At 38.1% G+C, this 121896-nt stretch overlaps 1 long non-coding RNA gene across 3 annotated transcripts; it reads right to left on the minus strand.

The window, feature by feature from the left end:
* Positions 1-11702: 11702 nt before the first annotated feature.
* Positions 11703-115129, minus strand: LOC104006211 (uncharacterized). Of its 3 annotated transcripts, XR_010156345.1 has the most exons (10): positions 114802-115129; positions 113745-113882; positions 109363-109418; positions 83753-83866; positions 82633-82802; positions 80899-81035; positions 76554-76650; positions 34164-34390; positions 17972-18190; positions 11703-11864 (listed from the first exon to the last, which is right to left on the minus strand). It is a non-coding gene; the product is annotated as an uncharacterized LOC104006211 (long non-coding RNA). The 3 variants fall into 3 exon arrangements; XR_002943617.3 differs by lacking the exon at positions 82633-82802; XR_010156346.1 differs by lacking the exon at positions 82633-82802 and having other exon boundaries at positions 114818-115080.
* Positions 115130-121896: the final 6767 nt, after the last annotated feature.

Raw genomic sequence — 121896 nt, forward strand, 5'->3', positions numbered from 1 at the left:
GTCAATCATCCTCTAATGCAGAAAGAAAAAAAAATTAATCAACAGTTACGACAGGCTTCAAATATCAAGAAAAATTATGGCCAATGGTCTAAGGGCCTTCTTGGACTCCAGAGAGAAACAAAAAATGCAGTTAGGAGACTGAATGAAGACATTTGGAGAAGAGATAATACAACCATATTATTCTGTGTTCTAAGAATATATTTTATATTCAATTCTTCTACATTATGGAGTCTTATTCTTGGACTTCTTACAGCTAACATTCCAAATAGAAAACCCTGGATATCGTTAGCTTTCTTGAGTAGTTGAGTTTACATTTCATTGCCTTCTCAATTCATTACACAGAGCAATTTTACTTAGCCAAAAATTATTTTTACAGCGTTTTTGTAAAAAGTCTAACTACTAGGGAATATGCAATGACTGCTTATAGCTACAGTCCTGGCTCATGATTTATTTTACAAGTCTTTCCTCACAGTTCTTCGCTAAATGGACATTCTTTGTGTTTTATTACAAGTTTCTTCCATTGCATCATGCTCTCGGTGGGATGGTGTGCCTATATTTTATTTTACTCCCGCCATTAATTACCTGTGGGCCTATATCATGTCTCCCTAAGACCCATTTATTATAATGGTGCCTGCTGGTGTCCCTGCAGCTAGCTGTCTGTCAGCATTTCCATTAGAAACCCCATTTCACAGGGGCTTAAAATTCAGCTGTAAAATTGTGCTTTAGGCTGTACATGTTTAAAGTACATGGTATGAGCTGTGAAACTCCTTATTTTTAGCTCCAACAAGACAAATTTGGATAAAAAGCTGTTTCAAAATTGATGTGCATGTAGGCTCTAATTTTTGTGGAAACAAGTAAAGTGGTTTTTTTTCTACAAACAACCTTATAAAATATGTATGTTTATATTTTATTCTTCTCAAAATGGACACATATTTCTGCATGGTTTATAGGAAAATTAGTACAATCTAGGTGACAGGTATGCTTTCATGTTTGTTTCTTTAATTTTATTAAAAATACATATGACTGCTAACTTTTTAAAGATTTTGAAATGTGTATTTATTCATGGAGAAAACAGAAAATATTGTATTGACAATATAAAGCTGAATTTTAAAACTTTTTTGAGAGTTATATATGGAGTTGTTCATTGCCCAGTATTCAAAGATGAATGTTATTTACCATAGGAAATACTTTGGCATTAAGAAATCATAAGTGTCTAAAGAGTTATCATCCCAAGAAATCCTAAAATTACCCCTCTCTTGGGTATGACATGGGTATGGGATACAGATAAAATACAGGAAGCCCAGTTAAATATTAATTTCAAATAAAAAATATTTTTAGTATAACTATATCCCAAATATTGCAGGAGAAATATTGATACTAAAAATGTTTATATTTTGTGTTTATCTGAGATTCTTACTTAACAGAGTATCCTGTATTTTTATTAGCTAAATCTGGCAACCATAGAGATCAGCAACTATTTTCACATTCTTCACGCTAAAATTAGAATTCAGTGTTATAGAACATCTGAGTAATAAATGAATAGGAAATAATGTTTGCTCTCTTAAAATATTGCATAGGCTATAAAAACACTTCCTCAAGAGTAAGTTTTTCATTAAAAAATATTCTTATATATATAAATCAAAGGGAAATAATATGACCAAGGGAAAAATAGAGAGGCATCTTTAATGGAAAGAGGTTCCCTAAGAATGAAAATGGAGACATTTGGACCCAAAGACACTAAGGGAAGGAAAGATACTGACAAAAAAAATAAAATGTCATATCTAAATCAGTAGTGCCGCTTATGAACTCTATCCTAAATCTTTGACTTAATTCTGAAGTACACAATTACTAAATACATTTAAGTACTTCGATTCATAAAATTAACTCGGGAAGAAAAGACCACATTTAAAAATAAATTTCAAAATATTTGGCTCATTCATGCAACCAATAAAAGTTTTTAAACAACTTCAAGAGGCTGGATGAAAATGAATGGAACTAGTAGCTGGGTGAATTGCTAAGAAATTAATTGGGAATAGGGGATTGAAAGAGTTGTGTTGTCACAGCAGTTACTAGGAATGAAGGTAGTCATAAAACAATGTCTTCACTAAGAATTAATTATACAGCTAAAACAAGAATATTCACATAGGACAGCATAATACAAGAGGAGCATGAATGACTTATGAGAAGGAACTTGTTTTTTAGCTAGTTAGATGGGCTATAATTGAACAAAATATAAACGTTTCAAAACATGGGTGAATTCATGAGAAGGGGGTTTTCTGAATGTGTATGTGTAGGGAAAAAAAAATAAAATCATATATATAAAAGAAACTATAATAAATATTAAGTGAATATGAATGTAGGAGTCAAATGTATATGATAAGAAATAGCTCAGGCTTTTCAGAACTTAAAACATAGTTGAAGCTGCAAGACATGAAATAATTCAAAAGTATATCTCACCATGTACTTTATGTCACAAGGTGAAGTTGTTTTTCAAATTGCTTTTTAAATTGTTCTCTTTGCTTGTAAATACTATTGAACTTCTTCAGCTATCACTGAATATCTTCACTTGTAACAAATTCTCACATTTTAAGAGTGGATTTGATTTTTTTGATTGTGGTAAAATATGCATAATATAAAATTTACCATTTTATATGTTACAACTCAATGACATTAAATATATTCACAATGTTGTATAATCATTGCCACTATTTCCAGAACTTCATCATCCCAAACAGAAACTCTTTACCCCATTAAACATTGATTCCCCATTCTCCTCTCCTTCTGGCCCCTGTTAACCTCTATCTACTTTCTGTCTCTGAATTTACTTATTGTTGCTACCTCACATATGTGGAATCATACAAAATTTGTTTTTTTATGTCTAGCTTATTTCACTTAGCACAATGTTTTAAAGTTTCATCATGTTGTTGTAACATGTGTCAGAATTGCACTGCTTTTAATGAGTGAATGATATTCCAAATTGTTCATATTCTACATTTTGTTTATTCATTGATCTGCTGATGGACATTTGTGTTGTTTCCACCTATTGGCTATTGTGAATAATGCTAGTGTAAGCATTAGTGTGCAAGTATCTGTGTCCCTGCTTTTGATTCATTTGGGTGTATACTTAGGATGAAATTACTGGATTATATGGTAAAGCTATGTTTAATTCTTAAAGAACTATCAGTTTTTTTCCATACTGGTTGCATCATTGCACATCTTGACCAACACTAAATGAGTTTTAATTTCCCCTTACACTAACCAAAATTTATTCTCTGATTATTTATCACACTCATCCTAGCAAGTCTGAAATGATATCTCATTGCAATGAAAGTGCGCCCATGATACACAGAGCGAAGGGTGGAAGACTTATTTCTTCAAGGCATTTAAGAAAATATCTGCCCAATCATTAGGTGAAAACTAAACTGAGCAGAGAATTCAGTGATGGCATACAACCAAAAATTCAGTCTTTACAATATTCCTGTAAAGTCAGAAAAAAAAAAAAAACGCAAAATAACAAGAACAAAACAGCAACAAACACAAACCTGAGGGAAGGGCATCTGAGCTCCAGAGCTGTCACTATTATCTTATTTGTCTAGTTTGTACAAAACAAATATAAGCCATGAGAGAAAAACACATACAAAAAACCCAGGAAGGTATAGCACATAGAATGTTGTGCTTTTGTAAATATAACAACAGAACTTTATCTAAATTGACTGAGAAAAATCAAATTAGTAAAATCAGTAATGAAAGACATTTCTAATGACCTTATTAAATGTATACATATATCAAAACATCACATTGTGCCCCATAAATATGTAAAATTATTGTTTGTCACTTGGACCAGATGGCGTAGTTGTGAATTCTACTAAACCTTTAAAGAAGAATTAATATCAATACAATATTTACTTTGGCTATCAAAATACAGGAAGAGATGAATCATAAGAAAAAAAAACTAAACTACAGAAAAATATCCCTTATGAAGACAAATATAAACATCCTCACAAAATTTTAACAGAATCCAACACAGTCAAAAAAGATTGAACACAATCTGTTTTTTATGCCAGGAATACAAGTTTGCTTTAACATTTGAAAATTAATGTACCGCACCATATTAACAGAAAAGGCGACAAAAACCACACGATCATCTCAGTAAATGTGGAAGAATTTGAAAAGTCCAACACCTCTTCTTGAAAACATCTATGAAATTCCACAAATAATCATATTTAATGGTGAAAAACAAATGAATGTTTCTCTGCCAAGATCAGAAACAACTCAAGATGTATGGTCTCATCACTTACATTAAATTTTATACTGGAGGTTCTGGTGATAGAGGCAGGAGGCAGAGATCTCTCCTAGGCAGACATGGGAGGGTCCCCGGAGAGCCTTCAACCCACCCAGGTCATTGTACAATGGGTGCTTGCCTAAACACGCCCATGGTGAAAAATTCCATCCCTTAACACATGCACAATAAGGGAAATAAATCAATGTGGAGTGGCACAAACAACGGGCCCACATGTGCATTGGAAGGACAGGGTGGTGCCACCCGAAATTCGCACCTTATGCAAGGGAGGAGCCTGGCCTTTTCAGCTCATGTGTGGAAATCCTGTATTCCATCGTGAAGGGGAAACCTGCTTGGAGAACCCCTCTCTTTGCTGAGAGTTTTCCTTTTGCTTAATAAATTGTCCTTCTCACCCTTCAATGTGTCTGTGTGCCTAATTTTTCCTGGTTATGAGACAAAAATCCAGATTCAGCTGAACTAAAGAGCAAAAATGCCACATCACTAGGGAGGAAAATCAAGCAAGAAAGTAAAATAAGAGGCATCCGTATTGAAAAGAAAGAAATAAAATTAACTCTATCTGTACAGAATGTTATCTTGTATACAGGAAATCCAAAGGCATGAACAAAAGAACTATCAAAATACATTAACAAATTCATCCATATTGTGGGATAAAAGAACAGTATACCAACAAAATCTGTCATATTTGAATACAGAGCAATGGGCAATCCAAAATGAAATTTAAAACATGTTTGTTTATCAAAAAGAAACAAATGTTAGAAATAAATTTAACAAAACATGAGCAAGACTTGTACATTGAAAATGACAAAACATTATTGAAAGAAATTAAAGACATCAATAGAAACACTTCTCATGTTTACAGATACAAAGCATTCAGGCCGGGCACGGTGGCTCACGCCTGTAATCCCAGCACTTTGGGAGGCTGAGGTGGGTGGATCACGAGGTCAGGAGATCGAGACCATCCTGGCTAACACAGTGAAACCCCGTCTCTACTAAAAATACAAAAAATTAGCCGGGCGAGGTGGCGGGCACCTGTAGTCCCAGTTATCGGGAGGCTGAGGCAGGAGAATGGCGTGAACCCCGGGGGGGCGGAGCCTGCAGTGAGCCGAGATCGTGCTACTGCACTCCAGCCTGGGCGACAGCGAGACTCCGTCTCAAAAACAAACAAACAAAAAAAAGCATTCATATTATTAAGATCGTTGTTCTCCTCAAATGCAATTTCTGGTTCAATGCAATTCCTATCATAATCCTAACTGCCTTTTTCTTTAAGAAATTGACAAGCTGTTCCTAAAATTCATATGGAAATAAAAGGTAACCAAAATAATCATAAAAAATAAAGACAAAGTTGGAGAACTTACATTATATATTTTTTTCACTTCAAATTTACTACTAAGCTACACTAATCAAAGCAGTGTTATACGGGCATAAGGATAGGCACATAGATAAATGGAATAGAATTGAAATTCCAGAAATACACCCTTGCATTTAGTGTCAATTGATTTTCAACAAGGGTGCCAAGACAATTCAATGGGAGAAAGAATAGCCTTTTCAACAAATCTTTTTAGGAAAACTAGATATCCACATAAAGTAGAATAAAGCTGTGCCCTCCTTTCACACCATATACAAAAATTAGTTCAAAATGAAGTATAAACTAATGGTATGAGATAAAACAATACAACTCAGAATAAAATATAAGGGTGAAACTTCATACACTTGAGTTGTCGAAAGTCTTATAAATAACAGCAAAACCATGTGACAAAATTTAAAAAGATCAATTGAACTTTGTCAAAATTATTAAATTTCGTGTCTTGAAAAACACTATTGAGATACTAAAAAATAATTCTTTGGCCACATCTTATAAACAGAATGGACTCCCACCCAAAATTTGGTTACTGATGTCAAGACTGATGACAACACACATGCACCAACAGGTTATGAAATACATTCCCTCATAGGATGACGCTTTCTAGGTGAGCAAGCTGGCTCCCAAGGAGGTGTAAAAATGTCTTGAGAGCCAAGAAAGGACAATGGCTTGGGGGTTTTATGGGGGTTATAAGATGAGGCTGGGCTGAGGGTCCCCCTGCGTGGTTTGAACGTCCCTTCAGTGCCAAAGGTGGGAAAACCTAGACTTTCTTATCATCATGGTCCAGTGCGGGACAGAAGGGGAAGACATTAGGATGGGGTTTTAAAAGCTGCCAAGAGTCACACATCAATAATGGAGTCAGACTCTTTATTATAACAATCCAGTAAAAGGGAAAAAAATTGCAAAACATATAACTGATACAACTCTTGTATTTAGCATAAAGAAACTACTCTTACAATTCAGTAGTGAAAAAACAAATAACCCTTTCAAAAATAAGGAAAAATATCTTAATAGACTGTTTTCAAGGAAAAATACGCAAATGGCTAAGAAACACATGAAAAGATACTCAGCATCATTAGCCAGAAGGGAAATGCAAATCAAAACTATAATGAGATACCACTTTATACTCACTAGGACGGCTCAGATAAAAAAGACAGATGATAACAAATGTTGGTGAGGATATGGAGAAATTGTAATTATCATATATTGCTGTGGGATTTTAAAGTGGTGAAGTCACATTGGAAAGCAGTTTGGCAGTTCCTCAAAATGTATTATAAAACAGAGACAATATGACCAGCAATTTACACTCCTGGGTATATATCCAAGAGAAATGAAAACATATGTCCACAAAAAATTCCACATAAATGTTCATAGCAGTGTTACACATAATACCTCAGAAATGGAAATAATACAGATGTCCAGCAACTGATGAGTGGATAACAAAATGTAGTATGTCCATACAATTCAATATCATTCAGAAATAAAAAGGAATGATGTACTGATACGTGTTACAACATGAATGAACCTTGAAATTGTTATACTGTAAAAAGAATTCAGCCAGAAAAGGCACTGTATGATTTCATTTATATGAAATGTCCAGAACAGGCAAAACCACAGAGACAGAAAGTAGATTTGTGTTTGCCTGGGAGTGGGGAGAAGGAAGAATTAAGAGTGATTGTTAAATGGTATGGAGTTTGTGTTTGAGGTGTTGAAATTCTTCTATAATTAGATAGTGGTGATGGTTGCAGAACTCTGCTAATATATTAAACTGTTCAGTTGTATGGTTTTCGAATTATATCACAATAAAACACACTCCCCTATACACACACCAACTGACCCCAAATCTCTTAAAAGTAATGATTACGATCCTCTTTGCATTTATGTGCAAATCTTGGAAGACATTTATTTTCATCAGTATGTTGTGCTAATGTATTTAACATGGTTATATAGAGTGGTAGTGAAAATTATTTGAAGAATATAACTCTTTACAGCTCAAGTTGGAGGAGTGCTATATTCTGCAATTTTTCATCTTTGATGTGTTGAGTTGGGCCTACATTATTTTGCCCTTGGGGATGCCCTGTTTTTTAATTTTTCTGCTGTCATTTCATATGCAATTGTCCATTGGAAAAAGAGGTATAAGGCTGTGAGGATAATGTCCATTCATAGACAATATCTCTTTGAAGGAGGGTGGGTGATCTTGCAGGATTGTCTGGTTCAATCCTGTCTACTGCCTGTGGCTCCAGTTTGGATAATAAACTATATGGTCCATGATCAGGATTCTATTTAATTAGGTTAAATTATTTAATAAAGCAGTTTGGAGTTGGGAACATCTTTTATTTGCTCGAGAAATTAACTATTAAACCTGTAGCTTTTAAAAATTACCAAGTAGGCTGGGCACGGTGGCTCACGCCTGTAATCTCAGCATTTTCGGAGGCTGAGATGGGTGGATTATGAGGTCAGGAGTTCTAGACCAGCCTGGCCAACATGGTGAAACCCCATCTCTACTAAAAATACAAAAATTAGCCGGGGCTTGGTGGCGCACACCTGTAATCCCAGCTACTCGGGAGGCTGAGGCAGGAGAACTGCTTGAACCCAGGAGGTGGAGGTTGCAGTGAGCCAAGATTGGCCATTCACTCCGGCTCTGGGCAACAGAGCAAGACTCTATCTCAAAAAGAAAAAAAAATTACCAAATAATTTGTAACAAATTACCAAGTGATATGTAAAATCTACATTCTTAGTCCATCCCAGAGTCTTACCCCTTCCCTGCCTAAGTGAAATGGGAGAGTTCCCTGATCCCCCTCTCAGGACTTGCAACGGGAATGGCTCGGCTATTTGGTCACCACTGCTGCTCAAACCCCTTGAGGGAGAGGGATCATGCAGACAGGTGGGTGCAGAGGCTGGAGCAAGCACTGTGGTCTCTGGTTACATGGCAGTGTCTTGGGGGGGGGTGCCTGCAGCCACAGTGTTAACTAATGCTCTCCTAGCCTTGCTGTCTGCAGATGATTTTAAGTGTTAACCAGCTCAATGGACCCTCTGCCTTTTCACAAGCGCAGAGAGCCAGTGTGACAACTTTCAGTATCCTGAGCTCTTACCCACCGTCCTGGAAGAATCAGGTCACACACGGGCTTGAAGGATGAATGCAAGGTTTTTATTGAGTGGTGGAGGTGGCTCTCAGTGCACTGGATGAGGAGCCAGAAGGAGGGGATAGAATAGGAAGGTGATCTTCCCCTGGAAACTGGCCATTCAGTCTCCAAACCTCTCTCCAACTGCCCCCAGCTGAACTCCTCTTGGTATTCAGACATTCCTCTTCTTTCTCTGCTGTGTCGTTCTACTATCCATCTGTTTGACTCCTCATTTCCTCACCTGCTCATCTGCTTCTGGAGCGTGGGGTTTGGGATTTATATGGGTACAGGATATGGGGCATGGCAGGCCAAAAGGCAACTTTTTGGGTGTGACAACAGGAATGCCTGTCCTCATTTAGGGCCATGGTTTTTCAGGCTTGAGGGTGGGGCCTTTGCTGGGAAACTGCCCTTTTCTACCCAGTATTTCCCTGTCTCCTGTCTGTATCATTTGCATGTTAGGCATACAATTAAGAAAAATTTGGTAAGGGTAACAATGAATATGAGGACTAAGTTAAGGTTAAGTCTTGAATATAGGTTATGTTTTCTATGATAAAATTACATTTAAGGACTTAATCATGAAGCTAATGAAGACTTCTTCCTGATGCACGTGGACACTGCCATCAACTGCCATCTTACCCAGGGCAAATGTAAGATCCATTGTAAATGGTTCCTGGTTTAGAACTTTCATTGTTAAAATTGATTGGATCAATAGCTGGCACATGATATGGGATAAGTGAAAGAGAAAATGAACATTCTATAAGACATGGAGTCACTATGTCTCTAGCAATATGAAGAGTAGAAGAAAGTGATAACTGCTGACTACTGACACCTCTCAAAAATGCCTAATGGGTAAATTCATTCATGAGCAAAAAATTCACCTCTCCGTGTTTCCTAATTCCTACTTATAGAAAGGGGAGCATATCCTAAGATATGAATTATCATATACCAGATATAAAATTCAATGCTTCCCCAAAAGTAAGCATTCAAAAAAGTTTGCTTTTGGTATTCCCTTATGTTTCTTACTAATTACAAAAACTTCATTAAAACTTTTTTCTTTTGATTTTCAGTTATACAAACTATAGTTTAAAAGACCTCCTCACCTCAGAGGATTAAGAGTGGTGAAAGTGGCCTGGCACTGTGGCTCATGCCTGTAATCCCAGCACTTTGGGAGGCCGCGGCGGGTGGATAACGAGGTCAGGAGATGGAGACCATCCTGGCTAACAGGGTGAAACCCCATGTCTACTAAAAATACCAAAAAAAGGCCAGGCACAGTGGCTCATGCCTGTAATCCCAGCACTTTGGGAGACTGGGGTGGGCAGATCATGAAGTCAGGAGATCAAGACCATCCTGGCTAACACGGTGAAACCCTGTCTCTACTAAAAAAATACAAAAAATTAGCCGGGTGTGGTGGCGGGCGCCTGTAGTCCCAGCTACTTGGGAGGCTGAGGCAGGAGAATGGCCTGCACCCGGGAGGGAGAGCTGGCAGTGAGCCACGATCACTCTAGCCTAGGCGACAGAGCGAGACTCTGTCTCAAAAATAAATAAATAAATAAAGTGGTGAAAGCAGGTTTTTAAAGCTGCTTGTCCATTGGAAAAAGTATTCAATAATTTATAATGTTTGTATTAATTAACAAATGAACTTCATAATATTTATTTAAATGTATATTTACTTATTTACCTGTTAATGGTGAAACAAAATTGTACTATCTGTTGTAGAAAATTATATTCACTATAAGGAACTTTTAATATTAAGTGCTAAGTACAGAATTGGAATCACAATTCTTTTCTAAAGTATTATCTATGTATATGCTTGCCTTCAAAATATCTTATTTATAGTACAGGAAGTTGTTTAAATTTTACACAAGACATTTCAAGAAAATATAAAGATAAAAGAAACCTCTAAGAATGGCATAGCAAGCCAAAATTCTTACTTTTTTACATAGTTGCTCTCCTTTCTGAATTTTGCTCCAGATAACAAGACACTGGAGTAAAAAAAAAAAGTGTGTAAGACTTCAATTTCATTGTCACAGAAGTTATTAAAAGAAAATCTTGTGGGTTTTATTGTTTTCAGGTTTTGAAACTTCCATCCAGTGGGTATTGTCCTACTTTTAAATTAGTTCAAAATAGGATCATCAAGGTATCTAGATATCCATGGCAAAGAATCAGCTCTTTTCTAATCAATGTAAGTCAATCATTGAGTAATTGATTGAAATAGTTCACAGTTAATTTTATTCACTCACTATTAGGACAGCTGGAGAAAACAAATCAATCCCTTCTTTAAGTCTGTATCCTATCAGGACCATCTTCTACAAAGAAAGGGAAAAGGATGGCCAACTTCTTGTTCATGCCACATAATAGCCTTTTTCTTTCTCTCTCTGGAAAGTGTTGTGAGTTGATATAAATAAGCTACTCTTTTCATAGTCTGTAATTCCTCTTGTTAAATGACATTAGTCATATTTATCCCCTTTTGTTTAACAGACAAATAGAAATTCAGAGATATGCTTGTATTTTTCCTGCACATAATTTCAAATAAAATCAGTAATTTTCAAGAAATATTTTGGTTAGAAATTTTGTTAGTATAAACTATCTGTGAAAAGTAAGTCCAATATACCTAGCAGATAAAATACTACTTGGTATATTGTAATTAAGTGGTAATTGTTGTTAGGAAGGAATCTTGTCCATCTTCTGACTCTTGTATCCCCAAATGTTGAGAGCATGTTACTGCTCTGTAATGATATTCAGAATTAAATAATCAATATTTTTGGATAGAAGACCCTTGGTTGTTCATAATTTGAAAACAGTATGAATCAAGTTTGTCGAAATGTACTTGATAGGTATGGCTGATCTGATAGAGCTTGATCTTATCATGACAGAATATTAAATTTTCGTAACCAGTTTTTCCAGGGAGAAGTAAAGAGTATGAAGACTCAATGAGGATTTTAATTCACTGAATTTCAGACATTTCTTCCTGGAGAGAAACCTGTCCCTTCTGGAATGAGCACTGGTTCTCAGGAACTCACACAGGTCTTTTCTGTTTGGTACAGATGCTCAGATGGGAATATCCAAGGTTTAACCTACAAATCTTAGGACAATAACATAGGAACTGTTAATTCATATGCTTGGACACATGAGAAATCTGAAACTATGCCATTAACTTTAGATAAATGATACTTTTTAAGTGAAGAGAAAAATAGTGGTCATTGTGGTGGATGGTAGTGGTGGAAAAAATGAGAAAATTCTCTTTCCTGGAATAGAAAAATATATGGTTCAATGTAATATATGTATGGGACTTAATAGTATACCGGTTACATTATAGCATAGAATAAATTTATGTGAAAGCAAAGAAAGTAGAATACATAAGGCACTTTGGAATAGGGAATGAAAGTTTACTTAAGCATGTAAATTTCCTAATGTTTTGTTGATAAATAACAGACTTTTTTTTCTTTTTTTATTGGTTTGTTTTGTTTTAGTCAATTCTATTTTCTTATTTATTTCCACCACAACAGTAAATATTTCATCATAGCAGTAATACTTCTTCATACTGGAAAATTAAATAGACTGTCACAAATTTTAACACGGTATCAATACCCACAATATTAACCAGACATTTTGCTATACTAAAAATAAATCACAAAATAGAAATATTAAGTTAAAATGTAACATTGCAATAGAATCTACCAGAATAAACATCTGCTTCATTCTACTTAACTATGTTTATTGAAGGATAACTAAGGTTACAGTTTTAATCCTTTCCCATTTTTGCCAGCTTTTATGTATTTATCATACCTTTTTTTTACAACCATGACAACTCTGTTATTTGAGAATTTTATCTTTTGGAGCGATTTTATGGTCTGTTTCCAAACAGTTATCCAGCAGCACCTGTACATCAACTAATATGTGCTTAGAATGCAGAATGGAAATATCAAATAATCATTTGATAATGAAAATCATTCTTCCTTTTCTGAAGTACTAATCCTTTTCTGAAGTACTAATCTAGCTAATACCCATTATAGCAGACTACATTTATATTTCTTGGAGACCCTCCATCCCTTCTTGAGTCAAGCAAGGACAAAAGGTCCTTCATTATTTGTTAAACCTATTACATCATATATAGTATCTTAACAGGTAGTTAAGAAAACAGGTAGTCTAAAGGTAGGTTCATCAGATTCTGTAATGAGCAGTTGGTTGAATTCTGTAGACAAATCATTATTAAATTAGACAACATATATATTACTTCATCTGTGGTACAAACCTAGTAATTAATTGCAATCCATAAATTTAGTTACATCAATCATTTATTGTAAACTTACACGGGTAAATTACAACAAAAATCCTGGAAATTCATAAATTACCACTTTGCCTGGTGTTCACTCTTTTGCATGTAGTGATTTTTTTTACTTGTGTTTAATATGAGTTTTGCTGGTGGTTAAGTATATATTTCAGTGGTCTGTATAAAGGAAACAACAGTAGACAAAGAAAATTGTATTTCTCGGCTGACTGTATTGTCTTTCCTGAGGACCCTCATCATAACAACTTTTTCTCTGGTGGTAAGAATTAAAAATCAGTGAATGTCTGATCAGTGAATGGAAGCCAGTCTCTGTTGTAAAATCTTCTAAGTCTAGCTGACACCAGTTTCTTCTTCCTCTTAACTTTTTTCTAAAATTATAGATATTACTCCAAAGCTATACAATGAAACATGGTCTTGTAGGTCTCTTCCTCCCACTCTGCTTTGGATTGTAAATCTATTGAGGACCAAAACAGTTTTTTATTTTTGTTATATCCCCAATAACACTATACATGGCAAAAATGATCAGTAAGTTTGTAAAACCCCTTCATATCAAGGCAAATTTGATAGAAAGTATACAAATATGATAGCTGTTATAATGTCAGAAACTGAAGAGATAATGATTCACCAAAAATGTGAAAAAGTTGTTAATATACAGAATTATTTGCCTGCAACAAGCTTGTAATTATACATAAAGGAGCAGTAGCTTGCTTCCCTTCTAATTATTAAATCAAAGATGTATGATTTTGCTAGAATGCAAAATGGCAAGTTTAAGGACTCCAATTATTCTCAATTTGGGCCTTTCAATTCTTTGGCAAACATTAATCATCTTTTCCCTAAGATTTCAAGGAAGCAAGCTATTCGTTTTAGCCTCCATGGTTTCAGGCACAATGGATTGTATATTTTAATATGACAACAATCTCCTAATTATTTCCATTTCCCACTATAATGTCAGCTCCAAGAGAGCAGAGATTTTTTTTTAATTCCATTACTTGCTGCTTCTGTGGGGTCTGTAACAGTGTAAGAGCTCAATGAACATTTCTTAGAATCATGAATCAAAATAAAGATGCAAATTATCATATGGCTAAGATTGCAAGTTTTGAAGTCAGATGTCCTGGATTGACCTATCCACAGCAAATGTGGTCATGTTACTAGTCACCAACCTTGCCTCAGTATCTTCCTCAGTAAACTTTGGATGGTAATAGTATGATCTTCATGGGGTTGTTATGAGGATTAAATAATTGATTCCAAATAAAGTGCCCAGAAGAGTTATCTGCACATAATATGCATTCAATAAGTGTAAGAGCTTAATATATTAAATATAATTTAAAATTCAAATACTTTTTATAGCCAAAATTACAATTCTTTCTGATTTGAGAGCCTGTGCTCATTCTACTAAACCTTTCTGACCACCCAGAACATTACACTTTATGCAGAATACAGTTTTCTCAAAGACAAGTAATACATGAGCACAAAGAGAAAAGCAATTGCTTTCTTTAAGCAGCACATACATTCATACTATTAATTTAGTACAACTCAGGCTTAAACCTCAATTTTGAGAAAATCACTGAGTGTAAGAATTGCCTTTAAGTTATGAATTGGTTAGTTGTAATTGTTAGAATATTAACAATTCTATGATTGTTAGAACAATAGAAATGTAACATGACCCTTGAGGTGGGTGGCTCTGTCTGCAGAGCACAGCCCCCGCTGGATTTCTCAGCAATGCTGCTGGCCTTCTATCCAGTGCTTTCCTGATGCCCTTGGTGATTAGATTGTCCTCTGGGGCCTCCCTGGAACATAATTCTCTCATAAGTGTTATGGCCTCACCTAGTACATACATTTCAGGATGTCCACATCTAAGCTTTTTTTTTACTTTCTCTGCCAGGTCAACACAGATATTTTCACTGCCCTGATTTTGGGTTATCAATTTATTTAGGCTTCTAAGAAGCTGTCTTAGCAGCAAGGTTGCCTCATCCTCAGGCCCTTGCCAGAGTGTTAAATCCCTGTTCTGAAAAAGTGCCTCAAGCCAATGAATTTTTCTTTAGCTTAAAAATTTTATTAAAAGTTCTGGTTAATGTTTTAATTCTCAAGACAGATTTCCAATGAATCACCTTGAAGTGGTACCTGCAATGACGTTGCACACACTATTCTCTGCAATCAGCTGTGCGAAGACAGCTCGCTGTCACTCCTCTTCGTCACTAAAGGGTGAGTTTGACACTAATACATTTTTAAGAACTGTTGCATAAAGTTGTTAAAGTTTGACTATATTTTCCAAATCCCAACCAAAGTATTCATGTCTCTGCATTCTTACTCGCTCTGGGAATAATGAAAATAGTTTTTCTCTGCACCAAAAATATATTTGATGAAAACAGTTGTGACCAATTATCCTTCAGTTGCTATTCCCATTGCTCCTCTAGTTACCCCAGATGATTGTGTTTAAAGTTGAGCTTTTTGTTGTTTTATTGATTTTGCTTCCTTTTTAAATAATTTATGGTGGGTGAGACATAACCATAGATATGTTATGATATATCTGATTTCATATATTATACCCCATTAGACAGAAATTCATCAGTCTTGTGCATGAAATGGAAAAATCCAATACCAAACTTGAGGCAATATCTTTTTCCTTACTCTGAATTATATGACTCATCACCGTCAGATTAATCTTTCTAAACTGTTACGCAAACATGCTTTCTATTTTTATATGTTTTGGGGTGTATAGTATAAATATGCTCATATATACATTCACATATGTAAGTATATGAAGCCTCTGTTCATACTTGTATGTAAGTGCAAAGGGTAACTTTGTGATAAAATTTATTAAAATTAATTATGTTTCTTGCAAAGTGTAAAATTTTGGTGGGTTTTTTTTTTGTTTAGTATCACTTTTTAAAATTGCCTATGCATTATTTCAACCAATCCTCAGGTAACCATATAATTCATCATCCAAAGCAAGACTTCATTGAGAGTAAAAGAGGGCACTTTTAATATATTTGCTGGGAAAATGGCATGAAAGTAGACCACCCTGGATAAAAAAGCATGTACCTTTGGCCTATTTAATCCTCATGAGGGATTCTCGTTCAGAGAAACAAGTAAAGGCAGTTGACCAGCTGTGGGTCACACAACTTCTAATTGTTAGGTTTCAAATTCAATTCCTGTGTTTTCAATTATTTCTTCTTGCATAACATCTTGCCTGGTTCTAATCAATATGGCCAGGAATGCTCTTTGCTCACTCTTTCAACAAGTTGACATAGACTTGCTGTGAATTTCTCTTGTGACATTTATCTTACTTTACTTGTGTTATCGATATCTGCATACTTTTCTTATCTCCATTTCTAAATTGTGTGTAAAACACCTATTTCAAATATAACATTTAACCTTTCATTGTGTCTTAATTATCTACTGCTTAAATTAACCCCCAAACTTCACAACACTAAGCAACAAATATTTAGCCCCTTTTTTTCAAGAAAGCTAGCACATGTTTGCAGTTGAATTATTTTCTAAGCCTGTTTTCTGGGAGTTCAATGACCCCCTTTCATTTTGTACTGTCTTTCTCACTTACAGTGCAAGCTGGTGGCTGATAGTGTTTCTGATGATATAATTCTCCCAAAAAAACTCTCCGGCCTTTTGTGAATCTGAGTTTTATTCTGTCAGTCAAAAGCTACACCCACCAATCCTTGAAGGGTACTAGCTTTCTATTTAATTTAGCAATCCTATATCAATATTATGTCTTTCAGGGACTATAAATACTTCTGTCTTATCTATAAATTTATGAATCAGTTTTACAATCCTATTGTTTCCATCATTAATTAGTTAAATAAATTGTTGACTCATCCTCTCTCAACTTGTAAGAGAATCAAGTTTTTAAATGTTTTGAAAATTATATTTTGAGGATAGAATAAGTCTCAGAAAACAATAAGATTTCTATCATCAACATAATTTTGTTGGTGATGATGATGGCATATCTTTTTATTTTGAAATTATGTTTCAATAAAGTTTATAAATGATGAATAGAAATGAATGTCAGTAGAAGACAATAAGATACATAATCTGCCTTAGACAATGGGACCTCTAGGATAAATAATCTGCCTTAAGTAAGCAGGTAACTGGCTGGCTAAGCAGGTTTTTTCTTTCTCTTCACAAAATATCATAAAATTCCTCAGTTAAAAAAAAGTTGATAGACCTTGTTATTAGAACAGTACAGCTGGCTGGAACTTTTTGCTGGAACCTTTAAATATTTAAATATTCCATTTATTGGACTGTATAGTGAAGAATTCAAGTCTCCATGGGAGGTATTAAAGATTAATACAATTTTTTTTGCTCTGTGTAATTTAAATTTCATATTAAGGAGAAACCTTGTCATCTTCTTATTTAATCAAGAAGGCCATTAATTGAGGAACAAGTAGATGAATTAGCTAACTTACTTATCTGGAGAGAGACCATAGTAAGAAATGAGAAATCAAATATCACCACTTCCAGACTGACTGAAGCCCCTCTTGTATTTCAGATATGCAGAGCATACAATGACTAGAATAAACTTTGATTTTCTACAAGTGTAGGTAATATCCAAAAAAAAAAAAAAACAACCCACGGTAGGCTCAATTTTATGGCATTTTCTGTGCATTGGAACAATTTCAGCAAAAACTCAGGCTCTCCAGCTCAATGACAATCAATGATATTGAAAAAAAGTCACATATTATGAAATTCACTTTGGCAAATGGTAATCTGATAAAACAGAAATCTCTAAAAGAGAAAGCTTTCTGCAGAACTAATTCTTACCTTAATTCTATTATATAGGGATAAAGGTGCCATCATCTACAGTTTAAGTAACTTATATAACCATTTTATCTTCAGACTACTTTCTAAAAAGTTTACTTGAGAAATTCAGAAAAATTTAAACACACCAACTGTTTCTGATATCCTTTATGCTTGCTTGCCCTTCAGTCATATTCCAACTCCAGAGTGTGCATAGCCTTTAATCCAGTGTAATAAATCATGAAATGATTTTTTCTCAGCAAGACAAAAGGTACATTACTTGAAATGTTAGCATGGCATTGGAATAGTGGGGAAGACTGATGCAATTATCCAGAAGGTCTGTTTATTCCTTCTTCATTCCTCTGTACCTGAGGAAAAACATTATTATTCAGCACAGTTAGCTCTAGCATTGCATCAAGAGTGAGATTAGAAAATACTGATTTATAAGGAGAATTGTAGCTGGAATAGGAAATTCAGATAAACAAAATGACTTAAAGCAAAATGACTTTTAAATTTTTTGTCTTGCTACTCTAGTCTGTTTCTTGCTATCTATGTTTCAGTTATATAATAATTAATATTAAGAGTTCTGCTATTTATATCTATATCAACTCCCACCCCAAATATATAATTTTATATTCAGTTGCTGTTTCATCTTTGAAGCAAGAGAATTCTAATATGTAGGCAAATAAATCATGCTGTCGCATGACAAATGTGCCATAGAACATTAGGCCCCATGTTCTGGGAGGGAAATAAATAGCCTTTGAAGGGTATAGTGTTCTTATAGTCTAAAGCAAATACTGAGAGGTGGAGGTCCTTACCTAGATTTTTACCTTTTCTTTTCTTTCTTTCTTTTTTTTTTTTTTTTTTGTTGTTGTTGTTTGAGACAGATTCTCGCTCTGTCGCCCAGGCTGGGATGCAGTGGCACGATCTCGGCTCACTGCAACCTCCACCTCCCAGGTTCAAGCGATTCTCCTGCCTCAGCCTCCTGAGTAGCTGGGATTACAGGCATGTGCCACCACGCCCGGCTAATTTTTGTATTTTTAGTAGACAGGGTTTCACCGTGTTGATCAGGCTGGTCTCAAACTCCTGACCTCGTGATCCACCCACCTCACCCTCCCAAAGTGCTGGGATTACAGACGTGAGCCACCGCACCCGGCCTACCTTTTCAATATAAGTAAAGTTTACTGGGCTTCCTTGAAACACATACATTCAAATTTCTTGATTTCATTTATTTTGTAAAAGTATACCAGTCAAATAAAATACTACAGATTGGAATCCATGTGAGCAGAATGCAATACAAATCTTGCTGCTACAAGGGTGCACTCCTTTGCACACGTGCTCTTGGACCTTTCCTGTGTTTCAGATCACATGTTTTGAGATGCAGAATAATTTATTAGTTAGCAGAGCAATGCCATATTACCAATATGACTGATTTGAATTGAAAAATCAAAGTATTTTGTATTGCCCTTAAAGTAATCTGTTGAAAGAGACAGACGGTAAAACAGGTGTAGGGGCTCATACAATAGACATATGCAGACTTTCTCTGCACATTAACTACAACAAAAAATGCCAACGAGCGAAAAATAAAAAAAAATGAACAAGGATTTAAAATACCTGAGGAGCATTTTAGAAATTATAGTATTTAATCCTGGTAAGCAGGAAGCTGTAATCAGTCTATTTTACTATATACTTAAGCAGGATAATAACCATTGTGAGCCATTTGATTCTCCAGACAAATCATAATTCCTCTAGTACATCTTCTAATCCCTTTTGATAAGATTATCCTCAAGTTCTTTAAAGTAAATTTTCTTTTTATAAAGGAGACCTGGATTAGAGTCACGGATTCCTAAATTCAACTAGGCCAACTTTCCTCCCACAGAAGGAGGGACAAATTTAAAACATTCTTTTTAAGGTGTATTATAACTAGTCGACTTAACGTTATTCTGAAATGTTCAGAATTATATACAGAATGGCGATATTTTTAATAAAAATAGCGTATGCTACAATTTTAAAGTTCATCTGTGAAATCGATAGTTATGAAATGTTTTTCATCACATTTCAAATTTTGACCATTAAACTTTCCTATCAAGAACTATGTATAAAAGCTCTCTTACATTTAAGCTGTTTTTAAAAGTAAACATTGGGCCAGGCGTGGTAGCTCACGCCTGTGATCCCAGAACTTTGGGAGGCTGAGGTGGGAGGATCACGAGGTCAGGAGATCAAGACCATCCTGGCTAACATGGTGAAACCCCATCTCTACTAAAAATACAAAAAATTAGTTGGGCATGGTGGCACACGCCTATAGTCTCAGCTACTCGGGAGGCTGAGGCTGGAGAATCGCTTGAACCTAGGAGGCAGAGGTTGCGGTGACCTGAGATAGCGCCACTGCACTCCAGCCTGGGTGACAGAGCAAGACTCCATCTCAAAAAAAAAAAAGTAAACATTGATAAACCAGGAGTTAAAAAAACAAATTTCCTTGCAATAAAAGTATGATAAAATGTCACTAAAATACCATAAATTAAATTTGTATATTATTAATTATAGTTTTCAAGCTAGAATTAGTAAGAACACTGGTACCTATTTTTGAATCTTAATGAGATACCCAGCAAGGTGCCAAGGTTATTCTTTGGTAAATATGAACAAGATATGAAATATGAAAGCACCTGAATTTAAGATAAATAAACCTTAGAGGTCACTGGGTCGAACCTCTTTAATTTGCACAGGAAGTTTAAACTGGGAAAGACATAGAATATTTAAATATCCAGGCATTTTCCCAGCACTGGTAATAAAGGCCAAACCCCTCAATGATGAATATATGTTGCAAGTCGTTTTGATCTGATAGCAAACATGCTGATTCATATTTTCTATTGACTAATCGACATGACATTGCATTACATACTAATCTAAAGGAAAGGCATTCTGAATCACCTCCTTTGTACAGGAGCAAATCTGGACTTGCAAAGAGATTTGCAAATATGAGCTAGTGCTAACACTGCTAAATCTAGTACCTAGGAAGTTAGGAATGAAGAGCAGACAGATCTTGTCCCTGCCTTGTTAACACTGAAATATCAAAGCAAGTCCTCAAGGATCTTACTTGCATTAAGGGCCTTTTGGTCTTGTGATGGGGAGGAAACTGAGGCAGAGCCTTCTGAACTGGAAATGGGAACTCAAAGTATGATGATTAGGGTCCCATGATAAAAGAGGGTTAAAACATCTTTAGTTCTTCAGAAATATGCTCTAGGGCTATAGGAAATGTTCCCACAGTTAGATGGAAGTGAGAGGGCACTACAAGGATCTAGAGGAAGGTAAAGTAAATAGCATTTATTCAGAACTTACTACATGTCAGACACTAAGCTAGATTGCTTGCATTAAAATATTTTCTCGACTCCTCGAAATTCTATGAAGTAGATATTTTTCTCTGAATGTGTGAGTTTAAGTTCCTTTGAGAAGGCCACACATAGAATACATACGTTTATTAGTGGGTAGGAAAGATTTCTACTCCAGCCCTAATAGAGCCCAAATCAGCTATGGTTATAGAATAGTGATAAAATGCACACTTTCCAGAGCCAGACTAGCTGGGTCCAATGCTGGCAGGCCAGCTGAATGATAGAGAGAAGTCACTTCTTGTAAGCATTAGTTTTATCTGCTGTAAGACAGAACTGATAGAGTGTTTGTGGAAGTGAAACCAGGTAATGTGGGTGCAGATCTTAGCCCAGTGCCAGGCACCCAGTGAGATCTCAGCCCCCAAATCTTGCTTGTATTATACATCTTTCCAGCAGATGGAGCAATAAACCTATAAAAGCAGGGTTCTTGAGGGACCCAAAGGCCCAATCTCCTCAGAGGGACAATGGGAAATGTTACAACTTAGAGAAACACTGTTTCCTCTTGGAGAAAGCATTATGATGGCTCATAGCAAACAGTTTGGTTTGGAGCCAACTTCAGAAGACCCAGAAAACCAGTACAAGATCTGGGGACCTCAGAAATCTGTAAGAGGAACACTGATATATGGAAGGTCAGCAACCCTGACAGTGGGGACCAAAATAGCCAGTGTTGAGTCAGCCAAGTAGGGCTGCCTGCAACATTTTCTCAGCTCATCACAAACTTCCCAATGTGGAGGAAACTGAACTCCTGAGGCAAGATGGGGGAATAATAATGATAACAGCTAGCACAAATGTTATCATCTCAGAATAGTGTCCTAAGTTAGAAGGAAACTGAGTGGTTAAGTAGCCTTCCCAAGGTCTCAAAGTTAAAAGTGATGAAGCTGAGAGTCTTATTCATTATGGGTTTCTACGGAGGTCCAGAGACACCATCTTAGCTCCCTGGTGCTCTCCTGTGTCCCAGTGAAAGAGTGTCTTAGTCTCCCCAGGGGACATGGCTTTGAAAAGGAGAGTGTGACACGGAAGAGGAATCTTGTTTTTATAATTTTCTGTCTCAAGTTTCTTCAGGGTCCCTCTACAATAAAGATACAGAAGATTATTCTCTATATACCCCAACCTCTTTGTCCTTCTCCAGCCTCACCCCAAAAGTGTTTTTGTTTGTTGTTTTTGTATAATTATGCTTCAGAGTTATGTTTAGAAAGTTCTTCAATGGAAACAAAAAAACAAAAAAGATTTGTTGATGTTTGTATCATTGAGTTTCAGTGAAAGAAGCCGAAGCACTAAGAGATAGATACATACATAATAATTTTTAACAGATAGTTGACTTCTCAGAATTGTGAGGCGGGCTTAGTAGTGTCTGTAAACGGTTGCCTTTATGTCTTGTCAGAGATGTTGGAACCAGAGCAATTCCATCTTGAATAGGTGCTAGGTAAAATAAGGCTGAGACCTACTGCACTGCGTTCCCAGGAGGTTAGGTATTCTTAGTTACAGGATGAGATAGGAGGTTGGCACAAGATACAGGTCATAAAGACCTTGCTGATGAAACAGTTTGCAGTAAAGAAGCTGGCCAAAACCCACCAAAACCAAGATGGTGATGAAAGTGACCTCTGGTCGTCCTCACTGCTCATTATACTCTAATTATAATTCATTTGCATACCAAAAGGCACTGCCACCAGTGCCATGACAGTTTACAAATGCCATGGCAATATCAGGAAGTTATCCTATATAGTCTAAAAACTGGAGAGACCCTCAATTCCGGGGTAAAAGGGTAAAGATTTTACCCCTTTCCTGGGAAAGCTCATCAATAATTCATCCCTCGTCTAGCATATAATCAATAAATAACTATAATTATACCAATCCAGCAGCCCATACCACTGCTCTGACTATGGAGTAGCCATTCTTTTATGCCTTTACTTTCTTAATAAACTTGCTTTCACTTTGCACTGTGAAATCACCCTGAATTCTTTCTTGCACGAGATCCGAGAACCTTCTCTGGGGGTCTGGATCAGGACCCCTTTCCTGTAAGAGTCTGATGCTGGAGCTCAAATTCTATAGGTCAGACAATCAGGATGGGAAAATGGATGTGAAGTAAGACACAGAAAGAAAACACTGGAACCCACAAATACAAGCCTTTGAACCTGGTAGAATGGGTGTCTAAGAAAAGCTGGGACATTTATTCAACACACACACCTGCCTGGAAGTCAGAAAAACTAAATGCTTTGAAAGAAATGTGGAACAGTTGCAGGCCTGGCTGCTGCCTCACAACAATAAAGTGAACCAGCAAATAAGCAACAGTGTGTGAGAGTGAAAACGGCTGTTGCTGTACTTCCGCCCTCCAAATAATCCCAGAAGAATCAATCTCTCATGTGGCCATCCTAACCAGAAACATACCAGAATGAGAATTCTGGGAAATGTAGTTCAATCGAGCCAAAGTGACACAAGGCAAAGTGACCACAATCAGCCTCTTTTCGATTTGGCATACATCCACATTTCATTAAACCATACTTAACCTCCAAATAAAGGTAATAACAAAGTCAGGCCTCTGCCTACCAAACATACAATATCTTGAGGACAATCAAAAGGCAAGCTAACCTGGAAATACATGTCCAGAAAGGCAGTGTGAAGAGGTTTGTGGATCAGCTTCCCAGTCAAACAGCCATATTTGGTAAAAATTACTTTTTAAAAAATTAAGTCTTGAGACATTGTCCAAAGTACATACATTAAACATGAAGAAACATTTATTCAAGAAAATCTATTAAACTGTGGCAAGAACAGCAATAGTCTCTGGCATTTGAGCCATGACCTGCCCATTCCTGTCCTCTCCATACTGGAGGTGATAAGAGAGCCACTTCAGGTGAGTGTGGCCAAAAACACAGAGATCCCCCATACCTCAGCTCAAGAGTTGTGCTATCTCTCCCCAGGACGAACAAGCCAGCAGCATTTATCATCTCCCATAGCTCTGCATTGGCCAAGGTAAATTCCAGATGAGTGCAAACAAAGGGTCAAGGATCTCTAAGCAGCTCCCACTCTCAGAACATAGGCTTTAGCCCAGGAACAGCAAGCTGAGAATACTGAGGTTACAATCATCTTCACCCCAGCTCACTTATTGGATGGAGGCTGCAGACCAGGAGAGGCAAGCCAAAAAGACCAGGAATGACCAACCCTAACTGGCACACTGCTCAAAATATAAGGCAGGGGTTCCCAGGGACTGGCACCAGTCTATGGTCTTTTAGGAACCGGGCTGCACAGCAGGAAGTGAGCAGTGGGTGAGGGAGCATTACTGTCTGAGCCCCGCCTCCTGTCATATCCGTAGTAGCATTAGATTCTCATAGGAGCTCGAACCCTATTGTAAACTGCACATGAGAGGGATCTAGGTTGCACACTCCTTGTGAGAATCTAACTAATGCAGTATTCTGTGAGGAGAAACAGTTTCATCCCCAAACCTCCCCATGCCATCAGTGGCAAAATTGTTTTCCACAAAACAGATCCCTGGTGCCAAAAAGGTTGGGGACTGCTGATCTAAGGGATTCCTTCAGAAAAAATGACCCACTGCCCCAGCTCCATACTCTGGAGCAGTGGCTCAGAGTTTTGTACAGAGAAGAGGTGAGGCATAAGAACAGAATGCTCTGAAGTTCACTCCAAAGGAACTGACTTTATATACAACAGAATATGGGAAGGTTCATGACTAAGGAAGCTCTCATAAACAAAGAAGATTTTGGTTGTAAGCTATTATTAGGAGGCTGATTGCTCCATCAGAGCCAGAAGCTATAGGAAAGCTATAAGAAACGAAAAGGAAAATAGTAACAAGGTAGTCTATAAATTCATAGATGGTAGTTTTGACAGAGACACTAAGGAAATCTAAGGCAAATCCATATCCAGTGTGTCTATTCTGGTAAAATGAATGCCTTCCTTAATCAAAGCAGCCCATTGCCATCAACCTGCCCCCATGTAGCTTGCAGATACCATTGGGGAATAGTGACATATCAGTGTGATCACATTGGATGGCTGATGGGGCACTCATTCGTGGCTATGGTCATATTGGCCTCAGTAAGTGGAAATACATGTATATAACCTCCATCGTACCACCATGACCACTTTATTCATCAACTGATTACATGAGACCTGAGGCTGACTGACATTCACCAAATGAATCATTCTCTTTCTTGATTGTTATAATCCTTCTATAGTGAAGTCACTCTTTGGTGAGCATCCACACACAAATATCTCCAAAGCTTATGCCCATTTGACCATCCAGCAAATGCACCCATCAGACTGCATTAGCTGCAGTCTGAGTTGCTATACACCCATCCTTTTGGTCATCTCTCCTTTCAAACTACATGGACAGCCAGGTATGAACCCTGAATTTGTGTCCACTGGAAGAATTTTGTTTCCTTGCTCCCCTTCAGGGCCTTCTCAGAGGAGGGCTGTAGTGCAGCAGTCATACCTCTTGGACTAGTTCCTGAATTTTCCTTCCTCAGGAAACTGAGCATAGGGATCTCCCCATGAATCCTCAAAAACAGATTGAGAAAGAAAAGACACTGTTTCTGAAGTAGGAGCCATGGGCGTCCTGGCAACTTTTTCATGAAACTTACTTGTGCCCTCAGGGCCCAGTTCCGTCTGATGATGAAGTGCTGGTGTGCATGCCTAACTTTATGGTATCAGGGCCCAGTTCCATCTGATGATGGAGTGCTGGTGTGCATGCCTAACTTTATGGTATCAGGGCCCAGTTCCATCTGATGATGAAGTGCTGGTGTGCATGCCTAACTTTATGGTATGATGTATAGGATTTCGCCCAGATCACGAAGGGCAGTTCAGGTCACATGGTAACTAGGCAGGTCATCGTCAGATGTTCAGTTTCTACTGAGATTCAGTAGCAAACCAAAAGCTGTTCTCAGAAGGAGACTACAGTTTTTCTGCAGAGAATAGCCTGCCTTTGCTCCAAGATCCTAAGTGCTTTGTTGTGTGTCACCTTTAGGGGCCTGATGTAAGCTCCAAATAGAGAAGTTCTCTGTCTGTCATTGACACTTTGAGCATCAATGGATTTGCTATGTCATATGATCCAAGTGGCAGAGCAGCTTGCACAGCAGTTGGACCTGTTGCAAAGGATTCCTTTGTTCTGAGCTTCACTCAAAGTTATTGACCATCAATAAATGTGTCAGTGTACCACACACAAATTCCGAAGATACCTATCAGGGTATTGTTCATTTTTCTTACTGATTGGATGGGCCATATACAGTAACTGGTCCTTCACATTGAAAAGGATATCTCAGCATGGCCCATACCACTGAATAACTGGAAATTTTGGCAAGCTAGCATACTAATTTTTTGTGAGATTTATTTCTCATCATCTGGCATGTAAGTGTCCTACCAATGTGCTCCTTCGTACCTGACCCAATCAGAATTACATAATCAATATAATGGATGAGTATGTACTCTTGTGGAAGGCAACTGTGATCAGGATTCCTGGGCTAGAGATTATAACTTTTTGCTGGGGAGCTGCTATATCCCTGAAGTAGGACAAAGTGTACTATTGGCCTTGCCAGATGAAAATATAATGTTTTTTATAGTCTTTATGCAGGTCAGTAGCTATATACCAGAGAGCAGGGGATGTGTTGCTTTGCTCCAGAAATGAAACAGCAGCTGCAATTTGAGTTTCCATTCAATTAAGTTTACCTAATTCACTGTCATTCTCTGAGATCCATCTGTCTTCTGCATAGGCCAAATAAGCTAGTCAACAGGTGATGTGGTAGGAATCATAACCGCTACATCTTTCAAGTCCTTGTTCGTGCCACTAATGTCTGTAGTGCTTCCAGGAATGTAGTATTTCACTTAGTTTATACCCAATTCATGAAGAGGTAGTTCTAGTGACTTACCTCACTTCACAGGTCAGGAAAGAAACAAGTTCTTGGGTATGTCTCTTCCAATTATGCATTTCAGAAGTGGGTAAGTGATGACAGAGGATGTTTGGGGACCAACTGGGTCCACTGTGTGAGAACCTAAGCCAAAATCCATTGATCACCTGACCTCCAAAAGCCCGTTATTTGACTGGTGGACCACAGTGACATCTTGGATTTCCAGGATTTAATGTGATTTCAGAGCCAGTGTCCAGTAATTCCCTTAAAATATGCAAAAACCCTGGTCAATGGATGCAAGTCCCATGGAGCAATGCTGGGCAGTGATTAGCATGATATATTTGTGGCAGTGTAGCAAGATCTTTCCTCAAGAGGACCCAGCTTTCCTTCCATTCAAGGGGATCTGAGTATGTAAGGTGGCTCAAGTTTGGGAAATGATTAAGAAGCTGTGGCTCTGTTTTTATAAATCAATTTCACTGGACTTAGAGCTTTTCTGCTTACACAATCAAGACTTCAGTACCACCTACAGTTGATTCTTGTTATTCACAGTAGTTATGTTCTACAAAGTCATCATGAATATTGAATTAGCAAATACTGGCCCATTGCTCTTAGGAGAAATATAGCATTAGGTTCCTGCAAACCTCTGGTCACAACTTTTTATCAACTGATACATAACCTTATTTTATGTGCTTTTCTGTTTAAAGATACTTGGCCTATGGGCCAAGAGCATTACAACTCATTCCTGAGCAGAGCTGATCTAACATGTGTATTTTTTCTGTAAGGCACAGCACAGCCTTCGTGCACTAAAGAACACTACACAGCACTTTAGTACTATGATGGGGGCCATTTAAACAGCAAAAGCAATCATTAACAAAAAGCACAAAAATGCAGAAAATGTGCCGCCACATAGACCATGAAAAGATCACTTGTTTACAGTATGAGAGCCGAGACAAGAAGGCACAGCTAGGCCTTCTTTGACCTCAACTGGGAATACATGTGTCTGTGAATCAATTTTTTTGCCACTCTGCACACATTTATGTCCACGAATGACCTCAAAAGCAGTGCTAGTGTTAATTTTGATGTTACATAAACTTTAGCAAGTAGGTGAATTTGCAAATACAGAATTAATGAATAATGAGAATTTACTCTGTTTTAGTTTATGGAACACCAAAGTTAGTCAATGTCAAAGAGCTTTGAGCTATACTCTTCTGATTATGACTTTGGCTCTGCTGTCTATTATGATAAGCATGCCCACTTTGTCTTTGTCAATTAAGTGCTTCCATTTGTCCCCTGCCACCATGAAACCTCATCATCCTCATTACTTCTAGGAATCCCAGTCTGATGGCAGCAGTCCCATGGTAAGATCTGGTCTGCAGAGAAGAACCATCACAGAACTCTCCAAGAATATATTTATCAAAGCCATGTGGAAGACAGTATCCTCTGGACCATCCCAGGATGGTAAGCAGATCTTACATGATAAATCCATTCTAGCATTTCAATTTTCATAAGGCTTTGAATTCCTTGTTCTTCTGTGTATGAAGGAGATTTGGGTATTTTAATGTTACTTAGGGTAGGCTGCATTTAGATCTATGTATCAGTCAAGCAGCCAACCAAGGGGTTAGAACAATTTCTAGCTGCTCTCAAGCTAAGACATTAAATTTGGAATTTTTGCTAAGTGGGTTCATATCATTAAGTTCCCTGACCCAATTTAATATTTCTTCCTTAAAGTTCCTTTCCCACAGATACTCTCCAGATTTTTGTCACTATAATTGGAAAAAACGTGCAATTCTTTCTGTCTGTATTATACCTCTTCAAAGGTTATGCTTTTACCATATCCACTGGTGTCTACTGGGACTTGAGTTTGATTCTAGGTCTAGAAGCAAGGAGAGGATGTGGAGGTATATCCTGAGAAGGATCAGCAGTGCCTTGCACTACCCAGGGGAAGCCCTTACAGGTTCTTCAGTCAAGGAGAGGCTAACCACCTCAAGCAAGAATAGAAAGGCTGCTTCAACTGACAAACAAGGCTTGGGGAAATATAGGGGATCAAGCACTCCAGCATCCTCAAATCTGCTCATATGTCCCTACCCCTATTTTCACAAACCCACTCCTTCCCTAATCAATGCCTTAACTTTAACAGGAGACCTTATGTGGTTGGGGAATCATTTGCATTGCAATTCAGTCACGCTCAAGATTAAAATTTGATTTTGATTTTCACAAATCTCAGCTCTATAACTACAAAACATAGAGGAATCATAGAAGCTTTCCAGTCCCTTGTGCAGACTTTGAGCTGGAAATGTAAAGTTCTGCACCTGTCATGTACTTTCCCCTCAAGGTTTCCAGCATAGTTATAAGCAACCAACCAACGCCATTATACTCAGTTTTTTAGTAAAAGCTTTTATGACAGCAAATACATGGTCACCAGAGCCTGGCCATCTGTAAGTACTTGATTACCAGTATCTAAAAGTGATAACTTATGTAACTGCTTTTCCATTGCATGACATAGTCTAGCCCTCTATACCACTGGAAACATATAATGACCTTCATATGTAATCAGATCAAAGAACTAATTTCAGAAAACCCAGAACAAATTCAGATTAATCACTCTTAGGATTCTGTTCTTCTAGAACTATTTCTGCCACCAAACTAGTATCAGACTTTCATTAGAGAAGCAGTATAGATATGGATATAGACACAGATAGATACTAAGCAATTTAATATGGAGATTTGACCTTATGAAATCTGGGGAGCTGATTAAGCAATTGTCTTTGCATTTAATTCTAAACCTTGAAGTCCACTACGCAAGCAATTGGGAAGGAAAGATGGACCTAATGTGGTAGAGAGAAGGAACCACCTAGAACTCATAAGCATGAGCTGGAGCCCACAAGGACAAACTGAGACCTGTCAGTCCTTTTTGTGTGTGTGACCTTGGTGTAAAAGGTGTCCTCCAGAGGCAAGGGCCCACCTTCATGGAGCTAAGCACATACACCCAGGAGTCAGAGAAACTAAAGAAGAATCTGGCAGAAGACAGAGCAATTGCCAGCCTCACTAATGGCTCACACCAATATAGGCGACATGTCAGTAACTTGTCAGTAACATATATGAGCTACAGAGTGGTTAATGCTTCATCCCCAGTCTCTAAATCTCTCACAAGAATATATCTTGATCTTATCATAACCAGAAACATGCAAGAAAGGAAATTTCAGAAAATTAGTTCACCCTTACAAAGTCGACACATTACAAAGCCACCACAGTGTCATTAAAACTCCACTCTGAAGAATGTAACATTCAGAGCCAAATGAGATTGCTGATGCCCATTCCTGGGAAGACAACACCACCAAAAAAAATGAGACAAGCTGGTTTAATTACAAAGGGAATGGGCAGGATGAAACAGGCCCCTCAGGGAGACATAAAAAAGGAACAAAGAAGGAGTCAAAAAAGATACTTCTAGCACTACTTCAAAGTAGTCTCTACACAGACTAAATGTGATCTGAAAGGAAGAGTCAAGAAATGTTTACACTCTGGACTCCAAGTATATTTCTAGGCAGCTTGAGTATGCCTGGATTCTTTCAAGTGAAGAGCTGAAACTATATGCCTTTTCCAGTCTTGGTAAATTCTAATAGCAAATTTATAATTCATGATGCAGGATTTTTCTCTCCTTAGTTCAGCTAAAATCCGGGTTCTTTTCTCACAACCAGAAAGAATTAGGCACACGGACACATTGAAAGGTGAGGGGGATGCAATTTATTAAGTGAACAGGAAAACTCTCAACAAAAAGAGGAGTCCTGCACGCAGGTTTTCCACCTCACAATACTTGAATACCAGGCCACCACACAGGAGCTGAAGAGGCCCAGCTCCTGCCCTGCATAAAGTGTGAATTCCTGGTGGCTCCACCCCATCCTCCCAGTGCACATGTGTGCCCTTAGTCTGGGCCACTCTACATTGATTTATTTCCCTTACTGAGAATGTGTTAAGGGACAGAATTTTTCACCATGGGCATGTTTAGGCAAGCTGCCTGTGCACAATGACTTGGGCAACATTTGGCTGTCTCCTGCCTCTATCATTAGGACATAAAATATGCTCTTCTCTCATATAAAATGCTTCCACTCGCATGCCTTCAGAAACTTTTTTTAGCCAGAGCACTAGCTTTGTGCAAAACCTTCAACACTATCCAGGCAATCTTAGACCCATACTAGTAATTTTACCAGGACGAAGATCCCTGCTGTAGTGAGGAAACCAAGTTAAAGCAATTGATCCATAGAGTCATTAGCACTCAGCTAAAATTGCCCAGATCATTATAGGACTCAGATTACAAAGGGAGTGGCCAGTGGGTGAAGAGGTGTGGAGTTCCCAAAATGGCAATTATCAGCATAGTGCTCTGACCCATTTTCAATATCTCATTACCAACTTGATAGCAAGAGAGCCTGTGTGATCAGCATGGAATGTGAAGACATTAAGAAGCAAATGTTATTATCTACAAAGTTATAGAAGCAGAAATAATTTAGAATAATTTAGGCACACTACTTAGAAAATGTAAAGTCCATAGGTCCAAAAATTTTAAAACATAAGTCTGGTTCAAAGACTGCAAATATTGACATTCTAAAAAATAAATAAAATAAATTTGACATTCAAAATAAAACAAACAAGTAAGAAACTATATAGTATTGTTTGTCAGATCATTTCAATTAACTAACACTTGATCATGGGAATAACATTTTAAGTTATGTATTGTTATGTAGCCTCATGTGTAGATGTAGAGAAAACAACAGTTTGGTCGGATACTTTTAAGACCAATTAAGGAATGAGTTATAAGTCTCATTACTTTCATTCTGAATTTAACATGCAAATAAAAAAGTAGGCACTACCAAACTTACAGCCAACCATTTCAACTATTCAGCCACATGACTTTGATCAATACCTGTAGAATAGACTTTATACTCCTCAAAGTGATTTGCAAAGCAAAGACACTTTTTCGGAGAGGAGGAGTCCATATCCTTGAAACTCATAAAAGTGATTTAAAGGAGTGTTTCAAGTCCAAGTTGTCTTTCCCTTTCATCACACTGGAGCACCTTGTTAAACAGTAAGTAATGGTAAAAGAGCATTTAACAATCTGCTTCACGTGCACCTCTTTTCCAGCCAAATTGCACCTACAAAGCTAAAACAGAACCTCTCTGGATTCTCAACAAACATGAACTGAATATTTTATGGTTTGTGCAGTAGTTACAGTGTGTTGCCATTTCTTAATTAGCAGGTATATGGATGCCTTTCTTTCATCTCACGTTATTATTGTTGCAGTAATTCAATAAAAGTATCCTAAGCATTTACATTGTGGAGCATTTTTATGATTTATACCAACAGAATGGCATACACAGTGTTGTACATCTCCTTTAAAAGTCATCACTTTATTTCATATTCTCATATTCCTTTTAAGAACAAGAAATATTGTAGTTTTCAGGACATGCTTTTACTTTTTATCATTTCTGTCTATCTGTGAATTTCATTCTTTCACATATTCCTTAACAATCCTCAAATCGATTCTGCTGAATGGTGGCAATGTTTTTCTGAAATCTCTCATGAGAGAGTAATGAATTGTCCTCTTAATTCACTCCATTAGATTTTTATTTTAAAAAATAAGCAACATTTTCCCCTGTCTGGTCACTAAGTAGATTTACACTCAGCCTCTTCAAAATGACTCATGAATAGTCAAAAACACAAGTCTTCTATAGAGAAATAAAATATATGTGTAAAGGAAAATTATTATAATATCTTTTTAGTATTGATACAGGAGTGGGGCAGGGAAGTGCTGAGAAGGGAAGAATGTGGTCCCTGGCTAGGCTCCACCCCAGGCCTGTGCCCACGGACCTAGGTGAGGACAAGCACTCCTGCTTTGGCGTGGAAATGTTGCGTTTCCCAAGACCACTCTGGCCTGCCATGCCCCCATCCTGTGCCTATGAAAACCCCGAGACCCCAGCAGGCAGAGACACAAGCGGCTGGACGTTGAGAGGAATGGGTCGGCGGAAGAAGACACAAGCAGCTGGGCGTCGTCCTGCTTCAGTATGACATTCTTCAAAACCATTTCTAACTTCAAGGGTCAAGGAAACAGGGTTCAGTTGAACAAAATCGTCACGTAAAACATGTCGTAGACCTTCAAGTTGTTTCCCTTTACACTGTTCTACTTATTTGTAACACAATAGAGTCCTAGTGATTTGCTTTGGCTTTGAGACTTCTTCATTTGCATAGCCCTGCTACACCCACTTGTCTGCCTTTGCATTTATCCTGCAACCTCTCTACTTGGCCTCCTGTAAACATGTAATAGAAGCAGCAAGTAGCAACTTTAGAGAAATGATAAAGAGATTTTTTTGAAGTACTATTTGGTGTCTATAGCATCAAAATTAGAAATATCAAATAAGAGATTTGGGGATGATATTCAGTTAACTTTAAGATGTTGTTTCAGTGATCAGCAAAGACACCAGAAGTAGGAGACAGAGGCTGAGCTCTGGTCTGGGCCACTGGATGACTACTAGCAGAGTGAGAGGCATTTTAGAGTATAGCATTCTAAGCACCCACATTTATTGTTTCCCAACTAGTTCCTAGAAAAATCTCTTGTGAATACAAGAGAAAGGGAAGGACTATAAGCATTGTTTTAATATCAAGAAACAGAGAAAGCCAGACTTACCTTAAGAATGGATAGGAACATCCTTTCTTTCCCTCTACTAGAAATTTCAGAGAGGAAGAATGACAAGGACCACACAGGGAAAGGGAGAACAATATCAGGGTTGGAACACAAGAGGACAGCAGTGTGGTTCAGGTCAGCATGACTGTCAGAGTAACACAACAGATAACCCCAGTGATCAGAGATATAAATGCAGAACATCAGTTATAGAAAAGCAAGTTTTAAAGGCTACAAAAGAAAATGGACAAAACATTCAAGATTCCATAGAAGGAATAATTATTATAATCATGATCGCTGATACTTCAAATTTGCCAAAAACTGTCTTAAATATTTTGCATATATTATTTCATTAATATCCAAGCCATTCCTATGGGATAGGGACAATTATTATGCACTTTATACGGATGAGGAAATTGAAGGATAGTGAGCTTAAGTTTCTTACCTATAGGTGTAAGAAAGGAAAAAAGTAATATGCTGAACTTTGAAAGGTGGAATTTTAGATACAGTCTGTGCTCTCAATCACTGCAGATTCCTGGCCACAGCAAGAGGAGGCTTGGGTTTGCATGTCCAGGACCTCCATCCTAAGTATTCAGGCACTCTTTTTGACATCATTGCTATTGTTACTTAGGTGTATCTCCTTGGTTGTGTTTCTCCATTCTGCTATAAAAACTGAGAAAACACAGGTGAGTAACAGAAAATACAACTTAATCATGGTGGTCAATAATAGTACTGGCTGTTTTTAATTTTGTTATTCATTCACTTATCTATTTATTCATATATTGAACAAGATACCCCACCCTTTACTTCATTTATCCAGCATGTGTCCTAAGTGGTGAGTAAATAATCCATTAGCACTTTCAGGCCTATGTGCCCACCTCCTTTCTCAGAGGAAGCCATGTACAGCCTGTAATAGTACATGTCTTCATTATTTGTTTCCCAATCACTAATTCAGTAATACAGAAAGAAGGTCACAGTACAGAATTCCTCTGCTACTACAATATAAGTATTAACATATTTTTAGTAGTTCTTTGTGTTCACTGTGAAAATATTTCAATATCAAAATAAAAGGCACAGTTCTGTTGGAACTAATATGCTGATAATTAATGTTTGATAAAATGGTTTTTCTGTAACATTACTGAAATACCAAGTTGAGTCACACAAGCACACATACTCAAAAAGGTTTTGAATTATCAAATATTTCCAATAAAGTGCAAGTGAACAAACATCAGCATGCAAAGAGGGAAAAGCATAATTCTCTAAGACAACTGAAAATTCTGCAAATGTTAAATGCCATTCAGACTTCGTTACATACGAAAAACATTCATGAAGAGATAAATACCCTTTTCAATCAGTTCATACATATTCCCACACAGGTACACTACCTAAAATGTACTGATCAGTGACCAAAATCAATATAGTTATATAAGTTCTATATATAAGCATGCAAAATTGTTATGCTGTTTTACCAGCAAGTGACTCTTAGTTGATCTGAAATGGAAATAAATCTACAATCTACTGCCTCATTTTTCTTCACACCGCCTGATTTTGAAGATGTAGAGTAAATTAAAGGTCACTCAGTGACTCATATCTAAACACCGCATGGTTAATGCTGAACATCTACTTCCTGAGCGATTCAACCAATTACGCTCTGAGCTCCACAATCAATAAAATGTACTGGAGTCTTGAATCCATTGAAGTGCTTTAAAATTCAGCCAGTATAACCCTTCCTGCAAGTGTTCCACTGCTGTTTCCCCAGTGTGTGAGCTCTCCCAGGAGCTGACACAAAGTAGCTGTTCCACACTTTAAAAAGGGAGCACCAGTTGCCAGACTTGAAATTGCGGTGGGGATTACAACAAATTCCCAAACCACACTACAGCAGAAACAAGCAGCTAGACTCATATGTTAGAATAGCAAAATAAGATGGAGGAGACCGAAACTTTTACACCATAGAATCTTTCGTAGCAACTATTAGGTAACATTGATAAGACCTGAAATTAAGGATATTTGGCTATAATAGCAGCTGGGAAGAAAAGTAAACACTTGTAAGTAGGACAATGAATGGCGTGCGCACGCACACAAAGACACACACACACACACACACACACACACTCTCAGCCTTAAAGACTGACACACTGGTCATTTGCCACAACATGAATAGACCTAGAAGACATTAGGCCAAGTAAAATAAGCCAGATACAGACAGAAAAATTTTACATGATCTCACATGTGGAATCTAAAAAAAAAAAAAATCAAACGTATTGAGCTAGATAATAAAACAGTGTTACCAGGGTCAAAGGAAAGAGGAAATGAGGAGATGAAGGTCAAAGGATGCAAAGTAGCAAATATGTAGCAGGAAGAAATCAAAAGATCCAATGAGTACTGCAGTTAATAATAGTGAATTGTATTCAGGATTTTTGCTCAATGACTGTTCTTATCACAGTGAGGAGAAAGTGGGTAACTACGTGAGATGATAGATATGCAAATTTGTTCCAGTATAGTGACCATTTTAAATATATATGTAAATTTACACATACATATTTACGTATATAATGGTCACTACATATGTAAAGTTGTGTGTACACACACACACATATATATATTTGTCTTATAAAATAATGCTGTATGTCAGCAGTCCTCAATCTCTTTGGCACCAGGAACCAGTCTCCTGGAAGACAGTTTTTCCGTGTACCTGGGGTGGGGGCAGGAGTATAGTTTTGGGATGAAACCGTTCCACCTCAGAGCACCAGGCATTAGTTAGCTAGTCAAAAGGAGCACACACACAACCTAGATCCCTCAGTTGGGCAGTTCACAATAGGGCTTTTCTCCTGTGAGAATCTAATGCTGCTGCTGATCTGACAGGAGGTGGAGCTCAGGCAGTAATGCTCACTTGCTGCTCACCTCCTGCTGTGCGGCCCTGTTACTAACAGGCCACGTATAGCTACTTGTCCACAGCTTGGGGGTTGGGGACCCCTGTTGTATACCTTAAATATACAGAATAAAATTTACATAAAAAAAGAAAGAGATGATTGATAATTTTAGTAAGTTTTGTAAAAAGATTTAATTAGTACATTATATACAGCATGTATTGCCTTGTGGTTTAGTTAGTTATGCAGTATTGTGTTCAAAGTAGGCTGTAATCCACGTTTTGTTACATGTAACATGTCATGTTTTGTTCATTTTCGTATCCTTACAGATCTTAATGATGCTGTGAACTTGATAAGCATTTAATTGAATCCTCCAAATATAAAATTTTAAGTCGTCACCTTAAACATAGCAAGACTTGAATTTAAAGTAATATACCAAATCAAACAGTGGCCAGATGGCGATTTTAAAAATTACAAACTCATATATTTCTTCCATTCTACAGAGACTAATCAGTCATTGAATATTATGGATGAGTCTTTGAAAAGGCATTTTGCCCCGTCTTCTGCCCCTCAAGTAAGTGTTTAGCTGTACCATTCCAAACACATGAGAATCTATTTGGCTACAGAACTGCAGGGAAATAAGGTACAGTCTTCCTCAGTAAACCCTGCCACTGATATTATCATGTATGAAATTATGAATGAATTTATTGACTAATTGACAATATGTCAATTGGAGAATTTAATCGAGTGTACCATTTTCACAATGCAGCAAACTTTGAAGTTACTATCAAAAGCCAGATGTCTTTAAGGTATGTTAAAAATTCAGTCAAAACTTTAAAAATTTAATAGGAATAATACAAGCGTTGCTCTGTAGATTGTTCGAAGGTTGCTATTGCAATGCTTGAAAATCAAATATAATGTAGAAAAATTAAAGTCTGGTTAAGGTCCGTTAATTATAATGCAATGCTTCAGCCAAACAACAGCTTGGCTTTAAATCAATACCCAATTAAATACTTCCTGCAGTTCTAATCATTAATTGCTCTGTAGCTTAAAAAATAACATTCTAACTACTTATAGAAAGATAATCAAAATTGGCATGTGAAACTTCAATTTGGTTCTTCTGTGATTATCTTTCAAGAAGGAAAATTAGCTTTTTCAGTGACCTACGGTCCATTACATTTCAAGTACACTCAAACCTGTTGAAAACGGAATAAAATCACAACTAATAAGTGTTTGGGTATAGGATAATAGTATGTCAGGAATTGGTGGGTTCTTGGTCTCACTGACTTCAAGAATGAACCCATGGACCCTCGCAGTGAGTGTTACAGTTCTTGAAAGCAGCGTGTCCGGAGTTTGTTCCTTCTGATGTTCAGATGTGTTCATAGTTTCTTCCTTCTGGTGGGTTCCTGGTCTCGCTGGCTTAGGAGTGAAGCTGTAGACCTTCGTGGTGAGTGTTACAGCTCTTAAGGCAGCACATCTGGAGCTGTTCGTTCCCCCTAGTGGGTTTGTGGTCTCCCTGGCTTCAGGAGTGAAACTGCAGACTTTCGTGACCAGTCTCACAGCTCATAAAAGCAGTACGGACCCAAAGACTGAGCAGCAGCAGGATTTACTGCAAACAGCTAAAGAAGAAAGCTCACACAGCCTGGAACGTGATCCCAGCAGGTTGTCACTGTTGGCTCAGGCAGCCTGCTTTTATTGTTTTATCTGGCCCCACCCACATCCTGCTGATTGGTCCATTTTACAGAGAGCTGATTGGTCCATTTTACAGAGAACTGATTGGTCCGTTTTGACAGGGTGCTGATTGGTGCGTTTACAATCCCTGAGCTAGACACAAAAGTTCTCCAAGTCCCCACTAGATTAGCTAGATACAGTGTGTAGGACATAAAGGTTTTCCAAGTCCCCACCAGAGTAGCTAGATACAGAGTGTCGATTGGTGCACTCACAAACCCTGAGCTAGACACAGGGTGCCAATTGGTGTGTTTACAAACCTTGAGCTAGATACAGAGTGCCAATTGGTGTATTTACAATCCCTTAGCTAGACATAAAGGTTCTCCAAGTCCCCACCAGACTCAGAAGCCCAGCTGGCTTCACCCAGTGGATCCCGCAGGGGGCTGCAGGTGGAGCTGCCTGCCAGTCCCTTGCTGTGTGCCTGCACTCCTCAGCCCTTGGGTGGTCGATGGCACTGGGTGCCCTGGAGCAGGGGGTGGTGCTCCTAGGGGAGGCTCGGGCTGGCAGGAGCCCACAGCGAGGGGGAGGCTCAGGCATGGCAGGCTGCAGGTCCCGAGCCCTGCCTGGTGGGGAGGCAGCTAAGGCCCGGCGAGAAGTCGAGCACAGCAGCTGCTGGCCCAGGTGCTAAGCCCCTCACTGCCCGGGGCCAGCGGGGCCGGCTCGGCTCTCCCAGTGCGGGGCCTGTCAAGCCCACGCCCACCCCTGAACTCGCACTGGCCCGCAAGTGCCGCTTGCAGCCCCAGTTCCCGCCCATGCTTCTCCCTCCACACCTCCCCGCAAGCTGAGGGAGCCGGCTCCGGCCTTGGCCAGCCCAGAAAGGGGCTCCCACAGTGCAGCGGCAGACTGAAGGTCTCCTCAAGTGCGGCCAGAGTGGGCGCCAAGGCTGAGGAGGCTCCCAGAGCCAGCAAGGGCTGTGAGGGCTGCCAGCATGCTGTCACCTCTCAATAGTACACAAGAAAATGGCATTTCAATCTTTATGAAACTATCATCATTGAAAAAAATAATTATTTCTTTAATGTGTCCTTAGTTGGGGACATACAGAATTCTTGCTGCCTATACAATATTATTATAGATGGGAAATGTTTTAAAAGTAACATGTTCTAGCTGTTGCTGGCAAGGGAACATTTATGGTTAAAAACGAAATGCTGCCTTGCTCTGGAATAAGAAATCGCTCTTCAGCTCAACTCTAAGCACGAAGTGACTCATCCTGCCAGAGGTGATTTACAATGACCCTCCTACTGATGCATCATCCAGAATGCCGATTGCGCAGCAGGACAAATACAGAAGCAGAGGAGAAAAATGTTAAATTAAGGATGTCTACGTGATAAAGAGAGCTGCAGAACCTATGAGAATCACAGAAATCATCAGGATATCTAAAAAGCAAGGATAAGAGAACATAATTGAGATCAACAGCACAAATAGAAACATGCAGGCAGGAAGGCAGCACTGAGTTGCAAATGTGATAACTAGGAATTTAGAATGTTTTTGAAGTGACGTCATGTTTCATCCTTACACAGCTTATGGAAAAAAACTGTGGAAACAAGAAGAGAAACTACAGAGCAGAGACAATGCATATGAAAGAGGAGAAGCACCCCAGAAGAGGACCCCTTTCCTTTTCTGTCCTTCACATATACAAGTCTTAGTGTAGAGGGCTTAGAAGTATGTGTTGTGCAGTGTTTGTAAAACTTTTATTTATAGAAGGTTTGAAATTATCCATTATGAGTCAGATGTGCAAATATGCAATTTTCCGTATTTCTCCCTACTGCATTCAACTTATTCTCTGAGCCTTCTTTTAAAAATGTAATGCAGGCTTCTCCAGGTAACTCAGCCACATCTGATTGGAAAAGATCTCAAGGTAATTATTTTGTTAATAGAGATACAAAACTCCGACAAGTGCTTTTTCAAACTCTGTAGCAACAATACATACACATATTTCTTATATGCTTGCCTCTTGCCTTACTCCTCCATGAGAAAGCTTTTGAGAGTAAAAAATTGCTAGCAGAGTATCACAACAGAGGTCGCGCGGGAATGTATTTTACAAGGGCTCTTCTCAGGTTCCAATGGACTGTATTACTCTTCCCATGAGTCTTTTTGTGGCCACCTCGGTTCTTTCTGTATCTACATCTAACGTAAAGTGGTCCCATCTTGCCTTTGCACACCTACAAGCATCCTTGCTGGCACCCAAAACCCGTAGCATAGCCTTGATATCTACACGTTGTATTTGCTCATCTCAACCCTAGGTCTCCTATGATTTACCAACCTTCTTTGCAAATCCACATGTTCCATTAAGGCATGAAGCAATTTCTTGATTTTCTTTACACCAGGTCTTTCATAACTCTGAGATGTAGTGGAAGACACTATCTCAAGCCCTCTTTCTGCCTGAAAAATCCAAAACCTTTGGATAAAACATTTTGGGCATCCCATTTGGAGAGCATAATGAAGCTTTGCCTCCCGGAAGGGAACAGAAAACATGCCCCTCCTCCCTGAAATTACCGAAGATGTGGGAGTGAGCTTCTCACTGAAGCCTCAATGTGTTTATTTCTTTCTTGTTCCAATGCTTTCCTCTAGCTGAGGAAAGCTTTTATCTAATCCCTGTTTGGCAGGAAATTGTCCCGAAGCTATCCTTCCTATTTTATAGTTTATAGTAAAAATGTCATGTTCAATTCTGTATACTTTTGTTCTTGATGTTTAAAGGGAAAAATCTGGAATTTAGAAAACTGTTTTCAAGTGTTTGTCCTTTGCTACTGAAAGCCCATATTTTAGTAATATAATCTCAGAAATGGACTTCAAGAGCCTATTTTAAAGGGTGAGGGGTTGACTTTGACTCTTTTGTTCTCTTTGCATTTCAGCTATAACAATCCTAATATGGTAATGTGCTGCTTGGAAATAACCTGCAACTGATGTAGACATCTTGCTAAGTAGTTGTATGTATTATTCATTTTATACTCACAACATTGAACAAATGAGGATACCGAGGTACAGAGAGATTAATTAGCTCATGCAGGACCACACAGTTAGTGATGAAACCAGGCAATGAAGCCAGGCAGCTTGCATCCAGAGCCTACACTCTGCTATGCTACACCACTTAAGGCAATCTGCGCTGATCCAGAAGGGGAGGAGTCACATATAAAGAAGCGAAAAACAGAAATTCCATTTCAAAATATCTAATTATGTATGTGTATATATGTTTATTAGTGCCTAATTTAATGTGTAGTAATATATACAGTTCCAATTCTGATCAGAATCTCAGTCTTTCACAACAAATCTTTTAGTCATACTTGGAAAATTCTGGATTAAAGACCTTTCTGATACCATCATCTATTATTTCTGGGTGTGGGGAACTTAGCTACGAGAGTGCATGGAAATGCACAAAACTAGGGAGGCACATTCTCTTCCATAATGCTGTGTCCACCCAGTATATTTCTCTCTCGGTGTATTCCATCTTTCACTGGAGCTAATATTCATAGAAGTTAAGCTTTTCTCCTATGCCTAAAATTGTGTTTTTATTTTCACGTGGATGGTTTCTCTTTGTAATTATGTGAACAACTCATAAGCATGCTTAATGAATAACATCTTGATTCCTTGCAACTCATTGGAGAAATATGTTATCATAGTTCAAACATAATCAGGAAATGTCATACCTATTAATGGGTTCATTGTGACAAGTCATGAAAATATTACAATGTGTAACTTGGAATCCAGTAAATAATATTAGAAGAGATTTTCTAAAGTATAATTACAATTTTTTCTCTATATGTGCCGAAAAAAGCGTTGTCAGGAGAAAGAAAGTGTACTGGCTTATCACGTGATTCTTATCTTGATTTAAGTCATGTTATTACTTATACACCATCCATTAATTCCGAAGAAGACCTAGTGTACTTTAATATATCAAACTATGAAATACAAATTTATATTTCTTTCTTGATTTATATTCTTATTTTGATTTAAGATATCTTTTATCATGCAACTTTTTTGCATTTTATATCATGTATGAAATCAATGAAAGTATTCTACATATATGATATCAAAAATAAATAATACTAAATTATATTACATATGAGTCAGTGTGGAAACAAAGATAAAAGGAAAACTAGTTTGGTTTCTGAAGTACTGCCCTTCCATCATGTATCATTGTTTAGTTAAGGTAACAGAAACTTCAACTGGTGTTTCAACTGGAGGAAATTTAATACATGGTATAGTTACAAAAGGGTCAGAAAGCCTAGAATAGCCAAAAGAGAAAAGTAAACTTCCTTGATTGGTATCTGCAGGAAGCAACCACCATCCTAGGCTAGAGGAGCAGAAGGGGTATAGTGTCACCTACAGCCACGGTCCCTGCCCACCTGGAGCTGCTGGAGTCCCACTGCTGCTACTCCTATTTGGAACCACTGCTGAAGCTGCCTTGGAGAAAACTCTTGCAGGAACTTGCAGGAACTCCCATGTTCCTGATAGTGTGGGAAACTTGGGGCCCAAAGCTACCTGCAGATGTCACAGAACATGGATAGCTGGGACAACTGGGACAGATAGAGGCAGGACACTGCTGCCAGGACTGCTGCTACTGCTGCTTTGCTATGACCCACAAAACCTATGCTGCTGCTGGAAACATGCTGCAGGAACCAAGTGCTCCACATCACTTTTTGTGACTGCTGCTAAAGGAGTCACAGTATTAGCACCCCCACCCCCCACCACCAAAAATTTTAAAAGGGTGTGAGTGATATGGTTTGGCTGTGTCCCCACCCAAATCTCATATTGAATTGTAGTTCCCATAATTTCCACGTGTTGTGGGAGGGACCCGGTTGGAGATAATTGAATCATGAGGGCAGTTTCCCCCGTTCTGTTCTCCTGGTAGTGAATAAGTCTCACGAGATCTGATGATTTTATAAGGGGTTTCCCCTTTCACTTGGCTCTCATTCTTTCCTGCCTACCACCATGTAAGATGTCCCTTGCTCTTCCGCCATGACTGTGAGGTCTCTCCAGCCATGTGGAACTGTGAGTCCATTTAACCTCTTTTTCTTTATAAATTACCCAGTCTTGGGTATGTCTTTATCAGCAGCATAAAAAACGGATGAATGCAAAGGGATTTTAGCTTTTTCCTTCTTCCTTCCAATGACTTGCTAATGCCTCTCACTGTGAGAGTCTAACAGAAGCTAGCTGGCAAAGACATTTCTAGGCAAAACGGTTTTCAGATGTCCAGCCCTCTGTTACACACAGTAAGGTACAGAAGATCAGAAGTGGCCCTCACAAGACCCTGTCTCACTTCCTAAGTCAGCTAACTTGTAGTCTCCTTTTCCTGTCATCAGCCTTTGGTAATCTCCAGAGATTTTATTCTTTTTTTTTTTCTTTTTTCTTTTTTTTTTTTTTGACATGGAGTCTCGCTCTGTCACCAGGCTGCCATGCAGTGGTGCGATCTCAGCTCACTGCAACCTCCACCTGCCAGGTTCAAGCAACTCTCCTGCCTCAGCCTCCTGAGTAGCTGGGACTACAGGTGCACACCACCACACCCAGCTAATTTTTGTATTTTTAGTAGAGATGGGATTTTGCTGTGTTGGCCAGGATGGTCTCAGTCTATCGACCTCGTGATCTGCCTGCCTCAGCTTCCCAAAGCGCCGGGATTACAGCCAGAGATTTTTTTAAATGCTGTTTTCTGTTCTTCTTTCTCTTCTGCTCATTTTGAAACTAGAAAATATATTTCTGTTCTTTTAGTAATTAACTGTAAAATTTGAACAGACATTCTTATATAAATATTTTCCGGCAATGCCAAAATTTGTTTAATATCCCTATCCTCCCTGAATAAGGAGCAAAACATTCTCACTCTTCAGTGTACTCTCTCCTCCTCCTTCCTCATTACTGCTGTCTTGAACTTTAGTTCCACATTTTTAAACGATCTTTTTACCATGGTAAAATATACGTGAAATAAAATTTGCCATTTTAGCAATTTTTAGATACACAATTCAGTGATGTTATTGTATTCACAATGCTGTGCAATCATTACTTCTATCTATTTTCAAAACTTATTTATCACTCCAGGAGAAACTTTACCCATTAAGAAATAACTCCCCATTATACCTATTCCCAGCCCCTGGTCACTTCTTATCTATTTTCTCTATGAATTTGACCATTTTAGATATTTCATACATGGAATCATAGAATATTTGTCCTTTTGTGTCTGGCTTATTTTGCTTAGAAAAATGTTATCAAAGTTTATCTATGTTGTAGCCTGTAGAACTTCATTGCTCTTTATGGCTAATTACATTTTATTCCACATACATGCCACATTTGATTTATCCATTCATCTGTGGATGGACATTTGGGTTGCTTGTGCCTTTGGGCTATTGTGAAGTGCTGCAATGAACACTGGTATTCATGGAGGTATAAAATGGTTCACATTTTGGTTTTGATTTGCATTTTTCTAGTAACTAATGATGTTGGGCATCTTTCATGGGATTATTGGACATTTATTTATCTTCTTTGGAGAAATGTCTATTCAACCCTGCCTGTTTTTAATTGGATTGTTTGCCTTTTTGTTGTAGAGTTGTAGGATTCTGGAATTTAAACACATATCAGATATATGATTTCTGTATTCTGGAATTTAGACACATCAGATATATGGTTTGCAAACACTTTCTTCTATTTTGTAGGTTATCTTTTCCCTTTTTTTAACTTTTATTTTAGGTTTAGGGGTACATGTACCGTTTGTTATATGGGTAAACGGGATGTCACAGGGGTTTGGTGTACGGATTATTTCATCACCCAGCTAATAAGCATTGTACTGGATAAGCAGTTTTCGATCTTCACCCTTGTCCCACCTTCAACCCTTAAGTAGGCCCCAGTGTCTGTTGTTCCCTTCTTTGTGTCCATATGTACTCAATGTTGAGTGCCCACTTATAAGTGAGAACATGTGGTATTTGGTTTTGTGCTCTTGTGTTAGTTTGCTTTGAATAATGGCCTCCAGCTCCATCCATGTTGCTGCAAAGGAAATGATCTCATTCTTTTTGCATAGTATCCTATGGGTATGTGTACCACATTTTCTTGTCCAGTCTACTATTGATGGGAATTTAGGTTGAGTCCATGTCTTTGTTATTGTGGATAGTGTTGTGATGAGCATGTGCATGAACGTGAATTTTTTGTTGTTGTTTTTTTGAGACGAAGTCTCGCTCTGTCACCCAGGCTGGAGTGCAGTGGCCCGATCACTGCAACCTCTGCCTCCCACGTTCAAGCACTTATCCTGCCTCAGCCTCCCGAGAGTAGCTGGGACTACAGGCGCACGCCGCCATGCCCAGTTAATTTTTGTTGTTGTTGTTGTATTTTAGTAGTGACAGGGTTTCACCATATTGCCCAGGCTGGTCTCGAACTCCTAAGCTCAGGCAATCCGCCCACGTTGTTCCCCTAAAGTGCTGAGATTACAAGCCTGAGCCACTGCCCCCAGCCCATGCATGTGAATTTATCGTGGAAGAATTTATATTCCTTTGGGTATATACCCAGTAATAGAATTTCTGGGTTAAACGGTAATTCTGTTTTAAGTTTGTTTGTTTGTTTGTTTGTTTGTTTGTTTGTTTGTTTGTTTGTTTTTGAGACAGAGTCTCTGTTGCCCAGGCTGGAGTGCAGTGGCGCGATCTCGGCTCACTGCAAGCTCCGCCTCCCAGGTTCACGCCATTCTCCTGCCTCAGCCTCCCGAGTAGCTGGGACTACAGGCGCTCACCATGCCCGGCTAATTTTTTGTATTTTTAGTAGAGACGGGGTTTTACCATGTTAATCAGGATGGTCTCGATCTCCTGACCTCGTGATCCGCCCGCCTCGGCCTCCCAAAGTACTGGGATTACAGCCATGAGCCACCGCACCCGCCCTTGATTTTCATTTCTATAATGATTAGTGATGTTGAGCATTTTTTCACATACTTATTAGCCGCGTGTATGTCTTCTTTTGAAAAATGTCTGTTTGTGTTTTTGTCCATTTTTTAATGTGGTTGGTTGTTTTTCGCTTGTAAATCTGTTTAAGTTCCTTATAGATTTTGGATAGTTAGACCTTAGTCAGATGCATAGTTTGCAAATATTTTTTTCTCATTCTGTGGATTGTATTTTTATTCTATTGATAGTTTCTTTTGCTATGCGGAAGCTCTTTAGTTTAATTAGGTCCTTTTTTTAATTTTTATTTTTGTTGCAAGTACTTTTGGCATCTTTATCATGAAATCCTTGCTAGGTTCTCTGTCCAGAATGACCAGAGTGATATTTTTAGGTGACCTTCAAGGGTTTTTATGCTTTTGAGTTTTACATTTAAGTCTTTAATCCATCATGAGTTGATTTTTGTATATGGTGCGAGGAAGTGGTCCAGTTTCAATCTTCTGCATATGGCTAGCCAGTTATGCCAGCACCATCTACTGAATAGGAAGTCCTTTCCCCATTGCTTGTTTTTGTCAGCTTTGTGAAAGATCAGATGGTTGTAGGTGTGCAGCATTATTTCTAGGCTCTCTATTCTGTTCCATTGCTGTGATATATTCTGAGTGAACTATTCAAAACAAGTATCAAACATCACTAATTATCTCTATGACTCTGTCCAGTCTAGAACTCTCATCTAGTAGATTTTTTAATTTCAATGACTACTTCTTCATTTCCAGTATTTCTCTTTGTAGCTCATATCTGTCTATTAATACATTGGTTGTTTCTTTTTAAATGTAATTTTTTGGCAGGGCACAGTGGCTCACACTTGTAATCCCAGGACTTTGGGAGGCCAAGGTGGGCGGATCACTTGAGGTTAGGAGTTCGAGACCAGCCTGGCCAACATGGTGAAACCCCATCTCTACTAAAAATACAAAAAATGAGCTGGGTAGCAAACCACCATGGCACATGTATACCTATGTAACAAACCGGCACATTCTGCATATGTACCCCAGAACTTAAAGTAAAATAAAAGAAAAAAAATTAGCTGGGCATGGTGATGCACACCTGTAGTCTCAGCTACTCAGGAGGCTGAGGCAGGAGAATCGCTTGAACCCAGGAGGTGGAGGTTGCAGCGAGCCGAGATTGCGCCACTGCATTCCAACATCGGCAACAGGGCAAGGCTTTGTCCCAAATAATAATAATAATAAATAAATGCATTTTTTATTTCTTCATGAGTATAAAAAGTATTTTGTGACTACTTGTATTAGTTTGTAAGGTCTCCCATAATAAAATGTCACAAACTAGATAGCTGAAACAACAGAAACTTATTTTCTTAAACTTTGGAAGCTAGAAGTCCAAAACCAAAGTGTTGGCAAGTTTAGTTTCTTCTGAGGCTGATGACTCTCTTCTCGGCTTGAAAATAGCTGCTTTTCTCCAGTGTCACCCTGGGAACACAGTTATAGCAGTTATTTAGCTGGGCTCTCTTTGACCCTTTCCATGGTATCTCTGGTAAGGTGGCTGCTTCATTTGGTATTAGACCCTACCCATAATGCTTCCCTAATTACCAGCTCTACTAGTTTTGACAATGTCCTGAAACACAAATTTCTGAGCAGTCTGATCTTATTAAATTTGGTGTCTTATGCAGGATTATTTTGGAGCCTGTCTTTGAGTTTTTTCAAAAACCCTAGCAGAGCTCTTCTTAGGTGTCCCTTTTCCTGGTTTTCTTTGTTGAACTAGCTGGCCTATGGTTTATAGTGTTGCTTCAATTAAGAGGAGCTACTATTTATCGGGATGCCCTCATCCTTAAACTTCCCCATATTCTGTTTCAAATAAAATCAGTTATTTGGGGAGAGCACCAGAGCTCTCTCTTTTTTTTTTTTGTCACTGCCTCTCCCTGTGGAAAAACTTTCTGAGCCACTATTCTGGGCACAGCGTACCACAGTAGCCTCTACTCTTCTCGGTTTGCCTCTTATTATGGAACCTCTTTCCTATGAGCAAGGTGAGATTAGAGCAATCTTGGTTCAACTATTCCCAGCTTTCCCTGTGTGGGATACAGTTGCCATTCTACAAATAGGGGTGGGATGAAAGCAGGTAGTCCCTGAACTCCCAGCCATATTCACCAGGAATTTCACTTCATCATGTAGTTGGAGGAAATGAGAAGTACAGGAAGCTTTCTCTTATGGTGCAATAAGATGAGATTTTATTGAGAGCTGAGGGAAGAAGCAGCTTTATCTATTGGCCTCATGCATCCTAAATGAAAATTCTGTCAAACTGAGCTGGAGTGGGCAAGAGAGACGAAACGATTGTGATTCAAATGCCACATATTCATATCTTATTCTATCGTAGTATATTTTTTTGAATAAATGTTTCCTCCTTTGCTATATACTTGTAGAACTATTCCCAGAGATTTTAGGTGGTTGATTGTTTTCTTTTCCTCTTTTCAATAGTTTTCATCAGCTTTTCATGTTTCACTGGGGAGTGCATCCTGAGAGGTCGTCACACTATTATCTTGGAAGTGAATCTCTTACATTTCAGTTTTAAAGGTACGATAATTTAATGATGGAAGGAGGGGCTTCAAGATGGCTGACTAGAGGCATCTGATACTTGCCTCCTCTATGAAAAGGAAGCAAAAAAGTGAATAGATAGTCACACTTCAAATAGATTCCCTAAGAGAAAACACAGGAATTCAACAGAGAAGTGACAGGAAACACGTAACACAAAGAAGGAGAGAGAAGTGAGTCAGCCTGCTCAGCTGCAACTGGCTAGAATCTCAGGGAGGCTGCCTAATGTGAGGTAAGGGTAAGTGAGTGACTCCTAGTGGTCCACATTCCCACTGCAGACTGTTGTAATCCTAGCCATGGGAGAGCCCCTTCATCCACACAGGCCCTGAAATATAGGGAGCTACCTGGAGATCTTGCAAGAGCATCGCTCCAGAAAAGAACTCACACTGAGTCCTACACACTCCTCAAGTCCTAAGAAGCTACAGAAAGGCATCATTTTGAGAGTCCAACCACCAACAGACTGCATCTTGTCTTAAGGCTCAACACCCCTTTATCTTCTTATCCCTGGAGCCCTATTGACATCCTCCACTTGCAACCAGGTTCCACAGCTGGCTGCTACTGCCAGGTCCAAAGTGTGAGCCATTGGCAGCAGTCCCACCATCTTCAGGAATGAAGTCACTTCATATTTGCAAGTCCCTTGTGGACAAGCTACCCTGCCGACAGCCACCAACTGGAACCAAAGCAGATGCTCCCCAGTTAACTGTTTATGGCTGATATGACTGAAAGCAACCTTGCCTTCACCAAAAGAAAGTCCACAGCACAGCTGGTGCTACCCCCACACAAGCATTCTACCAAAGGCCTGGGAACCTTTGCCTACCACAGCCAGTGCCCAGACATACCACTAGGGATGCCTGAGGACAGGCACACCCAGCATGGCTCCTCCCAACATCCAGTGCCCAGCCACACCATCTGAGAGCCTGGGTGGGGATGGCTCAGCCCCATCTACCACCACTAGCAACTGAGCATTCCTCCCGGGAATCTGATGGCAAGCCCACTCAATCTGCCACTCTCACCAGAGCTGGCACTCACCTGCACATACTACCTGTGGGCCTGAGGACTGGCCTGCCCAGCCTATTGCAGCCACCACCAACGTTAGCATGGATCATATGGGAGTAAAAATGTTGTTCCACCACTGCTACTGTCATTGTCCATGTCACATCTGCTGCCCAGGGACCGACCCAAAGACCCACTCACCTGTCAGCCCACTGCTGTCACTGCCAGCACCTAAGCAAACTGTATGGAGGCCCAAGAATTGACCCACATGGACCTGCTAACAGTGGTGCTGGCTTATGCTGCCCTGGCGCCCAAAGACAGGCATGGTCAGTCTGCCACTGCCACCACTGGGGCCCCACTGTCAGGCCCACCTGACATTCCTGTCTGCAGAAAAACTTCACCACAGTCTCCACTAACAACTGCACCCTAGGCCACTGAGGAAATCACAGAAATTACCGATGCTATTTATAGCCAAAGAACTCATATGGTTACTCCACTACTGCACACACCCAGAATCAAAGCCATAGTACCCTATCCAACCAACACCATGAATGTATCTTAGGGAAATTCTTCCCCTAGGAATGCAAATTCAAAAAATTCGAAGAAGTGACTGTTACACCAGATGCACAGATATCAACATAAGGATACGAGAAACATGGAAAGTCAGGGAAAGATACCTCGAAGGGAACACAATTCACCAGCAACAGATTCAAATCAAAGAGAAATTTATAAAACCCTAGGAAAAGAATTCAAAATATTGTTATTTTAAAAGTTCAGTTAGGGCTGGGCGTAGTGGCTCGCACCTGTAATCTCAGCACTTTGGGAGGCAGAGGTGGGCAGATCACGAGGTCAGGAGTTCAAGGTCAGCCTGGGCAACATGGTGAAACTCCGTCTCTACTAAAAATACAAAAAATTAGCCGGGTATGGTGGTGCACGCCTGTAGTCCCAGCTACTCAGGAGGCTGAGGCAGAAGAATCACTTGAACCCAGGAGGCAGAGGTTGCAGTGAGCCGAGATAGTGCCACTGTACACAGACTCCAGAGAGGATGTGGAGAAATAGGAACACTTTTACACTGTTGGTGGGACTGTAAACTAGTTCAACCATTGTGGAAGACAGTGTGGCAATTCCTCAAGGATCTAGAACTAGAAATACCATTTGACCCAGCCATCCCATTACTGGGTATACACCCAAAGGATTATAAATCATGCTGCTATAAAGACACATGCACATGTATGTTTATTGTGGCACTATTCACAATAGCAAAGACTTGGAATCAACCCAAATGTCCATCAATGATAGACTGGATTAAGAAAATGTGGCACATATACACCATGGAATACTATGCAGCCATAAAAAATGATGAGTTCATGTCCTTTGTAGGGACATGGATGAAGCTGGAAGCCATCATTCTCAGCAAACTATCTCAAGGACAAAAAAACAAACACTGCATGTTCTCACTCGTAGGTGGGAATTGAACAATGAGAACACTTGGACACAGGAAGGGGAACATCACACACTGGGGCCTGTCATGGGGTCGGGGGTGGGGGATAGCATTAGGAGATATACCTAATGTAAATGACAAATTAATGGGTGCAGCACACCAACATGGTGCATGTATACATACGTAACAAACTTGCACGTTACGCACATGTACCCTAGAACTTAAAGTATAATTAAAAAAAAAAAAAAGCTCAGTTAGATACAAGAAAATACTGAAAGAAAACACAAAGAAATAACAAAAGCAATTTAGAATATGAATGATAAATTTACCAAACAGATAAATATCATAAAAAGAACCAACAGAAATTCTGGAACTGAAGAATTCATTGAATAAAATACAAAATACATTCAAAATTTCAATAATAAATTATAATTTTTCTCAAGCAGAAGAAAAATTCCATAACTTGAAAAAAAGTCATTTGAAAAAACCCAAACAAAAATAATTTTAAAAGAATTTAAAAGAATGAACAAAACCTACATGACATATGAGACTATACAATGACCAAATATTTGAATTTTCAGTGTCTCAGAAGGGAAATAAAATATAACAGGGATAGAAAACCTACTTAAGTAAGTAATACATGAAAACATCCCAAGCTTAGCAAGAAATATAGACATCCAGATACAGGAAGCTCAGAGATTCTCAAATAGATACAATTCAAAAAGGTCTTCTCCCCAGCACATTATGATTAACTTGTCAAAAGTCAAAGAAAAAGAACGATTTCTAAATAAAGCAAAAGAAAAGTGTCTAGTCACTTATAAGGTAATGAATATCCCATCAGACTACTAGCAGATTTCTCAGCAGAACTCTTACAGGCCAGGAGAGAATGGAATGACATATTCAAATTCCTGAAAGAAAAAAAAAATGCTACCCAAGGATATTAGACTCAGCAAAGTTATTCTTCATAAATGAAGGAAAAATAAAGTCTTTCTCAGATAAGCAAAAGCAGAGGGAATTCATCATCATTAAAGTAGCCCTATAAGAAATGTTTAAGGCCCCCACATGAGGATGCAAAAGGACAATATGTACCTTCATGGAAATACATGAAAATATAAAATTCACTGGTGGAGCAAACACACAGTAAGAAAGAGAATAGATGAATAGACTCATATGTTACCACTATAAACCACCACCAAATTACAATGATAAACAATAAAAAGAAAGAAAGGAACAGCAGATATACAAAAGAACCAGAAATCCAATAATAAAATGACAAAAATAAGCCCTCACGTATCAATAATAACCAAGAATGTAAATGAACTAAACATTCTAGTTAAAAGATATAAACTGGCTTAATAATAATAATTATAAACATGGCCCAACTATATGCTGCCTACAGGAATGCATCTCATCTGTAAAGACACATATAGACTGAAAATAAAGGGATAGAAAAATATATTCCATGCAAATGAAAATCAAAAGGAAGTACAAGTAGCTGTATATATATCAGATAAGACAGACTAAGTCAGAAAAAGTAAAATATGACAAAGAAGTTTATTATATAATGATAAATTAATGCAGCAAGAGCATTTAATAATTATAAACATACGCACCCAACATTGGAGCAACCAGAAATTTGGGGCAAATATTATTAGATCTAAAGGAAAAGATAGACTCTAGTACAGTAATAATAGGGGACTTTAGCACCTCATTCCCAGTATTAGGTAGATCATCTAGAAGGAAAATTACCACAGAAACTTTGAATTTAAGTTACTTATTAGAACAAATGAACCTAACAGATGTTTACAGAACATTTCATCCAACAGCTACAGAATGCACAGAACATTCTCCAGGACAGATCATAAGTTAGAATGCAAAACAAGTCTCAAATTTTTAAAAATATAAATCTGTTAAGTATTTTCTCATACAACAATGAAAAATAACTAGAATCAGTAACAGGAGGAATGTTGGAAACTGTACAAATAAATGGAAATTAGACAATGTGCTTCCTAAATCACCATTGGGTCAAGGAAGAAATTAAGAAGGAAATTAAAAAAGTTTATTGAAAAAAATGAAAATTGAAACACAACATATCAAAACTTATGGGATATAACAAAAGCAATTTTAAGAGGGAAGTTTATACCAAAACGTGCCTACAACAAAAAGTAGAACATTTTCAGATAAACAATCTACAAATGCACCTCAGGGAACTACAAAAGCAGGATAAGCCCAAACCAAAACTAGTAGAAAAATTAATAAAAATTAGAGCAGAACTAAAGGATGTAGATATTTAAAAAAATTTTAAATATCAATGAAATAAAAATTTGGTTTTTTGAAAAGATATGCAAAATCAATGAACTACTAGATAGTCTAACCAAAAAAAAAAAAAAAGGAAGAAGATTCAATTAAACAACATCAGTAGTGGAAAAAGTCGTAACAACTGACAGCACAGAAATACAAAAGATTATCAGAGATTATTATTGACAACTGTACACTAACTGGAAATGGATAAATATCTGGACATATACAATCTACCAAGAGATTGAATCAAAAAGAAATAGAAAACATGAACAGACAATAACAAGTAATAAGACTGAATCAGTAATAAAAAGCCTCTTAACAAAGAAAAGTCCAAGACTAGATGGCTTTACTGCCAATTCTAACAAACTTTCAAAGAAGAACTTTCATCAATCCTCCTAAACTATTCCATAAAATTGAAGAGGAAGGATTTCTCTCTAACTCATATTATGAGGTCAGCATTACTCTGACACCAACAGACAAGGATGCAACAAAAAAGAAAACTAGAGGCCAATATCCCTGATGAAGATAGATACAAATATCCTCAACCAAATACAATAGCAATCCAATGATAATGTACCATGACCAAGTCGGATTTATGTCAGCAATGCAAAGATGATTCAACATATGCAAATAAGTAAATGCTGTACATCACATCAACAGAATGAAGGACAAAAACCATATGATTATCAATAGATGCAGAAAAAGTATTTTATGAAATTCAGCATCCTTTAATGGAAAAAAATTCTCAAAAAAGTAGGCATAGAACAAATATACTCAACATAATAAAGGCATATACGACTATCCCACAGCTAAAATCACACTGAATTTGGAAAAACTGAAAGCCTTTCCTCTAAGAACTGGAACAAGACAGGGAGGCCCACTTTCACCACTCATATTCAACATAGTATTGGAAATTCTAGCCAGAGAAATCAGGCAAGAGAAAGAAATAAAAGACATCCAAATTAGAAAAGAGGAAGTCAATTTGTCCCTCTTTGCAGACAATATGATCTTATATGTAGAAAAACCTGAAGACTCTACCAAAAGAACTATTAGAACTGATAAACAAATTCATTGAAGTTGCAGGAAACAAAATCAACATGCAAAAATGAGTAGTGTTTCTATACACCAATAATGAGCTAGCAGGGAAAGAAATTAAGAAGACAATCCCATTTACAATAGCTATTAAAAAAACTAGAAAGTAATTAAGAAGACAATCCTATTTACAATAGCTATTTAAAAATCTAGAAATAAATATTGAACCAAAGTAGTAAAAAACCTCTACAAGGAAAACTACAAAACGCTGATGAAAGAAATTGAGGAGGACACAAACAAATGGAAAGCCATTCCATGTCCATGGATCAGAAGAATTAATATAATTAAAATTACCCTACTACCCAAACAACTATATGAATTCAATGCAATATTTATAAAGATATTAATATTATTTTACACAGAGATAGAAGAAATAACCCTAACATTTGTATGGAAGAAAACAGTGCACAAATAGCCAATCGAATACCGAGCAAAAAGAGCAAAGCTGGAGGAATCACACTACCTGATTTCAAAATATAGTATAGTAACAAAAACATCATGATATTGGTATAAAAACAAATACATAAACCAATGGAACAGAATAGAGAATCCAGAAGTTCACCCACATATTTAGACAACTGATTTTTGACAAGGGAAACAAGAATATACATTGGGGAAAGGACATCCTTTTAAACAAAGGGTGCTGAGAAAATTAAAACTCCACAGCCAGGCGCAGTGGCTTACGCATGTAATCCCAACACTTTGGGAGGCCGAGGCAGGCAGATCATGAGGTAAAGAGATTGAGACCATCCTGGCCAACATGGTGAAACCCCGTCTCTACTAAAAATACAAAAATTGGCTGGGCGTGGTGGTGTGCACCTGTAGTCCCAGCTGCTGGGGAGGCTGAGGCAGGAGAATCTCTTGAACCTGGGAGGTGGAGGTTGCAGTAAGCCAAGATCGTGCCACTGCACTCCAGCCTAGAGACAGAGCCAGACTCTGTCTCAAAAAAAATAAATAAATAAATAAATAAAAAATAAACTCCACATGCAGAAGAATAAAACTGGATTCCTATCTCTTACCATATATAGAAATCAACACAAGATGGATTTAAAATTTAAATGTGAGATCTGAAACTGTAAAACTACTAGAAGAAAACATAGAGGCCAGGTGTGTTGGCTCATGCCTGTAATCTCAGCACTTTGGGAGGCTGAGGCGGGCGGATCACTTGAGGTCTGGGGTTCGAGACTAGCCTAACCAACACGGTGAAACCCCGTCTCTACTAAAAATACAAAATTAGCTGGACGTGGTGGCACATGCCTGTAATCTCACCTACTTGGGTGGCTGAGGCAGGAGAATCGCTTGAATCCAGGAGACAGAGGTTGCGGTGAGCTGAGATTGTGCCATTGCACTCCAAGCTGGGCAACAAAAGCAAAACTCCATTACAAAAAAAAAAAAGAAAGGAAAAAATATAGAAGAAATACCTCAGGACATTAGTCTAAGCAAAGATTTTATGGTTAAGACCTCAAAAACACAGTCAACAAAACCAAAAATAAATAGGACTAGATTAATCTACAAAGCTTCTCCACAGCCAAGGAAACAATCAACAGAATGTAGAGACAACATGTTGAATGGGAGAAAATATTTGCAAACTCTTTATCAGACAAGGTACTAACATCCACAATATACAAGGAACTCAAACAACTCAACAGTAAAGAAACAAATAATCTCATTAAAAAGTGGGCAAAGGACATGAATAGCTATTTCTCAAGAGAAGGCCCACAAAATGCCAACAGGTGTATAAAAAATCCTCAACATTAGTGATCATCAGGAAAATGCAAATCAGAACCACAAAGGCAAAAAACAACAAATGTTGGCAAGGATGCAGAGCAAGGGGAACACTTATACAGCGTTGGAGGGAGTGTAAATTAGTACAGCCACTCTTAAAAACAGCATAGAGATTTCTCAAAAAACTAAAAATAGAACTACCGTATGATTCAACAATACTGCTATTGGGTACTTATCCAATGTAAATAAATCATTACATAAAAGCAATACCTGTACTCCCATGTTTATTGCAGCACTATTCACAACAGCAAAGATATGGAAACAAATGGAAAAAACCTAAGTGTCTATCAATAGACAAATGGATAAAGAAAATGTGATATATGCACACATTGGAATGCTACTTGGCCATAAAAACAAGAATAAAATCATGCAATTTGCAGCAACATGGATGGAACTGGAGGTCATTAGGTTAAGTGAGATAAATCAGGCACAGCAAGACCAATATAGCATGTTCTTACTAGTATATGGAAGTTAAAGTATTTGATCTCATGGAGTTAGGGAATAGAATGATAGCTACTAGAGGCTGGGAAGGGTGTGTGGGTTGGGGGAAGGGGGATGAAGAGAAAATGGTTAATGAGTGACAAACACACAGATAGAAGGAGTAAGTTCTAGTGTTTGGTAGCAGAGTAGGGTGATTATAGTTAATAATGTATTATATATTTCAAAATAGCTAAAAGAGTGGACTTGAAATGTTCTCAACGCGTAGAAAATGATAAATGATACTATCCTAAATACTCTGACTTGATTATTATACATTCTATGCTTGTAACTAAATATCACATGAACCCCATAAATATGTCCAAATATTATGTCATAATTTAAGAAAAGATAAAGTAATGATTATCCAAAACCAAAGTCCTTATATCAGTGACTTTAGTTTTTGTATCCCATTGATTTATTGTCATATTCCTATTATTTAAGGCATTATGACTAAGGTTATTCATTTATCTGCTACCCGTTCCATTTAAAGAAAAGAAAAATTCCACAATATCTTTTTGCATCAGATCTAACCAAATATCTTTATTCCCACTTAGTCCTCTACCATTACATTTCCAACAGAGGGCAGAATAGATTGGTATCTGAAATGAAAGAAAAAATTTATATTTCCATAAATGACCCATTAAAAGGTACATTTGTGCTAATAAGCAGCTGTGTGATCTCAGGTTTATGATAGGGATTACATGAGTCTAAAAAATAAGTTTAGATCTCCAAGACCAACTAATCATTTCCATTAATTACAATAATCCAGAAGAATCTTTAGACAGGCCAGGATCATATAATTCTACAGTTAGAAGTGATCCTATTGGACATTTGGTTCAGCCATTTCATTTGCAGCAGCAAATACAGGGAGTCACTTTGTGTCACATGTGAGACCAAATTCACATCTTCTTGATCAAAGATTACCATAATTTTCTCTACTATTCTGCTTGTTTTAACTATCTGTTGTACTCAATTTATGGCTATGCTAATACAATGTGGTGGAAAAGTTCATTTTTATCTGGTTATGTTGAGTGAACAAGGATACATCTGGGAAGCTCCCAGATATAACTTATTTTTAATGTATAATCTTAAAAGTCCAATTTTGTATCTGCGACTTCTAGCTTGATATCTCTTCCATTTCTTCATTGCTATTTTCTAAGACTATAATTTGCATGCTATATGTTATGACTCTTTTTCATATTGACTTTTATTTTGTAGTTTTACCATCTTTAATTCATTGTTATTATTGGTTTATCTTGAACAGTATTTGCAATGACAATTTGTTAAACTCCTCCAGATTTGTTGGCATGATTTTTCTATCCTTCTCCAACTAAATATTATTGAATAAGACATCTAATAACCTTTTCCCTGATTATATTTTTCTCAGTTGGTTATATAGCCCTCTATCATTACCTTTCAGTTTATAGCAATTCATTCACATCCAAACTAAAGGACTGCCAAGTAAAATTATACAAATAAAATTTCACATAAAAATAAACTTAGGAAATAATATGTGCCTGTTACTAATATATCTTTCTATTTTTAAAGTAATTCTAGATTGTATGAGATCAGAGCATGGTGGCATCAATTAAAATGTTTTAATTCATTGCCTACTTAATCACTTTACAACGTATGCATATATCAAGACATCACATTGTACTTCTTAAATATACCATTTTTATTTGTCCAGTATACTTCAATAAAGCTGGAGTAGCAGAATTTCAACCCATCCCTCCAAAACCCTTTTTCCTGCTGTATATTTGTTAATGAATGTATCACCTTCTAAGATAGTATATTTGTTCTTATTTTTTTGTGACTGGCTTACTGATTTTCTTTCTTTTAATTTTTTGGCTTAAATGTAAGCTCCATGGAGGCAGCGCTCTTTACCTAAATTGTTGACTAATGTATTTTATGTGGCTAGGATAGGGATCTACTTTGTTAAATTATTTGATTATGTTTATTGACCACTATGTTTAAGGGACTGGGCTTAGCTGATAAATGAAAAAGAAGGTGGAAGCCTGAATATATATAGTTTTAAAATGCATTTGATAAGCTTAGCCTCTATAGTAGCACTTCAGGAAAACATCAGCAACAGAATCAGGTGTGGATCCCTTTGTTTTCAAATGTATTGAAGAGGATTTGTAATATAATCTGCATCAAGTAAAGAATCAACATTTCTTGATAATGAGAATAAAATTAACCGAGAAACAGGATTATCTTACAGAGAAAACAAACCCACAGTGTACAATATTAGATTTTTTAATGCCCCTGTGGGGAAGAAGTGGTCTTCTCCAGTTGGATCACCTGGATGTCCCTTCCCTCTCCCCAGATAAGATCACTCCTCTCCCCAGATAGGCACCAAAATCTGTCAGAGCTGGAAGCATTTTTAATCCATGGCTTATCCTGGAGCATGAATTCATTCATTCATCTATTCATTCATTTAACCAATTTTTATTAATTATTATCTATGTGTTGGGAAATATTCTAGGCTTTGGAGATACAGTAGTGAAGAAAACATACTAAAATTACTACTCTATAATATACAAGACACAAGAGCAAATATGTGACTTAATAATTTGCAAAACTGGGGAAAATTATTTTGGAAAGAGGGAGATGGGACTAGAGAAGACCGAAAAGCCCTGAAAAAAAAAAGAAAAGAAAATTTAGATAAAAAGAGAAGAGATAAAATTGGGAAAGAGAAATTATCCCATGGTAAATCCCTGGAAGCTTAGGTGTCATTCATATGGGACTCCCTTTAAAGGTTTAGGCAGGAATATTAATATATGAGTTATCAAGTCAATAACTCATCTCCATTTTGCATAGTTCAAATTTATCCCTGGAAATCAAAACAGCTTTCAGGGATTGCAAAAGCCAATCCATTAAGTAGAAAATGAAACACAACATAGTCTGGAAAGTTTGTGGTAAACCCTTTTGTTCACCGTGATTATACCTTTAAAAGCATTAAAATTCAAGGAAGTCTAGGAACAGTATTAGCCGCATTTAAAGCATGCTATGTTAATGCAAATGTGCATACTGCAACCTCTGGTTTAGTATTCTCAGATGTGAGCAAGCTTATGTTTCTGTATAATTAGCTGCCCACCTGATACTTGAAACAGCAAAGTATAATAGAGCCTCCCTCATCCCATACCAATAGGCAATATCAGACACACTTTCATCTGGGATAGGAAAAAACAGCATAGGGAACTACTTTGTTATAAAAACAAAGCTAAACAAATAGTATAGTTATCACATACTCATCCCATAACTACCACTACCTTGTCACTTTGTTTCATAAAATACCCAGAAATACCATCCTGCAGAACAAAAGAAAAGACTCTATGAAATTAGTTTAACTTAAATCTATCAAATTAGAACATCTTAACAGGCAAGTTGGTCAAGCTCCTAACCAAAGCGGGAAACTGTCTGTCATTATCCTTTCCAGGTAGTTATGTGACAATTCACAACTTTGGGCCTCACAAGTCAGACAAATCTAGCTTGAAAACTTTATATTGCTGACATCTTTCTCAGGTTGAGCTCCAATTTCTCAACCTGAAGCTTCCACACTTTGCTCCAAAATTCTCTCAGTTCCTTTGAAACCACATCAAATAAATCTAACCTAGCTCCTATAAGAAAGAGCTTCAAATAGGTCACGTTATACTCTTTCTCCTAATCCCTTCCACATCTACAAGAATCATCTTCCCTAACTCAAATATTCTTCATTCTGTGGATGCTTACTCATCTGATTTTAACTTGTAAGTGTCCAGTGTTCAACAAACAGATTTGGATTTGTTAATTTCAGTTTCTGATCCCATATTATAGATTTGAGTTTCATTTTTTACATCTAAGTGCTAGATTTATTTATTCCTATTGATTTTATCACATTTAGAATGAGAAATACTCCCACATTTTTTAGTATTTCATTTTAAATACTGCTTTTATCATCAAGTAATTTAGCTACAGCAGCAGTTTTTGCAGCACCCATAGATTTTCATCTGTCTTTTTTGTATTTTTAAGCTGTTGATAACATGCTGAATAAGAAAAGGCAATAACCGAGGAAATAGACTAATCATACCACTAGAAATCTTTCATTCTGATTAGCAAAGACACATTACTCTTTCTAAGTAAGCTGTTAAAACTTGGAAAGACAAAATCTTGTATTTATGTATTAGTCAATTCAACAAATATTTACTAAACGCTTTCTATGTTCTAGGTACTCTTCTAAGAATAAGGATGCTAAGATGAATAAGATACAAATAATAAGACAAGTTTTGTTTATGTTTTGTTTGTTGTTGTTTGTTTGTTTTGAGATGGAGTCTTGCTCTGTCTCCCAGGCTGGAGTGCAGTGGTGCGATCTCGGCTCACTGCACCCTCCGCCCCGCAGGTGCCAGCAATTCTCCTGTCTCAGTCTCCCGAGTAGCTGGGACTACTGGCACCTGCCACCATGCCTGGCTAATTTTTGTATTTTTAGCAGAGAGAAGGTTTCACCATATTGGTCAGGCTAGTCTTGAACTCCTCACCTTGGCCTCCCAAAGTGCTGGGATTACAGGTGTGAGCCATTGCACCCGGCCAAGCTTTGCAATATGAAGGAGTTCATTCATGCTGCCATTGGTTAAGCAGAAAATTAAATAAATAACTGCCCCTGTCACGGTCAGTGCTATCATCTAGAAATATATAAGACTGCATTTCATTTAGAATCTTATTAGGCCTCACATAATAAAAATTTGACTATAATGGTTAAGGTTAGTTTCTGTTCTGTTTTGTTTTACATATAGTAAGTATAGTGGAAGTCCGTTGCTAGATTCATTCATCATATTAATGATAACAGAGACCAGATATTTATGATTAACTCGTAATTTCCATTATGCTCACAAGGCTACTCGAGCAGCCCTAGCCATTATGTCTGTGTTCAATGGTGGGAGAATGGATGAGAAAATGGAAGATTTCTGCTTCAAGACAACCAACATTTTCCCCATATCAAAATTTGGTTTATGTCTCCTTGGTGAGAACCCTGTCTTGTGGCCATGACTGCATAGAGGTATTAAGAAAGAAAGGGGTTGAAGTAGGGGATGGCTGAGTTTGATAACAGTGCCTGCCAAATTATAGGAATATGAGGTGTGGGACCCAACTCCACCTGAACGAGAGGTAGGGGTTAGAGAATACCTCATAGAGTTGCTGAACTGAAACATGAAAAAATAAATGGAAAATTTGCAGGTGCGTTTTAGACAAGGATGAGATCAGTACTATTATTATAGCAGAAAAAGTAACAATATTTACCAATGCAGAAATATCTGAGAGGCAATGCTGTGTTCATATAAGCAAATATGACAGAGTGCAGGGTGGAAGCCTATGTTTTCCTCCTTTCTAATTTTGCATATGACATGTTTTTTTCAGATTTAATGTGAGTCATGGAGACTGAATTGCCCTTGGTCCCAGCCCTAGCACATCCTGTGTTATGGCTACATTCTCTGTCAGATCTTTTTCCAACTTCTGTCCAATGTTCATAATTTCCCATTCCTGGTATGCTCTCTTTTAATTACTGTATTAAGGCAGAATCTTTCTCAACCCCAATTGTATTATTGCCTAGAGCCCAAAATGATCCATTGAAATGGTCAGTTCTATGAGTAAGTAAAATAACTTATTCATTTAAGATGGTCTGAATTGGTCTCTTGTCACTTGCATTCTGTTGCTTGAAAAAGATTCTTGGCTGGGCGTGGTGGCTCATGCTCATAGTCCCAGCACTTTGGGAGTCCAATCCGGGTAGATCACCTGAGGTCAGAAGTTCAAGACCAGCCTGTCCAACATGGTGAAACCCTCTCTCTGCTAAAAATACAAAAAAAAAATTAGCCTGGCATGGTGGTGGATGCCTGTAATCCCTGAGGGTGAGGCAGGAGAACTGTTTGAACCCAGGAGGCAGAGGTTGCAGTGAGCCAAGATCACACCATTGCACTCCAGCCTGGGCAACAAGAGTGAAACTCTGTCTCAAACAAAACAAAACAAAACAAAAAAAAATAAAAATAGATTCTTGATGAAGACAGATTTACTAACAAACCTATGAAAGTAATCTTCAATAAGACATACTTTGCCAAATATTGATTATGGTAGTCAGAATTCTAAGATGATCCCCATGATCTCCATCATTTAGTGCCACACTCTGCATAATCTCCTCCTCTTGAGTGTGGGAAGAACCTGTGACTTGCTTCTAGCTACTTGAATATAGCAAATATAATAATAGAATAATATCTATCCCTTAGTTAGGTTTTATTATAAAGTTAGTGAGATGTCACTTTCATGATCACATTATGTCATATAAAATTATTTTTTAGCAGATTGGTATGAAAGACTGATCTGCTGCCCTTGAGGAAGCAAACAGCAATATTGGAGTTACCAAGGGAGAGGACCATGTAGCAGATAATTACAGACAGCTTCCAGGAGTTGACAGCAGCCTCCAACTGACAGTTGACAGAAAGCCAGGGCCCTTAATCATACAGCTACATGAAAATAAATTCTACCAATAACCTAAATGAGCACAGTAATGGATTTTTTCCCCAGACAAGCCTCCAGATGAAAACACAGCCCGGTGATCCCTTGAGTACAATCTTGTGAATACAGATTATGAAGCCAAAGAATTATTCACATATATAAAAGTTAAACCATATATTTGGATTGTAGCTTCCTGGAAGATAATGTAAAGAGAAAAAAATGTTTATCTACCTCATTCTTATTGTATAAACACACTATTTCTTATTCACATAAATAACAACAGCAAAATGTGATACGAAGTACCTCAGTATTCAATGCTGTGCAAGTTCCTGACCCTTATGTTCAGAACTCTTGTAAAGTCTGAGCTAAAGTGCACCGTCTAAATGCTCCAAAAAGAGACACCTAATTCCATGAATCTGAAGTCTTGAGAACAGCACATTAATGCATGCCTGAGAAAGAATGAGGAGGAGAGGGACAAAGAAAGAGAAGCAGAGCAGAAGAAAGTACCATGTCCCAAGAAAACCCTTCACTCACTTGACCCATCCAGCTGCATGGATCCAAGAAGTGAAAGAGAGATAAGAAGCCTGCATGGATGTGTACAGTTTTATTGAACAGTAACTCCACTCACAAGTCAGTGTGGCCTTGTTAGCTGCTCTGCACACTGACTAATCAAAACTGGTACCTCTTGCTTCCTTGGAAGGGCTAAGAATGGTATTGGCAGAGGGAAGCATGGCCTGAAGGCAGCCTAACATTTTCTTCTCTTCCTTGTGCCCACTCATTTCTTATTCTATTTTAATCTATATCCCGTGATAGGTAATTTAAGGTTCAGCCAGGGAACTGGTGTCTCTCTTAGGAGAAAATCTCTTTTTATAGTCTCCTAAGCCCAGTGAAGTAGTAAATTAAGTTTTTGCCCACTAAGTCTCTGAAATAGGTCAGAACAGGCATCCACCATTAAAACACATTTAATACTAGATTACGTTCTCTCCCTATTCTACTTTGACTCTCCATTTATGCCCAGCTACATGATTCACAAGAGAGGGGTATAGAGTGAGCACCACATGTTAGTCAGACTCTTTCTGTTAGAAGTAACAGAACACCATCCCAAACTAGGTTTATGCAAAGAAAGGAATTTATTGTTTCACATAAATTAAAAAATCCAGATGTGGCAGCAGCTTCAGACATGTGCTTCAAAGTATGATATCAGGAGTTGGTTGTGTTCCATCTCTTCGTTCTGCTACCCTTTGTGTTGGCTTAATTCTCAGGCAGGCTTTCCCATGCCATTAAAAAGAGAATCAACGTCGTTGTGATTTGTACCTCCTTCTACCTTACTAATTCCATCAGAGGGAAGACCTGGAGGCTTATATCACATGCCTATCCCAGAAACAATAATCCCTGTGACCCTATAGGCTGGGTATCCTCTCAGCCCTGGAGTTACGAGGTAGAGTCAACTCCCCCCTATCACATGAGAATTGGAGAAAGATGGCTCAATAAAGCAAAACAGGAGTACTTTTATTAGTGAATGGATATCCAGCAGGCCAAAAATCACAGATGCCTCAGGCACACAAGAGGCCATCATATTCCAAATACTAGGATGGAACATTTTTCTCAAATTTGAACATAATGAACATTCTTCCATTATCATTTTACCACACAGAAATTAAAATACCAAATAAAAATACTGTCTCCTTGTAAAGTAGTAAAAATATTAAAGTCCAATATTCTCTGTCTCTCTTTCTCTCTCTCTCTCTCTCTCTCTATATATATATATATATACACATACACATATACACACACACATATATTTTAAGCTTAGTTCAGCTCCACAGATTTCATTCAGAACTCAGGGCAAACCAGTGCCTTTTATCTGTCATTATGAGGCCTATAAAAATACACAATCCACTGAAATAAATGTTAACTCTTTAAACACTTAGAAAGTTGAATGAATCCAGTGCAAGTTTCTTGTATGTCAAGAGACATATTAGTATACAATAGTCCCTGATCCTTAATAATGTTTTGAAAACACAAATAATTCCTACCTAGCTAGGCAAATTGCTTCATTAAATAAAGTTTAAATTCTATTACTAAAGAGAAAAGAAGATTGCATATTGTTAGACAGTCACAATCTCTGCCACAGACCATCATATTTATTTTCTTACATGGTCAGTAGAAAAAAAGAAAAACAGACCTAAGGTCTGAATATTTTTCTGACTAGCAAGAAAATTTACACTTTTTATATTGGTGGAGTAAAAAAGACAAAACTATGAGGTCATAGCCCATGAGTTAATTATCACAAGGTTACTGAGAAAATTCAATTACCAGTGACAAATATACTCTATAAATTTGTGACCAAATACAATTTTCTAACACATCTGTTTTATAAGTCTTGCAATCATTGCTTCTAGCTAAAAGGTTGTATTTTAGGAGGGAAAACCAGAATCACTGTGGCTTACAGCTGAACATGGGAGGAGAGTGTCTGCTCTTCTTGGTAAAAGCGATAAGAACACAAATCTATAAGGATAAATTTCAGAATCCATAGGAATTAAATCTGAAAGAAGGCCTTTGCTTTTTCTGGGAAATTCTCTAACAGATTTGTGGTCATTGACTAGAGAATATTTACAAACCTACTTTTACTCTCCTTAAAATTTTTATCATCAACCATTATAGCATATATTTTGGTTTTAACCAGGCAGGAATTAAAGTTTCCTTAAATGTATGATTTTTATTTGCACTGGAGGTTAGCTGTGCTGCCATCTGTTCTTTCATAAACCTTGAGAAAGCTTTATCTATGTGCTGTTCCCCTTCCATGTCCTAAACTGGGCTGGTGGGGGTCCAGTGAAAGGCAGCTACCCCAGCTGGATGCTCCACCCTGATCTTGCCTTTCCTCGGCATTAAATTCCCCATAGCTTGGATAGCTTTCACTACCCTGGTGTCAACATAAACATTTTCCTTCCCACCTTTTATGTTGTTGCTCCAGTGGGACCTGACTGTACCAGTCCCCCAGCCGAGGCTAAGAAACAGGATAAAATGTAAAAGGCTAATGAGATAAAGATGCATAGAATCTTTAGCAGTTAATCTGGTGCTGCCTATCAAGGTTGAGTACTGATAATAAGCCAAAAGTCCAAATTTTCCCACAATAGAGATCTGTCGATATTTAGCCTGACCTTTGTGGTCTGCAGTGATGATTGAAAATAAAACTTGCTTTGTGATGAAATTGCTCTGATCTAGCTAGAGCTTGTCCTTGTCCATATGGAACTCTAGCTCTAGGAGTTGGCCTAGTAGTCACAGTCTACAAGGGTGCTGGCTCTTACCCTCAACAAGGGACTGTCCATCTTGGGCCTCATTATTCAGTTTGAAGTTATTGCCTGTCCTGTCCAACACAAGCTTCAGACGATTCTCTTAACACCACAGTTCAGGTATGGAAGAAGAAAAAGAAAACTAGCCACATAACCAAGTCTGTTAAATCCATGAGGGCAGCAACCATCTCCCTTCTCAGAACGTTGTCCCAAATGATTGTCTTTCTTCTTAGGCCCTCACAACACCCTCACATGGAGTACTCATGTCTTAGGGATGATTTGCATGTCTCTGTATTACTTCCTTAAACTGAACTGTGTGATGCTATCATTACCTGGTAACATAAAACAGAGAATGGAAGACAGAATCATCCCTTTGGGCTGAATAATTCCAACAATTAAATATACTTCTATAATAATGTTTCTAAATTATTTACATATAATGTTGATATTAATATATAATTGATATAAGTATATAAAGTACTGCTATATTCTGAATGTTTGTGTCCCTTCAAAATTCACATATTGAAACCCAATGTGATAGTATTAAGATGTGGGACCTCCAGGAAGTGATTAGGTCACAAGGGCAGATCTCTCATTAATGGGATTAGTGCTTTTACAAAAGAAACCTCAGAGAGCTTGTTTTCCTCTTCCACATATGAGGCAGAAGAGTGCCCTTACCAGAACCCAACCACACTGGACCTTTGATCTTAGACTTCCCAGCCTCCAGAACTATAAGGAATAAATATCTATTGCTTATAAGTCACTCAATGTATGATATCTTTGTCATAATGCTGTAGGAAAATCTGGGCCCCTATCACATGACCAGGAAAGATTAGGCTCACAGACAATTTGAAGGGTGAGGATGGGGATTTACTGGGCAAAAAGGAAAAAGGAAAAACAACACAGCAAAGTGAGACAGGGGTTTCTGTTACAGGCCCTCATCTCACAGATTGAATCCCCAGTAACCACCCAGGAACAGGAGGTGCCAGGCTCCTTCCCTGCTGCAAATGGCATGAACTTCCCGAGGCCCCACCCTCCTCCCCATGCTCAGACCAGCTGGAGATTCTCTGAGGAGCTCCTTTTACTTGGCTGTCTCAATAAGAGCCCAAATGGACTAAGATGAGCACTTAACATAATTATACATTTACATTTTTTTATTACGTGACTATATACCTGTCTCCCCTACTAGACTCTATGTTCTTTGAAAGCAAGTAAAATGCCTAGTTTGCTCACATCTAAGTAACCAGGGCCTAGTTTTCCTGAAGGAAATGTAGTATTTGGGCTTGATATTAATATTTTTATAGCGTCTCTAAATACATGGGAACAATTTATAATTTTCTCAATTAAATGATTCTGTCAGAAGCCAAGGCACTATGATTTACATAATCAGATATTCAATAATCTGATTCAGTCCAAGCCAAAAACAAATGAGCAAATCAAATCTAAAGCAAAACCTGGAATACCTAGAAGACATCTAAAAGATATGATAATGTCTTCCATGTAAACTTTTGACAGAAGTAGAATTCCAAGTTTATATTCTCTGGCAAGGCACTGGATTATCTATGGGATAAGAAATGGCAGATTAAATTACTAAATGATGATGTGGCCATCCTTCTGTAAAAACCCACAAGCTTAACCAAAATTCCATCCTGAATAGAGAAATATTTCACTTCAACAAAAGATTTCCTTCAGTGAGAAATGAATCTTTCTTAAATAAATTTTTAACTTTGCTAAATATAAGAACAATCTGTTAATCAATTCTCCGAAGTTCTACCAGAGACAATAACCTCCATCAAAGCCATTCAAAATGTGGCCCGTGGACTGGTGGTGGTCTGCAAACTGCTACCAATCCACAGCAAGATAGGTACAGAAATTGAGAATAAGCACCAAGAAATTTATATGACAATTTGATATTGTCATGCCATCCAAGCGCATGAAAAATGCATTTTACAAAAATGTTGGTCTGTGACTGTGTGAAACTTAAGCAAATAATAATAAGAAGAAGACACAGTCCTTCATCACAGATAGTTTGAGAAGCTTTTTTCTAGTTTGTTTAGCTTGAAAATTTTCAAGAAACGTTTACTATTGCTTACAATAACCATGGAAAATTCTCATTCATGAAATCATATAAAATAAGAGGCTTACTGGAGTATCTGCTAGGATTAATTATCTACATAATGTGTCCCAAAGTAACCAAATGAATTGACCTATTTTAGAGAACAGTATCAAATACAATAATGTTAATTCTTGATTGACTCACCTTAAGGCATTACTGCTGACAGCAGCTGAAGAGCATTAGGAATTGTCCATTTAAGTCAAGTGAAACTACAAATTAGCATAATATGATACATAAAATTTATTTGCAGTTGGAAAAACAATTATTTTTTCTTCTCACACAAAAGCTGCCTTCTCAAAAGGATGAGGATTATTTTGAGAAATAGAGGAAATAATTTGGAGAAAAAGGTCTAAGCACAATTTTATGAATAAAATTTGGGAACTTAATAAAGCCTCCATTTTAGTTAAATCTATACCTCTCACTAGTGACTTACAGAGTGAAAAGAAAAGGATAGTAGTAGTTGGGAGTGAAACTAACACTGAATCTTGCCTCGAGGTTGACCAATGCCAAAAAACACACAATAACAGAAAAAAGAAATTGTGGAAATGTAGCCAGTTACACCAAATTTTATACAAGGGGTGGTCTGTCAGTCTTCTCTCAAAAATGTGAGGAAGACCAAATGTGGTGGCTCATGCCTGTAATCCCAGCACTTTGGGAGGCTGAGGCTGAGGTCAAGAGATCGAGACCATCCTGGCCAACATGGTGAAACCCCATCTCTACTAAAAATACAAAAATTAGCTGGGCGTAGTGACACACGCCTGTAGCCTCAGCTACTCAGGAGGCTGAAGCAGGAGAATCTCTTGAACCCGGGGGGCGGAGGTTGCAGTGACCGGAGATCGCACCACTGCACTCCAGCCTGGTGACAGAGTGAGACTCCGTCTCAAAAAAACACACAAAAAAAAACCAACAAAAAAATGAGGTTAGAAGATCGATGTCTTAAATATAATTTAAAACAAAGTGAAGTCAAAAATCTCAAAAACGTTATTCAATTAGTCCTGAGAGAATTTCCACCGACCTAACTTTTTTAGTGGTTCTTGTTAATGTGTAACCAGGAGTTCATATAGCGTTCTTGGGAAATAACCAACAAAACATTCTGACCCACAGAGTCCACTGTAAGCCAAAGAGGGTCATCAAGTGTTCTTGTCTTAAGTTGATAAATAGAGTAATAGAGTGCAAGTCGATATTGGAGCAGGTTTGGTAGCCTAAAACCAATACAATTAACATGCAGCATAACTGGAGATGCCCATACTTATAATTTGTCAAAGAGAAAACGCACAACATTTAGATGAAATGCTTGAAAATTTGAGTTCGGATTCAGAGATACTTGTATAAACCTGGGATAAAATATACTCTTTCTGAGGAGAGAAAAGAGGCTGATGAGGGGTTTATATATCTTTATAAATCTCCAGTAAACAGATAACTAAAGGTCCAAGTCCTTCAGTTATTTAATTAATTACAAATTTTTAAATCAACTGCTCTACATGAAGGAGTTGAAATGTTCCAATGATAGGCTTAATATCTACAAAATTTTAATAATTTTTCTGTCATTATTGAGATGAAAAATTAACTGTCAGGTTAAAAAATAGCCTGTGGTTTGAAAGTTCAAACCCAATACGTATTGCCTAAGCTTATCGTAGTTTAATCATGTAGAAGCAATAAGCAATGCACAAAAGGTTAAACAGGGTGATATCCTCAGTAGCCCCTTTCATGATTCTGTCTCTCTAGCGTCACTGATTTTGTCCCTTTTTATTTTCTCCTTTCCACACAGCTCTTGTCAACCCAGCAACTTTAAGTACAAAACCCATATCATTCCAAACATGAAATAGATCACATTGTACCAATTATCTGTTGTTAAGAGAAAAATCCTCATTTCCACCTTCAATACAGCCAAAGCAGTTTTGAAATATTCTTAAAAAAAAGAAAGAAACCAAAAACAACTTGAACATAATAGAATAAAAATATTCCTTACATTTTCTCACCCTTTTCAAAATTGTCATCTCATTAGTCTACTTAAAGATATAAGTAGGCCCAAGAACACCTTCATCCACATTAGATAAATCGAGATATTTAGTGTAAATCTGAAATGGTAAATAATGATCTAACTATAATATCATCAGTAACACTGTCTCAGGGGTTAAAATATAAATGAATCTTTTTCTAAGGAAAAGTGATTTATTTCCCCAAGTTTCCCCCATCGGCTGCCATTTAATGATACAAAATTTTACTTATAAATACATTGGGAAATAAGTTTTCCATTAAATCAACACAGATCTTTATCAAGACATGTACCATGTTACAACAGTTTTTCCCAGGAAAACTTTTTTCTTGTACAGGCTTCCACAAAAGTCTCTACAATTATCTCCACCATATATTTAATAAATCAAGTTTAAAAGTTATCGCAATTTAAATAACTGGACAGATATCATATGTCTTTGTGGAAGAAATAGATGCATAAAATAAATCAGAAAAATCATAAAAATAATTATAGAAGTAAATCATAAAAGAAATATAGAAAACCAAATTAGAAAGAAAAAGCAACTTTTTAGGGGAATATGGGTCAGACAGATTAATAGCTTTATCTTTGCTATTTTTTCCCATTTATAGTTGAAGAGACTATGGACATAAAACTTGGAACTTGGAGAAAGCTGTTTTTTTGCCTCTATAGTATTAAAATTGAAGTGAAACACACCCTATGTGTGAAGATTGTACATTAGTTTTCTTGCCAAGGCACAATTTCGGAGACAAATCTTTGAATTTGGAAGGCAATCTCCATAGAATCTGCCAGATATCAAAAAGCACATCATTTTCTTTACAAAGTTTCAAGTTAATCTGTTGGTGCCAGTTGGACGATGTGATTCGCTCAAAACAAGGACTAAGGAATCTAGTAGGAATTCTGAGAAAAGAGGATTTCCTGTCTTTCTATAGAAAGGGCTGTGTACACAGGTCCTGAGCTAGCTGGAATGGAAGCCAAACAAGTGTATCTCCAGCTATTATTGGGAATAGTAGAACAGAACGTTGACTGGGAACAGCCAGAGGGTTCAATTACCTATCATTCACTCTCATACTAATCAATTGGTGTTGTTCGGTTTGGTCTCAAGAAAAAAAAAATTGTAAACTCCTAGAAGAATTTTAATTTATGCTCATTTTTTTTTTAATTGAATACTCTGCTTAGCATGGTACTGTTTATAGAATTCTCCCTGTTGAACTGTAGTTAAACTGAATTGTACACATGCTAATCCCTGAGAGAAAGATGAGGTATTTTTAATTAAAAACATCAATCATGTTAAAGACTATTAAATCTAGTAGATCACTTTACCTAATAGGCGTTTTAAATCAAACTTCTATTTTTGGAACTTTAAAAAATATTTTTCTACAGTCCCACTTCTACAAAGACATTCTTCAGTTTACACTGGAGACCAGTTTATGCAGTTTGTATTGGAGCCTAGTCAAATTCTTCCACACTCTTCCTGCATTTCTTTGTATAATGACCCCCCTTTCCCCAAACTCTATTTCTGTTGTTAATTTCCTGAGGACTGTATAGAACGCTGCTTAAATGAGAAACATCAGTACTGAGGATGTAGGCAATGTCTTAATTGATCAGATAAACATGGTCCATTTAGTTTTGCTTTAACTCAAACATCAAAGTACCAAGCTGTAGGTTTGCTTCATTTTGGCAGAAGCAAAAAGCCTGAAACTCTTCAGGAGGTAAGGAAACTATGGAAATTAGGCATCTGCCCAAAATCTAGGATAAAGAATAAACACTTAAAACTCATTTTAACATCTACTTTGAACTGAAAAGAAAAGGGCTCATGAGAACATTTCAATATAGGAAAAGGACAAGTTTCAAGACTGTGAACTTGAACCCATTTGACAGCAGAGAATGTGATCTCAGGGCCATGTGATACTGGTCTCTCTTCATTAAAGTCCCATCAGCCCTACCAAGATGAAACAAACTTTCTAAATTTTCCTTTACTCTTCCAACTGCCATATGTGAGCTCTCGGTATGGACTTGCCTCGGGAGGATTTATATAGGCCTTTTGAACTTCTAACAGAGTCTCTCTTTTGAGTAACCATTTAAAAGAAGATTAAATTTAATTAGACTGTATTTTTTCCTGTGACATGTGCCTTCAAAGTCCATTTTATTACATTCTTTTATCCTAGCAGCACACTAATGCTGTCGGGTGTAGGGCACCTTCAGATGCAGGAACACAGGAGGGAGATATTTATATACTCACTTAATCCCCTGGGAGTATTTTAGGAATGGCCGACATCTGACATCCATGCCTGCCCAGCAACACTGCCTGAGCTAATGTTGCTCAGGAATCAACTCAGACACATGACAATTTGGATGAGTAATCTGAGCCCTCCATACACCTGTCCTAGATAGGGGTTCAAGGTGCCCTTGGGTTGTATCATCTATTTATACCCTAATTATTTCTCTTTTGATGTTTTTCTTATTCTCTGAATTTATTGATAATAACTACACTTCGATAGTGTGTCTGCAACTGGTGCGTTCTCGGTCTCACTGGCTTCAAGAATGAAGCTGCGGACCCTCACAGTGAGTGTTAAAAGTTCCTAAAGGCTGCGTGTCCTGAGTTTGTTCCTTCTGATGTTCGGATGTGTTCGGAGTTTCTTCCTTCTGGTGGGTTCACGGGCTCGCTGGCTCAGGAGTGAAGCTGCAGACCTTTGCGGTGAGTGTCACAGCTCTTAAGGTGTGCTCTGGAGTTGTTCGTTCCTCCCCGGTGGGTTCGTGGTCTGGCTGGCTTCAGGAGTGAAGCTGCAGACCTTCACCGTGAGTATTACAGCTCATAAAGGCAGTGTAGACCCAAAGAGTGAGCAGTAGCAAGATTTATTGCAAAGAGCGAAAGAACAAACTTTCCACAGTGTGGAAGGGGACCCTGTACAGTTGCCATTGCTGGCTGGGGCAGCCTGCTTTTATTCATCCTGCTGATTGGTCCATTTTGCAGAGAGCCAATTGGTCTGTTTTACAGAGAGCTGATTGGTCCGTTTTGACAGGGTGCTGATTGGTGCATTTACAATCCCTGAGCTAGACACAAAGGTTATCCACGTCCCCACTAGATTAGCTAGATACAGAGTGTCCACTGGTGTATTTACAAACCCTGAGCTAGACACAGAGTGCTGATTGGTGCATTTACAAACCTTGAGCTAGATACAGAGTGCCGATTGGTGCATTCACAATCCCTTAGCTAGACATAAAAGTTCTCCAAGCCCCCACCAGATTCAGGAGCCCAGCTGGCTTCAATCAGTGGATCTTGCACCGGCCGCAGGTGGAGATCCAGCGGTGGAGATACAGAGTGCCAATTGGTGCATTTACAAACCTTGAGCTAGATACAGAGTGCCGATTGGTGCATTCACAATCCCTTAGCTAGACATAAAAGGTCTCCAAGTCCCCACCAGATTCAGGAGCCCAGCTGGCTTCACCCAGTGGATCTCGCACCGGCCGCAGGTGGAGCTGCCTGCCAGTCCCGCGCCGTTTGCCCCCACTCCTCAGCCCTTGGGTGGTCGTTGGGACCGGGCGCCGGGAGCAGGGGGCGGCGCTCGTTGGGGAGGCTCAGGCCGCGCAGGAACCCACGGCGGGGGAGCGGGGAGCGGGGAGGAGACTCAGGCATGGTGGGCTGCAGGTCCCCAGCCCTGACTCGCAGGGAGGCAGCTAAGGCCCTGCGAGAAATAGAGCACAGCAGCTGCTGGCCGAGTTGCTAAGCCCCTCACTGCCCGGTGCTTGCGGGCTGGCCGGCCGGCTGCTCCGAGTGCGGGGCCCGCCGAGCCCACGCCCACCCGGAACTCGTGCTGGCCTGCAAGCGCCGGGCGCAGCCCCGCAAGCACCGCGCGCAGCCCGGCAAGCACCGCGCGCAGCCCCGGTTCCCGCCCGCGCGGAGCCCATGCCCACCCGGAACTCATTCTGTCCGGCAAGCGCCGCGCGCAGCCTCGGTTCCCGCGGCGCCTCTCCCTCCGCACCTCCCCGCAAGCTGAGGGAGCCTGCTCTGGCCTTGGCCAGCCCAGAAAGGGGCTCCCACAGTGCAGCGGTGGGCTGAAGTGTTCCTCAAGCGCGGCCAGAGTGGGCGCCAAGGCCGAGGAGGCGCCCAGAGCCAGCGAGGGCTGCCAGCAAGCTGTCACCTCTCAATAGGAATTGGTACCAACCTACTTACGAAGAAGTATTTGTTTTAACCTGAACCTGGGGTAAGATTTTCTTAAAGATTATTTCAGAGTCTAACCTACTCTTAAAACCATGTTTATACATTTACTAGAAATATAAATCAGTGTCAATGGCATTACAGGGATCGATGGAAAGCAAGTACCTCAATCCCTGTTCGACAATTAGGTCATGCAGAAAATCACTAGATGTAAGATTCAGTAATTTTTACTTTTATTGGTAGAATTTGGAGAGAAGGAGAAGAAATATGACAAAGAGTAGCAGACATTTAAAGAAAAGGTAAAAGTCAACATTTGCAACCGGGTACTAAAGACTCATTCCTGTTAAAGGAGAGCAGATGTAACTGCTCAACTGCTTCACAATGCCTTTGATGATATCTCTTGCTGGGACATGTGGATGAATGCAGTTTTCTCTCTTCACAATTGCGTTGTTGCTTTAGCCAGAACGCTGTGGCATTTTACCAGCCTTTCCCTTCTTGGTCACATTTTTTACAAATATAAAGAAGAAAGAAAATGAACACATTGCAAGTAATTTCTTCTTCATTTTGGTGTGCTATTAACACCGGTGTGCCCCTGTGGCCCTGGCTGCCGGCTTGCTGCTAACTTCCCCGGGCCTCTAAGGCTTGGGCATAGGGAGGCAGAAGATGGTTTGCGGTTTTTCGCTTTTTGCTTTTTCATTGGCGTGACAGTGCCCAGCAGTCTAGTCTATTCTTTCCTTTTTCATTTTTTCACTGGTGTGAAGGAGCACAGTCACTTAGCGAAAGAACGACCTGCGGCTAAAGGGAGCGAAGAAGAAAGGAGCAGGCCAGCCTGGCCTTTCTCTGTGGCCTGAAACTGCCTAAAGTTAATTGCTCACATAAGAAGAATAACTCGTGGTGCTGTAATTGAATTTTTATGGAAATAAACAGGTGGCAGATTTACTATAGCTGTGGGGATAGTAGGGGGCGAAATGCTGTAGCCGCATTAACCTGTTTAATTTAATAGCTTCGGTACTCATAGGGGGGAAAGAAAAAAGCAGTGTTGCTCTTTGAGTCAGTTGGATGCCAAATGTAAATAACTACAGTTACCCTAGCATGCCCAAGTGGTTGAGCAAAAAAGGGCTTTGTGCCAGCTTCAACTTGGTTTTTATGTTTATTAATTAAGCTCCTGGAAGTTTCAAAAACAGAAGTTTTAACTCACAAAGAACTGAGAAAAAAAGGAAGAGGAAAGAATTTGGCAAAGGGAAAATAGACCGATAGACAGACAGACGGACGGACGGACGGACGCACGCACGCTCTTCTTCCATTAATGGCACAGCACCAGTCTGTGATAGATAGTAGGAGCACTCTATACTGGACACAGGAAGGAAAAACTAAAGGCTAGCTTTGCACGATGCTGCCCCCCTGTGGTAAGATTTTGGAAATGCATTTTTATATTAAGTAGAAGAATCAGTAACTGATGAGATATGCAGAGAACACCATTAGCTTCTTGACGTAGCTGACGTTTACTTTTAAGCCAAATACCAGGAATAAAAGTTTGTGTTGAAATTTTTGTCTATTTGACTGCAGGGAAAAACAACATGAACTGTTCGTCTATCTATATCGTCATTATTTTTTACCTCATGGATTGAAACAAATTTTAAAGGAAAAAAGAATGTTAAGAAAGAGCAGCACTTACTATCAGGGAGGCACCTCACAAGCATTGTGAACACTCAGGTGAGTAAAACACGTGCATCCTCTGCCAGCTTTCCCAGGCTTGAGTGGTGGGCAGATTCCTAGATGAAGAATTTAAGATAAAATAGAGTTTGCTAAGTATTAAAAAGCACACAAAGAAAAATTAGTGTGAGCGTGAAGTAGAGTATCCAAAATTCATTTTATCAATAAGAAACACTTTACACACTATTTGAATTACCTCATCAAATACCTAATACCCAAGATTATCAGAACCAGAGAAATCCAGCCAAACATTGCAATGGAGCTAAAGAGTAAAAACAAACCCAAGACTAAGCTGGCAAGAAGTCAGAGAGCCTGAAGGGTGCTCTTTCCTCTTACCAGTTTTGTTTTTAGTCCCATAAACCTTTAGTAAGTCCTTGCTGAGTGCATCACACTTTACTGACTGCACTTTAGGGTGTCAACTGAAGAGTGATTAACTTCATAAATCTGAAAGGAGAGCTTAAAGTTTCTTCTCATGAAGGGTTGGAGCCTGCCGGCGACCATTCTGACAGACTGAGAAGTGTAGCCTCTGGCTAGAAGCTGGAAACAGGCATGTAGAGGGTAGGATAGGAAAAATAAGATGGATTTATGGCTAACAGGGTGGCTAAGTATACATATTCAGCAGGTCATAGAAGGAGATACAAATATTCACAAAGGGGAGGCACAGCATGTGTAACATGCATCCCATGTTCACTCTGGGATGAAGACTTAACATTTAAATGTATTACAATTAGACCTTATACATCAAAAGGTGAACCAGAGGACACAAAGAACTTCTATGTGGCAGCCTACAAAGACGGGCCCCAGGAGCACTTCATGGTCAATGGTCTCTTATCAGGAAGGAATGCTGGTCAGTTGCTGTGTCAAAACTGTGAAAAGGACCAGGTGCAGTGGCTTACGCCTGTAATCCCAGCACTTTGGGAGGCCGAGGCAGGTGGATCACCTGAGGTCAGGAGTTTGAGACCAGCCTGACCAACATGGCAAAACCCCGTCTCTACTAAAAATAAAAAATTAGCCAGGTGTGGTAGCAGCCACCTGTAATACCAGCTACTCGGGAGGCTGAGGCAGAAGAATCACTTGAACCTGGGAGGTGGAGGTTGCAGTGAGCCGAGATCGTGTCATTGCTCTCCAGCCTGGTCAACAAGAGTGAAACTCCATCTCAAAAAATGAAAATAAAAAATAAATTTAAAAAAAAAACTGAAAGGGAGGGGCAGCATCAGGCAGTTGGTTCCTATAGGTGGCAGAAGGAATCTTTCAAAAGGGCTGGTTTCTGTTAAACACCTAGGGAAGAGAACCTAGTGGCGGTTAGCAAGGGAGGAGGTATACGAGGCACATCTGACCTCCCATCGTGTCATGGCTGTGAACTCCATTTTTAAGGTTTCTCTGAGGTCCCCTTGGCCAAGAAGGGGTCTATTCAGTTGGTTTAGGGACTTAGGATTTTATTTTTGTTTCTCAAAGGGCACTTTTACCCCATGTGCTAATGTCTATCCGTGCACAGCCTCGGGCTCTTCTGTCCTCCGTCTGCATTTTCTCCACATAATGGACCTCATTTCCCATCTATGGACCAATGACTTCCATGTTTATTTCATCACCAAACCAGTTCCTATTATTTATCCTCATGTCTAATTTCTCACTCAACATCTTCATATGAATGTGTGTCAGGCCCCTCAAATATTATAGGTCTAAGATCATTGGCCCCAATCTTATTCTCATTCAGTATATACACGATGAATATATATACATATTTATGTATATCCTGCTATGCAAACCAGAAATATAAGAACACTGTTTTACATTTTCTACTGTCTCACACCCAGTGTTCAATCCATCACCAACAGTCAATCATGAGTCCTATTAATATTAATTCCTAAATGTCTCATAACTCTATCTACCTATTTCTATATCCATACAACAAACTCTCACTGCAACAATTCAATAACATACCTTGCTGCTCTCTGTTCATACCCATACTGCACCCAGAGTATTCTTTTACGTGTCTAATCATGATATTATATCGTCCCTGTTTAAAGCCACACACTTGATTTCTCATTGCTATTCAGATCAGAGAAAATCCTGCAAGTTCAGGTCCCTGTCTACTTTTCAGGCTCCTCTTGGTCACTCTTAACCTCACATTCCTCACTCCAGGTGTACTGTCTTCCATTCGCTTCTCAAGCACACTTTTCTCTCCTGCTATGGAATCACTGCACGGACTCCTTTGTCTGTGCTCTTTGACACCTACCTCTGCCTTAGAGCTCATCTGAAATATCACTTGCTGAAGTAAGACTTTTCCTACCTTTCCCATTTTCTCCTCCAAAACTCCCTGCATACACAGACACACAGATACACACACACCCCAGGACAACAGAGGGTTCCCCTGTAACACAAGCTTATAGAATTATCTTGAGCAGTGACTGTCCAGTTTGTACCATTAAATTATCAGTGCTACAAAAGCAAAGACCATGTCAAGATTTGCTCATCATTTTACCCCTGACACCTAGCACAAAGCATGAATCTTGGTTGCTACTGAATAAATATTTGTTAAATGACCATCCAGGGGTACAATTTATGATCGCTCAGTATCGCTACATCTTCTAAGCACGGGACAAAATAGAGACACAAAAAGAATCATCAACCCAACATCTTTCAGGCTTTTAATGATATTTTTAATTTCCGTAATTCATCTATGAATGCAATACTTCTTTGGATTTTAGTGCTTTAGTAGGTAAGGGCAATACCAGAAGCTTGGCATTTTCTATCACAATGGCCCTACTCCATGGTGCAGAGACCCATTTGGGGATTCTGCCAATTGCTTAAGAGACCTATTCCAGTCATATCCTCAGAAAAATTACCACAAGACTGGACTACCTAGAGGCCAACTGAGATCAAAACTCAATTTATAACCTGATGTACAATTTGTCATTCTGATCAGTAGAGACAGTGTTATTCTCAGTCTCCAGGAATCAGGATAGCTCTGAGTTGGTGTTTAACAATATCCCAAAGCTCTGGTTATTTCTGTTTTCCAGGGCATGTTTACTGTATGTATTTTTACTATATGGAATTTTATAGCTCCTTTGCCTTCTATTCACATTCCGTTGCATTCTATTCACATATAAATAATACCTGGCATGAAATGTCTGTGTAGCCAGATTCTAGGAAGTATTTTATCAGCATGACCTAAAATGCAAGCAGTCTATTTTTGTCACAAAGTTAAAACAGTAACATTTGGTACCTGAAAATGTTTATGTGAATGTTGACCCCTAAAAGCACATTACCCTTAGAATGTAATATCACTATTCATGCTGTTTGCTAGATCATTGGTGTAAAACAGCAGTAGCTCTTTGGAATTTTTTTCTCCAAAAGGACAGCATTTTCTAGCCATTCTGAATAAACCCCCGAACAAAGAATAGGCAAACCAGATTAAAAGCTATTTATCTGCAATATCTGCAATAGCCAAAGATCCTTTGCTGAAGGCTGGGAAGATTTATTGCACAAACAAGTGATATTATTGCTGAGTCCATCTTCAAAGAATTCTTGATTATGGCGTTAACTCAGGTCTGAGAATTGGGAGAGAATGAGCAACTTCCCATAATGATGACCCAGGTCAGACCTATACTTCCCAGGTGTGGGGTGTTTTCCATAACACAAATCAAGAAGGACTAATGTACTATCATCTATTTCAGTCAAGAGACCCAGTGACTGGTGAACTACTACCAAAGATTTCTGTAATACATAACACTCTGCTGATGAGCTTGCCCTGCTGCCTTTTATGATAACCACAATGATTTTGCGTCCTTCCTCTGAATGCTGCTACTTGGCCTCTGCTGCCCTAGAATAGTTTCCTTTTCATTTCAATCAGAGAAACCATGTCAACTGAAGCATCTGCCATCAACATCCTCAGCTTAGGAAGAACAGTAGAACAAACTCTCCTCAAAACTCCCTTCACCAATACATTCCTCAAGATATTGGTAAAGAAATTATCTTCTAGACATCTTGGGTAATAAATTAGGATGAAGGTGATTTATGTATAATTCCAACTCAGAGTACTTGCTACCCTTCCCTGCATTATTTAAGAGATTTCTAGGATCACAACTTCACTATCCCAAGCCTTCATGAAACCCAGATTATAACCAAGCAAATGAGCCAAGAATCAGACCCACTGTAGCCACTCTGGGTAACTCTTTCAATATAGAAGCTCAGAGTGATACATTTATTCTTTTGAAAAATTACACGTTACCTGTCCAAGGTCAATTACTAGTACATATAGTCCCAAGTTTTGTTGTCATAAGATCAAAAGAAAGAAATCTTCTCACCCAGATTTTACAGTGCATTTGACTTCTCTGGGACATGTTGGGATTTAACCACTAGTTCAAGTCTGGAGATAAATGAGGGCGGGGGTGGTGTTCACGGTTCTAAGTGGTAAACGGACTCTCTCTTGCAAAGTCAGCCTCTGAAAAAGAAAGGAAATACAGTCTCCAAGCAAGAAAAGCCACCTCCATCGAAGAAGGGAGGATGCACTTCTGTGATGCCATTAACAGTACTGCACTGGCAAATGTTTAACAATCCATTCTCTGGCAAGGGGGTTAGGGACAGCCCTGATTGTGGCGTTTCAAATACTTGTAACTGACTTCAAATTGTCAACATATCATGGACACAGAGTAGAGATGAGATAAATGCAGTTGATCTCAGGAGCTGGCAAGAGCTGGCTCCAGCACACAACTACAGAGGGGGAAAAGGCTATGAGTTCAAGGCTTTGGAATCACCCCACATTGTCTAATTCTTATGCTTAGGATCCTCCAGTCCTATAGTTTTCTGAGCATTGCTGTCTCTCACTTTCTCATACAAGGACCGGCAAGACTCTAAAATCAACTGATAGTATAATTTGGCAATCATAATATCAGACTTGGAGTTTGATTTTCACCTACGTGAAAGTTGAAAGAATTAGAGAGAATTGAGACTCTGTTAGGATTGTGAGAGTTCCAGGAACTCAGTCTTTGCCATAATCAATAATTTAAGAAGATTAACTTATTTATCTTTTATGATTATTATTATTATTTTTTGAGACGGAGTCTCGCTTTGTCACCCAGGCTGGAGTGCAGTGGCGCATCTTGGCTCACTGCAAGCTCCGCCTCTTGGGTTCACACCATTCTCCTGCCTCAGCCTCCTGAGTAGCTGGGACTACAGGTGCCCGCCACCACGCCCAGCCTATTTTGTGTATTTTTAGTAGAGACAGGGTTTCACCGTGTTAGCCAGGATGGTCTCGATCTCCTGACCTCGTGATCTGCCTGCCTCGGCCTCCCAAAGTGCTGGGATTACAGGCGTGAGCTACTGCGCCCAGCCTATTTTTTTTTTTTAAGCTATTCGGTGCCCTCCAAACATCAGCTGCATCCCTACAGTCTTTCATCTTTTCAATGACGGTGGCAACTTGGTTTCCCCAAAACCTCGCCTTGAATAGGCATTTCATTCTAAGAGAGCCTTTCATTACAGGGACCAAAGGCACTGTTTAGTTAGCTCTTTCACCATGGCATAGGATGGGCTACCAGGATCGTGTCTGTGAGGACAAATGGAATTTTGCCCCTTTTGGCCCCAGTCTGAAAATCAATTCCACTTGCTGACTTTTCACTCCACTTTCCCTAAAACTCTATTACATTAAACTGATTCCAAAGTATGACTTTCTGTACTAATGAGGTCTTTAGTTCAAAGGAAGATAAACCAAATATGTTTCAATTAAGGCAAGCAAGTAATTTATGGCAAAGATATTAGTTAGTTCACAGAATTATATGAAACTTAGCCAGGAAGGCTCAGAAAGTCAGTGGGAACCCAGGGAGATTTGTCAACAAGAAACACTACATAGGAAAAGGCTAGATTGGGACACCACAGAGTCTCTAGCTAGCACTATCACCTCTGTTCCAGTCTCTGCTGCTGCTGCTACTGTGGCACTGTGGATCGTTTTTCCTCTATCCCCAGATGGGACCATCTGACTTGTCAAACCAAGGCTATGTGCCTTTGTCCTCTCTGCCTTAGTATAGAAAGACAAAGCATATTACCTCTTCATCCTTGGACATGAAGCCGTGCCTTCTGCCAAGACTTGAAAACTCAATGTAGAAAGAGTGTTCATATGCCTAATAGTCTGAAGTGATCACGACTGTGTTTGATAGATTAGGAATTAGATGCTTTGATAGAACAGTTTCAAGTGACTGGGGAGCAGAAAGTGAGACTGCAATAAAAAGAGGAGTAAATTAGATGAAGAACAATTACAGGAACTAATGATGACAGACTAATCTTTTAAGAAATTTCATAGAAATAGAGGAGATAGTAGCTTGAAGGGCAATGCAGATTTGGAAGTAATGCTTTGTTTCTTTTCTTTATAAGACATAAATTCATCAAGTCAATTAGAGAATGCACTTAAGAGAAAAAGACTGAATATTTCAGTAATCACGGGGATAATTGAAGAATGAATGGAAATGGGTAAAATTAAGAGCATGTGTGTGGATTAACTTTTTAAAAGAAGAGGGTAATATTTTCCCTAAAATAGGAGAGAGAAAAAGGACTAATGATGACAATGATATCGTAAATCAAAGAGGTGCAGGTTACAGTTGTTTGTTAAAGGAGATCAGGCAGCCTTGATCTTTTCACTTCAATAGGACATAAGAGCAGCGTCCAAAGCTGAAGGAATCAGGCAGACTTAGAAACCCAGGATAAGTGAAAAACATTTAGAAAAGCTACTGTGAACAGTGATAATGAACGGAGCATGAATCTACTAGTGGAATTGGGGATCACTTCGTATCTGACTGACTAAAAGCTGTTTAATAATAGCAACTGAAGTGGGGCTGATAGATTTTTCCATTAGGAATAACATATACTAAATCCAGCTTCCACAGCCCTAGTAACAGTCTTCAGTGTGGTTACACAAACAACAGAGGCAGAAGATTTTAGCCTCACACCCCCCAACACACATCAAATGCACAACTACTCACCTTCTTGTAGAAGTACTAAGTAGAAAAAAATATTGCAAGAGGATGAAATACTTGTGACAAATGATAAATGAGTACCAAATATAGCTGTCTATGGCAGCTTTATCTGTGGTTTTGTGGCGTCTTTGATGCTTATTTAAAGGAACTAGAATTTAACCACCCATTAAGAGTCCAGATCAGGCCTTGGATTCACCTTGGTCTTCTGAGGTTGTCTTTTCCACAGAATCTTCCAGGTGCGTTTTTATAATGACACTCTATCAAGCCACTGAGATCAACTGCCAGAGCTCAATCTGCTACAGAAATCTTGCTAGAAGAAAAGAATGTTTCATCAGAGACAGTCATTCATCCTGGCCCACACCTCTCCTGCTCTGATCTTCCACTGTTAAAAGCATAACACACTGGAGGAAGATTGTGCTATATTTCATGCATGCTCTGCGCCACCACCAAGGGACAGTCCCATCTGTTATTTGCTCTCAGCTTTGCTTACTGATAAAACAGGAAGGACAGCTTGCTGATGGGCTCTTTGAAGCAAATGGATCCTCTCTTTCCTGCAATTAATGTTTATAAATTATTTCTACAGTAGACAGCATGTATGGTACCATGATTTCGAAATTAGTTTCAATAAATTAAGGGCCTGCATTCATTACAAGAGGAGCTTGATTACAATGCAACTCATGGAGTTTACTGTTGTGCTCTACCTTTTGTGAAAATTGCTGCATGAAATTAAACACTCTCATTAATTCTGTTGATTATCATCCCTTCATAAGATCTTACAATCATATGTTCAGTTATTGAAATTTCACTTTATGTATATAATCGAGTTTTAGTTGTTCACAGAAAACAGGATTCAGGACACTTCAAAATTTCAGAGACTAGGTTAATAGTCCTCTGGCTTCAGCAAATTGAAATGGCTTATAAGAACAAAGCACAAATATAACTGAAGTGATTTGGGTTTTCTTCCCCCCAGAATATGATGTTGTTTCAATCATATACCATTTTTAGAGTAGAGAAATAATTATATACTTTATCGCTTCTGCACTATTTTCAAAAGGATTTTAGAAGATGACTCTCTTTTTCTAAATTGGAAAACATCCTTTTAGCTCAGCTTTTCATGGTTCCTTTTTATTTCCTTGCCTCAATATCTTTGACCAAATTTGTCTATATTTTCTTTGTAAACTAATTCTTTTTCCGTGTTAGGTAATGGTATGTTTTCTTAAAAAAAAAAAAAGTGACCTTGAAATTTTTATTAGGCTAGCCACTTTTAAAGCTTTAGACTAGGAATTTTAATTTCCAAGCAACACATATCAGTTCCAAGTACAGTTGTCCCTCAGTATCCATGGGCTTTAGGGCATTGATTCCAGAAGCTCCTGCAGATCCCAAAATCCACAGATGCTCAAATCTCTGATATAAAATGGTGTGGTATTTGCATATAACCTACTCACATACTACCATATACTTTAAATTGTATCTAGATTACTTATAATACCTAACAATATAAATGCTATGTAAATAGTTGCTATACTGTTTCGCTTAAGGAATGAGAAGAAAACGTCTGAACGTGTTTGGTACAGATGCAAATTTTTTCCCAAATATTTTCAATCTGATTTGTTGACTCTACAGATGTGGAACCCCCAAAGACAAAGGGCTGATTGTACAAACAAGAAAAAAATTGAGTCACAGTTTCGAAAGACTCTAGATAGGAGAGAAAAGCCTCTAAACAATTTAAGATTCATTCAAAGACTCTTAAAAGCTCTAGGAGGCCACCATCTCTTTATCCTTGTATGAGGTGGTTGAGAAACAGCAGACATACAAGGAGAGCGGATCAAGGGGAGAACAGGAGATACCAAGATTTCTAGCTGAAAAAAAAAAAAACCACTCTATTTGAAAGAGCTACTCCTTAGTACACACTAATAATAATACAATGAAAGAAAAAAATACTGAAGCACAGAGAAAGAAAAATTGGTATGAAGCATCCTCATGCTATTAACAGGATGTATTTAGGAGAAGTAATTTTATAAAAATGCAGTCCAGCACTGTGGTTTATGCCTGTAATCCCAACACTTTGGGAGGCCGAGGTGGGCAGGGCACCTTAGGTCAGGAGTTCGAGACCAGCCTGGCCAACATGGCGAAACCTCGTCTCTACTAAAAATACAAAATTAGCCCGGTGTGTGGCAGTCACTGGTAATGCCAGCTACTTGGGAGGGTGAAGCAGAGAGAATTGCTTGAACCCGGGAGGCAGAGGTTGCAGTGAGCCAAGATTGTGCCATTGCACTTCAGCCTGGGTGACAAGAGCAAGACTCCATCTTAAAAAAAAAAATGCATGCCAGTGGTATTGTATACTCTCTGGCCATTTCATGTATTTTATAACAATCCATAGTAGGCATGATCTATATTGCTTGTGCTGATTACACTATGAGAGTAAGCCAGAAAGTATGGCAGAGATTTAGACTACAGTTAATTGTGCAATATACAATACTTTAATTGTTTTAAGATTAATTTTAGCAGAATTTGAATTACAACTTTCTTTATCAACTCCATCTTTCTATGAGAGATAAAACAAGACCCCTTTGAGATCACACCCACTAATAAAGAGTATAAAAAATTCAATGAGGTTTTAGTTATGATTAAATTTGTTTTATTTATTTATTTGTTAATCTTTCAAGTACCCAGGCATTCTTAGTAGAATAAGAATAGAAGAGGTATTCAAAACAGCCCTGATTAAATGGAGAAGTGTTCAGAAACTAATAGAACACAGTTATGAAGAGATAGGTAGAGTATAATTCATTTTTTAAAATGCCTTCAGTGAAATTAACAGAAGTAATAAACAAAGTAATGATATTATTAAAAAGAGAAAGAATATTACTGTCTTATGTGTGATGCATAAGACCAATGAAATAATTTTCCTACTGAATTTAGTCATTTCTCTGGGGAAATTTGGATAAGTCAGGTGCCATTAGAATGATCAGACATTCAGCAAAACAATAAGTCCAGTTTATATTCCTTAAGTCATTAAGGTGATAGAAATACAAATGTCAGAGGAGAAAATGGTTAAGACATAAGATTTTAAAAAGAAAAGAAAAATATCTTAGCATGAGCTCAGAGAATGTCTACCACGTAACTGACTTCAGCTGGAAATGTTGACTGTCTAGTTTCTGAATTCCTAAGAACATACAATTTTTTAAAAATAAAAAATGTAATATGAGAGGTTGAAATTAAATCCAGAGAAACATACACAGAACCTGAAAGACACTAGCCTTTCTTCTAGTCTTTCTAAACACACGCACCATCATCTGTTTCAAATATTTTCATGCCATCCTTCTTACAGTCCTACTTATGATTATCAGTCCTATTATTACCCCATGATACAGTTTAGAAAACAAATTCATGCACTAAGTAAATGGACCAAATCGTAAGTCACTGCCTTTTGCTCCAGAGTTGGCTGCTTTGATTACTCCTACACTTAACTAGTCAACTTTAAAGAAAAAAAATTTTTTTTTCTGTGAAGGAAATTAAGTGCCTATTTTCAGAGAGCTAAAAGCAATCAAGGCATCTACTGTGTTATTTTCCTATCCATGTCGACTCATGTTTAAGGTTGACTAGGAAGACATAATCATTGGCTGCTAATAACAAATAGTTTTCTTTTGATAAAAAATTTAAAAGAGTTTCTAATGCTTTATTTTATAATTTTCAGTTTTCTATTGGAGTGACATAGTGAAAGTGAGTAGCATAGGGCTAGTATTCAGAAAAAGACCAAGTTCTTAAATAAAACAGCATGGTGTGTGACTATAAAGGAATAAAGTTGTTTATGCATTAAAACTACCTGCCATTCTAATGGATATTTTTCTTAAAAGGAGCCTCCCCAAGAAGCTATTATTCCATTGATAGCTTTGTTCTAAGTATTTTGAAAACACCACTTTTGGAATTGACTTTGTTTGCATTTCTAGCCATACAATAAATCAGACAGTTTAGCTTTGCTGTACCCCGTATAATAGCTCAAATTCTGCTACCTCCCCTAATATATCAAAATTAATATCTTTTTTTTTCTTTTAGGTAGAATATTACTCTGTTGCCCAGGCTGGATTACAGTGGCATGATTTCAGCTCACTGCAACCTCCTCCTCCCTGGTGCAAGCAATATTCATGCCTCAACCTCCTGAATAGCTGGAATTACAGGCACACACCACCACACCTGGCTAATTTTTGTATTTTTAATAGAGACAAAGTTTCACCATGTTGGCCAGTCTGGTCTCGAACTCCTGACATCAGGTGATCTGCCTGCCTTGGCCTCCCAAAGAGCTGGGATTACAGGTGTGAGCCATGGTGCCCAGCCCTAAAATTAATATTTTTAACTCAATTTTTACTGCTTCCCCATTTCATTGACAGAACCATATAATTAAACTAAAGAATTTAAAAAGAAAAAAAATTATGGTTAGAAGTACAGATGTATTTTTGTTGTTATTATGAGACAGGGTCTCACTCTGTCATCCAGCCTCGAGTACAGTGGCACAGTCCTAGGATCCTAATTCACTGCAGCCTTAAACTCCTGGGCTCAGGTGATCCTTCTGCCTGTACCTCCCAAAGTGTTGGGATTACAGGGGTGAGCTGCCATGCCTGGGCTAGAACTACCAATTTAAATACAGAAAATTTTAAATACTTAAAATTTTGCATCTTGGCTGGGTGCAGTGGCATACACCTGTAATCCCAGTGCTTTGGGAGGCTGAAGTGGGAGGATCACTTGAGCCCAGGAGTTCAAGACCAAACTGAGTAACATAGTGACATCCCCTCTCTACAAGAAATTTTAAAATCAGTCAGACATGGTGGCACATGCCTGTGGTTCCAGCTACTCAGGAGGTTGAGGTGGGAGGATCACTTGAGCCCAGGACGTGAAGGCTGCAGTGAGCCATGATCATGCCACTGCACTCCAGTCTGGGTGACAGAACAAGACCTTGTCTAAAACACAAACAAACAACCACAACAAATTATATATATATATATATATAAATATATATGGCATCTTACTGTGCTAAATAAACGATGTGAATAGTCATGAACCAACCCACTAATCCACTCCTATTTTATTATTGATTTGATTATATGAGGATACATGATATCACCAGATAAATGTTTAGAAAGGAAAGTTATCCACATAGTCTAGCTGAAATGCCACAAAGCTAGTTAACACATTTTGGTCCTCAACTGTCAGATTAAGCCATCTCAATACTACTGCAAATTCCACAGCCAGCTTGGGACTATTCCTCATTCCTGGTGTAATTGTTTACAATTCAAAGAATGATAATGTTCCTTCATTTAGGAAGACAAAAATTTGAAGATCAAAACTTGTTAAATTATAATCTCCAAGATAAAAATGGCTTTCATTTCTTAATATTATACATAAAGTTCTGTTATTTAAAAATTGTTAAAATATTGGTTGATAGTGTGGTATGTCAGTTTTTTAGAGCAAAACATAGCAAGTACCTACAATATGCAGTGAAGTATAAAGACACAATTCCTTTCTTTTAAACATTTATAAAGTAAAATGGCAATGTTTAGTAAAATAATATCCCTCCAAAGGTATCATTGCATTACTGTAATTATTGTTTTTAATAAGATCTATTACCTTGGAAGGATTAGTGGCAAATATGAATAAAACAAATTTATAGGCTTATTGCATATTTTACATATCTACTGTGTTCTCTGTTTATTACATAAAAATTGTCACCATTTATAAAGAATTTACTAAGATCCAGACACTATACTTAGAGGTTATATAATCTTTATTTCAGGCCTATAAAGGGGGCACTGTTGACCTTGTTTTAAAGATAAGTAGAGCAAAGTTCAGAGAGGTTAATAATTTGCTCTTGGTTTCGTCTCTAAGAAGTGGTAGAATCAAAATTTAAACCCAAGTCTAACTTCAAAGTTTGCATTCTTATTGACTATTTCTGAAAGCTTAGATTTCACTTATCCTAGCTGTTGAATTTTTAGTAGGAAAATTCTCAGTCTCTGGAAGTTGAAATGCATAAACTGTTGTATATGACAATATCTATCAGCAAAAGAAACACAACTTAATATTTAAGCTGAAATTAAAATCCATGTCCTATTTCTCATTTCAAAAATGATTAAATACATTTCTTTCCCTGCTGGATTATCACCAGAATGGCATATGATATGCCTGGAATCTACCATCCAGTCCCAAATGACCAGGGGACAAAAGCTGCTTTTATGTCATTTCTAAGCAAAAGCTGAAGGGCCAAACATCACTGGGGAAATTTGCTGGGGTGAGATTTTCAGTTCAATTTTATTCTCCCTTGAGGTTCAAACAAACTTCAGATAATCATCTTGAACTCAGTGATGAACCAAACACAGACTACGGTTTCTCGGAGGGTCAGCCCTTCCATTTAGAAAAAGGCACAGCTTAAAGTGACGAGCCAAATGGGGTCAGATGTTCAATACTTGGCAAAAGCCTCAGCTGTCGTATTGAAACAATGTTGACAACATGGCAGGCTTTAAAATAAATCCCCTTGGAGGCTATTGATATCATTCTCGCTTTCCCTTCTGTCTCCTATCCAGGCTCGCCGCTTTCTGAAGGACATGCCAATCATGCACAGCACTTACTAGAAACTGCAAGACTGCACAACATGATGGTATTTATTCCAGGAACAGGAGCCAGTCCTGGGCACACACATAAGGGGACTTCACTCCCCAGAAGAAGAGAAAGCATGCTGACACACATCTGCCCAAGCAATCAGAAGGCAGCTAAAGCCGCCACAGTCTTCACTCACCAACAGTTAGACCTTTTCAATTGATTTTATTGAAGAAAGTGAGTGCTGAGCACCATGAGTTCTCATAAACAATCCATTTTGGCAAATGCTTTAAGAATGTTGGTTAATTGCAGTTAGGCAGCATCGACGTATTTTATTTTTTTGGAAAGCAAGAAGCTGGCTTACCAACATTAAGTTAAACACCATGTAAGGGTTAGAAATATGAATCAACAAACTATTAGGGTGGTACCATCTCTTTATAATAAACCAATGTAGATTGATTAAGTATAGCCTAAAAGTTTACCACAAATCATAACTACATTTAAGCTTTGAATTTCATGACTAGTGGTTAATTTTGCATGTCAACTTGACTGAGCTTATAGAATGCCCAGGTATCTGATTAAACGTTATTTCTGGAGGTGTCTGTGAGGGTGTTTCTGTAAGAGATTAGCATCTGAAGGCCGGGTGTGGTGGCTCATGCCTGTAATCCTAGCACTTTGGGAGGCCGAGGTGGGCAGATTGCCTGAGCTCAGGAGTCTGAGACCAGCCTGGGCAACATGGCAAAACACGGTCTGTACTAAAAAATACAAAGTTTAGCCGGATGTGGTGGCGCACACCTGTAGTCCCAGCTACTAGGTGAGGCTAAGGCATGAGAATTTCCTGAATCTGCGAGGCGGAGGTTGCAGTAAGCCAAGATTGTACTCCAGCCTGGGTGATAAAGTGAGACCCTATCTCATAAAAAACAAACAAAAAAAAACACAAAAAAGAAAAAAGAAGAAGAAGAAGAAAGAGAGACAGATTAGTATTTGAATGGGTGGACTGAGTAAAGCAGATGGCCCTCGTCAGTGTTGGTGGGAATTGTCCTATCCATTGAGGGCTTAAATGAAACAAAGACTGAGGAAGGCTGAATTCAATCTCTGCTGACTGCTGGGGCTGAGACATCAATCTTCTCCTGCTCTTAGTGCTCTTCCAGACTCAGACTGGAATGTACACTATCAGCTCTCCAGTTCTCAGGCCTTCAAATTACACCTCTGGCTTTCCTGGGTCTCCAGCTTGCAGATGGCAGATCGTGGGACTTCATGGGACTTCTCAGACTCCATAACCAAGTAAGCCAATTTATTATAATAAATCTCACATATATATAATTATATATGTATATATAAATCTCATATATATGTGTGAATATGTGTGTGTGTGTGTGTGTGTGTGTGTATAAGGTTGATGCAAATGTAATTGAGGTTTTTCCATTGAAAGTATGTCCAAAACCCTTACTGCCATTGAAAGTAATGTCCAAAACAATTTTGCACCAACCTAAATATTTATATATATACTTACATATATAATAGGAAATAATATATATATCTCCTATTGACTCTGTTTCTCTGGAGAACCCTAACACACTAACACAATAACCTTTCACTGTGCGTGTGACATAATGAAATATAGAGAACTATCTATGCTGTGAGGAAAATTAGCTTTTTGATACATTGCTCTCTGTTATAAAATAATGTACTTTCCTGTGCATATATTATAGGAGAATAATATAATGCCAATAAGCATAGTTTGATATTAAGTTGAGACTTTTAAACAGCTCGCATTGTATTTGCCTTTGAGGTTTATATAATATATAACTGCCAACCCATGTATCTTTCAGTTATAAGATTCCGAGGTTGGTATATAGGTATCTCAGTAAGGTTATCGGGGTTCCTAGACCACCATTATGCCCAAGGAAATAGCTTTTTTATAATCCAAAGTTGAAATACTACTGAAATGATCAAAGAAGACATTGAGAAATGTTTTTTAGAATAATCTCATCCTTTGACTAATCACCTTTTCAGTGCTCTCAGAATACTAAAGCCATGGACAATTTTAAAAACTGGAGGCCGGGCACGGTGGCTCATGCCTGTAATCCCAGCACTTTGGGAGGCCGAGGTGGGCAGATCGCGAGGTCAGGAGTTCGAGACCAGCCTGGCCAACATAGCGAAACCTCGTATCTACTAAAAATACAAAAGAAAAAAAAAACTAGCTAGGTGTGGTGGCGTGTGCCTGTAGTCCCAGCTACTCAGGAGGCTGAGGCAGAAGAACCACTTGAACCCGGGAGGCAGAGATTGCAGTGAGCCAAGATCGCACCACTGCACTCCAGCCTGGTGACATGAGACTCTGTCTCAAAACAAAAACAAAAACAAAAACAAAAAAAAACTAGAACTTGAATGGGCCATAAGATGGTCCAATTCCCTCATTTACTGGATTATGGTGCTTCATTCAGAGGCCATCTCAAAAGGCAGTGAGAAAAGAGGGCAGCTGGTTGCCCATACCTGCTCCAGCCAGAGCAACTCCTACCACTGTTCTATCTACTGGTCTTTTAAGCACAGTTTACCTAAGAAAAATAAAATTGCACTTGTAAAAGAAAAATTTGAAACCACTGATCTTGTCGTTTTATAGGTAATCAAGTTGAAATTGAGAAAGGTGAAATGATCAGGCCGCTATAGCACCCCTAGCTTACGATCAGTCAGAACTGCAGACTCTTCCCATTCCCTGGGGCTAGAACAAGCCACACCCTTTCAGGAAACTAGAGTTGTGCTCCTGCTATTCCTTCTGTCAACATCATCCAGTCTCTTCTTATTTCCTGAATGCCCTGCTCCTTTTCCCAACATAAATTCATGAAGCTTTTTTTGGAATTCTGGCCAGTTTTATCCATTTAACCACACAGTTATGGAACGTTCTGAAGAAAAAGCATGGGGAGGAACAGGCTTAAGCACAAAGGAAAACACAGAGCTAGGGTGAAATGTTCCCTTCGTTTCGAGATTATCATTATGTTTGCATCGTCATTATTGTCTTCATCAGCATTCCTTCTATTCATACCGTACTCCATGACGGTTTATTATTATGTGTGCTACCTCATTTGATTACCACTCAATAAGCCCTGTAATGTATCTTAACAAACTAAGTGCTATGAAAATCATAAATTTGTTTGTACTATTTTGCATTTTTAGGTATCCTGCGTTCTAATTGTCCATAAGCTCTTTAGCTGATGCAATTTTTTCTCACAAAATAGATTTAAAAATTTTTAAAGTCATCTGTTATATCTGTTACCTTTTTCATTATCCAAGTGCCTAACAAAGAAACACATTGATAGCAAAGAATCTGCAAATCACTGGTTAGCAAAACTAGAAACAAAACCAACACCTTTAACCACAGTGTCCAATGGCAAAAAGTCAAGAGCAGAAAGTGGAGATCAACTGCAGATAAGCTGCAGATAAACGGCGGGAGTGCTGCAGCCTTAGGTGACCTCCTGGCAGCTTTTGATGCTAATGATCATGCCCTCCTTCCAGGAGCTTTCCACTTCCTTTGTTTATATATCACTGCTCTCTTTTTTGCTCTTTGAAGCTTCCTTCCAAGTGTCTTTTTATGGTTTTGCTGACCCTCCACATATTTTCATATTTCTGAGTATTTCCTCATGCCATTCATTTCTCTTTCCTCTTTGCTTGAACTGCTCATCTTCCAAAATTCAGCTCAACTGCCACTTCCTTTCTAAAGGCTTTCCTGACTGCCAAGATTGGAAGTATTTATTCCCTCCTCTTTTTCTTTTTTAAAAAAATTTCATTTTTTCAAATAGTGAAGCCACCTTTGAAAAATTGTGACAGTGAGAGAAATCTGACATAGTTGACTCCATCTTTCTTCTAACCTCCAAGCTGTACTTGGTCATTTCTGGGCATAGGCCAAGCTAACTTTGGGAAGAATTATTTTATAGTTTAACCTTAAAGCAAGGATGATAATTGCCCTTCCCCAAAACTAAACTGCCTTTGTAAAACTAATGAAAGGCCATAAGGCTAGCATTATGAAGGGAGCCTAAATCTGCTAAAATATAACCAGCCATTGTTCAGGAGGTCACAAAATTTATAATTTCCCCAATTACTCCTGTAGATGACATCACTGTTATAGAACCTAAGATTGGTCTTTTGAGATGTTTTTTCAGATTTTTGCATTTCTGATGGCTGGCTGATTTCACCCAGATCTGTGATTCTTGACTCAACCAGTCATGTGGCTCCCACCCAGAGGCAGACTCAGCGCAAGAGAACCATTTTCCACACCCTTATGATTTCATCCCCAACCAATCAGTAGCACCCATTCCCTAGCCCCATGCCCACCAAACTATACTTGAAACACCCTAACCTCCAAGCCTTTGGGGAGATTGGTTTGAGTAATAACCCCATCTTCAGCATAGCTCCTCTTGCATCAATGAAACTCTTTCTTTGGTGCAATACTGTGGTCTCAGTGAATTGATTTTGTGTGTGCAGTTGGCAGAAAAAAATCCTATTAGGCAATTACAAAAGATATTGCATTCACATAGTCCAAAATCCAAACATATTTAGAGGCAGGTAGTGAAAAGTCTCCTTTGCACTATTGTTTCATGCTGTTCCCTTTCACTTCTCGTTGGCTGACTTTGTGTTTCCAAAAATATTTATGCATAAATTAGCAAAGACAAGTTTGCTCTGGTTTTACACAAATAGTAGGGTGCTATGCAGTGTGTTCTGAACACTGCTTTTTTCCACTAAATGATTGTGTTTTGGAGAGAGGTGTTTTCATATTAGTATAGAGAGTATAGCATTATTCCCATATAGCTGTATAGTATTTTATGTCAGGGTTGTAGTATAGTATATTTAATCACTCTCCTATTTATGAAATTCTAAATGATTTTTAACTTTTGTTATTACGAGCAATGATGGAATTAATAGTCCTGTACATATGTCAGAGGCATTTGAACCAGAGCCACTCCATTTTGAGTGAGGGCTAGGAAAATGAGTCTGGGGCTTGCTGGGCTGCATTTCCAGAAAATGAGGCATCCTTAGCCTCTAGAGGTTTATGGTTAAGGGAACAAATTAATAATGCTTACGAAACAGACCCAGACTTGGGAGTGTCCAGATATCCTGCTATCTGGAGAACAAAGGCATTCATAATTTTGCTTTAAAGATAATAGTATCAATTATTGCAAAATATAGTAATTAATAAAATTAGTCCTTTATCACAAACTCTTGTAGCAGAGCACATCTCCCCAAGATCTATTTTTATCCTATGTATATATATACATACATATATATACAAGCATTATAACTAGGGTGGACACGTTCCTCCTCTTACTTTCAGGAACGTCCTATTCTGTCTATGGAGTAGCTGTCCTTTCACCACTTTACTTTCATTTATTTAATTAATTTTATTTTGTTTTGTTTGTTTGTTTGTTTGTTTTTTGAGACAGAGTCTAGCTCTGTTGCCCAGGCTGGAGTGCAGTGGCACGATCTCGGCTCACTGTAAGCTTCGCCTCCTTGTTCAAGCAATTCTCCTGCCTCAGCCTCCCGAGTAGCTGGGATTACAGGTGCACACCACCATGCCTGGCTAATTTTTGTTTTTTTAGTAGACTTGGGGTTTTCCATGCCAGGCTAGTTTCGAACTCCTGACTTCAAGTGATCTGTCACCTTGGCCTCCCAAAGTGCTAGGATTACAGGCGTGAGCCACCATGTCTGGCCCACTTTACTTTCTTAATAAACTTGCTTTTGCTTTGCACTGTAGACTTGCCCTGAATTCTTTCTTGCATGAGATCCAAGAACCTTCTCTTGGGGTCTGGATTGGGACCCCTTTCCTGTAACACATATATCATTTTGCAAAAACATACTAGTATACTCACAGAATAAATTGGAATTGTTCCATCAGAGAGTATAAAATTATGGTAAATATTTTCAGTTATTCTCCATATGTGTTGTACCAATTTATACTTTCTCAAGCAGTATGTGAAGTTCACATTTCTCCCACATTCTTGATAAGACTGTGTATCAAACTTACATATCTTTATCAATCTTTATAGGTAAGAGATGTTATTGCAGTGTAATTTTATGTTTTATTTCTTTCATTATGATTCAAGTTCAGCACCTTTTCATATTTTAAGGGTTATGTGTATCTCTTTTTAATGAATTATCTGCTTATATAATTTTCACATTTTTCTAGTAGGTAATTAGTCTTATTTATGGAAACCTTTTACATATTAAGAAAATTAGATCTGTTTTGTTTTTATATGAGTTACAATTTTTTCCAGTGTATGCTTTCTTCTTTTTGACTCTGCTACTAATAACCCTCCTTACTTTCTAGTTGCTGTAGGGGAGAAAAAATAATTTTCCCTACAATTCGTATTTCTCATGTGGGACTCTCTCTAACAAAAGATACATTAATAGCAGGAAAATAAACATGTTTATTAACATGTATATTTTTATATGAGACAGCTAGGAAATGAGTAATTCTCTAGAGTAGATCTCAAAGAAAAGCATTTAAACTTCAGGCTTACATACCATTGTTCTCTGAAACAAAGAAAGAAGGATGTGGGGAAAGGCCTGGTTATGATATGACCAGGAAAAGCACCTTAAACAAAGATAAGGTTTGTTATGCAGATTTAAGTCAATATCTTCTCCAATTACTCATCTCTCTCTTCAGGGTGCAGAGAGGGAGACACCCTTACAAATAGAGATTTTCATTATAGATGTCAATTTCTCTTACAAAGGATCAACTTTTCAGAGCTGCTTTTATGTCTGCAGTTTCTCAAAATAATATGCCACAGAGGCATATTTTAGGGTTGTATATGCTGGTCTCCTACAATCATATTTTGGGATGATGTGAGCCCCATCACTGCCTGTGAACTATTCATTTTGTAACCACCCAACTGGTTCTTCTTGCCTGCTGCCCAGATAAAGCTGATTTATCAAGACAAGGGAAATACAAGACAGAGTTTAATACACATAGAGCCAGCTAAACAAGAGACAAGAGTTTTATTATTACTCAAAGCAGCCTCCTGAAAATTTGGAGGCTAGGGTTTTTTAAAGCTAATTTGCGAGGGTTGAAGCTGTTCTCTTGCACTGAGTAGGTTCTTGGGTGGGGACAACAAGACCAGATGAGCCAGTTCACCAGTCTAGGTGGCGCCAGCTGATCCATCGGAATGTACTTCCTAAGAAATACCACAAACACCAAGCTTAGGTTTTACAATAGTAATGTTGTCTATAGGAGCAACTGGGGGGGTTGGTGATCTTGTGGCCTCTGGCTGCATGACTCCTGAGCTGTAATTTCTAATCTTGTGGCTAATTTGTTAGTTTTTCAAAGGCAGTCTGGTTCCCAGGCCAGGAGGGATTTTGTGTCAGGAGAAACTGTTGTCATCTTTGTTTCAAAGTTAAAGTATAAATGAAATTCCTCCAAAAGTTAGCTTGGCCTCCTCCCAGGAATGAACAAGGGCAGCTTAGAGGCTAAAAGCAAGATGAAGTTGGTTAGGTCAGATCTCTTTCACTGTCATAATTTTCCCACTGTTATAATTTTTGCAAAGGCAGGTTTAATTTATTATAGAACTCACCATACTACGTCATAATTCTTTCTACATTTGCTATCAGACTTTGAGGATCTCAAGAGCAGATATCTTATTCAACTTTTCATGCCTCTTGTACATTAGCTTACCAGGTACTGAACATCAACCACAAATTTTTTTAATGAATTATTGTGTGCTTATTTTTTCTTTTGGGCTTAAATTCATGTTAAATATTAATGATTACATTGGTATTAGCTACATTTAACAGCATTTACAGCTTTGTTTTGTTGTGGCCCTACTTCTTCTTTTTCCTATTCTACTGATATTTAGTTCAACAATTATGTAGGAGACCAGAATATGCCACCCTGAAATATGACTCCTTAGCATAAGGATTATTTTGAGCTGGTTATCTGAAGGTACTACAGACACATGAGAAGCCCTAAAAATAGAGTAGAGGTTACCCTTTTGTAAAGGGAAATTTACATTTATAAAGAAAATCTCCACTGGTAAGGGTGTCTTCCTCTCTGTACCAGGAGCGAATGACTTTAAATCATTAGAGATTGTTATCAATAGACAAGGCACTGACTTAAATCTGCATAACAAACCTTACCCTTGTTTTCCATGCTTTTCCTGGTTACCGCCACATTACTGGTCCTCCAACTCTCTTTTTTCTTTTTTTCAGTAGAGGATGGTATTTAAGCCTGAACTAAGCCCACATCTTTGAGATTGACTAATTTCTGTGAATATCTAGAATGAATGTGTATCTAAGGATTAAATGTTAATAAACTTCTATTTGTTTTTCTCCTCTTAATCTATCTTTTGTTACTGGAGGGACTAGTTAAGAACTCAGAAAAAGTAGAGAAAAAAATTATGTTCTACCTTTACAACAAGCAGAAATTATTCAGCAGATTGGTGTTACGCGCGTAGGGGTGAAGAGACCATCAAACAGGCTTTGTGTGCTCAATAAAGCTTTTTAATCACCTGGGTGCAGGCGGGCTGAGTCCAAAAAAAGAGTCAGCAAAGGGAGATAGGGGTGGGGCAGTTTTATAGGATTTGGGTAGGTAGTGGAAAATTACAGTTAAAGAAAGTTGTTGGCTTGCGGCCAGGGGCAGTGGTCACAAGGTGCTCCATGGGGAGCTTCTGAGACTCATTGTCCAGGAGAAGGAATGTCACAAGATCAATTGATCAGTTAGGGTGGGACAGGAACAAATCACAATGGTGGAATGTCATCAGTTAAGGCAGGAACTGACTATTTTTTACTTCTGTGGTTCTTCAGTTGTTTCAGGCCATCTGGATGTATACGTGCAGGCTTGGGCTCAGAGGCCTGACAATTGGTTTTTATTCGGAGTACAATTTAAAAATATCAGCAGGAAAAGATGTGTGTGTGTGTGTGCCTATGTATGTGTGTTTATGTGTATGGGGTGGAGGTGGAAGAGGCAAGCTCACATAACCAACCATTTAAGGCTCTAAGTTTCTTTTTAATCTATAAGATAAATAAGTGCCAGAATAAAGTATCCTAGAACATACTGAAGATTTCATGCCAAGATCCCTAGTCCCAGAAAGCTATTTAGAAATGACACTTTGAAGTAAATCAATGGAAAATTCAAGGAAATGAAAGACCTGCCCTTCAAAAAATCCAACATCAATCAGTACTACTGCTAGGTATCCTTTATTTTCCTCCTTACATATTGTACATACAAGTTGTAGGATAACTTTTTACAGGAAAAGGGTAAAAATTATTTAATTTTCTATAACTTCAGCCACTTATTCTCATGCTATGGCTTTTCAAATGTTTATGTATTTGAATGAAAACACAGTAACTCCTCCACCTGTCTTTAAAACAAAGGTGGTTATATACCTGGTCTGCAGGGGCAGAGGGAAGGTGTGGAACTTAATATTAAATGTTCACCCATAATTTTCACTTAGCTTCAGACCTTGATGAGGAGTCAAGATGGCCTCTTGCTTTGTTTGGTTTTGAGGTCTTCATGCTAGCATGCAGTTGTGTAAGAGCAATTTACCATGACTCACCTTTCTTTTTTTTTTTCTGGCACAAAAAATAAAGTTTTCCTATGGTGCTCAATAGCACTCAAATGTGCCAGGGCAAAGGCCTCTTTTTTAAAAAAATGAAATAAAACATATGGAAGGAAACTAAGAACTCTTGTCAAAATTATTCCACTGTGAAATTAGTTACATTCCACAAGAAAATATAATCACGCCAAGGGTTATTTTCTTCAGTGACTCTCACATAAACTACCACAGGAAAAAAAAAAATCTGGTGTTCAGCTTCATAAGCTGTCAGTGCCATTGGCTACCTAAACCCATTCATATTTGATTATTTTCAGTCCACTGCCATTTCTATACAGCCCTGGTGGATATTTCCTTGATTCATTAAATAAAACATTCCCATCAGCCTATTATTGTGTTGCTGCTGTCCTTGCTATAATTAACACAGCAACAGATTTAAAAACTAATGCTTAAAATAACTGGTGTAGAATTCACTTCTAAACAGAATACACATAAAAAAGATTATCCAACAGGGAGCTGCCAAATGTACTGTAAACTGGAAGAGTTTCAGCATCCTTTAAACACTCGGCAAGAAGCTAACTGAACCACATCTCTGCTGTCAGCAGAGCATGAAACTCTGAGATTTGTTTCAGTTTCCATCTAGTCTCTGCCAGTTAAAACTAAAGACTTCCACAGGGTAAATACCTATTCCATTTTTACTGGCATTGCCTACTTTCTCTTTGATAATCTTTATGTTTCCCTCTCAGGAATGCTTGGGCCCTTTATGAATGTGACATTTTGCAAAGCCCTGTGGTCTAATAAACTTTCCCAAATTTCCTCATCATCCTCATCTCCACAAAGCCTTTCTTAGGTGCACACAGTTGTGAGTGGCACTATGCAAAGAAAATCTAATAGACCCTATTCTTTTTCTTATAAGAATATATCATGGAGAACACACACACTCATACACATACCCAGTACCTAGAGAGAGAGAGAGCTAAATGCAAACAGTAAGCTCTGCTCAAAATCCTCCATTGGATTCTCGTTTCTTATCAAATCAAATACAATTTTCTCAGCTTGTCACTCAAAGACTTCTACAATATGAGCCTAGATTATCTTTCCAGCCGACAATTTACCAATCTCCTGAGTGTATCTCCTGTTCCTAGTAAACTAGATTACTCACAGTTCCTGTGTTATATGGTGCTTTCCTATTATCTTATCCTGACCCCAGACAGGTAGAAAATCAGAGCCCTGGAGTCAACTAGTCTGGAGTGTGGGATGTTATATGCCTGGTTCAGGGGGAAAGGAGGGAGAGGAATAGAGAAGAGGTATCCCTTGTAATCTTATCAATAGGCAGCTGCTGGGGCACTAGGAAGTGATTTGAATCAGAGCAACTCTCAGAGTTGCTGATGAGAAAAGTCATGCAGACCATCCAAATAAGTTGTCAATTTTAATGAGTGCTACAAAAATGAGGATTCCTTAATGAAGCCAGGCACACCGAGAGAGGACAGGACACATGCTTCGAACTGGAGCGTGTGAGATGCAGGCTAAAGCTCTGTAAATAAGAGTAGAAATGAAATGACTTTTCCTATTGTGACTGCTTCTTTGGGGTCTGGGGACAGAGAGTTAAGGATGTGAACAGAACTGAATGCCACCTGGGCTCTTAGAATGATGGCATTCTTTCTGCATGGAACACCTTTATCCTCTGGTTCAAATCATATCAATTCTTCCAGACCCATTTCAAATATCACCTCTTCCATGAAACCTTTTTTTCTGTCCCTCAAAAGAAGCCATCCTTCCCTCATCTGCACTGTATCAGACATTGTTGATACTTCTTGACAGGCTTCCTTACTAGATTGTGTATTATATTCTTAAATTTGTCTTATACCTTTAATATATTATATGCACCTTAAGTTATGGATTTACTCTTTCTTAATATCAACCGTAGCAACTACATACTGTGACACATAACTGTTACTCAATAAACATTGTTAACATTATTTTAACTAACATCTGAGAACAGAGAATATTTGCATGACTTACGGAAAAAGAAAAGGGGCATCAGTATCCAAATACACCTCTGGATGTTCTCCCAATTGGCCAGTATCACTGGCATTCCCATATGTTTTATAGAGATAACTAGATATATTCAGCTTATATTGAATATTTATTTATAGTTCCTCATGAACCTAGTCAATCAATCTGAAAAATTTATCATAATAAAAGTATTTACTATAATCTCAAGGCGTATGAGGGATGCTGAATAAATATTACCACAAAAATATACAAATGTCCACTTTAATGTTCTCTTCATTTGTTCTTCATACAACCAGGAGACATATCATACCACCTAAAAGTTGGACCCGAAAACTAATTTACGTTATGCTTTGATTAAAATTTAGTTTGCTTTCATACTTGATTTAACAATCTTTTCTCACTATTTTGTTCTTTTGTTAAATATATCATGTCGGAAGTATATATTTCTTATAAGCTCATAGAAAGATGTATAGGAAAAATCCTACAGTATAAGGAATAAAATCCTTCTTAAATGTTTTCTGTATTAACAGGAAAATTGAGGTCAGATTTTCAACCAAGTATATTGGATATTATGTGATGCATTTTATGTTTTAATATTTATCTCAGTTTTCCTACTTATTTTCCTTTAATTTCTTGCTTAAAAAAAATTGGTATCTTAATCTTACAAGTTAGCCTCTTTACACATTTTTAATAATGCAGAGTATGAATAATAACACATAAAATTAAAGTTATCTAATCTTATTTATACTTTAGTATCCTAAAGTCAAAATGTTACATAGAAGTATAGTATATTATTAAATGAAAACGAAATGACTATTATAGGTGCATTTTTTTTGAAAATACAATGATTTCAAAACTAGCTGGAGGTTTTAGGAAAAATCTGTCTAATTTGCTCCTAACACTAAGACAAATCTAATTTGTTCCTAACACCAAGACAAGCCATATATTCATTTTTCTCATTATTTAGAATTGTAAATTCACAATTTATAATTGTAGAAAATTGTGGAGTACAATATGATGTTATGATTCATGAATACAATGTGAATAATTAAATCAAACTTGTTAAATCATCCGTTTCCTCAAATACTTAACATTTTTTGGTAGTGAGAACGTTTGACATTTACTCTCAGCAATTTTGAAATGTAGAATACTCCATTATCAACTATTAATATATCCACCACAGTGTGCAATAGATATTTTAAAAAAACCCATATTGATCATCATTTCCCCATTATCCCATCCCTCAACCTCCATAACCACTTTCTACTCTCTTACTTCTATGTGTTCAACTCTTTTAAGATACTATATATAGTCGAGAACACGCAGTATTTGTTTTTCTGGGCCTGTCATATTTCAATTAGCATAATGTTCTCCAATTGCATACATGCAAATAACATTTCCTTCTTTCATAAGGCTGAAGAGTATTCCATTGTGTATATAAACCACATTTTCCTTATCCATTTATCTGTTGATGGACAATTAGATTGTTTCTATGACTTGGCTGCTGCAGTGAACATGGGAGTGCACACACCTCCTCAACAAATGTATTTCAAATATTTGGGTAAATACCTAGAAATATGGTTTTTGCCTCATATAATTCTATTTTTAGTTTTTTAAGGAATTTCCATATAGTTTTTCAAGGTGGTTATACCAGTTTACATTCCCAACAACAGTGTACAAGGGTTTTCTTTTCTCCACATTCTTACTTACCTTTGTTATTGTTTTTCTTTTTGATAATAGCCATTCTGACAGATGTGAGATGATATTTCATTCTGATTTTAATTTGCACTTCCCTGATGATTAGTGATGAGTATTTTTTCATATATCTATTGGCCATTTGTATGTCTTCCTTTAAGAAGTGCTTATTTAGGCCCCTTGCCCATTTTTAAATTGGGCTTTTTGTCTTCTTGCTATTGAGTTGTTTGATCTCCTTATATATTTTGAATATTGACATTTTATCAGATGTTTGGCTTGCAAATATTTTCTTCCAATCCATAGGTTGTTCCCCTATATTAATTGTTTCCTTTGCTGTGCAGAAGCTTCTTAGTTTGATAGAACTCCATTTGTCTATTTTGCCTTTGTTGCATGTTCTTTTGGTGTCAAATCCAAAAAATCATTGCTAAGACAAATGTTGTATAGTTTTCCCCCTGTGTTTTGTCTAGTAGTTTTACAGTTTCTGGTCTTCAGTTTAAGTTTTTAATCCATTTTTAGTTCATTTATGCTGTGAGATAAGGGTCCAATATTGTTCATGTGGATATCTAGTTTTTTCACCACCATATGTTGAAGAGACTATCCTTTTTCCACCATGTATTATTGGCAGGTTTGTTGAAAATCAATCAACTGTGCATGCATTGGTTTATTTCTGGGCTCTCTTCAACCAGTCTGCTGGTTGATACATCTTTTTTTTTTTTTTTTCTAGCATCATGCTGTTTTAATTACTAGAGAACTCCCTAGTATTGTTTAAAATCAGCTAGTGTGACACCTCCAGCTTTGTTCTTTTTGCTCATGATTGCCTTTGCTATTCAAGGTTTGTTGTTATTCTATATGAATTTTAGCATTTTTTTTCTATTTCTATGAAAAATAAAACACATTTTTACAGTAATTACATTGAATCTATAAATCACCTTGGGTAGAATGAATATTTTAACTATTAATTATTTCAATCCACAAACATAGGATATCTTTCCATCTATTTGGGTCTTCTTCAATTTCTTTCATCAGTGTTTTAAACTTTTCAGTGTACACATCTTTTACTTCCTTGATTAAATTTATTCCTAAGTATGTTAATTTTTGTCACTATTATAAATGGGATTGTTTTCTTTCTTTTTCAGATAGTTTGTTATTAGCATGCAAAAATTTGACTAGTTTTTGCATGTTGATTTTTGTATCTTACCACTTTAATGTATTTGTTCATTAATTCCAACAGGTTTTTTTTTTTAATTTAGTCTGTAGGGTTTCCTATATATACGAATATGTCATCAGCAAAGAGTGACCATTTTACTTCTTACTTTCCTAATTATATGTATTTTATTTTCATCTCTTGCCTAATTGCTCTGGCAAGGACTTCCAATACTATGTTGAACGTAGTGCCAAGAGTGAGCATCCTTGTCTTGTTCCAGATCTTAGAGGCAAGACTTTCACTTTTTCTCTGTTAAGTATGATGTTAACTGTGGGCTTCTCCTACATGGCCTTTATTGTGTTGCGGTACATTCCTTTTGTACCTAATTCAATGAGCGTTTTTATCATAAAAAAGATGTTGAATTTTATCAAATGCCTTTTCTATATCTAATGAGATGATTACATGGTGTTTTGGCCTTCATTCTGTTAATGTAATGTATCATATTCATTGGCTTCAGTATGTTGAGCCATTCTTGTATATCAGGGATAAACCCCACTTGATCATAATGGATGGTCCTTTAAATATATTGTTCAATTTGGTTTGCTAATATTTCGTTGAGGGTTTTTGCAATGATGTTCATCAAGGATACTGGCCTGCAGTTTTCTTTTCTTGTAATGTCCTTGTCTGGCTCTGGTATCAAGGTAATGCTGACTTCATGAAGAGCTTGGAAATGTTCCCTCCTCTTCAGTTTTTTGGAAGAGTTTGAGAAGGATTGGTATTAGTTCTTCATTAAACATTTGGTAGAATTCAGCCATGTGGCCATCAGATCTTGTGATTTTCTTTGATAGAAGACTTTCTTATTACTGATACAATCTCCATACTTGTTATTTTCTGCTCGGATTTTCTATTTCTTTATCAATCAGTCTTGGTAGGTTAGATGTGTTAGGGATTTGTTTGTTTCTTCTAAATTATCAAATTTGTTGCATATAATTGTAATAGTCTCTTTTGATCCTTTGTATTTCTGTGGTATCAGCTGTAGTGTCTTCTTTTTCATATCTGATGTAATTTATTTGAGGTTTCTCTCATTTTTTTCTTAGTCTAGCCAAAGTTTTGTCAATTTTGTTTATTTAAAAAAAAAAAAAACAATTCTGGCTGGGCGTGGTGGCTCATGCCTGTAATCCCAGCACTTTGGGAGGCCAAGGCGGGAGGATCATGAGGTCAGAAGATTGAGACCATCCTGGCCAACATGGTGAAACCCTGTCTCTACTAAAAATACAAAAGTTAGCTGGGCATGGTGGCGCGTGCCTGTAATCCCAGCTACTCGGGAGGCTGAGGCAGGAGAATTGCTTGAACCCAGGAAGTGGAGGTTGCAGTGAGCTGAGGTTGTGCCACTGCACTCCAGCCTGGTGAGATAGCAAGACTCTGTCAAAAAAAAAAAAAAATCTTAGAAAAAACTAGGTCAAAATTCATATGGAACCAAAAAGAGCCCAAATAGCCAAGGCAATCCTAAGCAAAAAGAACAAAGCTGGAGACATCATGTTAACAGACTTCAAACTATATGACAAGGCAACAGTAACCAAAACAGCATGGTACGGGTACAAAAACAGGCACCTAGACAAGCAGAACATATTAGAGATTCTAGAAAGAATGCCACACACATGCATCCATCCACAAAGCTGACCAAAATAAGCAGTGGAGAAAGGACTCCCTATTCAATAAATGCTGCTGGGATAACTGGCTAGTTATATGTGGAAGATTGAAAATGGACTCCTTCCTTACACTATATACAAAAATCAACTCAAGATGGATTGAAGACTTAAGTGTAATACTAAAATTATAAAATTTCTAGAAGATAACCTAGAAAATTTCATTCTAGGGCAAGGACCTGGCAACGAATTAATGATGAGGATGCCAAAAGAAGTTGCAACAAAAATGAAAATTTGACAAATGAGACCTAATCAAATTAAAGAGCTTCTGCATAGCAAAAGAAACTTATCAACAGAGTAATTAGACAACCTATAAAATGGGAAAAAATTTTTGCAAACTGTATTTCTGACACAGGTTAGATATCTAGAATCTATAAGGAACTTAAATTTACAAGCAAAAAAGAAACAACCTCATTAAAAAGTAGTCAAAAGACATGAATGGACACTTTTCAAAAGAAGACACACATGTGGCCAACAAGCATGTTAAAAAATTCTCTATATCAAAATTAGAGAAATGCAAATCAAAACCATAATGAGATACCATCTCATATCTGTCAGAATATCTATTATAAAAAAAGAAAAAAAATTGCTGGTCACAGTGGCTCATGCCTGTAATCCCAGCACTTTGGGAGGCCAAGGTGGGTGGATCACGAGGTCAGGAGATCGAGACCGTCCTAGCTAACACTGTGAAACCCTGTCTCTACTAAAAATATGAAAAATTAGCCGGGCATGGTTGTGGGCACCTGTAGCCCCAGCTACCAGGAGGCTGAGGCAGGAGAATGGCATGAACCTGGGAGGCAGAGCTTGCAGTGAGCCGAGATTGTGCCACTGCACTCCAGCCTGGGTGACAGAGCAAGACTCCATCTCAAGAAAAAAAGAAAAAAGAAAAAAAAAGAAAAAATATAAGAGATGGTGGTGAGGGCAAGGTTGTGGAGAAAAGGGAACACTTATACACTGCTGGTAGGAGTGTAAACTAGCTCAGTCATTGTGGAAAGCAGTGTGGCCATTTCTCAAAGAACTTAAACCAGAATTACCATTTGACCCAGCAATCTCATTATGGGTTATATACCCAAAGGAATATAATTACTTCTGCTATAAAGGCACACGCATGCGTATGTTCATCAGGGCACTATTCACAATAGCAAAGACGTGGAATCAATCTAAATTCCCATCAATGGTAGGTTGGATAAAGAAAATGTCACACATATAAACCATGGAATACTATGCAGCCATATAAAAGAAGGAGATCATTTTCTTTGCAGCAACATGGATGGAGCTGGACACCATTATTCTGAACAAACTAACACAGAAACAGAAAACCAAATACCATATGTTCTAACTTATGAAGTGGGAACTAAAAAATTAGAACACACAGGCACAAATAGGGAAACAGCAGACACTGGGGCCTACTTGAAGTTGGAGGATAGGAAGAAAGAGAGGATTTTAAAAATACCTATCAGGTACTATACTTATTAACTGTGTGACTAAATAATCTGCACACTAAACTCCTGTGACATGCAGTTTACCTGTATAACAACCTGCACATGTACTCCTAAACCTAAAAGTTAAAAAAGTTTAGTTTCATGGATGTATTGTTTTACTAGTCTTCATATTATTTATTTCTTCTCTCCATGTTATTTATCTATTACAGCCTTCCTCATGCTAATTTTGAGTTTTGTGTGTTCTTCTTTTTCTAGTTTCTTGAGGTATAATATTCGGTTGTTTATTTGAGATCTTTCTGTTTTGCTTTAGTTTGTTTTGTTTTTTATCTAGATATTTATTGCTATACACTTTCCTCTTATAACTGCTTTTCCTGTATACCATAAATTTGGTTTGTTTTGTTTCCATTTTTGTTTATCTCAAGATATTTAAAATTTTTCTTCTAATTTCTTTGTTGACCATTGATTGTTCTGGAGTATTTTGTTTAACTTCCATGTATTTGTAGTTTTTCCAAAATTCCTCTTACTGATTTTTAGTTTTAGGCTATTGTGGTCAAAAATGATACTCAATATAACTTCAGTCTTCTTGAATTTGTTGAGGCTGTTTTTGTGCCCTCACATGTGTTCTATTCTGGAGAATGTTCTGTTTGTTCTTGAGAATAATATCTATTCTGTTGCTACCGCATGGACTGTTTCATATAGGTCTATTACATCCATTTAATTTAAAGTGCTGTTCAAGTCTAATATTTAGTTATCATTTTTCTGTTCAGATGGTCTTTTCATTGTTGAGAGTGAGGTATTGAAGTCTCCTTCTATTATTGTATTGCAATCTGTCTCTTCAGATTTTTTACTATTTGTTTTATATATTTATGTGTGCTAATGTTGAATGAAGGTATTTTTACAATTGCTATATTCTCTTCAGGATTTGGTTTATTTATCATTATATAATGCCCTTCTTTTGATGGTTTTTGACATAAAGTCTGTTTTATTTGGTTACTACCCTTGTTCTCTTGTGGTTTCTATTTACATGGAATATCTTTTTCCATCCCTTCACTTTTACTCTGTGTGTGTCCTTAAAATTGAGGTGAGTCTCTTGTAGTCAGCACATAACTGGGTCCTGTTTCTTATTCATTCTGTCTCTCTTTCCTTTTATTGGAGAGTTTAACTTATTTACATATAAGATAATTATTGATAGGTAAGAACTTATTACTGCCATTTTCTTACTTGTTTTCTGGTTGTTTTATTAAGAATTTGTTTCTTCCTCTCTTTCTGTCTTTCTTTGTGGTTTGATGGTTTTCAATAGTAGTATGCTTTGAATATTTTCTAGTTTTGTTTTGTGCTTCTATTGAAGATTTTTGCTTTGTAGTTACCATGAGGCTTACATGGAACATCTCATATGTATGACAGCCTATTTCAAGCTGATAACAACTTAATTGTGATGGCTTAACTAATTTTGATACAACAATAGTACATTTTACTCCCTGTTTTCATTTAAACTCTGAATTTCTTTAATAACTCATTGGTAGCTACTGTTTTCAGCAGCCATCAGAGGCCCACACAGGAGAGCACCAGCAGGGGATCCACCTGCATGAGTCTCCTCTAGGTGGTCTCACTGTTAGGGATTGGATTGCAGGTGCAGTTTAATGACACAATCAGAATGCAATAGTTTAAAAGTTTTTCATACTCACGTATCCTAGGGGGTACATAGCATGCCTTCTCTACGCAAACACGCACATGTCAGGGGCTGCAAGAAGAGAGAGAGAGAAGGGACTTTTGGGTCAATTCCTTTATTGGACCCACAGAATTATCCAAATTTCCTGTGGAGAGCTTTAATCAGTAGGTTTAAAACAAATAGGCACTAATTTCAGGAGGTCACATTGTGAATCAGAGGTGATCACTTTAAGTTCCTGAGCAAATGTCTAAATGGTCCATTTAAAGGAAGTAGGAGAAAAGCAGGGAGCCTGGCCTGCTAGATGGGAGAGATGCTTCTATGCTTTTATACCTTGTCATTGACTAGAGCCATTCAAGTGGGATACAGTATTGGAAACAGGGTCAAGGTGGCCTGAACCCTGCTTCTAGTATTAATAAATGTATATTTTAAAAGGAATACTGAAGCAATATAAAATTATTAACATTAGTGTAATTTATCTCATGATGTCTTAGAATCATACTCAAAAGTAAGGCAGTTGGAGTTGAGTGGTGGAGATCTATTGACTGTAAGGGAAAAGAGTAGTTGTGGTTGTGTGTGGAGACACAGGGCAAAAGATTGGAGTGGAAAGCTGGAGGTAGGTGGCAGAAAAAGACATCAGAGAGTGGGTAAGTCCTCTCCTCAGGGAGTTAAAGGGTTTAATGACATAGAATTGGTGCCTTTTGGGGAAAGCAATAATCTCCATTAATTTTAGTAACCTGTACCAGAATTTTCTTTAGGTATGGAAGTGTGAGGATATATATTTGACCGGAGAAGTATACCAGGATCACAGGATAAGCAGACAGTGAATTTAGACAGATATGTAAAAATGTGCTGGGTCCATTTTCTGCCTTAGGAAAGGCAGTCTGTGAGTATCCCTTGGTGAAGGTTTAGGGTAAAGAGTGAAGTCATCTACAACATCGAGGTCTTGGGTTAGGATGATGTCATCTGAGGTAATGTCATCTCAGTGGAGAGATTTTGGGTCAGGTCAATGTCATCTGGAATGTCTGACTGGGTATCCTTTTCAAGTGGGTACACATTTGTGTTAATGTAGGACACAGTATTTAGCATAATTGGTTCAAACAATCATTTGCTGAAGGATTTGGATGTCTGATTGTAAACCAATAAAAGTACCCAAACCAGTAATAGTAATAAGACCAATAATCAATAGAATAATGTGCAGCTGCCCCTGACAAGGTTTTGTTCAGGATAAAAGTTTAGGTTTAAATGGGTCCCTGGTTATATGAATAGATACCTCGTCTGTGGGACAATCTATTGTAATGAATCCTAGGAGAATATGAGTCCTCCATCTGGCTTCCAGTGTTAGTGGGATGAGGGCAAGATCAAAAATGTATATGAAAGTAGTTAAGGCCTGGGACAAACTGGAGAACCTTAGTTTGTTTGTTGTCTTGGAATTTGAAAAGAAAAGAAGTTTTTTGAGGGCATCATTGTGTCTCTCAATTAAAGCAGTTATTTGGGAGCTATCAAGGATGTGAAAGTTCTCTTGAATGTCTTTTTCAAGAACCTAGCAAGATATATTTTAATAAGTGAAATTTATGCCTTTTTTTAGTAGTAGTAATGCTTGTAACTTTGAAGGGAATAATAAATATCCCAGCAAAGCCTTAGACTGTGGCCTCAGAACATATGGAGATTCGTAATTTTGATTTATTCTTTGGGTGTCTGTAACTCAAGAAATTCCCAGAGGTTTTGTTTGGTTTGTCTTTGTTTTTTGCCTTAAAGGGGACAATTTTTAAGCAGTGGCCTAATAGCTTATAATAAATATAAAGATGAAACCATTTGTTGACCAGGGCATCTAGTGCAAACACAATGGCCTGAAGTTTGGCTAAGTGCATTGTTTCTTGGTCTCCATCATTTATTAGGGACTGATATGGTTTGAATGTTTGTCCCTTCCAAATCTCATGTTGAAATGTGATTCCCAGTGTTGGAGGTGGGGCCTGGTGGAAGATGATTGTATCATGGGAACAGATCCCTCATGAATGGCTTAGCATAATCCCTTTGGTAATGACTGAATTCTCCCCTTAGTTAGTTCACATGAAATCTGGTTGTTTAAAAGAGTTTGGGACCTCCCCCTTGTCTCTCTTGCTCCTGCTCTCGCCATGTGACATTTTGGCTTCCCATCACCTCTGCCATTATTGTAAGCTTCCTGATGCCTCACCAGAAGTAGATGCCAGCACCATGCTTAATGTACAGCCTCCAAAACCATGAACTAAAATAAAAGCTCCTTTCTTTGTAAATTACCTAGCATCAGGTATTCCTTTATAGCAATGCAAAAATAGCCTAACACAGAAAATTGGTACCAGAAGCGGGATGTTACTATAAAGACAACAAAAGATGTGTAAGTGGCTTTGGAATTGGGTAAGAGGCAGAGGTTGGAAGAGTTTGGAGGGCTCAGAAGAAGACAGAAAGACAAATTAAAATGTGGAACTTTGGTTGTGACCAAAACACTGATAGAAATACGGACAGTGAAGACCAGGCTGACAAGGTCTCAGATGGAAATGAGGAATTTATTGGGCATGTTATGCCCTAGCAAAGAGCTTGGCTACATTGTGTTCACATCCTAGGGATCTGTGGAAGGCTGAACTTAAGAATGATAACCTAGCATATCTGGTGGAAGAAATGTCTAAGCAACAAAGTGTTTAAGATGTGGCCTAGCTGTTTCTAACAGCCTACAATCAGATACAGTAATAAAGAAATGACTTAAAGTTGAAACATATTTAAAAGGGAAGTAGAGTATAAAAGTTTGAAAAATTTGCAGCCTGGTCCTGTGGTAACAAAAGAATCCAAGCAGGCTGTGGAGCAACCACTGGCTAGAGAGATTACCATGACTAAAAAGGAGCCAAGTGCTAATATTCAAGATAATGGTAAAAAGGCCTCAAAGGCATTTCAGAAGTCTTCAGGATGGCCTCTACCACCACAGATTCAGATGCCTAGGAGGATAATGGTTTCAGGGGTTAGGGCCAGGGCACTGCTGCCCTGCTTAGCCCCAGGACACAGCTCGCCTCATTCTAGCCACTCCAGCTCCAGCCTTGGCTCAAGGGAGCCCAAGTGTAGCTCAGAATGAAGCTCCAGAGGGTGCAAGCCATAAGCCTTGGCTGTTTCCACATGGTATTAAGTCTGCAGGTGCTCAGAATGCACGTGTGAAAGAGGTGCAGCAACTTCCTTCTAGGTTTCAGAGGATGTTTTGGAATGACTGGGTGTCCAGGCAGAAGCATGCTGCAGGGGCATTCTCCACAGAGAATCCCTACTGTGGCAGTTCCCAGAGGGAAATGTGAGGTTAGATACAGTAATAAAGAAATGACTTAAAGTTGAAACATATTTAAAAGGGATGGAACTAAAAGTGGCTAAGGGATGGAAAGAAGCAACATTACACTAAGTACCATGATGTATGATGGTTAGCAGTGCTGTCTACATAGTTTGCCAACTCTCGTTATCATTTACTCAGTTATTCCCAATGGGCTTCCCAGGTAGAGAAGGGGTATAGGGTAAGGATGACCTCCTCCAGCACCCTGGCATCTTTTAAGGGACTGAGGACCAGGGAAGCCACCCCTCCTTCAGGTAGCATACACCAGAAGGCCCAGGTTTGGCTCCTCTTAGAGAGGCCTTGGTAACTATACCAAGTTTGTAGGGTGCCGTTTCTATTACTTAAAGCATAGTGAGCAGTTGGGTATGGAGAATCACAGATTTAGGATTTGTGAAAGTCTTTATTTTCAAGAGATCCCTGTTTGTAGCCAGGCACTTGTTGTTTTAATGGTATAAAGCATAAAGCCAAGAGGGGCAATATCTTGCGTAAGAAGCCCTGGGGCAACCAATGGCAGTTATCAGTGGTCCAAGGACTCCTGGAAGCAGGTTTTCATTTTTTTCTTTTTCTTTTTTGAGACAGATTTTTGCCCTGTCACCCAGGCTGGAGTGCAGTGGCGCGATCTTGGCTCACTGCAGCCTCTGTCTCCCAGGTTCAAGCAATTCTCCTGCCTTAGCCTCCCAAGTAGCTGGGACTACAGGTGCATGCTACCACACTTGGCTAATTTTTATGCTTTTCGTAGAGATCGGGTTTCACCATGTTGGCCAGGCTGGTCTCAAACTCCTGACCTCAAATGATCCCCCCGCCTCAGCCTCCCAAAGTGCTGGGGTTACAGGCATGAGCCACTGTGCCAGGCCAAAAGGTTTTCAAAGCCTCTACAGTGAAGGAGTTTTTTGAGGGCACTCACAGGAGTGCCTATTGATTTTAATTTAGAAGTAAAATTTGTAAATGAGGAATATGTTGCCGCCAGAACTCAGAAGTACTAAGAAATATTGGACTTAACTGACCTTAATGGTTGTAAACAATGAATCTCCTTGGAAGAGGATATTAATGTAGTGTCATACCTGTGTTCCTGGAGAAAGTGGATGCCATTAAGATCTTGTTTGCAAATATTGTATGTGATGACAAAGCTGTTGGGAAGTATCCCATGGGTAACCCAGAAAGGTATATTGTGCTTCTTCAGAGGTGGAGGCAAACTGCAACTGTGAAAGGACGTAGAAATAGGAACTGAATGGAACAGGTTAGCCAAATCTATAAGAGCAAACTATGTACCAGATGTTGATTGGGTTGAATCAACAATGTTAATAATATTAGTTATTGAGTATAGGGGTCCTAATGAATAGGATCACAGTATTAAGGTTGTAGTAGTCTGTAGTAAGGCACCTTTTGTATGTCTACACATATATATATATATATATATTTTTTTTTTCTTTTTTTTTCAGATTCAGGAACAGAGAAAGATTGGCTGCTAAATGGAAAAGCAGGAGGGAGAATTATCCCTTTAATAATTAGGTTTTATATACTTAGTTTTAATCTTGAGCCCATTTCAACTTATATTGGGCCATATTAACTATTAACTGGGGGGGTTATGGGGTCCCATTTTATCAATCCAATTTGTAAGTGCCAAAAACTTACTTTAATTTAAATTTATTACTTACTGTGTCAGAGAATCTAAGTCCAACATAGAATATTTTATAGCAATGGAATATATGATTACGGGAAGTGTAGGCATGGCCATAGTTAAATTGAGGAATACTCATTTTTGTATTTTATACAGGCAAAATATAGAAGTAGAATATTTAAATTTAGTGGGACCCCAGATGTAACTATTGTTTGAGTCCCGATATTAATTAAGCCCATGCATTTTGGTCAATTAGTGCATTTTAGCAAATGTTAAAAGTTAAGTTAGAATCTCTGTTGTGGAGACACAAAAGCCAATCAGTGCCCTTCATCGTTTTTATTTATTATTAACAAAAATTCTTTAGTATATGAATTTTGACTTTCCAATGAAATCAAATTATGGAAAATATATATACAATTTATTTATTATATATTTATATTGAAATATTGTGTTTGCATATGTATGTATTAATGTTCTATATATAAAGTTAAATTAATTACCTTTTATTTTCCTCACCTCTTCTTCACCAACACAGTGAAGCTCAGTGTCATATCACACTTTCCAACTATTACTGAGGGGTCATTGCTGCTTTCCTGAAACCTGGGGGCCCCTGTCTATAACCTGTGAAATGGTGGTAGAGCTCCACCATCCTGGCCAGCTCACTCTAGCAAGATACTAGGACTTCACCATTTATAATCAATACAGTACCGACCACTACAGAGATCCCAGGGCATTGGAACAGTATACCTGCCACAAGGAGCAACACACATTCAAATAGTGGCCTGCTGCACAGGGTCCTTTGAGATCCCAAGAAAAGCTAATGATGTCACAAAGGAAAACACACCCTGATTATATTGAGACTTGCTCTCTGACAGCTTCAAAAGAACTTTAAGGGCTCATAGAGCTGTCTGCAGCCACCACAATTTCAAGCAAATCCCCAAGGCAACACCTGAGAGCAGAAGTAGGCACCAGTGCAAAATAGCTTGATTGAATACTGGCAAGTAGTAGTGCCGTCAGATACCAACTGGACCATCTGATACGGAAAATAAGTCATCCATTCCCAGTGGGCAGACAATGATATTGTATCCAAGCTTTGACTATAATCATACCTTCTACATCAGTTGTTTTGGATAAAACTCTTTGAGTTGATAGCTATTGTTTTCAGCAGCTACCAGATGTCCAGACAGAAGAGCATCACCCAGGGATTCACCTGCATGAGTCTCCTTTCGGTGGCTTCACAGTCAGGGGTCAGATTGCAGGTGTGGCTTCAGTGACACAACCACCATATAATAGTTTAAGAGATTTTAGTACTCACAGACCCTGGAGGGTATATGGCATGTCAGGAAGCCATACCCACATAGAGGTCAGGGGGTTCTGGTAGAGAGAAAGAGAAGGGACCCATGTGTCAATGCCTTTATTGGGTCCAGGGCATTATCCAAACAGTTTTCCTGTAGGGAAACCACCAGCTGTAAGTGGTGGTTTTAAAGCAAGCAGTCATTATTTCCAGGAGGTTACACTGTGACTGGAAGGTAAACACTTAGAATTCACAGGCGAATGTCTGAATGGTCTATTCAAAATAAGTGAGAGAAAAGCTGGGAGCCCAGCCTACTACATGGGAGAGATGCCTCTAAGTTTTTATCTCTGGTCACTGGCTGGAACCATTTAGGTGAGTATAGTATAGGAAACTGTGCCAAGTGTGACGGGGCCCTATTTCTGGTAATAAAAAGTTAAACTTACATTAAAAAGTGGATGCTAAGGCAACAGAAAGTTATATGCACTCTACACTCTCCACCCTCCACACACATATTTTATGCTTTTGATGTCAAAATTTACATCATTTTATAATGTATATCTCTTGGCAATTTATCTTACCTACAATTTTTATTAATAGTTTTACACACCATCATTACAGAACTATAGTATTTTGAATATGGCTCTGCTCTACATATACCATTGAGTTCTGTGATTTACTATGCTTCATGTTATTAATTAGCAGCCTTTTGCTTCAGTTTAAAGAACTCCATTTAGCAATTCCTATAAGGCAAGTATAGTGATGATGAACTCTCTAAGCTTGGGTGTTTGTGTAAGAAAATTTTTATTACTGTCTCAATATGGAAAAATAGTTTTACTGGATAAAGTACTTTTGGTTAGCAGTTTCCCCCACCCCCTTCAAAACTTTGGCTGTATCATTCCATTCTCTCCTGACCTTCAGGATTTCTGCTGAGAAATCCACCGATCCACTGATAGTCATATTGACACTTTTATATTTGATGTATCTCTTACATCTTGCTGCTCCCACAATTTTTATATGTGTTTAATTTTTGATAGTTTGATTATTATGTGTTTTAATATACTCAATTTGAGATGAATTTAATTGGAGCTGTCTCTGCTTCCTGTACCTGGGTGTTGGCATCTATCCTCATATTAGGAAAGTCATTATTTATTTAAATATGGTTTCTGGCCTTTTTTCTCTTTCTTCTCCTCCTTATGAAAGGTTTGGTCTCTTGATTGTCCCATAATTCCTGTAGGCTTTCTCCATTCTTTTTTATTCTTTTGTCTGTTTGCTCTTCTAAATGAATAATTTCAGATGTTCTTTCTTTCAGCTGATTTTTTTCTTCTGCTTGTTTGAATCTGCTATTGAAGTTTTCTGTTATTTTTTTTTCTGTTGTTCAGTCATTGCATTCTTCATCTCTAAAATTTCTATCTGGTTCTTTTTTATTTTCTCTATTTCTTTGTCAATCTTATTGCTGTTTCCATGAAATGTTTTCTAAATTTCATTAAATTTCCTCTTCATATATTCTTGTAGTTCACTGAACTTATTTATGAGTATTGTTCTGAATTATTTGCAAATCATTTCATAGATCTCCATTTTGTTGCAGTCCTTTATTTATTTATTTATAGATGGAGTCTTGCTCTGTCGCCCAGGCAGGAGTGCAGTGGTGCGATCTCGACTCACTGCAACCTCTGCCTCCCAGATTCAAGCAATTCTCCTGCCTCAGTCTCCCAAGAAGCTAGGACTACAGGATCCCACCACCACACCTGGCTAATTTTTGTATTTTTAGTAGAGACAGGGTTTCACCATGTTGGCCAGGCTGGTCTCAATCTCCCAACCTCAAGTGATCCATCTGCCTCAGCCTCCCGGGTGCTGGGATTACAGGCACGAGCCACCGTGCTCGGCCATTACTGAAGCTTTAGTAGTTTCTTTTGAAAGTGTCATGATTACATGATTCTTGGTAATTCTTGCATTCTTGTGCTGTTGTCTGTGCATTTGAGAGACAACTTCCCCTCTGGCCGTTTCAGGTGTTCTTTGGCAGGAATAGAACTTCACTATTTAGTCTAGTCTCTGATTCTGGAAGGGCCAGCTGTAACAATCCCAGGCAGGCAGAGCTTGTTTTGAGTTCTTTAGTTGACTAGGATGCTGCCTTCACTCTAATGTTGGATGGGGCTGCTGCTATCCGGTGAGACCACTACCTGGGCTCTGCTATAAGGCAAAGCTATTGGCTGGGTACTACAATGGCTTTAGGTCAGATAAGTTACAAAATATATTCCCTGGACAGGCAATTCAGTTATTTGGGATCTATATTTGAGTGGGTCTGTAGGATGGGCTTCAAGGTTAGGTGTTAGTGCTACTCAGGACAGGTAGGACCAGAGGCTATGCTCCTTACAGATGTGTGACTAAGGATTGCCTCCCTGTCTGGGTGGAGCCATGGGTTCGGCTTTTCTACGAGCTGAGTAGCTGACCACTCCCAAGTCAAGCCCATTTAGCTCCTTTGCTTTTCTTAAATCCATGGAGGTGAGAGTCTCCCTGCTTGGGAAAGGTCATTGTGTAGATTTTTTTTTGGTTAAATGGAGCTCCGCTTAACTTCCTAGGCCAAGCAGAACTAGTCTTTGTGTTTCTCTAAAATACATGAAAATGGGAGTCTTCCTGCCTGGGTAAGGTCATTCAGTGAAATTGCTGCTGAGTGGAGTTGATGCTTGACTTCCAAGTTCAAGCCAGTCTAGCCCCTTCACTTCTCTGAAATCCACTGAGGCCAAAGTCTTTTTGCCTATGCAGGGTAGCTGGGTGGTTTTTATGGCTAGATGGAGCTGCTGCTTGACTTTCTGGATCAAGACAGTCTAATCTCTTTGCTTCTCTAAAATGGGAGGAGGCAAGCATCTCCCTGACTGGGTGGGACCACTGGAGTAGGCTCTGAGGCAGGCAAGGAGAATAACAGTCTAGAAACTCAAACTACCTTGAACTTCCCACCATGATTCTCAAGGCAACCAGCTCAGCTTTGTGGATGTGCTATAAGGTTGACTGATGTCTCTGATCAGGCTCCATAGCTGGCAACAGCACAGAGGCATTACCAAGATCCATGTGCTGGTAACTATGACTTATGCCTCCTTTCTTTATTTCTACCTGACACCAGGCATTCTAGACATGTCATTTTCCCCAGTGTTCCCTGTGAGACTAGAGTGGGCTTGTAGGAAACAACTCAGAATGCTAGGAAAGCTGGATGACTACCTCTAGTTCTCTTTTCCCCCTGTAAAAACTGTGAGCCCAGGGAAATCCTCTCCCTCTGGCATCGTGCTAACTTGGGGAAGGAAAAGGGGCAGCAAAGTCAGAGTGAGACCATTCTTCTTATCCTTCTAATTCAGATTTCATTCAGTTCTATGGACCACATAGGTGTCAAAGGCTTGTTTCTAAGTGTTGGGGTTTTCAAAAGGACGTTCTAATCTGTGAAAGTTGTTTGCTGAACTTTCTGTGATGGGGGATTGAAGCCCGAGACTTTCACCATCTTGCTGACGTCTCCTGCCTTTTGCTTATTTTTATCTCTTACTTTCTACTCTAAATGGTAAAGTAAATAAAACTCTTACCTGTCCACCTGCCTCACTTTCATAATTCTATCATAAAGTATAAAGGTGAGAAATCTTGGCTTTCAAAATGCCTTCTAATATTTACAGTGCTGGAAGATTGTAAAAAATTCAGAGTGGCCATATTCATTAAGAACTTTGCTCTCCAAGGCTACAGGAATGCATCAAGAAAATAAACCATAAATATGATACATTGTTGATCATTCAGCACTCAAAAGACCCTCTTCGAGGACTATACTTTAAAAATATACAGTTTTTCTACTAAAATAAAATGAACTTAGAATTTGAAGCTGATGAACAGCAAAATCAATGTCAATGTAATGAAATTTTGTCATATTATTTCTTTTCTGGTTCCACAGCTTTAATACTCTTAGTTATTTATATATATCATATAGATTAATATATAACATATATGTTAACATATATAACATATTTTATATATAACAACATACATATGTTGTATATATAACATATATGTTGTATATATAACAACATATGTTATATATACAACATATATGTTGTATATATAACATATATTGATTTTAATTGTTTATTTTGTGTATTGTCATTTCCAATGAGGATGTTCCAAAAATTAATATTTTAACTAAAAACAAGTATTGAAAGGCTTGTACTAAATGTGAAGTTTTACAAACACAAACTCCATTTTCTTTTGTATAATATGTGTAAACAAACTCTCTATGATGCTTTTTATGAACTGGTTATTTAAATATGTGGAAGTGAGCAAATGTTATTGCTGATTCAAAAGAAGGCAAAGGCACTTGCTGTGTGAGCAGAAAATGTTGAAGCTATTTGTGAAGGAAAGAGTATGTCACCTAAATTAATGTGGTAGACTCGCCTCATAAGTCATCTCCACCACTCAGCTCTACCACACTGCTGGAAAGAGTAGGGGTCAATATTCTACTCATTTAGAACACACAGGGCCTATTTATCCACTGTGGGACTCATATTTCTTCATGTAGTCAGGATACAATAAGACTCAGGTTAAAAACTTCTTTAAGAAATCAATTATTCAAGATACTATATCAGCCATTAAACTTAAACAAATATTTAAAAATCCTGCTTGCTGTCGTCAGTTAGGGAATGCCATGACTAGACTACATATACATCTACAGAGTCAAGTTTCAGCACTGTCACATAGGCTCCTCACTCCCACTCAATAAATTGTTTCCTTCCTCATGTGTTTATTGAATCCTGCTTTCTTTTCTTTTATTTTTTTCCAAAATCCTTTTAAAAGGTACATGATATTTCTCTGCTCAATTAGACTTAATAACTAAAATTTTTTACTCAGAAGGGATGCCATATTAAGCATGGTGGCCATGCTCACACACACACACACAAAATGAGGGCAGTAAGTGAAGAATATCAGACGTAAGGAGGCACTGACAGTGTCTAAAGCAAACTTCGAGTGGTCAACATTTTGTTTCTGATTCTCTTTCTGTGGAAGGTAATAAAGTACTACATGTACTTATGGTAATGTTTAAAGAGCTATTTCTGAAGATTTAGATTAATGATTGCTACTTATAGAAATTATGATTGGTCATAACAATTAAATGAATATTGAACAAATGGACTTTTCCTATCCTTGTGGGCCAATTTCCAACAGTATACATATTCTTGGTACTGTTTTGTTCCCATAGTTGCACAGAGTTATACTTTGGTTTTGTTGTTCAGGAAATAAGCTCATTCAGTGTACCCATATGGTGCCCTAGATTCTATTGAAAAGTCAACGAATTATGTTGGTGAATGACAGTGGACCACTTGATGCCCTCATTTTCTTTTCTATTATTTGGTTTGAGCTCATTTTGATTGCTGAATATTAAGTATCTGTATCTGCTTAGAATGGAAGAGAATTATAGGAGCTGAGAATATGGTGGAAAAAGGCAAGAAGCTGACTCAAACCTCGCAGCTGGCATGACGAGATTTGACCACCTGGGTTGCCCATTTTCTAATGCTCCACAGAGATCTATGTACATTCGACCTTTTCTGCCAGTCTTTGTTTCAAATCAAACTACTTCTTTAACAACTTTCTTTCAGATTAATTTTTTAAAATACTCATTGAGTACCAATTATCTATGAAGCACTGATAGGTTTTTTTAATAAAAAATATTAAAAGAATGTAATTCATGTTTTCAAGGAGTTCAGGATCCTTGGGAAAATCACCATTAAATCAATACACTTAAATAAAAACTACTGTAACTGGTGGCCATGTTATATGTGGAAAAGATAAACGTGTGTAAGGAGGTTTGGGACAGAAGGGTTAAATAGCAAGAAAAACAAGTAATACTTTCTAAAAGAAGTGACATGGGAGGGGAGCCTTAAAAATTGTGATTGTACCCTCTTCTTGTATGTATCTAAAGGAATAGATATTGGTATGCAAAAGAGATACCTGCACTCCCATGTTCATTATTCAAAATAGCCAAGGTATAGAAGCAACCCAAGAGTCCATCAACAGATTAATGGATAAAGAAAAATGTGATATATATATACACACAGACAAAATAAAAGGAAATTCTGTCATTTACAACAACACAGATGAAATTGGAGAGCATTCTGCTAAGTAAAATAAGCCAGGTACATAACATCAGATACTATACCATCTCACTTACCTTGGAGTGTAAGAAAGTCAACCTTCGAGAAACAAGGTAAAAAGGTGGTTACCATAGGTAGAGAAGGGATAGGTACAGGGGAGATGTTAATCAGCAAGTACAAAATTTTAGTTA

The sequence above is a fragment of the Pan troglodytes genome, chromosome 3 (assembly GCF_028858775.2).
Source record: "Pan troglodytes isolate AG18354 chromosome 3, NHGRI_mPanTro3-v2.0_pri, whole genome shotgun sequence".
NCBI lineage: Eukaryota > Metazoa > Chordata > Mammalia > Primates > Hominidae > Pan > Pan troglodytes.